The sequence below is a fragment of the Acipenser ruthenus genome, chromosome 17 (genome assembly GCF_902713425.1).
Source record: "Acipenser ruthenus chromosome 17, fAciRut3.2 maternal haplotype, whole genome shotgun sequence".
Taxonomy (NCBI): Eukaryota; Metazoa; Chordata; class Actinopteri; order Acipenseriformes; family Acipenseridae; genus Acipenser; species Acipenser ruthenus.
In genome coordinates, this window is record NC_081205.1 from 32,362,687 (window position 1) to 32,505,938 (window position 143,252).

At 40.6% G+C, this 143,252-nt stretch overlaps 1 protein-coding gene and 1 long non-coding RNA gene across 7 annotated transcripts; one reads left to right on the forward strand and one right to left on the reverse strand.

Annotated features, from left to right (window-relative positions):
- Window positions 1-5,553: 5,553 nt before the first annotated feature.
- Window positions 5,554-119,523, reverse strand: LOC117423634 (lipoma-preferred partner homolog). 6 transcript variants are annotated; one of them, XM_034039696.3, is made up of 12 exons: window positions 119,362-119,523; window positions 116,581-116,646; window positions 103,486-103,532; window positions 75,983-76,202; window positions 62,139-62,251; window positions 53,629-53,751; window positions 34,538-35,227; window positions 27,015-27,150; window positions 19,213-19,382; window positions 10,440-10,618; window positions 9,061-9,181; window positions 5,554-8,147 (listed from the first exon to the last, which is right to left on the reverse strand). In XM_034039696.3, the coding sequence occupies exons 4-12, from the start codon at window positions 76,191-76,193 to the stop codon at window positions 8,019-8,021; spliced, it is 1,872 nt and encodes a 623-aa protein (XP_033895587.1). In that variant the 5' UTR covers window positions 76,194-76,202; window positions 103,486-103,532; window positions 116,581-116,646; window positions 119,362-119,523; the 3' UTR covers window positions 5,554-8,018. The 6 variants fall into 6 exon arrangements, with proteins under 6 accessions (XP_033895587.1, XP_033895586.1, XP_033895590.1 ...); XM_034039695.3 differs by lacking the exon at window positions 116,581-116,646; XM_034039699.3 differs by lacking the exon at window positions 103,486-103,532.
- On the forward strand, window positions 96,250-98,550 carry LOC117423636 (uncharacterized). The gene is made up of 2 exons (XR_004547815.3): window positions 96,250-96,807; window positions 98,300-98,550. It is a non-coding gene; the product is annotated as an uncharacterized LOC117423636 (long non-coding RNA).
- Window positions 119,524-143,252: the final 23,729 nt, after the last annotated feature.

A 143,252-nucleotide genomic window follows, 5' to 3' on the forward strand; every position in this document is an offset into this window, starting at 1 on the left:
AATGATCTGTTATTGATTCGCTGGTAAACTAACACATTGAAACAGGTATTTGGATTGTGAATTGGTTTTGATGATGAGGGAACAGGCTCAGCCAGCCTCGTATTCAGATAGTATCCACACCTGTTTAGGTAGGGCCCGAGAACGGGTTAGGCTTTTGTTTTGTTTTTCTTATTGTAAATAATAAACACACGCTATAGCGTTTCACCACGTTCTGGCTGTGAAGTGTTTGTTTAAAGAAGGAGAAACCTGTGACCAGAATGCAGTCCACCACTATATATATATATATATATATATATATATATATATATATATATATATATATATATATTACACACAGTGTATATATGAAGCAAGCCAAGGTCTTTAGAGAGGTCACAGTTAATGGATTTGAAGTTTGAACATTATATTGGAGCCGATGACTTTTACTAATCTAGTCTGCTGCTTGATTCATTGTCTTGATTAGCTGGAAGGTAAACATTCAAGTTGCATTTTATTCCATCCCTTTGAGTCACGACAGATAAAGTGAACAGTCGCACATTCACAGTATTGTGTAAATCTAAGCACAAACCAAACAGAGAGAGAGCGCGAAAGGACTGTACAGTATCTCACCTGAATTCAGCATTACATCTTATACTTGATAGTACTTTTCCTACGCTTCAAGATTTGCATTGTTTAGTTCTAATAACAAGCCTCTTACATTACCAAGCTCTACATTCATGACTCGAGCTCTTAGTGCTGGTTGTCAGAAAATTAACTACAGAGATGGAAGCTAATGACTTAGCAAATGGACATTAGCTTTTAGTATAGTCATTTCACACCACTTAACTACTAAGTTATCCCAGTCTTGTGGCAGAATGAAAATACAACACAATTCTTACATGTACAATTACCATCGTTTTATATATATATATATATATATATATATATATATATATATATATATATATATATATATATATCTAGCTATAGATATAGCTATACACATATAATGCAGTGCTGATAGTATGCATCTACTGTAGTGATCTTAATAAAGAAATAAAGAACTGACTTGTGATACCAGAATCATTTTAGTTACTTCTGGAATATAATAGAAACAACATTTTCACAAATGTCATTCTGCCACTAAATTTGTGTATGACCCACAGGCATTAACTGTGTCTCTACAGACACTTGCTGTAGCTGGCAGATCAGAGCTGATTGACGGATGTTTGCATATCCACCGGGCACAGAAGTGTAATAACTGTCACGCAAACTATCAGCATGAAAAGGCTTATCAGGTATCTGTAACAGATAATGGGATAAAAGAACATAAAAGGGAGTGATTTGGCAATTAAAAGCGTCGATATTCAAAAGAGGAGAAACCATTTGAAAGCGTTCTGTGTTGACCGATTGAACATTTCTTTTGAGATGCAGAGTTAGTGTTTAAGCTTTCCTGATCTCTCTTTGTGATAGGGCATTGTGAAGCTCAGGACTTGGCATTCTGATTTGCATGCAGCAAGTGGTTTTTCGCTACTGTATGTAGTCATAGGGGAAGAATCTGAATGGTTTCATCTGATAGATCTAATCAACATTAGCAGCTTGCCAAGGTACACATTGTAGCTGGTACTAATCACCAGGACAAATGGGGATAACATTCGTCCCAGAGGTGCACGAAGGAGATAGTGACAGTTGATTTCATTGTAAAGGTAATGCACATACATTAGACCTGTGGAGTACAGAGCATAAACCATTTCTTTTATCCCTGTTTAGCACTTCCATGGATCCACTCCTACTTGTTATTTAGGCATTGCACATTTTTAAATACTGGGAGTTGAAAGGTTCACCTTCTGCAATCCTGGATTATAATTTGATAAGTGAACTGTTTCAGTGCTTCATTTGTTCACACCTGCTACTTTTCTCAATTAAATGCACTGGACTTCAGTATAGTAAATTGCCATTGTTTTTATATGAGTAATGTACAGCAATCAGCTTAGGAAATGGCTCCGAATGTGACCTTGTCCTTGATTAACCCTTCAGGTTATGTGCATGTGTATTACTTTATGTATGCAAGCATAGCCTGAACCATGATCAAATCATTCCCAATCCTGTGGCCCTGTAAAACCTTTCCATGTACCAACAGATCCTGGTATCTCTGCCGTTGTGTACACAATGCACTCTGTGTTTACAGCATGCAGTTAAGCAGTTAGCTACGCTACAATGCCTTTCCACATCAAATTGTCATGGGATGCCCAGGCTACTCTACAGCCTATTTATTTTGTAATTGTTTAAACGCATTCCCCAGATATTCTTGAAACATCTTGTGATTTGTGTCTTCCCTCCAAAAAGAGCTGTTTATTCCACTGGCATGGAGGCACAGTGGTGGAACAAACAGCCACTTGCTCATTCCTTTCTTCTGTCACTGATTCAGCCACGGATTGCTTCATTGAAGACAATGCGCACATGATATTGCAAGTGTGACTTGCACTGCATGCATTAATGTCCCGCCGCTGTGCCTATAGGGCTCCAGCACCAAGAGCGCTGTGCAACATCAACAAAGTGTCTGCAGGGACCCCTCTGGATTTAAAATAAAAGTGACACACCTGCCTATTGCATAACGTTCTTCACTTTAGCTACAGTGTGAAACAATTGCACTGAAAAGTATTCCAAAACAGGGAGTGTCTTAATGTGAAAGGACAATTGGGGCATAACACAAAGATGAGTCAGTTTACACACAAACTCTAGCATTATATTATGTAAAATGTGTTACCTAACAAGTATTTGTAGGTTAGTGAAGTACAACGAGGCTTGGGTTATGTCCTACAATGGGTTCAAAGTTTTAGGTCTGGATCAGGGGTACCAGTACGGGCCCAATGAATACCAGTACAGTACATCAGATGATATCCCATGCTGTCTGTCTTGAAGAGTACAAAAAAGTGCTCCTTCATATTGCTGATTGATTTGACAAATTCCTGTTTTATAACTGTGCATGGGTGAGGACCAAGTCAATGAAGCATGACATCTCTGGATCATAAGCTGGGGGTGTTTTAGTAGAACGGAGAGTGGATTGGTGCTTTATATAGTGTGCATTACCATGCAATGCTGTCCCAATACTTGATTTGGGGGGGGGTGGGGGGGGGGGGGGCATTAAGAATCCCAAACAGGACCAGCTTTCCAAATAGGATCCAGATGGAGACTTTGTGTGTCTTCGAAGAGTCCAGACATTTTAAATTTCCTTGATCCAGATATATTTTTTGGAACGAAACAGACCATGGCAACATTTAATTAAGATTTGGATCCAAAATACATTTATCAGCTTTGTTGTTTGTCAGTAAACAACCCATAAAAGCCACTTGATCCTCCTTGCTGACCTTGAGAACTGCGGGCTGACGGTCACTATGAGTTATGTGGGTGCGGCTTCTAAGCTGTACGGACCCCTTTTACTGTGAGCATGCATTTCTATAACGCTGCAAACACAAAACTCGAAAGCACTAATGAAATGCAATACTCAAGCTCGAACCGTCTTACACACATGTAAGTAGTTACAATTACTGAGCTGTTATTAAACTGGCATTTCATTTCAAACGTTAATTTCTATAATGAAAACGGTCTTTTATCAAACAAGATATGCAGCTACCGAGCCTGAATGTTGCATATTACGGTCCGTTCAAAAAGTAAAAATGTAAGGCTTGGCAATGCTACTGTAGGAGTCAGGTTAAGCAATTGCATCAGTAGCATTTGGCCAAGACATTGGCTTACTGACACTCCCTTCTCGTTCTGCCAAGCAGTTCTACGTGGCTGGTAGCATGCAAAGGTGACAGCTTAGCTCATACAGGAAAGATACGTTATCAGAGATACAAAACATGCTCAATTAGTATGTTCTGTACCTGTCTTCCCTACTGGAAAACGTGGGTATTACTTTGGTATCTTAGCCCTCTTAAACCTCCACACTATTCAGCACACATACACAGCACTGGGCACTGGGAAAGAGTTGCTCAAGATTGGATGGGCATGACGACTGAACTGATGGCTGCTTTGTGAAGTGCTGGCAGGGCGCTGTGGGGGAAGCTCACTGCTTGTGCTACCCCTGTGGATATCTCGTGCTGGCTAACAAGCTCCGAACTCATACCAGCTGATATGAGTGAGTTCTTTGAAATCCGGGCGTCCTTTGCAGGAGTACAGTGTTTGTTTGTTTCAGAAACTAATTACAGCACCTAGAGAGTTAGTCCCCAGACTCACCCCTTCTCTACATTTTTCCCTCTGAGCTGTTTTGGAAAGTGAGCAGATCATAACGATTTACAATACAGAAATGAACTGAATTGATGCCACCCAGATGAGAAAGAGTGCTTTCAATTCAAATCAAATGCCACCCAGACAATACAGGTTTCACTGCTATGATTCACAATAATTCAGGCTTGATGGATATCTTTGGAAAGCCTAGCGGATCCCTCTCATTCTTAGGATAAGCCTCCCTTTACTACAGCCGCAGCAGCTCTGCTGAACCTTTCATTTAGGTGTTTTCCAATTCCCTTTTAATCAATTCCATTTCCTATTCTCTTTTAATCTATTCCAATTCCCATTCCCATTTAATTCCAATTAGAATTGGAATTGATTTTAAAAAGGAAATGGAAATGCTTTGTGTATCGCTCCTGTTCACCTGGTGTTTGATTTAATTCCTAACTTGAATTGAAACAAAGTTAAGCAATGACTCTCTTTCTAAAGTGAGTGAGGGCAGGTCCAGGCAACAGCAATTACCCTGGGGTGGAACTCTATAAATCATGCAGGTGCTGAGGGGAATGTTCAGTTGAGATTAGCAGATATATGACCTTCAGTACTGCTTTAGTGCCAGGTTTTTCACTCCTTCCTAAAATAACATGCACCCCACTCCACAGGATCTATGGTTGTATTGAAAACCACAGCTGAGAAAATCCAAAACTTCTTAATAGTGTGAGCAACCTTATTATCAATGATCCCATTCTCATTGTGATGAAAATCTGTTGGTTCTTTGCTTGTTTGTTTGCAACTGTAATGCTACAGATCTAAACATGTTCAGTGTCAAATGTGCAGGGGAAACAAGCCTTATTAATCAGATTATCATTACAGAACATTTTTATTCAAATGTTCTGTTTATAGTAAAGTTCCTACTATAAATGATATCGACGTTTTTTTTTTTTTTTTTTATTATTATTTCAAGTTGTTTAAAATGGCGAGGGAGGGGCTGTGCCACAGTACTACCAGTAATACAGTACAATGGTCAGGTGGCTTGTCTGCATCACAGTCCAAACCAGACGTTAATTGGTGACATGGGCAATTAAAAATAACAAAACAACAACAGCCACTTTATATTAAATTATATATATATATATATATATATATATATATATATATATATATATATATATATATATATATATATATTATTTTGTACCCCCAATTTGCTACCTTGAAAGACTCGATATTTCTGACCAATCTCAGGGTTCCACTATAAACACGCAGAAGCTTTATCCTTGTATAATAAACATATAGAAGCATTTTATGCATGTGGGATCTTAATGTATATTCACACAAAGACATCCAGGCGTGCCCCCAAGGCAGCAAGGCGTTTATTTTTAGGCAGACACGAGTGAGCATTCCTGTACATCTGCTGTCCATAAAGAAAAGCAAGCTGAAGATTAGTCTTTAGAACTGGGAGATTTGAAATGACCTGAGCAGGAAATTGTATCACTTCCATTACTAAGTAGGTGGTATAGGTGGTAGAGAAGCAGAGAAAAGGGAAGGCACAAAGTCATTGACTTGCATTTAGACACTGCTCTGCCCCCCTGAATCACAAAAGGCTTCCAAATAAACAACAAACACCACCACCACCACCAACAACAAAAAATCCATCAACATCTTTAAAACTAAAATAGATTTAAAAAAAACACACAAAAAAACAAACAAGTGATTCAGCATCTTTACCAAAGTTTGCTGCAATCAGGATATTACAGCAGGCCAATCTTTCATTGTCAGGTTCCAGCTGATTACAGCAAACTGCATTGTGAATGATATCCTCCTCAACTTGATTGTAAACACTTATTCCTCAGTGGGAAGCAATCACTCGATATTATTCTGACAGCATTCTGGACAATTTATAATCTGGCAGCACAATCACAGTTTCTATAATATTCTTAATTGAGACCTTAAAAAAAAAGGCTATAAAAAGTTTTAAAAAAGTTTATAGGAACAAAGTTAAATAGAAAAGATTACATAATAATATAACATGATATATTGTGTTTATACCAGTGGGTTTGCTTGTATCAATAATAAGCGAATGCCATACATTCCCATTGACAACATACCCAGATCTCACGTTCTGGATTGCAATCAAGCACGTGAACACGGTTTTAGATGTCATCTGGCAGAAGACTTGATACAGGAGGCTCAATATGTATCTCTTTGCATTCAATAGCTTGATTTTCTCTGTTGCCTTTAATGGAGGATGTAAAAGAATCTGGATAACGTTAACAGCTGCACCTGTTAAAACACAACCCTTTGTTTCGCTTATTGTGCTTTCATCCGTCTGGTATAAACATTACAGTTATAGCGAAGTAACCTGCATAGCTCTTAAATAAAGTGTCAATGCAAATGATTGTAAATGCATATCGATTATATATATATATATATATATATATATATATATATATAGAGAGAGAGAGAGAGAGAGAGAGAGAGCGAGAGAGCGAGAGAGCGAGAGCGCGAGAGAGAGAGCGAGAGAGCGATTTTGTTTTAAGTTTTCAAGTACAATCTTTGGTGAAATGAGCTATATCTTTCGACACGGCTATAGATACATTATTGTTCTTGTTGCTGTTTACTACATATGTATAGATAAATCATTTTAACAATAAAAACAAAAGAAGAACTTGGAATCAACTAAGTCCAAAATCCATTAAAAAAGGCTCTCCACTTTGTCCTAACCAACATCAGTCATGATTTAACATTACTGGAGTAAACATGCTTTCACACAAGTATATCGGTGGCTATTTACTAGCCCACTTTGATATCACAAAGCACTGAATAGCACAGCTGGCCAAGGGTGTACCGTGCAATTGTCCCATGGAAGGAGCTTTGCATATTTGCCTTGGTTGACCAACACAAGTCACTGTAGTTAATTCCAGGTTCTCAGTGATTAATATACAGTATATATATGTGTGTGTGTGTGTGTGTGTGTGAGTACGGTGTGATTTTACTATATTATTTTTTGTTGAACCCTTTCCAAATCATAATACATTTACATTATAAAGGCACGCATGGTCCATTTGTGACACTGTGTGGTGCAGTGCACGCTCTCTGCACAACTAACCTGAAAGGCACGAGGAGTCACAGCATGGAAATGGTGTGCTTCTGACACTGAAGAGCATGTACAGCAAGCATGCAGCCGTGTCGCTGGACACGCAAACACGCAGCCCTGACAGCAGGGCCTACAGTTCTGTCATTTCATTTCTCTGACAAGCTGTTTGAAGGAATCAGCGAATGGAATGTGGCATGCATAACGCCAGTTGGTTTGAGCTCTGGGCTTCAGTACAGAAAGGTGTTGGTTCAAACCCAGCTATGAGAAAGCGAGTTGTGCTAAGCACTCACAAGCAAAAGCACCTTTACCTGTGCAAATGAAAGAGAGAAGTTAACTCCTCAGCAACTTTAAAACGAATTTGTCTCAGAAACTTAGGACCTTGGAAAAAAAACAAAAAACTCTAATTTTCTTTTGTCCTGCAGCTTGAGTCTCTCCAAATTCATGAGGGCAACCCGATTGCATGGCAGGTTAGTATACAGCAGGAGCTTTTGAATTGCAATCCAGACTCGCTGCTTGACCATGTCTGATGTCAGAAACACACCCTACAAAACTCTCTTTTTTTATTTAAAACCTGGACCGGAAAGGGCTGACATTTTACATGAATGTGAATTACAATAAAATATGTGATTGCGTGTATACATATCTGTGTTGTTTATACTGTGTGTTTTTGTGTGAGTTTGATCCTTCTTTCTTTCTATCGGTAAGGTGTGGTCCCTCAGAGGTCTGTGCTGGCCTTCGCGGTCAGTGTCTGAATGCGCTCGGTGTTGCAGGTTTTGCAGAGGATGTGTCCGTCCAGCGGGTAGCAGCCTTGATTGTCCCCCTCTGAAAGCAGAGATCCACAGTCCTGCAGTGTGGGATGAGAACGCGTTAGAAATCACTCCCAGCCACAGACACATCCCTGAATCCCATCCCTGTCGCACCTCTACAAGGTAACAAGCTTTGCTTGTTCAGTTTCCGTTTTTTTTCTTTTTTTTCTGACATTTTCTTATGAGCCTGATAAAATGCAAATGAGCTTTCAGCTGCTCTAGCCCGTCATGCTGAATTCTGATGGCAAAGAGAAACAGGGTTAGATTGGGTTGATTAAAGTGAACTGTTAGAAGGGTGGAACAGTTAGATGTTTTGATTGCTTGATCGTATCTGTAGTGGAGCTATGTTTCTTATCGCACATGCAGTACATTATGCAAAGACACAACGTGATACAAAGATGTTGCTTATCAGATCAAACATTGCTTTGTTGTGTGCATAACGGTTTTATACATCAGTAAATCCACAAACTTGGGTTGATTTTTAACAGTCAAAGTGAATTGCATACATTTTAGTTTTTGTGTCAAATTTACATGCACCAACTGACTTTATAGTGTAGAGTATATGGCTCAAAGTGGGCTAAACAGGTGGTGTCTGACCCAGCAGGTAGGCATTGGTGCTGCTCTTTTAAATTATAAAGAGGTGTTCTTATTAAACTGGGTGTGAGGAAATTGCATGGGTCTATGTAAGAAAGCTCATACTGACAATGTCTGTGCTATCCGACTCAGGGATGGAAATAAGACTCCCATTGCATAGCAGTTTGATCCATTCCTGGTTTCACTAAGAGTTTAATAAGACACACCTGAGCTTGTTACTGCACCTATACAATGGGGCTAATCAAACTTGCAGTAAAACCTGGAATGGGTGAAACTGCAATGCAATGCAAAGTCTTATGTCCATCCCTGCAATTGCATAAGCAACACAATTAAAAGCCCTGTGGAATGTGTACTGACCTCACAGCGGTAACACTGCACATGGAAGTCGCGGTCCAGCGCCACGATGCGGACAGTCTCCTCCTGACCAGTGGCCGGCATGATGGGCTCCTTACACACAGAGCAACGCGGAGCAAACTTCCTGTAGGGGATCAAAAGCCTGGTCAGTCTTTGCAAGAGAGGACAGTCTGATACAGAGCACAGCCGTGTCAAAGTGCAGGGTCTGTACCATGTGACATCACGAGACACACAGCACAGCCTCTCTGCCTGGGTTAGTGTCAGGTCAACAGCAGGACACAGCATTAGAAATACAGGGGCAGATTAAAGCAAGGCTCAGGGGAAAACAAAAACACAATTATTCAAAAACATTCTGTTTTGATATAAATGTAGCAAAAGCTACGGCATGTGCATTGAAGCCTGATCAGTGTAGACGTAGTACATCTAAAAACAAAAACCAGGGAAGGCAATTAAGCACAGCAAAACCAGCTGTATTATCCATGTTACTGGACCCGCAGTTTTTTCCAGAATACAAGTCGTTTTAGCTTAAGTGCTCGCCTGATGGGAACTCCAATTGGTCTCAATACTGGAGACAGCATTTCAAGCTGAAACGGGATCAAGCAAACTCAGGATGGGAATCGTTAGTTGAAACATGTTATTCTAGCTCTTGCTCTCTCAAAGCGCCTCTTGTGCAGTGCAACGTGACCCTTTATTTGAACAGTTAACCCACTGAAAGCATGCTATGAACGTAAAAAAGCTACCATTGTTCAGTATTTGTTTTTCAAAAGCTGTTTGTGAACTTTTGCAAACCCCCTTTCTGTTACTAACTTGGTGCGGGTGAAAGAGATCAGACACTAGAGATTGATTTTCTTTGCACATCCGAAGGCGAAGGCAGCGCACGCATAGGCCCTCTCCTCTCACAGTCCCCAGAGCAGGAGTAACAGGAATCAGAATCTAAATATAGTGAATCGGTAATTGTTCAGCTGGGCTTTCTAATTTACGACACACCAAGAGCTGCAACTGCAGAGTGCGAACAGTAATGATATTTCAGGTGTGGAAAATGCAATGATCAGTGACTGCATGCAGACCCTGCAGGAATCCTACCACATCTACTTGAATGAAGACGCGACGTGTATTAATGCAAAATAATATACAAATTCCCTCTTGGAACATTTTAAAGAATGGCCTTAAAGAAGTCACAGGGAGTTCTATAGCAGGGATGGAAATAAGACTCCCATTGCATAGCAGTTTGATCCATTCCTGGTTTTACTATGACTTTAATAAAACACCTGAGCTTATACACTGTGGTTAAATCAAGCTCTTAGTAAAACCTGGAATAGGTGAAACTGCTATGCAATAGGAGTCTTATTTCCATCCCTGTATAGCCACCAACATGCTCTTACTTGTGGAAGTCCTCGATGCAGTGGATGTGGTTCCCTGCATCTACGGTGAAGGGGATGCCGTCCAGGCTGCGGTGGCACTCCACGCAGGTGAAGCAGTGGGGGTGGTAGGCCTTGCCCGTGGCTCGTAGAATGCGCTCCATGATGGGCGTCTTGCAGACGTTGCACTGCTCCAGAGTGTTCTGCGGGCAACACACAAAACGCTCGCTCAGGCCGGCAAGACGAAAAGGCAAGGGGGTGGTGAGACCTGTGGTGCTCTACATATGTGTTCACAGTTTGGGGGGATGGTGAGACCTGTGGTGCTCTACATATGTGTTCACAGTTTGGGGGGATGGTGAGACCTGTGGTGCTCTACATATGTGTTCACAGTTTGGGGGGCTCCACTCCATGCTTACCAGATAAAATGAGATCAGGGACTATTTCAGGTTTCGGATGGAGGTTTTAATTAAATTAAACCATTTAGACTCGGAAGAAAACAAAGACCAGGACTGGAAGAGCCAACTTTGTCCACCTCTGCTTTACTTTGCCTACCGTAAGCCTTTGCGCTCTAATCACCAGACATCCCAGCAATAAGAAATTGCATCAGTTTTGCAACCAGCAATGCATCAACGACTGAATCTTATGTTCACATAAACGTTATGTAACATTCTGGTAGAGCAGCGCAGGTAACATCATTCACTAGAAGTGGGGTGAGGTAAGGGGGGGGTCATCCCACACTATCTTGACCTCTGGTGAATAAAAAGGCAACTGACAGTCAGTTTGAACAAACAGGAGAGGAGTTACTTAAGGTAAAGCAATGAAGTGCTGTTCACCTGTGCCGTATTACAAAAATCGACTTCATAAAACCAACAATAATGAAAACAGTGAAAGAAAAACAAAAGGGCTGAAGAATGCAGGGCAAAGTTATGACTGATCTCCTGAAAAACGAGAATAACATGAATGGTTAATATGGAAACGGTACTGGGCTCTAAATGCAAGGGGAGAGGAAAATGGAAATAAAAATTGCAAACTGGTTCGGAGTATATAAAAGGCTCCACCATTGAATAAATACATCAATAAATCAAACACACACTAACGACTGTTTATTTACAAACATATTTCTCTGGCTTAAGAATGTGTTTTTGTATTAAACTGTAAGTAAAATAACAATTTGGACACATTGTTTTCAAAACTGCAGTAAATTTAACAACTGACGTCATAAAATGAGGCGAGCCAGAACACAATATAACAAGAAAGAAAAAAAACAACAGCAGCATATTCTTCTTCAAGATATTTCAGAAAACAAACAAACATCATTAAAAAAACAGAAATAAAACAATGTGCTGCTGATTTCACAGATTGGGTGAATCCAGTCAGTAATACGTTTATTGTCCACCAGGGGGCTTTGACTAACACAGAATTCTGGTTTACTACAGCTGGTTAGTGTCACAGCTACATACTGGTCTGTTGGGATGCATCTATTTCAAGCAACAGTTTTACAGAAGGGTGTGCCATGCAGTGGCCTAAAACCTAATCGCCTGAAACCAAGTTCCAAGCCACAAAGTGGCTTTAGTTCTGAGAAAACTGCGTGCCCCACTATTCAGTATTTCCTGACTGGTGTTTATTGTCTTTTAAAATGACACAAGTCTTCACCTGCCTCCTTTATGTTTACCATTCTAGTTGTGTATATTGTGAGTGTGTGTTTTTGCTTATGCTCCCATATGATATATAAGAACACGACAGCAATAGCAGATTAAACTGTTGCATATGTGAAATCCAAAGACACATTGGACTGGCTTTAATTTTTGGTGTGTGAGGTTTGCATTTCTCTCTGGCAAGCCTACCGATTAGATTTGAATACACTTCTTTACATCCATGCCTGAGACACACAATCTCGCTTGTGGGGGAAAAAAACAAACAAACAAACATTTGCCAGATAGTGAAGACTCCAGAGGAAGCTGGCACAGAGAGAATACAGTATGTGCTGATACTATTTTTCTACTTTTAAAAACATCCAGCGCTAATTATTTTTATAAGAAGTAAGTGTGCCCTTGGCAGTCCCTGAAGCTTGGATGAAATCTTACTGCAGTGGTAACTGTTTCTCAGAAAGAAGCTTTCGAGGACAGCTGAAAAGAACAAACAAAAAAAAAAGCCAAAACATGGCAGTAACCCTGCAGACTTCTGTGCTTTGATGCTTTACTGAAATGGAACAGCCCACTAGAGGGCTGTAGATGTCTAGGGAATAGTGACTTTCTGTACTTTCATACCCTAATGAAAGCTTTGCCGGTGAAATGTTGGTTTCTTTCTCAATACATTTGAAAACCTTTAGGAGCATGTTTGAGTGTGCCGCTTCCCTTTTTCTTTGTTGATTTAAGCTTTGCTCTGTTGTCCGGCTCCTCGGCAATGCTGCGTGGGTGTGCGTCCACTCTTTGTTTTTCCCTTTTCCCCTTCTACCGTGGTGCGTTAAAGCCTATCTACGCTTTTCAGCCGGACACATTTCTCAGTGTGTTTGCCTGGGAGCCTAAACAAGCGTCTGGGCAGACAGCGTGTAATGGATGCAGGTCAGCTTGTTTCTCAATATCTGCTGGAGTGAGGGGCAAGCAGAGTGCGCTGAAGTCAATGTTAGCCCCGGTTTTGATTCTGATTTGCTGTTAATATCTTGTACGCCAAAATATTGAAATGAACACACATCAGCAAGCAAGCAACCACAGGGTATTCTTCATAACTCTTTTTTTTTTAACCTCCAACCATGTCTTCTGACACAGGCAGCAAAAAATGAAAGTGCATCAACCTGAAAATCCTGAATCTACCCTGAGTTTTACACAGTTTGATGATGAAATGCATTATGATGTGACTTTCATAACTACCAGGGTCAGGAATTTGCATCTTCACAATAACTATTCAGCCGCGTGAGTGAAAATCGGGCAGGTGATCAACAGTGATCCTTTCGTCAATTCCATTGCTACATCTTTTCCACTGTACACCCAAGACACAGGAAGAGACTGGCCGTGTTTCCACCGTGAAGCGCACAAGAACTCATCGACATGGCTCTGTATTAAGAGCCGCTGTGTTTGAGTTGAGAATGGCGGATTCAGAGGTCATGGTTGTGTTTTTCTTCGTTATTACTGAATACAACTGAAACGACTCTCTGCACACCATGCTGTTGGTCTTCCTCAAGTGCATTGACTGACGCAGTGCCAGCGGAAAGCCATCCATGCCTCACGGCTTGGGTGTGCCAGTGGAAAGGGCTATCTGAGCCTCCAGCATTCTGAAACTGCGATGGCTGCCAAACTCAGGACCATTCAAAACGTGATCTGGAGCCTCTTATTTAATTCGCTCCTAACAGATAAATCAAATATCAATAAGGCGTCCGAGGCAGAGGGTAAACATTTTGTACGTACTTTGGGGTTCCATGAGGTAAAAAAACGCACACACTTAACAGTTTGTGCCTGGGGTTAAACCATAATCCAAATTAAAATCATTTGCAATGCAAAAATCAGCAGTGTCCCAGAAGCACTTCTTTATTTATCTAAAGCCACAGGACAAACAGAAAGTCTACTCTGTGCCAAAAAAAACAAAAACATAATATACAGTATATGAAAAAGATCAAAAGTAAAAGTGACATTTCCAAAGAGTGAAATCAGCCTAGCGCCCTGTATGCTTACTCTATACACCAAACACTGAAATGTCTTCAAATCCTAGTCTTAGAAAAACCTGTACGCTGAATCTAGACCCTGAAGTTCAAAACCACTATGACCAGTCTTCCTCAAATTTACCACCTTGAAACTGCAAATACAAGACAAATGTACTTTAATATAGCACCCTTCATGCCATGGCACCCCAGAGCACTGTACAAAGCAAAACAAGAGAGCTCATGTGTACAATACACTCCACATTGAAGAACTGGCACGAACGTGTACGTTTTACAATTGCAGAGATAGCTATCTCCTCACCGCTGAGTCAACACAATAGAAATACACCAGTCTGACATCCCACTGTTTTGAACCCCAGCCAACAACACAGTAAAATACACAGACACACACTCCAAGCCAGATACACCATTAACAAATACAAAAAACATTAACGTAATGAAAAGTTTAGTTTACTGAAATCAAACCCCTAAATGAACAGTATCAAAGGCATACAAAAAGAAAAAAAAAACTGATAAGGTTCATACAGACTGCTCTAAGAAATAGCTTTCATATGTCTGTGCCCATAAAACACGCGCCATGTACTAACATCTATTTTTAAAAATACATTTTGAATGCCTTTTGTCTGTACTTGCTTCTCCCAAACCCATTATGATCCTTCAAAGGGATACTTCCAGTCTTCATCAAGAGAGACATATTGTCAAGCTATGCCCTCTATTGCTCAAGAGCCATTCTTTGGACAGCCCTGCTGTACATTACACACACAATGCAAGTCATAGTCACAATGCATAGAAGACCACTGCTCTACAGACTGCTTGGAGAGACCACAGATACAACAATGTACCATGCTGACATCAAATCCAAGGCAAATCGTGGAACTGAGCACATATATAACAGATTCATGTGTAACTAATCAATGTACAGCCTAGAGTATCCTTGCTCTAGATTAATTCTACAGCCTATTCAAACAATTACGCATCAGTAATTCTAGTTTGCTGAAATGTTTTTGTACCATAACTATTTAAATAAAAAGTTAGTTGAATACGCTAGGGATGCATAGCAGTGCATAGCAGTTTGATCCAGTCCTGGTTGTACAACACACTCATATGGTTACACTGTGTCTAATCAAGCTCATAGTAAAACCTGGAATGGGTGAAAATGCTATGCAATAAGAGTCTTATTTCCATCACTGTGTGCTTTATGAACAGGGTCCTGCTGTGGCTCAAATTACTGTGTTTCTCAATTACTGTGCAGATTCCATGCAGACAATTTTTTCCTCCATCTGATTTGCTTAAATGATATCTTTTATTTGGCCAATACAGTTTGAAGTACGACCAACAGTCCATCAATAATATATGCTTAAACGCTAATAGCAGAACATGCAATATGACACGCTTACTCAATTACTGTGTACAGATTTACAAATCTAGTTCAGGTGTTTTTTTTTTTTTTGCAGCAGCATCTTGTTGTTGCACAGACGCTTTTTAAATGTTGTTATTAATGTTAAGGAGTGCTGGTAATTAGATTGATAACTGGTGATACAGGAACGGTGCCTGTAGAGTCTCGGTGTCAGTGGCAGTTATCTGTCAGTGCTAGCTGGAATTATTCCAGCTATAATAAGCTGGTAACAGACACAAACTGAGGCTATGTGGACAGTCTCTACAATGAAAACCTTTCTGAAATGTAATGTTATCAGTAATAATAATAATACACAGTGGACTTTTGTTTTCATATAAATTGAACTCCAGGCTTTACTGTAAACTGCAACCCTTCAGGTGTGTATGTATTCAAACCTACCTATCCATGCACTGTTGTTTAAATCCAGCAGACTGTCTGATGTTGAATTTTCCTAACCGTGTCACATAAAGGGCTATATATTTTATTGATCTAAACCGTGTCCGCTGTCTCAGTGTAAATGTTTTCATTTTAGAGCACTGCGCTGCTTCACACCGTGTCTGCTGTCTCAGTGTAAATGTTTTCATTTCTAGAGCGCTGTGCTGCTTCACACCGTGTCCGCTGTCTCAGTGTAAATGTTTTCATTTCTAGAGCGCTGTGCTGCTTCACACCGTGTCCGCTGTCTCAGTGTAAATGTTTTCATTTCTAGAGCACTATGCTGCTTCACACCGTGTCCGCTGTCTCAGTGTAAATGTTTTCATTTCTAGAGCACTATGCTGCATCACACAGTAAAGGTGCCACAAACAAGACTGAGTGACTGAGAGAAATTCATCAAGTGCAAGACGATACACGTTCACAGAACTGTTCTTATTACGTGCAGGTGGGAGGTAATGATTTGCATTTCTCTTCTTCGGTTTCTAAAGGAAATAATTTAGTTTATTTCATTTTTTACTCGTGACTTACTGAGTTAAAGGCTGACTGTTTCTTCAGCCCACTCACCACAAGCCCAGCTCCTTAGGTGAGAATTGGCATACCAGAGGACTAGTATCAGAGGACTAGTATCAGAGGACTATCACAGGACTAGTATTACAGGACTAGTATCAGAGGACTATCACAGGACTAGTATTACAGGACTAGTATCACAGGACTAGTATTAGAGGACTAGTGTCACAGGACTAGTATCACAGGACTAGTGTCATAGGACTAGTATCAGAGGACTATCACAGGACTAGTATTACAGGACTAGTATCAGAGGACTATCACAGGACTAGTATTACAGGACTAGTATCACAGGACTAGTATTAGAGGACTAGTGTCACAGGACTAGTATCAGAGGACTAGTATTAGACAACTGAAGAACAGGTTCTTAACCTTAACTGTTTTATTTTACCTTCATAAAATAAACAGTGCAGCTTGATAACTCCAAACCCGTAACCAATCATTTCACTGGTATAGCAGACGTGACATGCTGTTTACCTCGAACCTGCTAACAGATCCATGTCCTTGTGTGATTTCAGACCTCATGGGTATCATATACTGGCAATCGATAGCTACAGTAGCTCTGCTTTTGGCCAAATTAGGATACAAAGTCAAAGGAAAGGCAGCCAGTGGCAATGTCAAAGAAAGTTTTTCCTTTTTTAGTTTAAAGATTCCTCGATTGACTCTCTTGCTTTTTTTCTCTACTGTTCACCTGGGATTGCTGTGTCTCCGCAGAGTTTAACATCTTGTATTGAATCCCTAATAGTAGAGAGGCGTAGGGCCCAGAGAGAAAATGTCGCATTCTGCAGCTGTTACTGTTATCTTGTTGATGAAAACCATACAAAGCAGGTAATACAACAGCATTTATAGGCTGCATTGCCCTCTATGACACAGAGTGGTAGTTCTAGAACCTTTCTGCCCATTGTTCCGTACCTCTCTCTGCTTGGTCCTGTTATCCACAACAGCAATGTAAAGTAGCTAACTGACTTAATCCTCTGCTAGTACACTCAGTACAACACAGGGTCTATTATCATTGTTTTGAAGAGAATCCCAAGACAGGAGAGACAAAGGACACCCCGTTTTTTTAGTTTTTTTAGACCCTTGCAGTCTGTCTGATGGTTCTTTATGATATCCCAGGGAGGATATGGATTGCTGCATGTGTATAACATGCCAGTGCAGCAGCAGGCTGTTCAAATCCCTGAATGAACTGAACCAGAGAGACCGGCCGTTTCTGAAGCACTGACAGGCGTTCAACAGCAGTCAGGCTTTCACCCAGATTACCAGGGGCCGCCCCCTAGTGCTAGTCCTGGTATGAAGTACTCCGGTGGTAACAGATGCTTTTTAAACCAAGTTGTGAGTTTTCCAACCACTGACTTATAATAGATAAGTGTTGGTCTCTATAGTATGTTTACTATATTTTACAGCCTTGTGAGGACTATTTGATAAAATATTTGATATTCTCTGGAAGAACAAATAACTTAATTATTAGTACTGGCTTCTAGTGTTGACCTGCCCTATCCAAAACACAAACCAAAAACAAAAGTTTCACAAGTTTACAGAAGTGCCATCACCCTCCTGCTACCATTAAATGTGTCTTGTGTTATAGAGTTACCGGAACTCGTATTAATTCCCCTTTTTTTCTGATTAGCTCAATTGTTTGAAGACATAAAAGAGTTTTCAAAGTGTATTTTTGGCAGTGAAACTGGAAAAGGCTGTCATTTAAAATCTACAAAGGGAAGTGTTATCCAAGCTGGGGGTTTTAATTTGACTTTAATACTTGCTTCACATCTGAAGTGCAATTTCACGAAGTCTGAATGCTTATCAGATGTACCTCTTGATAGATTTGCGTATCACTCAAGTTTTCTTTGCGTATCAGTTATTTCTTCCTCTGCTGTGTGCGTCACTCTGTTTTACTGTCGGGAACAAATGAAGTGGCGCTGAGTGTCTGGTGCTGTCCTGCATTGGCAGGGAGGCAGTGCAATGTAAAGATTAAAATCCCAGCTCTGTCGCTGACAGACTGAGAGCCTACCTCAGGCGAGTCACTTGACTGCCATGTGTTCAGTTCAGAACAAGCTGTGAAGTTAGACAGACCCAGCAAGTGAACCGTTATATCTAAAATGTGGAAATCATTTCTAAGAGATGCTGTGCGGCATTCAGGGAATGCTTACCCTGTGCCATAAAAAAGTTTCCTCTCTGGCTTCACTGAGTAAGTTCCACTAATGCTTTCACTGTAACAGGGTCCTTCAATACAATTAACAAGGTTTGTTGTAACGTGTACAAATGAATGTACTATTTGGAGACCTACAGAACTTATGCTAATGAATGTCCCTACCAAGTTCCTAAGATAAATATGAAACTCCCAGCTGGTCAGAAACACACACTCACACATGCACACACATGCATGCACCAAATACAATTCTACAAGGAAATGAATTTCAAAGGATAGTTTAATCCAGTTCAGTTATGCAATATCTTGTGGTTAAAACGGTTATTTTATGATTTATTTTACTTCCCCTGTCTGTGATTCATCATTAAAGTCTACTGAAATCATTCACTCTATGTCTTGTACAAATAATGCAGTGTCAATCTACAGTATTTAGAGGATCATTCCAGGTGTGCCTTTCACTAGATACCCCCGAAACACTAGTATTGCTCTCTGCTAAGCAGTGCGAGCCCTATTTGCAACTGATCTGTACCCTTTTATTACAAACAAGCAGGACCCTCAGCATCAGTGTGAGGTCCTTCCTGCTGTACGTGCTGCACACGGTACTCACGGTGTAGCAGGGCTCACAGTAAGCCTTCTTCTCCACGGCGTAGAAAGGCTGTCCTCGGAGCTTGCGGCTGCAGGTCACGCAGGTGAAGCACTCCACGTGGAAGACCTGGTCCATGGCGGTGCAGCCGCTGCCTTCACCCACCACATTCTCCGAGCATCGCGAGCAGCGACCTGCGGCAGAGAGAGAAAAGGAGAGGGGAGGGGGAGGGTGAAACACCGTACAGTCCTGACCCCGATACATACAAAAGCACTGTATATGCGATAGTCGGGAGCCATAGCTAAGAGACTTTGCTACTGTTTAGCTTTATAACGAGAACGAAAGTGCTTTTGGAATGGCAATAATGGACAAATGAGAGCCACGACCATGCTGACTTATAAAGGGAGAGCTTGTGATTATAATACGCCATGCATTTGCTTTCTTACAGTTTCATCCAAAATACGAAGTCATTTTATTCATAAACATCTTTTTGAGTGTTGCGCTGGACTGGTATTTGGTGCCCCTATAGCAGATAATGATTAAATGACTCACTTTTATATCATCTTTCACCCCTAAAGGTAGGCACAGTATTAGTATTTACATCACAATATAACACACAGAGTCGCACTGGTCTCTTTGGGTTTACAGTGTCCTGCTATTGCTGTGGGGATTCAGTGTGGAAGCAGTTTGCCTCCGCTGGTGATGAAGGTTAACAGCACTGCTATTCCTCCAATGGGAGCTCCTCATTGAGAATTATGAGCCCCAGCTTTCAGATATCTTTAATTGGGTTACGGTGTCTTGAACTCAATTGAAGATATCTTCAACCCAATTAGTGACACCACCAATTTCATTTACGCTATCTTGAATGCATGAGTATGGAGATATTTCTGAATTTTTCTTTTTTCTTTAATGTACTGTTTCTGAACTTAGATTAAAGATTTCTCTAACTCAGAGTGATCATTTAAGTGTATTTAATTTTATTAAAAACAGACAGGCAGACTAGCTGTTACGACTTGGATATTCTCAACGGTATACATTTCAAGCACCGTTAGAAAGGCTTCAAAAATCAATAGAGGGTTAGGGTCTCAGGCAGTGTGCTTGTATTTTTGCAAGACAATATTTTAACCTATTTCATCCATACAAGTGCTAGCACCTTTATAATAAAACGCCCATGCATTGGGGAACCCGGATTTCAAATGCTACTGCACTGTCATGCTAAGGGGTCGGTTGGATCAAGCTTTACCCCTCAGGGATAAGCCAGCGCTGGACTTTCTTGATGCAGTCTACAGCACCGGGGATTCCTCCTGGATCGCATCAACCACCTAGAAGTGGTTATCAGGGATCACCCTAGAAAGAAGTGGCTGCTGCCATCCAGGGGGGATTCCCCAGCGCTGTAAAGAGCTTCAATTAAATCCAGAGGTGGCTTATCCTGGCAGGGTATAGACTGATCAAATCAAACCCTTAGTCTCTTATATTGTAAGTTTTACAGTGCATCCCTGTGCAGTGCATTTGTACTGAGTGACTTGCAGACTCATAGCACAAGTGCACCAGACCAGACCAGGGCTGTGTTCAGTGTCTTTAGCAAACTTAGTGAAATGTGATGCATCATCGAGGGAGGATATCCTGAAGTGGATTAAAACAGGAGGTAATTGGTACAAACTGCCAAAAAAAAACTAAAAACAAACATGGCCCAATGACTGGCTTCAGATTGCAAGCGCACTTGACTGCATGGAAAAGAAAGCCAAGCATTTCCACTGGGACCAAGCTGCAGAAACAGTAAAGGAAACATCTCGGAAATCCTTTTCCTTTTGGCACCTTGTAAACAGCATAGCCCTGGATCAGCATGCGCGCCCGTGTGTTTTAAACAGCACAGTCCTGGATCAGCATGCGCGCCCGTGTGTTTTAAACAGCACAGTCCTGGATCAGCACACGCGCCTGTGTGTTTTAAAAAGCACAGTCTTGGATCAGCACACGCGCCAGTGTGTTTTAAACAGCACAGTCCTGGATCAGCACACGCGCCCGTGTGTTTTAAACAGCACAGTCCTGGATCAGCATGCGCGCCCGTGTGTTTTAAACAGCACAGTCCTGGATCAGCATGCGCGCCCGTGTGTTTTAAAAAGCACAGTCTTGGATCAGCACACGCGCCTGTGTGTTTTAAAAAGCACAGTCTTGGATCAGCACACGCGCCTGTGTGTTTTAAAAAGCACAGTCTTGGATCAGCACACGCGCCTGTGTGTTTTAAAAAGCACAGTCTTGGATCAGCACACGCGCCTGTGTGTTTTAAAAAGCACAGTCTTGGATCAGCACACGCGCCAGTGTGTTTTAAACAGCACAGTCCTGGATCAGCACGCGCGCCCGTGTGTTTTAAACAGCACAGTCCTGGATCAGCACACGCGCCTGTGTGTTTTAAACAGCACAGTCCTGGATCAGCACACGCGCCTGTGTGTTTTAAACAGCACAGTCCTGGAGCAGCATGCGCGCCCATGTGTTTTAAACAGCACAGTCCTGGAGCAGCAAACGCGCCCGTGTGTTTTAAACAGGACAGCCCTGGATCAGCCTGTGTGTTTTAAACAGCACAGTCCTGGATCAGCCTGTGTCTTTTAAACAGCACAGTCCTGGAGCAGCATGCGCGCCCGTGTGTTTTAAACAGCACAGTCCTGGATCAGCATACGCGCCCGTGTGTTTTAAACAGCACAGCCCTGGATCAGCCTGTGTGTTTTAAACAGCACAGTCCTGGATCAGCCTGTGTCTTTTAAACAGCACAGTCCTGGAGCAGCATGCGCGCCCGTGTGTTTTAAACAGCACAGCCCTGGATCAGCCTGTGTGTTTTAAACAGCACAGTCCTGGATCAGCCCGTGTGTTTTAAACAGCACAGTCCTGGATCAGCACGCGTGCCCGTGTGTTTTATACAGCACAGCCCTGGATCAGCCCATGTGTTTTAAACAGCACAGCCCTGGGTCAGCACACGCGCCTGTGTGTTTTAAACAGCACAGTCCTGGATCAGCCAGGGTGTTTTAAAGCAGTCGGCTCTTCCTGAATCAGAAGCCGGCCTGCAGCCAGGCTAACGCCAAGTATGCCTTTCCTTATGCATACATGCCAACAGTCCCTATATGGTCGGGACAGTCCCGATTTCCTAGCAAATGTCCCGCGTCCCGATGCATAGGAAGAAAGCCCCGATATTTACCCATACAAAGTAGAGTTAGTGAAAATGACGCTGTGCTCTTTGTGCGGCGAACATATCTGCTGATCACTAACTTACACAAAGGTAAGAACGCTTCATTATGTCTATTTTTACTGTCATGATGGTCGTGTCGTGTTGAGTTGGGGGGGGATACGTCTATTATATGATAATGAGTGTTTTTTGCGTATGACTCCTCCCATGTGTATGATGCTTATGACGCCCCCCCCCACCCCCCCCCCCCCCCGGAGACGAGCGTCCCCCTGAACAGTTTCCAAATGTTGGCAAGTATGCCTTATCTCGTCACAGAAACTGCTGTACCATCTCCGAGCAACAATCAGTATATGTAATTGCATGTTATATATTTAATAACGAGGAGAGGCACATTTAATCAAAAGAGGATTTTAAACTGTCGGCAGCAATCGGATATTATAATGGTACTAAAAGTGACAGATGGATGCAGATGCAAAGGTTTGTGCTACAATGTACATGACCCACATTCCCCTGGGTGGGTATCTCAGTCTGCTCATCAGGTGCACCCTTCCTGTCTGTGCTTCCTGCATGGGCATCGTGCCCTAAGAGGCAGGGAGGTCACACGCCGGGGCGAGCTACTCCTTGCAGCAGCAGCTGACATTTCTGCAAGGCCTATCTAGAAATCATCCAGAAAACAAAAGAAAAGTGAAAAAAGCAGAAGAGGTTATAAAACCTTCAAAATGTTATTCTGTGTTCTTCCTCTTATACACACACACACACACACAAAAGATCATACATCATCGTGGGATATGCCCGGAGTATACAGAACATCATATAGGAGAATTAAAAGAAAAAAGAAAAATAAATAGAATAATGTTTTTTCAATGCCAGAGAGACACCAGTGGCACTGCTATAAATGCTGCCATTACTCCTATGATCAGTAGAGCATAAGAGGCAATGACAGAACAGATCCTGTACCTGTCAACTCAGAGTTGTGCGCCATTTCAGTATACAGGAACTACAACTACTGCAAACTTTTCTTTTTATCTCGGGGAGTATTTATAACAGTCAGACTTGAATAAAACGGGAGGAGACAATGCAGGAAAACAAATGCAGAAAGAGCAAAGATGATGGAAATCACACAGGTGAGTTCAGAAGTGCACTGCTGGCAAATCGAATGCAGCCAGCTGGGTATAATCGCAAGCAATAGACTGGCTTGTTTCGTAACTGGGACATTTGTACAGCCTTGATGCAGGACAAAGCCTGAGAACTGAACAAACAGCTGGGGCAACCAAGCTGATATTTAAACAGAACTGCACGACCTGGAGGAGGGGGAGGGGGAGGAGGGGGACACAGCCACGTTCGTTACAAGACAAACAAGGCGATGTTTGATTATGTCGACACCTAGAAAGGCTTGATGAAGCAATATTAGGACATTCAACCCTTTTTACGGTCTTGTGCAAAGCTTTGGGGCTCTCTGGATATGGGTCTTAATGTGAGTGGGATAAAGAGAAAGAGCTGTGCTGTTAGAATCCTTGTTCATGAGGTGCTATACAATTTAAAACGCACAAATACACTTGATGCCCCAATGTGCACACACAATAATGGAGATACAAAACAAATTTCGAGAAGGTTTGCTGAGGGCAATGCAGCTTGAATGAATCAGAATGCACTGAGTAAGCCACCGCAGGCAACTTTACCCAGCATATTTAATTCTTCAAGTCCCCCAGTCACCCAGCCATACAATTCACTGGCCTTTTCACTGGGGCGGTCTAGAAAGCATTGTCACGGAGACAAGCTATCATGATGAGGAAATTAGGTTGAATATCACACTGACAGCACAGAACAAGGTGGATGCTAGATCCTGCTCTCCTGTAGTGTGGTACAGGCATAAGGAAACAAACACAACAAAGATGTTTTGCAAAAAACACCCAATTCTCCAGATTGAAATGCTCAGGAGAGTCAATGGCAGTTTTACGTTGTGGGTAACTCCACTGATGAGTTCCACTGTTTCAGTGAATGTTTATTTGTGATAAAGCTACGGTGCCCACACGCTGTACTAAAAAAAAAAAAAATAAATAAATAAAAACTTTAAAAGCCTGGTGTAGTACTTTGTGTGCATATCATGCACAGTTGCTCCAGGGATTGTGCTGAAATGAAAGCAAAGGAACTAAAGTATCTAAAGTTCTCTCAGACAGAGAGAACTTTAGATACTGATAACAAACACTGCCTGTGCTTGCATTAACGTGCAAGTGTCTGCTGAGCCTCAACGGCAATCGAGTCTTCGGTGGTACAAGACGCTGTTGAATTTGAAGTCGGGCTTCTGAAGCTTCTGCTTTATTATTTTCATAAAAGATAAGAAGAGGGGGAAAAGTGTACAAACTGTTGATGGAAGTAGAAGTATTGCTGTCCTAGGAACGTGCTACAGCACTTCAACGCAGTGTTCATTTTTCTTATTATGACACATACAAATGGGAATTGGATTTTAAAAACAGCAAACTTAAAGAGTTTGCTGAAGGCAACAAAATAATATGCAAATACATTTATCCAAAATAACTAGGACAATGCAGAAAAAAGCCATCTGATGGAAATCCTATTAATACACTCAGTTTGAAAGCGTTCTTTTCTTTTAAGCACACAAAGCAATCTGTGCGCAAACGGAGTTCGGATTAACCCAAAAGTTGCCTTGACCTATATACGGCACCTCTTGTCTGTGCCACCGATATATTGTTCGTGCCCTGCTGGTAACTCCCCCAGAGATCTCCATGGAAACGAGCGGTGTAGTTTACGCTGCTGTCCAGGTAAAACATCCTTGCTAAGCAAACAGAAGCATTGCATTTGATTACTGGTTTGTGAGAGTTCAATCAGGTGGAAGCATCATCTCAGGAAATTGGGCAATGCTAGAACAGGGGTTCAAACATGCGTGTTATTTCATCTGGCTTTGCTTTTGTACCTCTCATTATACACCGTGGAGATTTGAGTAGAGTTATACTAGATATAACCCTCTTCTTAACCAATACACTGCCCGATTTCAATTAACTCTCCTTTTCAACTTCACTGGGTCTATTCAAATCGACGTGAACGTGTTTAAATAATGAATAAAGGGCCCAAGGTTATGAAGGCCTTGCATCAAGCAGTGCATGTTAGTCTCCAGTTTATTTCTGACAGTAAACATGTAAATGGCGGCTGCATTCAGATCCGCCCCTGTAATTCAACTTTAAGAAGCTAAATTAGTTCATTCAATAGAGTGATGCAAAACTTTTGGCCTGAGCTGTACACACGTCTTTATGGTGTGATCTAGTCCACCACTAAGCCACTCTGACATACATTTGCTCAGCTCAGGGAGTTTCTGTGGAATTGCCAGACGTGATGTTATCTCAGATTATGTGCTGCCATCTTAGTTTACATACTATGTCACCCACTTAGCAGCTAATCTATGCTGGCCTGGTTTCACCCACTGACACAGATCTGGGGTTGGCATGAAAACATAATCTAACACACAGTTGAGTGTATAGGGGTGGAAATGAGACTCCTATTAACAGAAAATTGATAACACCTTTAAATGTAAAACAAGGAAATTCATCTACTGGTAAGCTGTATATATATATATATATATATATATATATATATATATATATATATATATATATATATATATATATATATATATATACAGTATATATATATATATATATATATATATATATATATATATATATATATATATATATATATATATATATATATATATATATGACCAATTAAAAGGTAATTTGTCTTCCGCATAACTGATGGGACACCTGTGTTTCCCTCTCTTCAACAGAGCAGGAACTGGAACAGCAAGCCACACAGACACACCACACCACAGGCCAACGAGATTACTACAGGCTGGGGCTCTCGAGCCTGCTCTCATTCACGGCTCACAAGCCAGCCTACCGGAATCACAGTTTGGTTTAAAAAAAGAAAAATAAGAAAGAATCAGTTGTTTTCGATTTGGGAAATAAGAGCTGTAAATGGATGTTAAGCCAAGCAAAAAAGAGCTATTTATATGATAATTAAGAATGAACACACTCCAGTAACCATAGTTATATACCTATTCATGGGCCTTGATGCAAACAGAACAGGCAAGTTTAACACTGCCTGCTTTGTTTTTCTCTCACTAATACAGGAGCACAGTCAGGATTAACAACACATTCAAGGACAGCAGCTCAGGGTAACAACAATATCCCATGCTTTTGATTTTTTTATTTCTAATAAGATTTTGTTGACATTTTCCAGACGTTTTATTTTCACCTTGACTGCAATAGCACAGCAAGTTTGAGAACAACCAGCAAAGAAACATGGTTTTCTGTCCCTTCCTCTGCTACACATATTAAAACTCGCTTTCCATGCAGGGTGCTAATGCATGTACCATAAAAAGGTACAGGAAATCAAGTGCTATCAATGGGTTTCATTCATGTCAGAGCACCATCACACATTCCTGGTACTGATCGAGGGGTGGAAATAAGGCTCCCATTGCATAGTAGTTTGTGTATTCCTGGTTTTACTATGAGTTTAATAAGACACACCTGAGCTTATACACTGTGGCTAATCAAGCTGGCAATAAAACCTGGAACAGGTGACCCTGCTGTGGTTGACCTGAAAACGGTTGATCTTAACAAAAGCCTGTTCTTACCAAAGTACTCCTCGGAGGGAGGGTGCTCCATGTCGTACAGCATCTTCTTGGTGAGGCGTTCGAGTTCATCCTCGGGTCGGGCTGCTGTGGCATGGCTGGGAACAGGGCCAGGGGGCATGGGGGGCATGGAACCACCCTGAAGAACACAGAACAAATACAAGCATGTCAGTGACATCAGCTCTGCAGGCTTTATCCCAATTGCACAGATGTACGGCCATATGCATTCCCACCGGGGTTAAAACACAGCAGGGTTACTGATGTGCCATGCAGGCTCAAGAAAGGGACTAAAATTAAAACAAAATGCACAGAAATGAGATCTTGTACTCTATTAGTACAGACTGGCGCAAAGTGGAGCTTTGTTTCTGCTACTGGTGGCTTCTTCAATAGCTGTGGTGGTTGTGGTGGTGCTAAAAATACAAAACACAAAAAAAGAAGATAAAAACCTGCTGGGTCCACATCTTGCTTATTACATCAAACATCTGCTAGGCAGCAGGGCTCACACTGTTCTCTTACCAAACAGTTTCAGCAAACAGAAGCTACCAGACAACCATCAAGACAGGAAAGTATTTCAAACCCAGGGATGCACCATACAATATGTAAGATATACAATATGCAGACCGGCGTACATCCATCCAGACAACCACGCATTGAAGAGAAAATACAAATAAAAATGATAAAGCAGCTGCAGTCAAAACTTCAATTTCTTGGTTCTACTTACAGCCTGAGATAAAAAAAAAAATCCAGCGACACTTAAATTAAATTTAGGTTTAACGAACAACCCCCTCTGTGTGTGACCTGGTTACTGGGGCAGAGAGCACAGACTGTACCTTTGAGCCTTCTATTCCCTGCCTAATAAAACGCAATGCCGTCTCAACATGTTACAATGGCTGCATTAGAAAAAAAAGAAAAAAGCACAGAACTTTATGTTTACGACAGTTGCCCCTCAGCATTCAAATGAGTCCGGTTTAACCCCTATGGAGACAGGAGGCCAATTATAACAGATCCATTTCAAGCCTATGGCACTGTCCTGGGACTAAGCTTACCCCTTCCTTTCTTCCTACGATTAGCTGCAGCTAAATGAACAAATATGAAGGATGAAATATGAGAGAGGATCTGTGTGCAGGTTTCATTCAGAAAGTCTAATTCAGAAAGATCATAGACAACACCCTGAATTACAGTACAGTGCTACAAACTGAACTGAATAGTTGGAGCCGACCATTCAGTAAAGGAGAATGGCATATTTCCGTATGCTACATGATAACGGAATTCATGATTTAGAGAGCGGACCGTGCTTACAGAAAATATCCCTCTCGATGCCTGCAGCAGCAGAGCATTTCATCAGAAGAGAGCTGTGACGGAGAGCCCTTCTGAACACACTCCGACTCAGATCAGCTCCTCAGCACATTCTTGATCTTACAAACAGACTTCCTATACAGCAAGCGGTCTGAAAAGCATAAAGAAAATCTTAATAAAGAAACTAGACAAACACAACTTCCTTTTAATGGCAATATATGTGCAAACTACTGTAAACAAGCTGCTAGAAAACTCTATATATACACTATACTTGAAACCAGAGTACAATACTGGACCTGACATTGGCTTTAATTAAACACATACAGAGATGCATCATAACATCAGTTCAGTTTTTCTGTCAAGTATATCCCTCTTCTTTACTTAATTAAGAGCTTACCAAATGTTAGTGGAATATTCTTGCTGATGAAGGGGTTATTAACTGAATTGCACCGTAGACCTGGGTTAGGGTTAGGGTTAGGGTTTCTTTTGTTTGTAGGACTCAAGGTGGGAGATGAAAGGACTTGGCAGAGGATAATCCAGTAAATTAGGGGTTTGCCTTGGAAACCAGCATCTTCTGTTCTAACTGCTGGGCAACTCTCTTCAGCTTTTAGCCCAAACTCTGTGATATGCAAACTGGGAAACACTTAGCACTGGGAACTGGGAAACAATTAGCAAGCTCGCTAATCAAGTTAAACACAGTGAATCAGGCCCTGCTGGAAGCAACGCACTGGCTCTGACTTGGAGCAGTGCCACCTGATTCTCCTCGTACTTCCACGTCGGGTCTGTGGCACATTTCTTTTACATATTTAAGCAGCAGCTGTGCAGAGCGAAGACTCTTGCATAACCTGGCACAGCGTATGGTGCATTGCATCCAGTGCACTGAGCATTTAATGATCTGGTTCAACAGAGTGGGTTTTCAGATTCTTTTAAATCTCTTGAAGTCCCTCTTGAGAAACATTCCTCTACATCTCGTTTTGCTCTAACAGGGAGATCCGTTTTTCAGATGATGGGTTACCCGAAAATTATTACAAAGTAAAACCTTGTTAACAAAATATGCACTCTCTTTCTTCTTCCAGGAAATACGATTTAAAACAAGTATGTCAGTATAAAATTAGAGTCATCAGTATCATGAAAAAAAGAGATCTACAAGATCTGCATGTAGCTTTCAAAATGTGCCTCTCTTTATAATCCCATATTAAATGCCTATTCATGATGACACAATCTCCGCATCACTTCACATGAATCCCATGTTAATTCCAAACATACATTAATTACATTTGAATTCCTGGCACTTACAAATTAGAAAGCCAACTGATAGACACAACGCATCCAGCTTGATCAAAGAACGCAACCTTAAACATATTTATTTACCTGGGTTTTGTGTTGCCATTAGTATCACAATATGAAAATTCACCAAAAAACAATATACACAGCTATGCAAGGATAGCAAACAGCCAGCTCTCCAAGCTCCAATAAACACATTGCACAAAGATGTTTTAATTCAATAAAGATAATCACCAGAAAGCGTGTTTGTCTGATACAGTTTTAATTAGATGTCATCACTTCTTTCCAGTTCACTGGTATGCAGCACATCTGAGCATTGATTGCTGTGTGGGCTGCACTTTAACTGCGCTGAAGGGAATTCATATTTTTCTGAGTTTGTTATCAATTCCATTCCCATTTCACTTCAAAAAGCTTATTAAAGTTTACAGATACATTCACTGGGGATTATGTCAAAAGGACATTCAGGGTGAGAATACAAGCCCAGCCCTGTGCGGAGGAGAGGATGGGGATGCTGCCAAACAAATCAATCAAACAACACCCTTCAAGTTCTCTGCAATGGCAAACTGCACTGCAATAAATCTGCAGAATACACCCATTCTAGAACAACAGCTTTCAGAACTATCCAACACCATGGGCTTGATTCTCAACGTTCTTCACTCCAAATCTTCAGCAGCAGTTTATATATAGTTACTAACCCAGCCATGCATAACTCAGGCTTGCAAGTGGTTCTAAGGGCTTGTAACATTTTGTTCTTATTTGTATTAGTATTATAATCGGTGTTCTTTTCCACCTGTGTTTTTTTTTTATGGACACTCTTGTTATGTGGCTGTGTGTGATCCAGGTCAATGCTGTTAAAGGACACAGAGGAATATGTATGCGGTGTCTAGATCCATACTGGAAGATGGTACAATCACTGCTGAGCATGTGCACTGCTTAGCAAGCAAGCACACAGGGCATGCTAAAAGAACAAAGCCATCGAACTGCATGACACCTGAGTCACAATTGCTACGAAGCACAAATCTAGTTGGAGCTCCTTCATTGTAGCTTAGCGCCCTGCAACACTGCACTGGGTCTCAACCCAACCCTGATATGAAGCAGCTCTCCAATGGACAGCTTCAGGTAAACATTTTGCTCAAAGATTAAAGCTTTCCTATTGTCTCGACACTATCACAGTACCGAGAACGATGTGTATCCCATCAGTCACCCAGAGGTAAGCCTCCCTTCCCTTGCAACTAAAGTAAAAGTTATATTGATTGGTACTGACACAATCCTCATGCCCTGTCCAGCGCAACGACTTCAGGAAAATGGATTAGTGCTGCATGCGACTTCACAGTTTGCTTAAAGAGAGGAACACTAATATTGCAGCACTGCATGAGAACTGCCTGTCTGACTGAAGGGGCTGTTGCTGACCTCGAAATGCCTTTGGGTTGCGCAATCTATAATAATCCCTGTCAAATGACAGCCAAGCCCAGTAATTACAGAACTCCTTGACAACCTCTGCCTCCCTGAAATGTAGGATGTCACAGGATTAACGATTAATTCAAATAAAATCAGAACCCCTTTCTTTATTTGAGAAAAAAATTGAATTCAGAAATCCACTGCTTCAAAATGAAGTCCTAGCACTGGATGCTGCCAGCTCAGCATATCGTTTAGGAAAAAAAAAAAAAAAAAAAAAAAAAGAAAAAATCAGAAGACAAAAAAAAAAACAATCTAGACGGAAATAACAACCTGTTAAGAAAAGCTACATCATCGGCATTAGCCAGCACACTGAAGGGGAAAAAACAACCTGGTCCAACTTGGCAAGGCTGAGCTGTAAACAGATCAAACTTTAGAACAGTGCTTGAGAGCGGTGCAAGCAAGCTGTGGTAATGAAGCACGAGGTTAATACAAAAATAATACAAAACTAACAAACAAACAAACAGAACAGGATGCACTGTTCAACTTTCAGTTCCAATTCACTGTGGCTCAACAAGACTGAAATCCCGATTGTTACATCATGCCAAATGCTGTGTGAGCTGCTTCCAAAGAACTATGCTCTGTAATGTGCTTACCTCCAGATAGTGTTCGTACAGTACTAGTGTAAGAAATTCAAAATCCATTCCCCCTTCATTAAAGGAATAGCACACAAAATGTATCCCATTCATTGTTTCTTTTTCTACCTGGACAAATGCCCACACTGGAATGCGTCAACGAAAAATACCTGGTGAGACCTAAATGTTGAAAAAGAGCATTATTACTGTAAAGTTCTGGAAAACATAGAAACACTGAACCAGTTAAGGATTGATGCCGGTGGGCTTTTCTCATGCATAATAAACTGGAAAGTATCAAAAGTAAAATAAGTAGTTGGTGCCAGTCAGACTTAAACCTACAGGGGGGGGGGGCCCTCGGACTGGGTTTCCAATATCCTGGCAATGCAAATCTTCTATTGCCTGCACTAACACAGGGCAATATATTACCTCGGAATTACTGCAGCAGCTCCCCACAGCCCAGCGAATGCACCATATGGCTTGGAAGAATGCACTACAATCAAGGGTGTGCAAAAAGTTGTAGACAAGTACTATGCATCAAAGCAGGTATCTTGTATTATTATTATGAATATCAATTTTAGTACAGTGCTCAACTCTCATGAGTCAATAAAACCAGGAAAGGCAGGGGAAATGATAGCAGGTCATGCAACACCAATTTAAGACAGATAGATGTGAATTTAATCTTAAAGATTTGCTTGAGCCCGGTGTTGAAATCCGAGAGAGTAACAACATGCCTCCCATCAATTTGTACACGATAAGCAAACATGTCTGCAATCAGCTGTGTGCTTGGTTTCCACTGACAACCACTTGCTCTGATCTTACTAGAATATGTGTTTTTTTTTTTTTTTTTTTAGAAAGTACTGTTGACAGCAATCTGTAAGACACTTTACAATACCATACATCATGTACGTATGTATGTCTGTACGCATGCTTCTAAAAGTTTACCATGGTATTTTTGCAGCTTTACCATGCATTTACTGTAGTTTGCCATGTTTATTATTGTGCTTTATCAGACCTTGCTATTTTTTATGATGCTTACCCATGCTTTATTACACGTTGCTATGCTTTTACTATGGTAAACGTTTCTAAAGTATGTATGAGTATGGATGTGTGAAACCAGACACAGCCTGGGCAAAAAGAAACACGGTGGAAACAGGAGGCCTCTGCAGCACCCTGCTTTAGTGCAGACAAATATATATTTGGCAGCTTCTCCCACAAATATTCACACGCTGACACAGAAATGAAGAGTCTGAGGGAGTAATGAGCGAGAACAACCCTGTCCAGTTTACTATCTTGTTTTCTCTGCTGATGACATGTTCTCCCCTTAGGCCCTGAAATGCAAAGGATGTTTCACTCAGGTGCGAACAAGTTCAGTAACCCAGGGCTTTTCTTTCCAACCGTTTTATTTTGGAATATGTGAACCCAGCCCAGTATTAAATGTATTGGTGCCTTACAGAAAATCTACATTGAAAAGACCATTGATATTAACTCTTACTGAACAGTTTAAAAACCTCCTTTCCTTGTACGCATCACGTTGATTTCTTTCCTTCTTTTTCCTTCTTTCAACAGATTTTTCTGATTAAACTGTTTGGATTGTCCCACAGGAAGTTGCTGCAATCACTTGGTAACCTTAAATAGCTCCATATGCAGTTATGTGCTTGCTCTCTCAGCGACTGCAGTGAGATGATATTCATTCTGCTCTGATTAGGATCAAATGCTGTCTTCCTGTTTATTATGCTAACTGTATGCCTTCCTGATTAGTGCAGCTTGAGCTTGTTACATTATGTACTGCAGCTTCTTAACGGACCACTGACATTGTTGCTAACATGCTATAAAACAGTTTGTTTTTTATCCCTCAGTATTTCACCGACATATTTGGTTTTGACTTCCTGTTGACATTAACAAGATGACAAAATGCAAGAAAAAATGTGAGGGAAAGCTAAGGACACTGTAACAAAAAAATACATTCAAATGCAGCTTTCTAATCCAACATCTTAACAATGAGATTGCTGGGCTTAATAGTTTACTCCTGCCACACTAAAGAGGATAATTCCCGAGTCAGACAGGGACCGGTATACCTAGGCTTGATAAAAAAACAACACTGAAAATTCACTGGGGTTTTGAAACAGAAGCCACGGCTCGTCAGAGAAATGAAATCAGACGGTGTAAACCCCAAAAGAAAAGCAGATGTAAAACATTCAGAAAGGTTAAAAAAAGGCTGCATAGCTTTTTTTTAAGGAAACTGAACCTTAAGGCTTTGTTAATCACCCTGCCTCAATTTACTAGAAATGTGCTTTAAAGAAATGAGAACTCAGGCCGGTATTACCTGCCAAGTTGCATGCCTGTGCACTGAAGTTCCCTCTATAATGGAATCTAACTTAAATAAAAACAAAGATGAACGGAACTTGAAAAGTTCCTTCAAGTTCAGTCTTTAAAAGAAGTACTGTTACTGTATCTGCTAATCCAGTCCCAGCTATCTAGAGAATATTTCAGAAAATGTCAAGTGAATGAATGTTACGAATGCAATTAACAATGAATGTTAATTTGAACATCTGGTCCTAGTCACAAGACTTTAACACACACATGAGAATAAGTTTGTACTTCATTTATCAAAATGGACAAACAAATTATTAAATAAAGAAATAATTGAACTTTTGTGAATGATGCACAATTTGTTGCATCAATTATTTGCAAAAGGTGTAAAAAGTTGATTTCCAGGACAAAATGACACCTTGGATTTCTTTGCAGAACCTGTTGATTTTAGGTAGGAAACCTAAATCAGTGGGAATCTGGGCCATTGGACCTGTAATAGTAAGGTGCCCTAGGAATGATATCAATTGAGAGTAAATAAAAAAACAACATATCAACTGGTATCTTCCCAAGGATTTAAACAGTGTAGCAAGCGGCTTCAGATCTTACCTTCTGCTGCATTCCCGGGGGAGCTCCATACTGTGCCATGGGTGTTGGGGCCATGGTTGGTGGCGGGTCGGTGATGTATGTCTTCCTGGGCCCTGGAGGCTGATATCCTGGGCCAGTGGTGGGAGCGGTGGGATAAGCTGGCTCTGGTCTCCAGGTGTTCTGAGCTCCGTAGGCAGCGCCTTGACCAGCTCCTCCAGGGTACTGGGGCTCATAGTAAGCCCTTGGAGGAGGAGGAGCGTGGCTGGCCATGGGTTCGGGCTGGCGTGGTGGCTGCGGGGGGCCGTACGCAAAATCAAGACTGCGGGGCTGGGCAGGCATGTACTGGACCGGGCCGGGGGATCGAGATGGTTGTTGGGGATACTGCTGATTATAGGCCGGGGATAAGCCCTGCGGCCCCGGGGGCACGTAATGAGGACTGGGCTGGGCGCTCTTCATCTGCACATTGAAGGTCGGACGGCTGGGAGTGGAGGCTGTGGTGTAGGAGGCAGGGACAGGCTGAGGCATGGACTGCGGTTTGGGCACTGGGATGCCAGCAGCAGGAGCAGCAGCAGCAGGAGCAGCAGCAGGCTGGGGCTTGGTGGCAGATTTCTTGGTGGCCGTCAGGGGCGGCTGGGTCGGGATCACCATGCGCTTGTGTCCAGTGACGGGAGTGGATAACGTTGAGGTGTTTGACAAGGTTCCTCCGTAGTTCTGGAAAAGAAAAGAAAAAGAAAAAGCTCATTGAGGATATGCAGAGGGGAAACAATCAAGGGTTAAGGCTTTTAGAGAATACACAGAGAACATGAAAGATCTGAACCAGAAAGCAGCAGACATGTTAAAACAGACCATGGGTGTTCTACTTTACAACTCATTTAAAGATTCATTAAACCTTACAAGCAAAATAAAAGTGCAAGCTATTAAAACTGCACACAGCTGTGGCTCAGTTAAAGAGCCCTTTATACCATCACAAAGGCGATGGGAAGCAAGCTGCTGTTTCAACTCCAGCTTTTTTTTAAATGATTGCTCAACTGGCCGTCAGGAGAGTAATTTGTGACTAAACAGAACCCCAACGAGAACAGGCAGTGTAGCGGTCAGCTCTCCCGATCGGTTTATAGCAGGCAGTCTAGCGGACAGCTCTCCTGGTCGATTTATAGCAGGCAGTCTAGCGGACAGCTCTCCCCGTCGATTTATAGCAGGCAGTCTAGCGGACAGCTCTCCCCGTCGATTTATAGCAGGCAGTCTAGCGGACAGCTCTCCCCGTCGATTTATAGCAGGCAGTCTAGCGGACAGCTCTCCTGGTCGATTTATAGCAGGCAGTCTAGCGGACAGCTCTCCTGGTCGATTTATAGCAGGCAGTCTAGCGGACAGCTCTCCTGGTCGATTTATAGCAGGCAGTCTAGCGGACAGCTCTCCTGGTCGATTTATAGCAGGCAGTCTAGCGGACAGTTCTCCTGGTCGATTTATAGCAGGCAGTCTAGCGGACAGTTCTCCTGGTCGATTTATAGCAGGCAGTCTAGCAGACAGCTCTCCTGGTCGATTTATAGCAGGCAGTCTAGCAGACAGCTCTCCTGGTCGATTTATAGCAGGCAGTCTAGTGGACAGTTCTCCGGGTCGATTTATAGCAGGCAGTCTAGTGGACAGCTCTCCCGGTCGGTTTGCTTGTTGTCTCTTCTCGGCGCTCACGCTCTTTGGATACTACATACCTGAGGCTTTAACGGTCATCGTAAGATTACTGTAGAGTTCAATAAAAAAAATGGTGTTTCACACACAAAAGCAGTGTCTGAAAAGACTATTGCAGGACCCATGTGGACACCTGAGGGAACTGGGTCAGACCTGTGTCAATACTGCAAACTGTGAAAGAGATTCTGTGCAGGCAACGGTCATATCTATAATTCTGCCTCAATGCAGAAATTATAGACATTAGCTGTTAGCATGGATTTATTTGATTAAAGTGACACTGGGGTATTGGACGCCTTTCTCGTGTACAAACCCATCTTGTTTAATCTTTGCAGTGCATTTTGAAAACACTATTCATTACACAATGGTGCATCCCTTGAATGACCACTTAGCTACTCAGCATACATACAGCATACATTTTGCTGGACAGGTGATGCTTCACAGAGGTTTAATCATTATAATGGCAACTGATTCAGCAGCCCAGAAAGGAAAACACTATAGGGCCATATCTTAATTAGTTTAATGCTGGCACGTGTTTGTAATCTTGCATCCCCTCCGCTAGAACCACTAGCTTAATGCATTAGACAGAGCTTTCAAATATCGAACACTGCTTTTAAAAGGGTCGGCCCCGGCAGTAACATTCTATGCAGAAATCCACAGTTCATTCCAGAAGCATCGCGCCCAGTTCAGAAGTGAGGGTGTAACAATTCATTGTGTATCGCTTAAACTTTATTCACAAGCTATATCGTGTCGGAATAGAGGCACATACCGTCTGTATTGCGATACAAGACCAAAGACCCAACATAGCTCATTGTAGTTCACCAAGTGGTTTCTGAATGAAGAACACGTGTGTTTCATAGTTGCTATGAATAGATACTCTCTCTAACTCATTCAATTTTTTTTTAATTTAACAAAATACTGTAGACTCCAGCATGAAATGATCATTTGATCTTTTTATGCATCACACAAGTATCCCATCAGGACCATCACGTGTATTGTGATGCATATTGTATGTTGACCTGCATATCGTGATGTGTCGTATATCGTTACACCCCGATTGAGAAGCACAGTTGCCTCAGTAAATCAGTCAGATGTGCTGCGTGGCTTTCCAGACCTCACTGGTTGATCACAATGTGTGCATGTTGATCACACAACACCCAGACTGTTTTACATGCTTACTGTTTAAAGTTTCCAACCTCTACACAGTTTCCTAATATCAGAAACTGTTGTAAGCCAGTTAGCAGGAGTAAAAAGAGCAGCTATCTCTCCAGATTTCATTAACCTAGGCTGTTTGTTCTAGGTTATTGCCTTGAGCCAAAAATTCAATTAGTGGTTTTATTGCAGGATAAGTGAAGTGACTTGCTCCTTTGCTGTTATGTTCATTTTTTCAATTAGGGGAAATAATTCCCAAAGATTTGCTTAAAAATCTAATCCTCAACAGCCTGATTTCATGTTGCTCTGAAAGGGGCTGTGCATGGTGTGTATAACTGATATCGAAGCTCGCATCGGCTGTAAATGTAAAATTAGAACCATCAGCATCACGAAGCTGAAAGCAGATCACCACGAGCAACATTCAAGCAGCATAAAAACAAAACATTTTGTACGATTAATAACATGGCTGAAAGAGATGGCTCTTTTTTTTTTTTTTACACCAGTAAGATGTTTTCACTGTAATAAACTAAAGAATAAAGATAAGACCTTTAATAGCACACTAATGGAAGTGCTATAAATGGATCCCTGAACAATAAAGTGTGGCCAATTAATCCACTCTTCCAAAGGAAGGTAAGAGAAAAAGGATGGCCATTGAGATAAGCTCACAGCAATGACTAACACAATTGTGCACAAAATGACTGATGCCCATTCATGGTGGTTTTCCTTAGATAACTCAAAGCAAGGCTTTAATAGTCCCAGTGATGTGAACGGATATCAGAATGGTCCCATTTTACCACATGTGTCCTCAAAACCAAGGGTGCCACACCTTCTTCATTTGTTTCAGTAAACTCAAAGTGACAAACACAGATTGTCTTGATTTGAAGTTCTGTTACTAAGACAGTAATGATTGAGCTACTATGTGTTAATGAGATTCTTATGAATCATGAATAGCAATGATGTGTTTCACACTTATTCAAACCTAGCGTAAATTTACCATGACAGGGATAGTGCTGTCATGACCAGAATGGCAATTAATGAATGAATCATGTTAATAGTTGTATATGAATGCGATATGCAAACAATCTAGTAGGCAATCGGATAAGGCGTCTCTGTAAACAAATGTGCAAATGTTGTGTTTAATGTTGGGAAGGTGTGCCTCTGTTATTGAAAACGTTTATTTTGTTGGTTAACGCGCTGTAGAGTCAAGCCTTTACAAGGCGAGCCCATCCAGTATGCATATGAGCCAGGCCTGTGGAAGGTTGTGATATTCCCTCAGCTTCGGGGAAATCCCTCCACACCCACAGAGGTTGTACGGGGTTTTAAGTTTTGTTTTGTTGTTTTATTTCTGCAAGCTTTAAAAGAACCTCAGATATTTGGTCTCTTTCCAAGGCTTCTGGGTGAAGTACAATGTTAAGGAAGTGACTCTACTCTTTCTTTTTTTTCGGGGCACTATTATGGAGAGATATAATACTGTCAGAGACTTAATGATTCATACAAATCTTTACAGACATGGCAAACCAGACCACAATGCCTTGTAGCCGTATATATATATATATATATATATATATATATATATATATATATATATATATATATATATATATATATATATAAAAAAGATATCTGCACTTTCTTTTTAAATAACTTTTGCTTAATTCAACGTGCCGCATATTAAATGTGATTGAAGATAATTCCGAAATAAAATCAGACCTAAAGCTGTTTTGGGTTATCTACAAAGGGCTGGCAGATAAAATACATTAAATTCTCAAAAGTGTATAAAACGCAAAGCATTGCACTTGTTAATGCACTGTGAAGACCATGATCATGTGTGTTTAAGCGGCCTTCAGCCCCTAAAAGGTTCATTAGAAAGAAAGAAATCATTATTGTAAATTATCAAGTAGATTTATGTTTACATTTAAGCCTATTTTCACAGACTGCAATTAGCACTAATCTTACGTTACATTGTGAAACCAGCCATTAGATTTATTCTAACCCAGTTAAAAAAATAAATAAATAAATGAATAAATAAAAGAATTCAAGAAACTGCCCCAGAGACATGAAGCTGTGACTATTTAAAGTGTGGATGACAAAGAAACAAACAAACACATACATACCCATAATCAATAAAGGCTTTCAAGAAACTGAAAAAAAAGACAAACACAATTCATATTGCTGTACAGGAACTTCTGGTACATGGCTTCTGAGAATAATCTAATTTCTAACAAAGCAGTAAGACAGAAACCAGTTTCCATTCTCACATGAGTGATAACTAGAAACCAGCAGGGTCTGATCAGGGATGACCTGATGCCTGATACTGCACTGTTATCACTCCATCAGCAGCGCTATATTCAAGACATAATACAACTTGAATAGTCTGCTGAAGGACTTTCCAACACAGGCATGTGTGGGAGTGGCTCAGCCCACCGCAGATTCCATTCTCGACACAGTGTATCTCTTCTGTTCCGGGAAGAAGACCACAATGAAAAACTGAACCAAAAACAGCTGTGCAGAATTACATGAACAGCATAGTGCTGATTCTCAAAACTCTACACTGGCATCTCGGATATTTAGTTGCTGCTGTACATTGGGAAATAAATCTGAAAAATACATTAGGTAGCCAACAAAGATCTGAGTAAAAGAAGAAATATTTCTTGTTTAAAAATGTCTCTCTCTCTGGTCCCCCTCAACTGCACTAATTGGCTCATTTAGGTACATAGAAAGATGAGCTGTATGCAAATACTGTGTGTGTGTGTGTGTATATTATATATTGTAACACAGCAGGGAGGGGATTAATCCTCCCTGCATGAAAAACATGTGCAAATGCACATTGGTTTGATTTAATTGTTTTGTTTTATTGTCTAATTATTTCTGTTAATTGTTTTATTGCTAATTGTTTAATTTTTCATTGGTGATTATCCCCTGCACCTGGTGTTTATTATTAAATTAGAGCCAGGTGCAGGGTATAAAAGAAAGGCAGCCAGTCTGTGCTGGGCTGCTGTGTTTATAGCCCGCTTGCGAGTGCGTGCAAGCGTACCCAAGTGAGTGAAGGTTTGTTTTGTTATAGGTAAACGGCTTAGCCGTCCTGTTTATAGTTTAGGTTCCTGTGTTGTGTTTCAGTTATTGCTCGAATAGAGCTAGGTGTTTGTTTTTGTTTATTTTGTTTATTAAAAAAAAGCGCATCAGCGCTTTAAAAACCTCTATTTCTGTGTCTGGGTCAGTGTTTTAAAGGGGCAACGAACGGAGAGGTGCAGTCGTATTACAATATATACATATATCCATTAGAATGGGGAACAGAGTTTTTGTGATTGGAATTTGAAATTGAAATTTGCCTTCTTGTGTTGCCCCGAGTGTCAGAAAAAATTGTTAAAAAAACGAGAATATAAAAAGTCAAAAATATATATCAAAGTAACATTTCAAATGAATACCTACAGAAAATCATCAAAAGGAAAATGTGAAGCACATTTAAAAAGGGCATGCACTATTTGAATACCTCCCCACAGCATTTAAGAAGATCCAGTTTCCCTTGTGATACCATAAGATGCTATCTCAGTTTCACACATTCACAATCACACGGAGAGCTACCAAATACAGTACGATAGATCCAGGGGACAATTCCCTGCACACATTCTCAGAAACCTGCAGGTCAAATTCAGAAAGTAACTACATTTGTTTTTATTTCAGCAGAAGATTTCATTTTTCTGCTCGGCCAGGCATATATTCTGCCTCTACAGGATGTCTGCTTTTTTTAACTCTGTTTTCTTGCAAGCAGCACAGTTGTGGTTTCTTGTTACCATTTCCATTTAAAGCAGATACTCCCACAGGACAGATCAGCAGTGTGCAGTGCAAGGGAGGGGAGTGGGCAGGTTGGGTTTATGGGAATCCCCTCCACTATCACTGTGACCCGATAACCACCAATGCTGTCACTGACACCACGGCTGCTCGGAGGCTTTCTGTGATCACGCATTACCATTACACAGGGCCGCTGCCAGTTACTGACCAGCTCGACTGGACCTCTCCCAATCAACATTATAATCATCGCATGCCCGTTCCCGGATGACAACAGATTAACGTGTGTGTCCTATCTGTTGTTTGTGACCCTGGTGAATCAGCAATGTGACAGTTCAATTGTGCGCCCAGCTCCTGGGATTTACTGGATCCCAGCTGACAAAGACGTTTACAAGACAGGCTGCCCGGAACCTGATCAGAGCTTAATTACAGAGCTTACTGTTACAGCAGAAATGAGATGTTCCTACTGGTAACTCACATTTTCTACAGTAGTATCCCTAGTGGTCATTTCTAAAACTTGTTTTTAAATCTCTTGTATTTATCACTACTTTATGCCGCACTGTGTCCATGGTATTAGATGTTACTCTTAGTAATTATTCATTCCTATCTGGACAGGCTACCGGGACCTACATATGAATCTGTTTAGACAATTTCAATGTTAACTTATGCCAGGCCACCACTGGGTTAAACTGACCCGCAGCTCAGCAAGCAGTAACAGCCAATTAAAGGCAAATTATTTATTTATTTTTTGCTGCCAGCAATGCAACACATGATCTCACAATGGAGGTCAATGTTCATGAATAGTGCCTCTTTAATTGACAGAGCAGAACCTGATGACCCAATGTACCTCTTTAATTGACAGAGTAGAACCTGATCACTTGATGTACCTCTTTAACTGACAGAGGAAACCGATGACCAGTGAACCCTCTGAGGGGTTGAAAGCCCTCCTGACCGCTCACTCCCCGGGGTCACGTTGTGTCCTCTACTGACTACCCCCTTTCTTACTAAACCACTGACGCCAGGAGGGCATGCTCTTTCAAAACCGGCAAGTTTGGATGACAGACAAGGATCTCAAAACTCTTTCACAAATCATAGACAATGCAAGTGTGATTCAGTACAGTTTATTAGACTAACGAGTGGAGGACAGGGCATGCTTGGGCTCCCTTGCAGGCATGTCCTTGTCATGACTCTGCCTGACTGGCTCTGTCAGAGCCTTGGGCCAGCAGTAGAATTCCCCTTAAGGGTACTCGAACCCCCTGGACACTCTGGCAAACAGCTCTGTTAGTGCATCCCTGCAGCCCGCTGACAGTGCCGTGGCTTGATCAAGCAATTTTAAACAGAGATACAGATCCAGTGTGAATGCAGCTGAAAGAGACCACAGTAAAATAAAAAAAAAAGTAGACAGATGACAGGGCCTCAGCCACTGCATTCACATGGAGAATTGCTGTCCATATACCCTCAGATCATGTTACACTCATAAACTTGTGCCAAGGGCAGCCCTTAGCAAGTTTCATCAACATTGGATGATCAGTTCTCTAAATATGTGCAATAACTAATTGACAAACTAACTAACTAAGACATTAACTAACCAGACCCTTTTTGCTTTTCCAAAAAAGCTATCGAAACCCTGTGTAATGTGGTCTCGCTTACCTGCCTTCATTTTTACCCTGACTGTACTGTGCAGCACTTTGCACCAACTAGCACTGGCTGAGTACTCAGCTGTCTGCTGTTGAAGGAGGCTCTTTTTATGAAGAGGTCCTCTTGAACATGAGGATGACACACAGGAGAGATGAGAGTGTGTGTGTGAACAATGTCAGTCAGTGTCAGTCCCCTTCCTCATGCAGTCTCAGAGGAAAGGAGTGCATTATTGAACTGACTGGACGCGCTCAGGCAGAGCCGGCAGCGTTTTATTGGTCATGCAGAGTCTTTATCCCGTAAATCAATCCACTGCACTCAGGGACAGTAAGAAACATGATGTACCAACAACTCCAACTACTGTGAAATGAAATACATAAAGTGCTTCATGCACTGATAGTGCCCGAGCTGCGAGCCTTCACTTCTACAACTTTGCACTCCCTGGCTTCTAAGGTGAAAACTTTTTGTTAGGGTTTTAATCAAAATGTAGGTACAGTAGAATGAACATCAAGGCATTTGAATATCATTGATCAGATTTTGCATAGATTATTACTACATTATGGTTTGTCTGACGCAGACACTTGTCTTAAGGGAGAGGTTTTAAACTTTGTAAGGGGAAGATATTGTTTGCTTAGCAGCCCAAGGCTGTGAACCCCAGTGTAGTGTATACACTGTAGATGCATTTGGAGGACACAGTATCTGTGCAGCTTGGCTTGAAGGTATTTTCAAGAACGCCCATCCCCTTGCATACTTACTCTATTTACACACACCAGTCATGACAAGGGTGCACATGGGATTCAAGAACCCTGTCACAGTCTGCTCACACATTTTTAATGTTCACTGCAGGAGAAATGCATCTGTGAAAAGCATAAAGCATCCAGGACTCCTGCTGTGCCCCACAGCAATACATCTGTGGGTTTCCCAAACGATCTAACTCTGGACTTCATTACGTCAGTCTAGCGACAGACAGTGGGCTGTAATATGTTAAAAGGAGGTTGCCTACAATAAGGTGAAAAAGTGTTGCGATCTTTCAATCTCAGGGTTTAATAATAATCAACTTACACCCGAAGACAGATAACAAACCCGCTGGGGGTCCCAGGGACGTCTGCAACATCTCAACTTACACCCGAAGACAGATAACAAACCTGCTGGGGCTCCCAGGGACGTCTGCAACATCTCAACTTACACCCAAAGACAGATAACAAACCCGCTGGGGCTCCCAGGGACGTCTGCAACATCTCAACTTACATCCGAAGACAAATAACAAACCCGCTGGGGCTCCCAGGGACATCTGCAACATCTCAACTTACACCCAAAGACAAATAACAAACCCGCTGGGGCTCCCAGGGACGCCTGCAACATCTCAACTTACACACGAAGACAAATAACAAACCCGCTGGGGCTCCCAGGGACGTCTACAACATCTCAACTTACACCCGAAGACAAATAACAAACCCGCTGGGGCTCCCAGGGACGTCTGCAACATCTCAACTTACACCCAAAGACAGATAACAAACCCGCTGGGGCTCCCAGGGACGTCTGCAACATCTCAACTTACACCCAAAGACAAATAACAAACCCGCTGGGGCTCCCAGGGACGCCTGCAACATCTCAACTTACACCCGAAGACAAATAACAAACCCGCTGGGGCTCCCAGGGACGTCTACAACATCTCAACTTACACCCGAAGACAAATAACAAACCCGCTGGGGCTCCCAGGGACGTCTGCAACATCTCAACTTACACCCGAAGACAGATAACAAACCCGCTGGGGCTCCCAGGGACGTCTGCAACATCTCAACTTACACCCAAAGACAAATAACAAACCCGCTGGGGCTCCCAGGGACGTCTGCAACATCTCAACTTACACCCAAAGACAAATAACAAACCCGCTGGGGCTCCCAGGGACATCTGCAACATCTCAACTTACACCCGAAGACAAATAACAAACCCGCTGGGGCTCCCAGGGACGTCTGCAACATCTCAACTTACACCCGAAGACAGATAACAAACCCGCTGGGGCTCCCAGGGACGTCTGCAACATCTCAACTTACATCCGAAGACAGATAACAAACCCGCTGGGGCTCCCAGGGACGTCTGCAACATCTCAACTTACATCCGAAGACATATAACAAACCTGCTGGGGCTCCCAGGGACGTCTGCAACATCTCAACTTACATCCGAAGACAGATAACAAACCTGCTGGGGCTCCCAGGGACGTCTGCAACATCTCAACTTACATCCGAAGACAGATAACAAACCTGCTGGGGCTCCCAGGGACGCCTGCAACATCTCAACTTACACCCGAAGACAAATAACAAACCCGCTGGGGCTCCCAGGGACGTCTGCAACATCTCAACTTACACCCAAAGACAAATAACAAACCCGCTGGGGCTCCCAGGGACGTCTGCAACATCTCAACTTACACCCAAAGACAAATAACAAACCCGCTGGGGCTCCCAGGGACGCCTGCAACATCTCAACTTACACCCGAAGACAGATAACAAACCTGCTGGGGCTCCCAGGGACGCCTGCAACATCTCAACTTACACCCGAAGACAAATAACAAACCCGCTGGGGCTCCCAGGGACGTCTGCAACATCTCAACTTACACCCGAAGACAAATAACAAACCCGCTGGGGCTCCCAGGGACATCTGCAACATCTCAACTTACACCCGAAGACAGATAACAAACCCGCTGGGGCTCCCAGGGACGTCTGCAACATCTCAACTTACACCCGAAGACAAATAACAAACCTGCTGGGGCTCCCAGGGACATCTGCAACATCTCAACTTACACCCGAAGACAGATAACAAATCCGGTGGGGCTCCCAGGGACGTCTGCAACATCTCAACTTACACCCGAAGACAAATAACAAACCCGCTGGGGCTCCCAGGGACGTCTGCAACATCTCAACTTACACCCGAAGACAAATAACAAACCTGCTGGGGCTCCCAGGGACGTCTGCAACATCTCAACTTACACCCGAAGACAAATAACAAACCTGCTGGGGCTCCCAGGGACATCTGCAACATCTCAACTTACACCCGAAGACAGATAACAAATCCGGTGGGGCTCCCAGGGACGTCTGCAACATCTCAACTTACACCCGAAGACAAATAACAAACCTGCTGGGGCTCCCAGGGACGTCTGCAACATCTCAACTTACACCCGAAGACAGATAACAAACCCGCTGGGGCTCCCAGGGACGTCTGCAACATCTCAACTTACACCCAAAGACAGATAACAAACCCGCTGGGGCTCCCAGGGACGTCTGCAACATCTCAACTTACATCCGAAGACAGATAACAAACCTGCTGGGGCTCCCAGGGACGTCTGCAACATCTCAACTTACACCCGAAGACAGATAACAAACCCGCTGGGGCTCCCAGGGACGTCTGCAACATCTCAACTTACACCCGAAGACAGATAACAAACCTGCTAGGGCTCCCAGGGACGTCTGCAACATCTCAACTTACATCCGAAGACATATAACAAGCCTCATCAGACGACAGACAAATCCACAGGTCATGGCATTAAGCTGGGCTTCACTTAACTGGGCAAAGGGGCGAACTGTCAGACAATCACCTTGCAGCCGGGCATGTGATCTCTCGGCTAAAAACTCTTTGCATTATTCAGTGTGTTTGCTTATTATCCACAAGACGGCTTGACTAAAGAGTCCTGGCTTTCACCGAGCTCCTCTTTACTGCATTAAACAGTAACAGTACCGTCACACTTTAAAACTGCCCATTGCTTAGTCAACAACTAGATATGCTGTGTGCATTCATAAATGACAAGTCTATTGAAAACTCTTTTAGTGTTGCCGTGTCTATTTTCAGTAATTTAAAACCTGGACTGGATGAAACTGCTATGCAATAGGAGTAATATTTCCATCCCTGCAGTAAATAGGGACAGGAAAACCAGGACAGATCAGTAAAGCGTTTTGAGAAAAACTAGATAAAAGTATAGGATTCCTTAATCTCACAGCCCGGTGAATATAGTGGACAATAAGACAGCCTTGTGAATTTCTCACACCATCAATGTGTCCTGTGCATCTATTTCTAATACAGCATTAAACATTAAGATCAGCACTATATTCTGTTTTGTAAAGGCTGGCGTAACACGCTAGTACAGTAAATATAATTTAAATTGTTAAAAGAAGCACAGCTTCTGAGACTTCTCCAACTATTTGTGCAGCCAAGGTTTTTATAAAAGAAATGAAATGTAGCAAGTGGTCTAAGGAAGATCGATTTCCTCAATCAATAGACTATAACAAATGTGCCAACACAGCATGCCACCGAATTGACCTTAAGCCTCGAGGCATGTTTATGATGCACAAAGACAAGTTGAGGGTTGGATGAATCGATTAGCCTGGGGTTCACTTCACATTCAATACCGGTTGAAAACGTTTTTTTTTGTTTTTGTTCAAAGTCTAATTTACCGACAATGCAATTTCACAAATGCTGGCCGGTTAGTGAAATGAACAGTGGCCTCCTGCAGGGTAAGTCCATTGAAACTCAATTAGCTGAAAGCTGCAGCGCTCCCATGTGCTGTGCTGAATGGAGACGGAAACACAAACACAAATACACCTTCCCTCATACTGTAAGGACAGAAGACACAAGAGGGTATTCCATTCATACAGAAGGTAGCACAGTGAGACATGGGGATGCTGCCCAGTTTCTTCATCTTCAGAGATTCTGAAAAATACAGCACAGTTTACAAGTTCAGAACCAGTGTCCCTGACCAGGATGTTGCGTCACTCTCAATGCTTATGCAGCCCTCAGGGAGTGGTGCTACCTATTTGTACTTTGTACTGTAATTCAGTCTAGATACCTCGCACCACATTCACACTCTTCGCTCTTGTACACTTTGGCACCAGAGCTGACATCCTCAATAAAAGAGGATCACGGACTGTTGTTCCTCAAAAAGAAAACTAATTTCGCAACTTTGGAAATCGCCATTCCCAGCATGCACTGTATGAAATGCATTGTGGTTGTCCTGACAGCTAGAGGCACGGATCATTCATTAAGGCATGCTGTGGTGCAATCTTAAGCAAACCATGGAACCTGTCTCTGCAGTGTCTACTGTAAAGCCTAGTCTGCTGGACACAATGTTTACTGGGAAAGATGCATCGGGGAATGACACTGGGGCGTCGGCCACTTTATTGGGATAACCTACTGTTGAAAAAGCCACACACACACACGAGAAAAGAAGTGGATACAAACTCAAGGTTATGTAAAAGTGTGCCATCGGAATTGGCTTTTACCATAATATGCCTTAAAGAAGAACCATTCCTGACCAAACTGAAGGACACTGTCTATCAAGAGTGTTTTTTTTTGCGTTCCTTACTGGATCGGATTCAGCTACCCGGCTCATTACAAATGCTGTTAGCCATGTCTCAGTGGTAATCCCCCTGCGTTTTGTTATAGCCTCTCCCCCCGTAACGCATCACACCCTGTCCATATCACAGATGCAATTCATTTTTGCATGTGCCTAACAATTAAGAAAGAACAAAGAAAGAACAGAATAAAGGGCTTTATTGTACTGCAACCCTATGCAAAGCGCATTGTGCTGAAGCAAAAGCTTACAGTATGCCACTGGTATTGACCTTGGCAAACAATCACTAGCAACAACTGACATGCAAACAAAACTGAAATGCACAACACACCAAGCTTCTGTATTGTATTCTAAGATAGGAAGCAACAAAAGGACAGTTTGTCTGTGTTCTATCACATTCAATTGACCTAATGAATGAGTTCATATGTAGGTCTATTGTAGCAGTACATAACTGAATAGACTTATACATATGTACTGCCAGCAGTAAGCAATCAGAACTGACTGTAAAGAATAAGCGCTATACAGCAAGTGATATCTTCTTTTTCCCCTCTTATGACAAGGAAGTGATTGACCTGTAAATGCATTACCATCCTAGTATGCTTATTCTTTATGAATAACACAGTCAGATGTGGGTGACATTCTGACCCTTCCATAACCCTTATGATTCCCCACACCAAGTAGTGCCGACCTGTTGGGACACACCAGCACCAGGGAGGGTGGTTTTATTTAGAGCGCCGCTCTGAGATTGATTATATCAGGTAGTGATGGATTAGCATGTAGGCACAGTATCTGACCTGTGGGGGCACCACAGCTCCACCACACCTCTGCATGTACTCAGGGCTGGAAGCTGCAGTATTGATTCTCACTTCATGCTAATTGGCTCAACATGTACAAAGGGTCAAGGACAATCAATGTATCTTGATTCTGGCTTGGTTATGGAAACCCCAGTTGCCTGTGTGCTGAGGTCAGAGATATTTATTGTACTGTACATGGTTTCCAATAGGAGCTATCTTTCAGACCAGGGACATAATCACAGTGCATCGATCACGCTCTTGTGATTAGATTAACAGGCTGATTCTACTTCATAGATTCCATTTCCTAAACCATTTTTTGATGACCCAGCTAATATAATGCAATATTCGCCAACAGGCATGAATTTAGTGTGTACTAAAAACACAAGACACTGTGTTTTTTTAACATACCATAATGCTCTTTTATATACAGTACTTATACAGAAAGGTTATTATCTGTAATTCTCTTTAGAAATATTTAATTATCCAGGTATATTTGTACTGGTAGTTGATTCTACTATTGAGTGATTATTGTAAGCAGATTGCACTTTCACTTCCTTATACAGTATATTCCCAACAACTGACTGCTATTCTTACAGTAATGCTGTCACTTCTGCAACAACCACAGCACCTACATTACTGTACATATTTTAAATAGGATTCTGTGGTTGCAAGCCCTGTCTGCATGTTTACATGTTATTGGTTTGGTTATGCTGGGTTTTCAATTGAAACAGAAACTACAGTGCCAGGCAGAAACTGAGAACAATAAAGTACTATACAATACTACTACTACTACTACTACTACTACTACTACTACTACTACTACTACTAATAATAATAATAATAATAATAATAATACCAGCTTTACTGTGTCTTCTTGCAATAGTGTGCAACACTGTGAATCACAACTTCATAGGAAATAAAAAAAAATCAGCCAAGGTTAACCAAGGCATTATGGAAGAGTGTTTTTTTGCTAAAAACAGTTGCATATGATACAGTCATTGATAATTGTATAAGAAAATATAAATATATCACAGCTGAACCTGTTCAAATAGTTAAGGCAGACTTTCTCTCTCTTGTGTGTGTGTGTGTGCGTTCTTTTTCTTGTGTGTGTGTGTGTTCTTTCTCTCTCTTGTGTGTGTGTGTGCGTTCTTTTTCTTATGTGTGTGTGTGTTCTTTTTCTCGTGTGTGTGTGTGTTCTTTTTCTCATATGTGTGTGTGTGTGCGTTCTTTTTCTTGTGTGTGTGTGTGTTCTTTTTCTCGTGTGTGTGTGTCCGTTCTTTTTCTCATATGTGTGTGTGTGTGTGTGTGTTCTGTTTCTGATGTGTGTGTGTGTGTGTGTTCTTTTTCTCATGGGTGTGTGTGTGTTCTTTTTCTCATGGGTGTGTGTGTGTTCTTTTTAACATATTTACAGCTGTGTAATTCCTCCTGGGATCAACACCATAACGACCGTCTCCTGATTAGGAGCACTGCCTTTCAATTCAAGAACAGCACCTGCTGTACATATTTGGGTTTGTTTCTAATTCAGATCTCTTTACTCAGTCCCCATGGTGTTCTTAAGAGATGGTTTATAGTGGTTAGGGCTCTGGACTCTTGACTGGAGGGTCGTGGGTTCAATCCCAGTTGGGGGACACTGCTGCTGTACCCTTGAGCAAGGTACTTTACCTAGATTGCTCCAGTAAATGGGTAATTGTATGTAAAAATGGGTAATTGTATGTAAAACTAATGTGATATCTTGTAACAATTGTAAGTCGCCCTGAATAAGGGCATCGGCTAAGAAATAAATAATAATAATAATAATTATAATATCATCATTATCATCATCATCAACATTATTATTATTATTATTATTATTATTATTATTATTATTATTATTACCACCAGCTCATTGAATGGAAATACTCCTATCTGATCTGGTAAGAAGTGCTGTCCTCTTGATTGGATTAGGATTAAGTTGCCAGCGTGGGTAAAATAAATGCCCCATGATTTACCACTAGTAAATTAATCGCTTTTCAGAGCAAGAAAGGTTCGTGTAGCACAGTGCAGTGATTGTGCTGTGACCAGCTTAATCCAGAGGTTTTTGCCTCACCTGTAATTTGCAAGTTATCATCATGGCTGAGAAGCAATTTAATTTTGTTTAGGAATAAAAAAAATAAAAAAAATTTAAATGATGCATTTAACATTTATTCATGATGTGATTTCATTATTTTACTTTTCATTTAGAAATAAAAAAGTAACAAAATCCTTCTCCTCTTTGTGCACTGAATATAAGTGTGACTAAGGTCCTCTCAAATGCCTCTTGTTTAATTGGGACAGCCACTTATTTGGGATATGTTTAGTTCTCCAGAGGCGTCCCGATAAAGTGGCGCAGACTGTAATAACACGTTCACATATGCTAACAAATTGATCCTTAAATGAAAGTGCGCCCCATGAAGATCAGTTCATAAATAAGCATTCTTCAAATTAATATTACAAAGTCTAAGGGTTACACCTATTGGTTTTCCTCTAACCACAACATGATGTAATGGCACGCAATTGTCTTCAGCACTTCTATTACTATTATTTATTTCTTAGCAGACACCCTTATCCAGGGCGACTTACAGTCGTAAGCAAATACATTTCAAGTGTTACAATACAAGTAATACAATAACTTTTGTTCAAGTGTGACAAACCACAATTCAATAATACAGCAGATAATAGTGATAGTTACATCAGGAGTTACATCACTTCTAGAACCAGAACCCCCACACAGCAGGGTCCGCATAATTCCACACTACATTTTAGAGTATAACCAAATAGGACAGGTCTATATTGAGGATAGGAGTCTATGATAAAAATTTGGAGACGTTTCAATTAAAATGTAAGTCAGTTAGTATGTTCACCTCGCAGGGCGTGACAGACGGACAGACATATCGGAGCATAAGGTTTCCCGTTTCGAATGAGGACCCGAGATAGCATCTTCAGACCCCAGCCCCCTGCACAGGAACAGGCATGCCCGTCAGTCTGAATGCAACTGCAGGCTCCCTCTGCTCATTCAAACGCAGTGTTTCTCCACTACACTTTCGGAGTTGTGCCAGTGCATATGGATTTTTTCAGGATTTGGGGTAGAGTGCACTTTCGCAGGCATTTGTCTAGTTTTTAAACAACACAGAATTCTGATAGAATTAAAAGGAAGGGTTAGGAAGGGGGGTTTCGAGGGACGACTTTCCACAATTAATTTTAATAATCATTTGTGAGTAATTCATTCCTGAAATTATTACCATTATTCTTACCATTTCACTAAATGTTGCTATTGCTACTGGATTATATCCACATTGTGTTCCATAGGGTCAATGAATAACAACATTAGTGATGCTGAAGCTAATTCCAATGTGCAGAACTCATTTGTTTTACTCTGTCAGTTGCACCTACTGCACCTGTGCCAGAGTTTGTCATTTTTACCCAGTCTATCCATGGAACTACAGAAGAGTGTTCTGGAAAAATAAAATGTATACTGCAGTATTAAAAATAATACAACAGCAACATCGTTATTTGTATTTTTCTTACTGTACTAGCATGTTACTATCCTTTAGAAATACACTGTATCCTCCCATTGCTCTACACCATAACCCTTACATATACCTGCTGTAATCACATTCACATGCAGTCATTACAGTACCATCCTCTGAAATTACATTTATGAGTGCTGAAAGTAGTTTAAAATGACTTTAATTTAAACAGGGAACATATTAGATTAAAGGCCAGCGGTTCAGTTGTATAATGAGAGCATATGCTTGAAGGAGACACAGCAGAAGTAAATCACAAGTGTGTCATTGCAAAAGCCTGGCTGCTTCCAAACAGCATCACTATTCTCTGCCATTTATAGAGAGTGCTGGGTTGTTAGAGATGCTAAGTCACTGCACTGCAAATAAATGAATCTCTTCCATGTGCAAGTGAGAATTCTGCAAGAACACAGGAACTCCAACAGGGATTTGAAAGTCTGCTGCTGTTTGATGCTCACGGTGGTGCATGAGAGGAGCTGCTGTTTTCTGAAGGTCAGGCTGCAGGCTGGGCTGCAGCAAAGCAGAACCGTTCCTTCCCTTTTCTGCAAAAGCACCTGAGACACGACCTCAGATGAGCAGCTCCACGAAACCGTAAGCCCACCTAACCGCGAGTACTTTCCTACTGCGGAGCTAAACTGGTGCTGCAGGTTCCCGGAGCCTGTGAGCCAACTGCATCGAAACTGTTTGAGCTGCAGCATCACCCAGCAGTGAAAACGGAAACAGTGTCAAACACCGGCAAACAAACAGGAAACTATACAGCCCAGTGCAGTAAGAGCATAATCAATGCAGTCACGACTAGCTGACACACCTGATGAGCAGAACAAAATGTATACTGCAGAGCTTGGATAATTGACAGTGCGGATTGTGTGTTTATATGTGGGTCAATGAAGGACTTGTATAAGTCATGTTATGTCAGCATCTGCAATGGCAATGAAGAGTGCATTAAGGGCTAAGCTGCCTTGGGGATATGAAGTAGCCTCAATCTCATAAGACTATTAGGAGAGAGAAAAGAGGCTGGGCAGAGCCAGTGTATCCTGGATCACATCATAAGAGGATAGTCACACAGCTGTGTCTAAAACTGGCTGAACTTTTTAAAGGACTGTGCCAGATATGCCAGCTCCCTTCTGCCTTTCATGCAGACTCACCAAGCAAGCTCTTAAGGTAGTGTATGGAAAATTGTGTTAATCCCACCTGCTGTGGTCTGGGCTTGTAGGGGGAGCTGTTCTCCAGGTCAGCAAGAATGCTGGTGAGCGAATCAATTTCAGCATCTAGACTCGAGCGCCTTTCCTGCAGTGACTTCTCAGGGGTCCTGACCTGGGGAGAAGAGAAGACAGCAATCAGCACCGACTGGGCACTGCAGCCCTTATGAAAGTATAGGTAAAGCCCAGGCAAGCCTGCAGAATCGCAGACCAGCATTGGACTGAATTACAAAACCTGCAAGATCTGAATGTATTTTTATAAGGGGTTAAACTGAAGGTGTGTCCTTGACGTCTCCAGGTAGAGTTCCATTTAGAATAATCCGACATCACTGAGAAAGAATTAGAATTCCACACAGCACCACAGCTGTTCCAACATCATTTTCCAATGTGTACCTCCTTATTTCAGGAGTCCAGAAGAAGTCAAGAAGGTCGAGGGCAAGGTTGGAAACTTACATAAACTAATGGAAATAGCTGAAAACCTTTTGTTTCATTCAACATTTTGTTCTTTAAAGTTAGTGCTGGATTCGAGTGTAGAAATGAGTGGCTGTGGTGCAGGGGTCATCTCTAATGCAATCAGCCTCCCCATTGTGTTTTAACAGCATAGCTCGTTTCCATTCTTACACTGCTTAAATTCAACTTTCTTCCCTTTTGTCGTTGCTTGATTGTTCATCACCTTTTCCATTTTTTGCCCCTTTTAATTTGTTCTTCCGTGCTTTCTGTTCTTGTCTGTATAAAAAGAGGCCCCCGTTCTTTCTTTTACTCGTTTCAGTGCATTAGGAACACCTCATTCAATGCATTGTTCCAATTCCATTTTTGACTTTTTTTTTTAATTCTCATTTTTTAAAAAATGTTTTCTGACACTCGGGACAACAAAAGAAGGCAAATTTAAATTTCAAATTCCTATCACAGAAACTATATTCCCCATTCTCAATAGATATACTGTATATATATATATATATATATATATATATATATATATATATATATATATATATATATATATATATATATACACTGTATATTCAAATGACACCCCTGCACATGATCTCACTCATTGTGCTTCAAGATCCTGAGCAGTGAAAAGTTGCTTTGCAGAATCTAATTTTGGTGCAGAATCCATGTCTTTAACATGCAGTACCCAACTGCAGACACTGATAGATACTGCTTCAACAGAGTCACACATAGGTACATGACAAACAACGTTCTTAACATGACATAAACCATGCTGTTCAAGGTGTGTTGAAGACATTCTGGAAAAAAAAAAACTGTCTTTAAAAAAATAAAGGTGCTATAAACAGAAAGAGAAAAAGCTGGGTGCTATAGACAGAGAGAGAGAAAAAGCATGGTGCTATAGACAGAGAGAGAGAAAAAGCAGGGTGCTATAGACAGAGAGAGAGAAAAAGCAGGGTGCTATAGACAGAGAGAGAAAAAGCAGCGTGCTATAGACAGAGAGAGAGAAAAAGCAGGGTGCTATAGACAGAGAGAGAAAAAGCAGTGTGCTATAGACAGAGAGAGAGAAAAAGCAGGGTGCTATAGACAGAGAGAGAAAAAGCAGGGTGCTATAGACAGAGAGAGAGAAAAAGCAGGGTGCTATAGACAGAGAGAGAGAAAAAGCAGGGTGTGCGTGACAGAGAGAGAAAAAGCAGGGTGCTATAGACAGAGAGAGAAAAAGCAGGGTGCTATAGACAGAGAGAGAGAAAAAGCAGGGTGCTATAGACAGAGAGAGAGAAAAAGCAGGGTGTGCGTGACAGAGAGAGAGAAAAAGCATGGTGCGCGTGACAGAGAGAGAAAAAGCAGGGTGTTATAGACAGAGAGAGAACTTATCAATGGCATGTGGTACTGGGTGCTTGACATTACTCCTAAAAAGAAAAACACAGAACAAAGTACTGCCTAGGGAAGGGAGGGACAGCGTCAGAAATGTTTAGATGTAGTGTGTATCCACTTTATTTAATACATCACATCCACTGAATAGACCCATAATATGTATCACTACCATAACAGTACTTGTCTCCTACTACAATATAAGGCGAATACAATTGATCGAAACACTGCAATTGTTGGCAAATTAACCACAAAAAAAAATAAAAATAACAACCATCTCGCCGTGTATGGTAGCGTCTATAACGTACTCCAGTCAGTAAAAATAAGCAGAAGTCAGGGAGGGTCCTGCTGTATTAATAATTCAAATGGTTTTGGGGTCCTGCCATTTAAACCTGTGTAAGAGAAGCCTAATGTATGCCTTTGTCCATGTAAAGCAAAGCCCATATGAATACCTAACACGTAACTGGAATAAACCAAATCAAAAGACTACATTAAGAATGAGTGAAGTAAATGAACTGTCCGATCTCAATTGAACTGTAATATCAGAATGAAATGGACGTGTGTCTCTCTGCGATGAGACAGTAATACAAATCGTCAGCCTGTCTGGAAAATATCATTCTACAGGTTGATTTTATACTGAGCATGAAACTATGTCCAGCATAAAGTGGGAGGTAGTTATTTATCCCACACCTAATACATACCAATGCAATTGCATGCATTATTCAATCATCAATTGAGCAAGAATTCACCGATTGTGTTTACTGCTTATTTGCTGGAATTTATCGCATTGGACGCAACGATAAGCATTTTCTTTCCCTCTTATTAGTAAAGCAAAGCTCTGTTGAAACATGAATACTAATCCATTGTTTATTTGTTTTTAGGTTAATCCGGACACATTAGGCATTGTGTCAAAGCAAACACAATTTAATTCAGTATCATCGCCGTCAAACAATACAGAAATGGCAACTCTTGCCAAAACATGAATAATGCTGCTTGATATATCATCTTGTATAACCACAGTGTTCTACAGGAACACTCACTTGCACAAGTCATACTGAAGCAGTGTGTTTCCTAGCGTTACCTGGCATCACTGTAGGTCAGGGATGGGCGACCTGACCTCACCCAACATCTGCATGTGCTCATTCCCTCTGCCACCCTTGGAGTCTTGGATTCAGACAATACAGTTTCTGTTTTAGATAATAAAAATGTATTGTACTTAATTATCTCAATGCAGTTGTTGTTGGTCTCCCCTGATTTCCCCATATTCCGAAGCTCTGCCCTGGGACTAAATTCTGAACTCCTGTTTGCGATCTCAACTTAACCCACGCAACTCTAACGCAATTCAACATGCAACCACCGCACAGCGCTCTGCGCAAAGCTACAAATGTGCACGATTTTTAGCCAGATGAAGTGCATTGCACCATTTTAACAATGCCAGGCAATGCCAGTAAAAGGTGTGATCTTTAACCACAGCACCACAGGCATTTGCTGGCATAACCTACTTTACTTACTCTGTAGAGGTAACCTGTGAAAGCTATCTGATAATAGGTGTGTGGGGGGGTTGTGCCAGTGATAAGAAACCCTGTCAATATGCCTACAAACAGCTACATTTACATGACAAGCCTCAGATCTTGATGGGGTGTTATCTTTAATAAGCTTTACAATGCAGCTTTAAAAATTCAGCAATCTGATATCATAGTGGACAATACAGGCTGTCTGGATGTCATTTGACTATTTTTTTCATATATTTACTTACATGCATTTGAGAAGGAGAACAGCACGCTACTACTGGCAGTCCATTTATGCCGATATATACATATTTCACACATTTCATCCCTACTGTATATCCCTAACAGAATCAAAGGGGATTTTGAACTCTCTTGGTGAACAGTGCCAAGTCTTGAATGAAAGTCCTTTGATCTAAGTGTCTTGTAAAGACTGCAGCTCTTCCCTGATGTCTCTTTCCAGCGTGTCTGTGTTCCTATATTGTCCATACTTGTGTGAGAGTCATGAACATTAAAATGGGATTTTAAGAGTGACCCTTGAAAAGAAAGAAAACAGTGAAAAATAAAACAGATGAGCATGACAAAGCATGATCTATGGGGCAACAGAAACCAGCTGTGTTTCTCAGACTGTATTCACCGAAGAACAGGATTGGCAACAACAGTCTAGGTGGGGTGAACTTTCTTGACCTCCAGGCATTTCAGTTTTTCTCAGTTAACAAAAACACACGCACACACATGCACACACATGCACATGCACATACACGCACGCACACAGAGACAGTAATCCCAGTTTAAATAACCAGCCCATGTCAAAGTCATTACCTAGGGCATGTTACAGAATCCCACTGCTGCTGAGGTGTTTATGGCTGGGTGAGGGGGGGGGTCTCTGAGGGCTGTACAAAAACAAAGCAGCGCCGTCCCCACAGTGTTGTCTCAGGCACCTTTAACTTCCCTGCAATCGCCATTGTAGCTGCCCCCCTTACGCTAAACTATTTGAACTTTGTTATTTTTGGCACCAAAAATAACTGATGTCATCTTACCCTACCACACTTTCCCATGCAACGTTGCCAAGTTGGTTACGTGCATGACCATGGAATCCGTGCTGCGCCCAGCTCCACCCAAATTCACACCTGCATGCTGCTCAACAATGGAATGCTCTGCAATGCAGCATGAACACTTGGCCTATTACCTGCTTTAATAAATCTATCTTTTAAGGTGAGGTTAAAAAAAAATAATAATAATAATTTAAACTGAACTTCTATCAATGCTGAACCACAAACAGGGAAAACAACCTGCCTCCCATCTCCCAACAAGGCACGATTCTCTGGGGCTGTTTTCATCGTGGAAGATAAAAGGTTGAATGTTCATCCAGCTGGTGTCTAAAGGGCACGCTAGTAAAGATCTGCCTCGCCCATGGCAACCTATTCTGCTGGTCAAGGGCCACATATAATGAGAAAGAGACCATCTCCAACTAATTTCAATTAGGGCAATGAGAACTGATGGCTGCTACAAGACTCATTAGTGATCTTACCGGAACATGTTTCCTCCAGGCTTCCGAGAATCCTATTCTTCAAATTCACTTAAAGACCATTAAAGTCACTTCTTTCATACAATGCAGACTAATAGTCATTTAACTAACATGATACCCTGTGCGTCACTATATCATCGGTTTTTATTGCTCTTGTTAAACACTTCTGCTGTTGTATTCTTCCACTGTTCCTGTGGCATAAAATCTACAATTAAAGTCGCTTTTAATGCATCGTTCAGATTTGTTATAAAATTATTCTTAAAACATCTGCTGTGCAGCATTCTGTTCCAATAGTATTGCAGACAATGTATTCAAGAAACATACACATCCCCTATAAAGGATATATGTACATGATAAACTCAAAGAGGGGTGATCTACATGGACAGCATGCTCAATGAATGTATGTTACAAATGCCCAACGTTTTGTCAAATAAAGGCATGGTTCCCTTACTAGCCTCACAAGCCAGAAGTTATGTATAAAGAGGTCTCTGTGAGCTAGATACTAAGAACCTGATGAATCAGAGTCTATGCCATGCTTTACCCATGATACATGTTAAAAACGCAATTGTGATGCACATTCAATCACTTCCACTTTATTGCTGTCGCTGGAGATCCCACATGGTGGATTCAATGCTCTCACTGTTACAAGTTAAGCTGCTGATTAAATACATTAAAGAGGGAAGCCGACTGCATCATAAATGTACTCATTGCTGTACAGTGCGCACATGTAATTCAGTTCGCAGACAATGAGTAATTAATAAATGACAAATGCATTTTCACAGTCCAGACAAGTATGTTGACACTTCCTAATTATGGCAAACAAAATCTCATAATAATCTCCCTTTTTATGGCTCTGTGAAACAGTAATGAAGCCAGGGGAGGTAAGAAATGATCACAGCTGTTTGGTGATTCTTCAAGGTATACATAAACTGACTTGAGATTGAAACTGACTTTTCTATTCTATTAAGTGTTTCTATTCTATTTAGTAGTTATGTTAACATGTACTCCAGAATTTCTGTTTTTTAAAGTATTCATATTGAATTGCATTTCAACTGTTTGCTTTCTATTCTTTTTTTTTTTTTTTTTTTAAGACACAGCTTCTTTGAAACCAAAACTATTAATTTGTGTGCCAAATCTTTTTTTTTTTTTTGTATGTTCTGGAATTTATCTATGCAAACAAAACAGGAAACCTTGGGTCGTGTGACAAAAAACACATTGTTTACAAGACAGAACAAACAAACAAACATGATGCAAAAATCCCCCAAAAAAACCCAACATTAAAAATCCTTTCAGCCGGAGTGTATTTTAGACTTCCACTGCAGTTTGCACATTCTCCTGTGCTGTGAGAATGTGCTCTGGCAGTCTCTGAGCCAGCTAGGGAGACAGACAGACAGGGTGGCTAAAGAAACTGACTCCACGTATACGCTGAAGCAAGCCAAGCCAAACAGCACACACACACACACACGCACACAGAGACACACACACACACACACACTCACATGCACACACACTCTTCCTGGTGGTCCACAAGCACGCCACACTGCTGCTCTCTTCTCTGAGTTCGCTGGGCTTTAAGATTCCTCCGAGTCCCATTCCACATGAGCACACGAAGTTCGTTTACATCCCAAAAGCCACAATGCACAGTAAATGATTGTGAATTGCAGACATGAAATCCTTTGAACACCAAAGAGTATTTCCTTGTGTCAAAATTCATAGTTTTAGTCTAGTGGATACTGCATTACAGCACACACATCTATTTCAATCGTCTCCGGGCCCTTTCTAGTTTCCTACTTGAAGAAGTTTAATTTTCTTGTCAAAAACAATTGCCGCTCGGTAATCTCCAGCACAATTTAGTTTTAATTGGCGATTTGGCTTTAATCCGATATTTTTTTCTCTGATTTGCTTCTGTCTTTTATTAACAGAGCGCTACGGTTGGGTACAATGATATGAGTTAAACAAACAAACAAAAAAAAACATGTCAGGGAAATAATTTAGGGCTAAATTAACTTCCAATAGGATTGCAAGCTGGCCTTCCAACAACAACAACATTATAGACCAGCACTTTGGACTGTTTCATTTGAGGTGGTATTAATCAATGCAAGTCTGCAATGACTGTCAAGGATAGGCAGGTTTCCTCATCACTGTATAGTTATACTCAGTTATTTTGAAACATCAAGCCCTAAATAAATTCAAACTGCTGTTCATGAATTTATACTATTAGCCCGCGCTGGCTTATAGGAAGCACATGACAGAAGGATTAAAATGGACTTGAATGGACTTTACACAACCCTCAAACAAATGTGGATCAAAACTAAAGGGAGAGACATTGATCCAGATAGTTAGTGGGTGTGAGGGTGAAGCTGGTTGGTAGGAGCGCTGAACCGCAGAATGCTGTGTTTCAAGCCATGCCCGTTGTCCAATCTGGTGCAAGCACAGAGCAGACAAGCCTAGGATGTGCAGGATTTCAGATTCCCTGTCTGTGCACAAGGCTGAAGAAACAGGCTAGTCGAGTTTAACTGGCGTGCTGACATGCTGGTGGAACATCACTCGATCTTGGAACATTCCACAAACTGCTAGTAATTGTATTATAATAAATGGAATTTAAAGTCACAAACCAGTGAGGTCATGACAGGATTTTGAGCTTACTCCCTGTTGTTTTATGTTTTGTTGTCCCCCATGGACACTAGGGGTGCAGAGAGTAACTCAAACCAAGTTATTGCAACCCATGTGTTTCAGAGCTGCATCAATTCTTGCTAGAATAATTTACATTGTAATTATTATTATTATTATTATTATTATTATTATTATTATTATTATTATTTACAAGGATGGGAAACTGTTGCTCATCTTAAGCTCACAGGTAATCCATGTTTAAAAGTTTGATTTAACTGCTATATATTCATTTTTTTCTTTTAAATACTTTTTTCTATGCCACAATGCACCTTCAGAGTCTCTGATCATTGCTTGTGTATTTCTACAAACATTGAACAAAAACATGCAAACATAAGCCAGAGCAGCAGACAGAGACCCTTTAACCTGAATCCGTTTAGAAAAGGAGTGCAGAGGGCTTCACTATCTACATCACAAGTAACAAAACCACTGCACAGTTGAGCACCGTCCTGTAATCTCTGTTCAAAAGAGACCATAGTTTGCATAAGCACAGGGAACTGAATTACCCAACTGCCACAGAGCAAGCCCTGGATTGATGCAAGCTCGTCAGGTGAAATCCGTTAGAAACCGTGGTTTGTGTGGCATCAGTGCCCTGGAGGATCATGTGGTCAATGTCACAACTGCATCAACCGAGGGGCAGAGGGGTGACGATGTTTCTTTATTTTTTCTTGGTCTGAAAGTTTATGGCTCCACAGGAGAGAAAGCAAAAAACACACTACGAATCAAAGATCCACTCAACCAAGACGTTCTGTTAGGTTGTAATGATCAGGTGTATTACTGAACCTACTTCGTTTTCAAATGTTATGCACAAAAAAAAAAGCTCTGTACTGATAAAACAAACCTGTATAAACATTGCACATGGATGGAACTTGCTGGGGTGAGTGCTTGTTTATAGGTGCTTATTACAAAACCCCCATATTCAAAAACCTTTGTGCTGGACTATTTAAGACAAAGGGGGAAATTGCTGTACTTCCCCACCTGCACATTGAAGAGTGCTCCGTCCGGAGGGGGGGGTGGGAGTTGGAAGGTCCCGGGGGGTGAGGGTAGATTGGCCAGATCCTCCATGGGGGGGGGAGGTGGCAGGAAGTCCCCTGAAGATGGAAGAAAACAAAATACTGATCAGTTCTGTGTAGTTAACAGACATGCAGCAAACACTTCATGCGGGGCTCCCATCTCTTGTCCCCAGACCAGTCAAACTGATGTCCACAATGCAATTTCAAAAACAGGTTGCCCAGTCCCATTCTTAAAAGTAGAATGGAAACTTATTTTTAAAAGGAATCATGTGGAGAATAATCCATTGTTTTTAAAGCCCTTTCCATTCTGCATTTTATAAGTGCAATAACACACTCCAGGATGTTCAAATATCGTTCAATATCTGCTGGTCTGAGCTGTTTAATGGCACTTGGCTTCGCCTCCTGTATACAGCTCTCCTAGACATGCGAATATTAGACCATATTTGAACACCCTGGAGCGTGTTATTGCTGTCTTATCCTGCTGGGGTACAGGTTGACCAAATCAAGCCAATAGTTTCTTATAAATGAATATAAGTTTGATTGACCTCCACTTTCTCTAAACCCTGTGTAAAAAAAACCTAGGTGCAGTTCAGATTTCTTAAGTTATTTCTCAATAGTGTTGAAACACTGGCCGTTTTATTTTCCTTACGCAAAGACTGGAGTAAAAACCCGTTAATATATGAAGTGAAAGTGGAAATCCCACTGAGCTTAAGCTGAAGTGCTATTGCACCCATATACACCAGTACACCTGATTTCCCTGCTACGATAAATGTATTGTACATCTTTGCATGTATGTGCTTGTCTAATGATTCAATATAGCATTTAATGAATTGTCTGCCAAGAATGTACAACCGAAATAAACAAGAAAATATGTAAGTTATTGCCAACATGAAGCACAAACTGTGCCAAAAGCAACAGCAAGACTGTATAAACAAACACAGAGGTTGAGTAAAACAAAAACAACTCTGGAGACTGTCAAGTCCATTGACGGAAGCAATAATACACACAGTATTTGAATATTCTTTAGAAATACTAAAAGAAAATGTAGAACTAAGATTCTGAATAAAAGTCTTTCACCTAATGTTTGTCATTAGAAGGTCTCTTTTTGTATTTCTACATTTTTACCATAATTAATTGTTTCACAGTTATGGAGAATACCAGAAAAAAAAGAAATCCGGTGAGCTCCACTGGCTTCAGTCCTTGTTGATGAGCACCCCATCTGTCACTGGATTTTAACGTCAAGCAAACTCAACAGTATGTTCCTTTACGGTAGTAGAGGTCATTATGGATGAAACACGATGCAGGGTTGGCTCCCTGGACATACTAGAGGTATGGTGTCATCAGACAGACAGAAAGACTGTTGAAAAGATGATCGTTTTGCACACTGCAACCATGGTCAGTGCCTCATCATATCCCTTAATGAAGCGAGCCATCAGAACGCCAACATGTCACATTACAGCAATACTCCACTAACTACAACACTGCCGCCTGCGCTTCAGGAACCCGCAGTGCACTTTTCAAAGTGTGCGCACCTGTTAACTCTGTCTTCACTTTTCCTCTATCCTATCCTAAACACATTCTGTTGCTGTTCTTTACTGAGATTGATTCTGGCAGTCACAAAGACTGGAATTCTCTCTAAGCAGTTTGTTCCGAATCATGTGGTGGGTTTGCCATGTGAAGGAATATCCCTGCAGGACAAAGCTGGGCCGCTGTCCCACCTAGCTCCCCGACTCCCCCTGTGACAGAATAAACACACTACATTGAAGGGTTAGGGTTATTGTGTGCTTGTGCCACTGCATTACTGTGCATATTACTTAAAAAACAAACATGAAATAAGGAAACTAGTAATGAACAACACAGATTGCAAATTTGGAATGAACTTGTTTCCTAGTTACAACACAAGAGTTCCAGAGTGTTACAAAACCAGAGTTGCATGTCACTGGTTTTGTAACACTGAAGTTCTTAAACAACAGGGCTAAGAACCGCAGAGGTCCTGAAGCCAGGGATTTCATCAAAGTGTTTAAGGCTCTTGCACCCAACGGCAGCAACCTGAATGCGGTCGAGTAACCAGCTTGTGGTGGAGGAAGGGTGACCACCCGTCCCTGATTGAATGGGACAGTTCCTAAATGTAAATATCAAGTCCCGTTTTTACATTTTGAAAATGTGGTCACCCTCAGTGGAAGGCCTCAGAGTGCCGTCAAGGTTTTAAATAACAGGAGAGGGTGTGTGAAGCCAAGCTTTCTCAGGTCCTCGACTCTCTCATAAAACAGAGGCTCATTCTCAGGCTTCACACTTGACCTGTTTTCATTGGAACAGGTTTGCTGGTATGCAAGCGCTGGCCAGGCTGAGCTGCTCTTTTTTTTAAACCAGATGCGGCAGTTCACACTCTGCCTCTGCTAAACTGTCTAGCGCTCGCTGGCAGAGCATAATGGAATCTGGCAGGAAGCACTGGCTGGATTCCATTGGCTACAACAGACATTATAAAACAATAATAATATGGCCCTGTGCATGCAAACAGTCCCTATATGATCGGAACAGTCCCGATTTCCTTGCAAATGTCCCGCGTCCCAATGCATAGCAATAAAATCATTACAAAAAGTATCATTTATTCTGCACAGTAGAGTTAGTGAAAACCACACGCTGTGCTCTTTGTGCGGCTGACACGTCTGCTGATCACTAACTTATAAAGGTAAGAACGCTTCATTATGTCTATTTTTACTGTCATGATGGTCGTGTTGAGTTGAGTTGGGGGGGATACGTCTATTATATGATAATGAGTGTTTTTTGCGTATGACTCCTCCCATGTGTATGATGCGTATGCCCCCCCTCCCCCTCCCCGTGTAACATTTCGATCGGCTAAGTGAGCTGCGGGGTCTGATGAATTCTAGCAACCAGCAAGAAGAGCCTCTGTATTATGCAATCAGTGATCATTAAGCTATGCTGAGATTTAGCCAACAAAAGGCTTTGATCAAATGAATCCCATGCATGAGTTCCTTGAACTAGATTGTCGAAACGTGGAATGGTAGTGCTGATATAATCAGGGCCGGATTAACCCATCACGGGGCCCTAGGCAAACATACAATTCTGGGGCCCCTATCTTCTTATATGAATAACAACAAATATACGATTATATATATATATATATATATATATATATATATATATATATATATATATATATATATATTAGCTTAACTCAAGCTCCACCAATTTGCAATTTTCATTTTTAAATTATTATACATGGTTTTGATCAGAAATAGTTAATTATGCCAAATTCTATTTATTAATTATGATGAAAGTTTAAGATGAACTTAACGACTGCTGAAGGACACAAAACAAACATGAGTTGAAGAATTCTCTCTTTATAGCAAGAACTGTTTCTTCTATACTTTTTCTGATCATGCTGTAATCTGGAAAAACCTGAAGCCTATATGGACAAGAACACCATAGGTTGATTGTTATCCAATTTAAAAACAGTGATACATCTATATAGGAGGGTGCATGCTCAAACTTTTGTCTACTAACTGTAGGTCCACTGTGGCCATTCGAGATCCCTGCAGCATTTACCCAGAACTGAACCCTGCATCTGTGGAGACCTTCCGGTTTAATACACGTGACAGAAATGTTCAAAACACATTCTTCACATACTTAACAAGCTGGAAGGCTGGTTTAGTTTTCCCTGTCAGAAATGTTCAATACAGCACTGTGATAAAAGGGGGGAAATGAGCATCTAATACAGTATTTAGGCCTTGTTTCGCCCACTGGCCTTTTAGTTGCCATGGTGACCACTTCAAAGCAAGAGGTTTGAATAGTCTGTTTACCATAATGTAAGCTTGATTCAAAGAATAACAAATCACACTAAATTGTTTTGACCTACTGTACAGTAAAGGGATGACTTTTTGTAACTGTTGCATATTGCTCATTTTATTAAAATGATTTTAAATGTAACAATAAAATGCCAAATCACTTATTATTTATTGTCCCCCAAGCTTTCAGTTAGTGCCAGCACTGGGTTCTTCAGCCTGTGGGCCCTGGAGTCACTGAGAAGGGCTTCTCTCCGTGCTGTGAATGAATCCACTTCGATTTGTATTCGCAAAGCGACTGGAGATGATGGCAGGCTTTAACAAGAGAAGCAGCAGGGACACCAATTTACCGGAACATCTTCTCCCCTCTTTATTAGGCATTCATGATTCTCAAGTAGCTGCTTTTTGATCCAGGAATTGTAATCGGTAATTAAAGTTATTGGAGAAACCATGAGAGGTGTAATTGGTTAATGGGAGTGTAGCAAATGAATGCCTCTCAGATGACAAGGGGATGGAGACGATTATTGGTATGGAGATTATTCAAATATTTTTAATATTATTGGACCATTTTACATTCCCATTCTTGGTAAAAGTCCAACATTTACCCAAACAGACACATTCTTTCAGATGAAAAAATATTCAAGGTTAAAGAAAGAAAGAAAAAAAAACAGAAAGATTAAGTAAAATTTTAAGATTTTACATTTGGCTTCAAATATCTTCCCCTCTGATTATGTACGGTATATCTATTTCTGTAAATCTTAAACTTCCTTTTATCTGAAATTAGAAAAATACACAATGTAGGGTTGCATAGTATTAAATAAGGCAAACATCTGAGCTGCTTGGATTACAGGAACAGGCTATTTTAGTTATTGTTTTTCCCCCCCCAATGAGTAGATGTATTGCTAGGAACTGGCAACCTGCAGCATTTTTCACAGGCCACAGAGAACAGAACCAGGGGCAACGAGTGGAAGCTGAAGAAGGGCATATTCAGAACTGAGGGGTCAAGGAGCTTTTTCACGGAAAGGGTGGTGAACCGATGGAGCAGGCTGCCGGACAGAGTTACTGAAGCAGAGGCTATGGGATCCTTCAAGAATTGACTGGATGCTGTCATGAACAAGAACTCTCTCTGTGACCATAAGACGACCTTGAGCTAGCCACCTGGAGGAAGGGCGGTCCCTTTAGCCATGGATTCCCAGAGGTTTCATTTCCCCTACTAACTTGGTTGGGGCTTTTTCTTTTCCTCTCTTGAGTGCTAACAGAGCACGCTTGCATCAAAACGTTCTAGAATGTCTTATGTTCTTATGTTCTTATGTTCTATCTATAGCTGCCTCAATGTCCATACAGGAATGGTTGAGTCGCAGTGTCAGAGCTGCCTTGAGATCCATGGCACTGAGCCCACTCCTGTACCAAGTCTGTGTTTTCATTTGCAGTGGTTTTAATCAGTTATATTTCAAGGGCCTAGACACACAGTTCAAAAACAAAGCAAACATAATCCCTGGGTAAAGACTCTCAACCGTTTAGCAAAGGTACCGAGCCAAAAATCTTGCAAGCCCAGATCACTGAACATTACCAAATCATGAAAGTGATTCTATACTGAGATAAAATTCACTGCAGAAAAGCCAATGACTAATCAAGAACTAAAACTTTCAGTCTGTACCATGAAGAACCCCCCCCTCGAGACTTCTCACATCCACCAGCTGTTTATCATGAACAATGTCCATTTGCACACACCTGCATACACAGCAGAGCAGAACTACATTGTAGTAGCCTCAACCAAAAGCAGTTTTGTTTCCCCTTTTCCTACATGGGAATGTTCAATGAGCATCGCCCTCGCTAAAACCAAATGTGTTTATATTTGAAAAGTGACAGTCTAATAAGAAAAGCACAGTTTAGTGGTTACTGTTTTTTGGATGGTTCATATCTAACTTGACGGCCGTCTCCATGAATCAGCCTGTTTAATTGTCCGGGTGAAAGTATCAGAAGCAGGATAATGGAGCTTGGAAAGTAGGCACTGTGGAGCATGAAGACGATTACAGCGAGTCCCAGCTGCACACATGGATACTGCTGGATACTGATCAAAAACAGACACAAGAGGAAGTGACAACAGGCAAACGCTTCAACTGTTTAGAAAAGTTTATGAAAGCATAAACAGCCCAGTAATTTTGCAGTGCGTTTTCCTTGCTTGCCTTATCCAGGGCAACTTACAATTGTTACAAGATATCACATTATTTTTTACATACAATTACCCATTTATACAGTTGGGTTTTTATTAGAGCAATCTAGGTAAAGTACCTTGCTCAAGGGTACAGCAGCAGTGTCCCCCACCTGGGATTGAACCCACGACCCTCCGGTCAAGAGTCCAGAGCCCTAACCACTACTCCACACTGCTGCCCATGAATGTAATGTGCATTTTCTTACCCCGATACACAGGTTATTATAAAAGGTTATTAATAAAGGTTATTATTAAAACCACAGCAAATTGAAAATGAGATGTTGCTTCTTCAAGCTCTTTGCTGTTATGCAATTATAATTATAACAGCTGTTTTTTTTATCATTTCTAAATAGAGCAGCTTGTTATTTCGGTGTGAAGGAGGCTGTGTCTAATGGGAAGGAGTTCAAAGAAGTCATGAGTGTTACTGGAGCAACTCTCTTCCAGTAATGTAAGAGACCTCAAGGGGAAGTGGCTTTGCTGAGCACATCCCTGCCACTGACCATGCACACCCGGTGAGCAGAGAGCAGCTCCTCTTCCACGTGTCTCCGGGGGACTTTATTTACCAGTCTTACATGCATTTAATTCTCTTTAGAATCTGGAGATTCACATGTACGCCAAACAAAACTTTAAATACTACAATTAAAAAAAAAACAAAAAAAAAAAACAGGCACTTTAGGGAGAGTTTGGTTTATTCAGAGGTACATCTTAATACAAAGAGAGAGCTAAGTAGACCATACTCAATAAAATAACAATACAACAAGAATTCCAAACCATTAATATACATCCAGAAATAATCCACACATACATACAGGCATACAGATACATACTGTACACATACAGATACATACATGCAGGTAGTTTGTCAGGAGTAGGATTTGGAGGAATTACCTTCTCCTAAAATAAAGAGCAGAGTTGAAATACACTACATACCATTAGGTTAGATTACAAAAAAGAAATGAGCAGTTCCCATCTGTAGAGGTCACTAAAAAGCCCATGCATGTTTTCTTACTGTACCAACAGCACCTTCTCTTAATGCATGTAACAGCTCCTAACCACTTCCCTTTAAGAGACAGCTTCAACAGACCGAGGCTTCCCCTTGACACAGTAGCTATTTTGAGTTGCAGAACTGCATACCTGCTCAGAAACAACCACTTCAACCGGCTCATACTGGCCATGCGAAGCGACCCAGCTACAGGTGTGAGAAATTCTACTCAGTGCCAACCACTGAATCAGAGAAGTTTTTTTCACACAGCTTAAGTTGCACGCTGAGTTCAGCCAATAACCCATAATTAAAAAAAAAAAAAAAAAAAAAAAAAGCAAATAAATAAAAAGCATATCAGATAACCTCTGACATCTGATGGTTCTTCAAAACACATCGGCCCAGATGGCTGTTGCTGGCTCTCTGTGGTTGTACAGTCACGAACAGCTGTCATTTCTCTGACCTTTTCCTATTAAGAAAACAAACCTTAAATAGATGTTTTGAGGCCCCCTTTTGTAACAATATATGACCCTTAAGTTATTTTATGCTATTTTTATGGCAACTGAGCCACTGGCTTTTTTTCTGTGCTACCACAGACCTATTTTAGGCAGATGGTACGAAACTGTTTCAATAATTTATTTCAGCTTTTTTGCTGACATGACATCCATCACAATGACCCTTTCTATATATTTAATTTAAATGAACATTCACCTGCCATGTGCACATCTCACGCGTTCATAAAAAGTTGCTCCCAGTTGCAGCTTACAAACAGCTGAAAAACAACAGCAACACTGAGCTGCAGTTCAGGTCTCTAAAATCAGTTGGTCCTCATTATATAAGTTTGCTGTGGAATATCAGGATAAAAGCAAACGTGCAGTAAAAGATTACAGCATGTTAAAAACGACACATTTACTATTTCAACATTTTTAAGGGGCTGTATTTTGCCTGTGGTCGTGGAACTACAAATGCTTGCCACTAAGATGCATAGAACATAAAACAGGAGGTGATTTTATTAGATGATCTTGTGCTGTTTGAAAGAAAGGTCAGCAGCAGCATACAGTGGCCAATGAAGCGCAAATAACAAAATCTGCTGTTGCATAACGTTTGTTGAACTTAGTCCCCAGAGGAGCTTCTTGACATGAACTGAGATTCTCTGGTTGTAGCAAACACATTGAAGGTGCAATAAGAGACACACCAATACTGAGGACCTAATGATCACTGTCTGGTTACTAATGTCAATCCGGGGTCAATATTTGGCTTAAAGTATAAGCAGAGTTTTAACAGCCTAATTAAGAACGGAGTGTGGTGAACTGGCTGCAGCTAATGAATTTGAAAACCAAACAAAGCCCACGTAATTTTGGCTTACTGAACACAGGGGATTCTACCAAGATTCTCTAACATACAGATCATTAACCCCGACTCCTGTTTCTGCTCAAGACGCTGTTTTCAGAAGAGCGCTTTCATCATGCGTCATTCAAACACACAGTCATTTAAAAAGATAAAAGGGGAAAAGTACTAGAGTGGCAGTATCATTAACTCACAGGAACTTTCAAGGTGTTGTCTGACTGCAGACTTGACTTATGGTACCACGGAACCTATTCATCCACCACAAGAAAACCTGTCTTTGCAGTAAAGAAAAGAGAGAGAGAGAAACAGCAGTGTTATTCTTGATTCCCTTTCAAAGGGCTTTTTTATTTTCTAAACAAGCATTTGTTTGAGATAGACAGAAGACGCTTTTCGCAGGTACGAAGCAGAAATGAAAGGAAGTCAATGTAGCTTGTTAAGCGTGTCACTGCTGTCATGGTGCCGTGGTTATATACTGGCATACTCGTGGCTCGATGGTCTCTTGTCACGTTTCGGTGTTCTAATTCTACACCCCAGAGAGAGACGTCTTTCAGTCCCACACACTGGTGTCATTATTACTTGTTTTGTTCTCTTCTCTCTTTTACCTTAAGGAAAGCTTGCCACGCAATATAATATATTGCAAGACTACCGACAGACCAAAATAATCTATATTGCAACTGGACATGTGAGGTGCCTCGTGTGTCTGTTTGAAGTGTGGTGTTCTGCTCTAGACGCTTTGAAATAGTAATACATGTTTCTTTAAAAAACTGTTCAATCTTTGGTTTATCTAATCTTGCCCTGTAATATTATTGTTACATTTGAAAATTCAGGGGCTTATCACAAATACTATTATGACATACATACACATATAACAACAAAGTGGTCTAAGTAGCCCATCGTCTGCAGCAATTTTCCATTTTACAAAAGCAAAGAGCCATCGGGATCCATGTACACAGACAGCTGTTGTAGTTTTGTCTAAAGCCATACTGGTAGTTATGGGTTCATTTATAAGTGGTCTATACAGTAGCTGTACTGGAGCTATAAAATGTGATAATGGTGACAAAGGCCAGGTAGTTATCATCCAAACTGGTGTTAAATTAGTAATTAGTTACCAGCTTTTAAGTTTACTCTGTTGATGTTCCAGACTGTTGATGGCTTGCATACCTATAACATTTTCTGGAATGACATATTTTATATTATCCATCCATTTATTTTTTTGGTGAACAAAACAGAATTGGGTCCTAATATAAGGTGAATGGCTTCGCTGATGGTAGAGTATTTGAATACAGAATTGAATGTAAGTTTAATTTAGGATTTCTAAATTCAGCACTATTGAGTGTTTAATAGTTATGGATGGTAGTCTGAATTAAATGATAAAAATGTAAATTGCAAATCACTACGTAGGTTATATGCACTGCAATTACATCGGAATGAACTCAATACCAGCATGTTAACCCTTTGAAGGCATGTCTACAGTTAGGATTGTACAGACACTTGAGAACGCTGCAGTATGCTTGACATTCTGCAAGTTTTGACATTCTGTTGAGTTTGTGCCGTACTGTAATGAAAGTGACCCTTCACGTGAGGGCAGTACCTAAGACTACTTTCTCAATGACTGAATTTCAAGAAGCGAGTTTAGGTTTTTTAGAAATACCTCAACTAGTTTTGCAGAAGTGCGGGCCGCAGCGCCCAGGGTTGGCTGGCAGATAGAGGAAGTAGCCTTCTTTACGGTTTCCTGAACTGAGTCATTACCGTAACCTCTGCGGCAGTATTTATAGAGGCTGGGGAATATTTCCAGGAAACACCATTTACTGTATTCTCAGAAATTAAAAATAGGAGCAATGAGAACACACTGAGAGCATCTGCGCTCAAGCACCTTGACTGCATATTTTATATTATATATATATATATATATATATATATATATATATATATATATATAAATCCAGTCGATTTATTCCATTTCACTTATGAATATATCGGAAATATTTTATAACTTTGTTGACTTGCTTTTCCTCATTTTTCACATAAAAAGCAGCACACTGTTTTAATTTGCACAGCGGAGGATAATTACTTCTCATCAACTTAAGTCTACAACTAATTTCCTCTCCTTTCTCAAATGCACAAACCCGCTGCATTGAAAGAACCCATTCCCAACATAGGAGTCAGGCTTGTTGCTAGGGAGGTGACGTCACTGCCCTGTGCCTTTTGCAACCTTGCTGCCTGGCTGCTACAACTGAACAACTCGTCGGCTAAAATAAAAACCTAGATTTGCACTAGATTAACAGGAGGCTACAGGAGTCCAGACGGCAAAAGTTTTGCATGTCCCTACAGAATTAATTTTGCTTCATACAGTCGAATGAAACCTGCTGAATAATGTTATGTTAACATTGAATTACATACCGCTTTGTAGTTTTCCATATACTTAACGAAAAACTGACAAAAACAAAAAAAACTGACATTTCGAAATCCACCATGAAATACTATACTACTATTATGGCTTCGGGTAGACATTTGCGATATCATTTTGTAGTTTCTTTGATTACATGATGTTCAATAAAATATCTAAATTATGTTTCCTAAATCCTAAATCCTAAAATTCTAGGTGATGCAAAACTTTTGGCCATAGCTGTACATAACTATACATCCTTTCCTAAAAACTTTAATGACCTATTAATATACTGTAACTATTTGAAATGTCTCTTGATCTGTCTCTCAGGCAGCACCCCTGGATACTTTTTTATTACTGTAGTTCAAGGCTACTGCTATACTTGAGTTAGTAGTTATATAGAGTTGTAGCACCAGACTAACTTCTGTTGTGATTGAGGGATGAGGAACTCCATGGCATCTTTCAGTATTTTAGATTCAGTTCAGAGGGTTTTATTGAAATGGAAACCTGACAAACAAAGTTAACCACATCCTTTTCTGCTTCTTACTCCCATACTGTGGGATTAATAAAACAATCCCCCACCCCCATAATGACAGAATGAGACTTCTCCCACTTTTAAACACGTCTTACATCAGCACTTGAACTGCATAATAATTTCAAAGTTTTACTAAAGTTTCTGAAGTGCAGCAAAGAGCAGAGGCCCATCCTGAGCAGAGATATGGGGTTTGTCGCATTCCTGCTGCTGGGCCCAGTCTAATCTGAGCTGCTGGGCCCAGTTTAATCTAAGCTGCTGAAGTTCTCCAGTGATCTATCTTGAGGATCAAACTGGTAGATCAGTGCATATCCTGGAAGGGGGTGTCAGTCAGACCTGCTAATACATAAGTGAAGCTAGTTTAACAATACGGAACAGACAACATATACTGTACTAGCGGTGGGGGGGGGGGGTGCGGGGTACACACTATCCTCCAACAAGGGACACTTTTACACCACAAATAACCCCTGTTCACTAATCATCTTATTAACCCCGAAGAGATCATAGCAAAACCTTAGAAATACAAATGCAAACAATTTGATTTAGCAGGCCATAACATAAGTGGAGTGATACCCAAAGAATCTCCTACTACCAGTTACTACCAATGCAAATTGACTTGGGATGGGGTGAGTGGGTACAATTTGTGTCTAGAAATGGTACACCCGTTTCAAATTATTTAAAAAAAATACTTCTCTTGACTACAGCTACTCAGGGTCCCTGTGTAGGTACACTCCGGAGACTTGGTCCGAAAGCTGCGACAGGTTTCTAGTATTTATTAAAGCTCAGCCTGCTTACCCTGACTGAATCTGCTGGAGTAGAAAACATACAGCTCTGCTTATTCTGCTTCTTTCAGTCTTTCCTGACCATGCCCAGCAGGCGCTAACACTGGACAGCTGCTGTGCACTGCAGTACATTTTTATTAAGTGGAGCAAGCCAGGTACCTGCCATGGCAAGTAAATACAGTTTAATCTGAACAGACTCAAATGTACTCACTGTTCCCTTAAACACAACAGAACACACAATTTCGTTTTTTGGAAGTTGGAAATGACAAATGGAAATAGTGATCCACGGCGAACGTGACCACTTTTGAATCTTAATAAACAAACTGACATGTTTATTGATGGGCCCTCAAATTTGAAGAATTATGGGGGAATTATGCATGATAATGCTAAGAAAATGTAAAATGAAAAAATAAATGTATAAAACAATTCTTCAGGGGCTACATGGAAGATAGTAGCTGCCTCAGAGTCATCTGTGTGCTTAGGACTTAAGATAGTTTTGAACAGATTTGATCATGCTGCATATTATATGAACCTAAAGCTTACGATTGTAAGTCGCCCTGGATAAGGGCGTCTGCTAAGAAATAAATAAATAAATAATTTTAAAAAAATCAAATAAAAAATGCCCATAAAGCATATCTGGTATTTCTGGGATGAGAAACACATGCAGACGGAGTTGTAACATTTTTCTCTCAAATTTTTACTGTCAGCGACCCGGATGAGAGGAAAATTTGCTCCCAGTCAGCTTTAAAAACACTCAATGCGGATGTTAATTGCCATTGATTGGCACTTAATTGTAAAGGTGAGGGAAAGAAGATCTTTTCTTGTTTTGAAATCACATTAATGAATGGATGTATTTAATACCTTCTGATAAATACTTCTTAAAGGGAATTCTGAGTGAGTGGCACAAGGTTTCAAGATTAACCTCCCTTACAAATCCCACCCCTTCATTCCACAATATTCAGGAAACCTTGACCAGTCATTCCAATGCTGGTCTTATGGGATAAACACAATTTTAAAGTACTATAGTCACAATCCTTTGGTAGATGAATGGTCCCTAACAGCTTAGAATAACTTTAAACTTTCAATCTAGTCCAAGTGCAAGCTTCTGAAAGAAAAAGGCTCAACTTGCTACTAGTGAAGCACGCACTCCCAAATTGGTTTTAGTCAATAGCAGGGATTTTTTTTTTTCAAAGCTCATTACAGAAATTCCGAGAAGTGATTCACTTATGAAAATTAGATTTTCTTAATTGGCTTACAAAAGTCCTATTAGATCACAGTCTCCATAGTTACTGTGTGGGTTTCAAGCACTATATGCGATTAATTAGAAACATGACTTCAAACTTTATCTTTACACTAAAATGATATTAATTAAAACAGGACTATTTTGGCACTTTTCAAGCGAGTCAAAAGATAAATGAAACTCAATAGGTTTCTGCCTGCAGCCTGGAGGAGCCCTTTAAGGATGAATCAGCACAGAAAGTCCAACTCTTTGCTCAGCTTCTCAATGAATATTATGCGTGGGTTGACTTACACCTGATACAGGGAACAAAGCAGCTGCAGGGGGTGTGTGTCTATCCATCCAAAACTTCCAGCATTCCCCTATGTGGAGGATCTTACGGACATACTTAGTCATGAACTGCATTAGGAGTGGGGCAATTAGCGTATTCAGATTGACTGCTTCTTGAGTGCTGACCAAGGGTTTAAAATCCATTTCCATATTTCTTACGAGCATTAACAAAGGTACATGCTATTTACAAGACACCCCTACCTCCAGCTTCAGTGTACCCAGTCTCCTCCAGCTGCTTATACGGGTTGAACTTTGGCTTTGGTGCAACAACAGGTGCAAACTTCTTGGGCTCTTGCTGCTGAGACACAGAGATACTGGGGATCCCGAAGGAGGGCGTGGTCTCCATCCTTGCAGTCACCTGACCAGAGTTTTCACCTCCAGTCTTTGATGGATTCCATGATGGGTGAGACATGATTTATACCTGCAAATAAGACAAGGTTTATACAACTAGGTTAGCATTCTCTGTCATCTAGAACTAGCATTCAACATCGATGTATTTAGCACTGCTAAAAGAAACATGTAAAACTCTATGAAAATGTTTTCGACTGAAAGACGTAAGCTTCTTTTAGGTTTACTTATTATTTTGCAACCCTTTTTAACTGGCACGACCCTACAGCTGCAGTGGTTTATTTTTTGTAGTAGACAGACAAGTATCCCAGATACAAACAAACAGCATGGTTAAAAATTGCAGACAGAGTCGTACCTCTGATAACCCAGCTACCACTGCAGTGGTATCCAGCAAAGGAAAGGGTTAAAACAAACATTATCACAAAGGTGACTGCATATCAACCAGCAGTTCAATCACTAACCTGTCATACACAAAACTCTCCTTTAATTGCAGCATTAGCATCTTTAACATCCTGGTAAAAACATGTATTAGCAAGCCTGGGTAAACATAGACATTCATTACTGCTGCAAATCCATGTGCCCTATTTGTATTATTTTTAATTGGGGGCTCATCTTTAACCAGTTTTGTAGACTGACAAAACCTCCTCTGCAATATGCCATATATAATATGTACATATTTAAAAAGATTAACTTGGCTTTTCATAGCTGTTATTTCAGATCTATCATTTTTTCAACTTGGTGATTATGCCAAATCGTTGGAAAATTAACTTGTGCATCAGGAAAACCTTGTATAACTCACAAAATATGCTACCCTCAAAGCAAACCTTGTCTGTTAAGGGAAAACAAACTTGTAATTTTATTGAGCTGTCAAGAAACAACTAAGGTGGATGTCGGAGCTCTGTAATAAACAAATTTAATGTATTCATATTGTGCCTTCTCTCTATTAAGAAACAAGATCACTGGAGTAATGCTTTGAGATCCCAGCCCATCACAAGGTATACGAGCGCTCCCACTAAAAGTAGTGTGGAGTAGCGGTTAGGGCTCTGGACTCTTGACCAGAGGGTCGTGGGTTCAATCCCCGATGGGGACACTGCTGCTGTACCCTTGAGCAAGGTACTTTACCTAGATTGCTCCAGTAAAAACCCAACTGTATAAATGGGTAATTGTATGTAAAAATAATGTGATATCTTGTAACAATTGTAAGTCGCCCTGGATAAGGGCGTCTGCTGAGAAATAAATAATAATAATAATAATAAAAGTAGTGCGGTTGGGTTTCCTTTCGTATTTTAGGGAGGGAAAGGAGGAATTCCCTCTCACTTCACACTCAAACACTAGCAGTAAGGAGACTGCAGGTGAGCCAACTCACAGAACTCTAATTCTGAAGACTGCATAATGAGCTAACTCACAGAACTCGAATTCTGAAGACTGCACGGTCAGCTAACTCACAGAACTCGAATTCTGAAGACTGCACGGTCAGCTAACTCACAGAACTCGAATTCTGAAGACTGCACGGCGAGCTAACTCACAGAACTCGAATTCTGAAGACTGCACGGTCAGCTAACTCACAGAACTCGAATTCTGAAGACTGCAGGTGAGCTAACTCACAGAACTCGAATTCTGAAGACTGCACGGCGAGCTAACTCACAGAACTCAAATTCTGAAGACTGCACGGTCAGCTAACTCACAGAACTCGAATTCTGAAGACTGCACGGTCAGCTAACTCACAGAACTCGAATTCTGAAGACTGCAGGTGAGCTAACTCACAGAACTTGAATTCTGAAGACTGCACGGTCAGCTAACTCACAGAACTCGAATTCTGAAGACTGCACGGTCAGCTAACTCACAGAACTCAAATTCTGAAGACTGCACGGTCAGCTAACTCACAGAACTCGAATTCTGAAGACTGCAGGTGAGCTAACTCACAGAACTCGAATTCTGAAGACTGCACGGCGAGCTAACTCACAGAACTCAAATTCTGAAGACTGCACGGTCAGCTAACTCACAGAACTCGAATTCTGAAGACTGCACGGTCAGCTAACTCACAGAACTCGAATTCTGAAGACTGCAGGTGAGCTAACTCACAGAACTTGAATTCTGAAGACTGCACGGTCAGCTAACTCACAGAACTCGAATTCTGAAGACTGCACGGTCAGCTAACTCACAGAACTCAAATTCTGAAGACTGCACGGTCAGCTAACTCACAGAACTCGAATTCTGAAGACTGCATAATGAGCTAACTCACAGAAATACCAGATACTCCCTCTTTCAATTCAGCTTGCATTCATCTTTGTAGCCATCCTTCCATACAGCAGCATTACGTATGTATATACTGCAGTTATATAATTATTATTTGTAGTTCATTATTTTATTTTTTTCACGTCCTGTCCTACTTGGAAAGAAAGATATTAGATTTGAAGGTAACCAATAACACCTTAAGGAGGTGTGTGGTCCGAGGGTAACATTCTGTTTCAAGCTATTCATGTGTAGCTAAAGTAGTTTATTTTACTGTTTCTGTAGTAACCAGTTCACATTTAATTTGCCTACAGCACATAAAAATACATGATTTCGTAAAGATTTATTTCTTCTAATCTTGATGCTTATCTTTTTAACGTGTGGGAATCATGTCAAAGCACAATAAAGATAAAGAAAGAGACTGTTCTAAACTAGTAAAGTTCTCAGTATAGGTCTCTCTATGTCTGCACAGCCTTTCTCTTTTAGCAGTTTTTCATACTCCGCAAGAGAGCATCTGAATGCCATCTTTCTGTCAGTTTGATTCAGTGAAATGTCTTGCGGTCAGAAGTGTAGGTTACCATCCTGGTTTTTAAAGCACTTTAGCAAATTTACTTAACTACTAAAGTTATTTGATAAATACAGCCCCCCCCTCCCCCCTCCCTCCCTCCGTATGTTAATCTTAAACTGCAAAGTAATCATGTTTAATACTGTTGTCTGCTTACGCACTTCACTCCTCCATTAGGACAGTCTGCTCTATCTGATCACAGGCTTGGTTTGCTCATTCCTCCCAAAGTGGTTATCCTCTGGAAATATATAACAAACCCTAGGAGGTTACTACATGCAGCAGAACCATTAGGAACCCTGACTGCACCTTTAATTGTGTGCATATATATATTTATCTATATATATATATATATATATATATATATATATATATATATATATATATATATATATATATATATATACTTGTATCTTTACGATGTATTTAAAAGAAGAATTTCCCAACATCTATCATACTTACATTTTTTCACTAGATATAAATGTTCCCAGACTGTAAAACCCAATAAACAATATTCCACTTCACTTTGTTTATAATTAATCTTGCTCGGGCTGAAGAGAGACACAGTGGCTTAACTACTGCAAACACACAGAGAAAAGGGCAGAGCGCTGGTGACCCGTGCTCCCTGGCATTGCCACTGTCGGAGTCCCTCAGGACTCCATGCTATACTGATTTTTGTTGAATAAAATGCAGAAATACAGATCGTGTGTTGTGCATGTTTGTGGCAGGGAACACATTATCCTTTCTGTCACTCATGAGAGAGATGAATAGCAGAAACTCTTGGAAAATGCTGCCATCCTGGGTTCATATCAGACTACTTGGAATGAATCTCAATAAACAGCTTTTGAAACTTGTCCTAATATGGAGCCGGGCACACAAAACATTCTGCTTTTAATCACCGCGATTTACAACGAGCCGAAAGCCAGCATGGCAACGGCATTCAGGAAACAGAAGAAGTGTAACAACTACCATTCTTCAAAGTCAAAGATATAGTCCTATGAAGGTTTTTATATTGTTTTAAACTGCATATCTAGTTGTATTTGAGTGTGTGACAGTGGTAGATGTATGGACAGAAGAACTGGTTCCTTCATATATACCCATATTCTGATACTCTCAATAGCTAAAGAATGTAATCCTAATTGTTGAAGCAGTTCTCTAGGTGTGCAGCATGTGTGACTACAGCGAGCCATTAGGATGGTCCCAATGGTCAGCAGTGTGGAGTAGTGGTTAGGGCTCTGGACTCTTGACCGGAGGGTCGTGGGTTCAATCCCCGGTGGGGACACTGCTGCTGTACCCTTGAGCAAGGTACTTTACCTAGATTGCTCCAGTAAAAACCCAACTGTATAAATGGGTAATTGTATGTAAAAATAATGTGATATCTTCTGATAATTGTGAGTCGCCCTGGATAAGGGCGTCTGCTAAGAAATAAATAATAATAATAATAATGGTGGAACCACAGTACAACACAGAACAGGATTCAGGCAGCTGTGAAGACAGAGGTGCGTTCTGTTCTTTTCAGTGCATGTGATTTAAATAATGGCTGTGTGTGACCTACGGCTTGATCGTTGCTTTGAATCTAAATGCTAATCTACCCAGAAAAATCTGAGAATCACTCCTAGTGCTGACACGTAATGACTTGTGACAGTGTTATAACATCTTGCCCTGTGACGCCTTGACATTAAAGGACATGCATCACAAAGCAGGGAGACAAGGGCACAGTCTTCAAATGGTCTGTCAAGTCCTATTAGCACAAGCTTTGGAAGAACGTTGCCCAGTTTTAACTTTTACATATCAGTCCAAGCCTGGCATTTTAAAGTGGCTGTCGTACCTCACTCACTCTGTAAAAACTGTTACAAAAAAAATAAAACTTTAAAAAAACAAATGGGATAGAAAAAAGTCAGCAGTCTCCTCAATATGATGTTCCACGTCCACCACGATGGTGTCAAACTCAAGCAGTGTTCACCAAATTTTTTTTGCCTGTCTCCACCCCCTTTTTCTGTACACCCCCAAATACAAACTTGTTTCCAGAGCATTGTCAAATAAAGAGAGGGCCATTGGAAGACTATGTTGGGGGAACAGTCCCAATTGGATATCATCATAGTTTGAATTATTATTATTATTATTATTATTATTATTATTTATTTCTTAGCAGACGCCCTTATCCAGGGCGACTTAAAATTGTTACAAGATATCACATTATACATTATTTCACATTATACAGATATCACATTATTTTACATACAATTACCCATTTATACAGTTGGGTTTTTACTGGAGCAATCTAGGTAAAGTACCTTGCTCAAGTGTACAACAGCAGTGTCACCCACTGGGGATTGAACCCACAACCCTCCGGTCAAGAGTCCGGAGCCCTAACCACTACTCCACACTGCTGCCCTTGAATGCGCCAGTAGAGTATCAGTACTCTGACATTTGGGTACAGAGGTTTGTTAATGAACGAATTTGCTTACAGTCTTTGGTTTGCATTGTTTTTTCTATGCAGTGGAACTTATTAATCCCATGCACAAGTCCATTGGGACGGTGTTATCATGTATTTCTGGTATGCTAATAAACATGATGGTGAAATGAGAGTATAGCATACTAATTATGGATTGCTGGAGTGAATTCGATTTATACGGCTTCTGATAATACCGTGTGTGTGTGTGTGTGTGTGTGTTACAGAAACAGTAGCTTCCACAATCTTGTAGGTAGAGCACCTCATTGTGAGCCAAGGCTTCATTGCATCCCCCAGCAGCTCAACACACTCATGACATTCATCTCCTATTATCAGGGAGCATCAGGGTGTGGTCTGCCAAGGCTTGCTTTGCGTTCTCCTCTTGGACCTAATAAAACACATTTTGGGTTTTAATCAAACATTCGGAGAGATAAGCTGCCACCCATTCAATTGAATGAATAAACCGAATTCATCACACGGCACGCTGATTTCCATATGAAGTGCAGACGATTAACTATTTTCTTTCCGGAAACTGCAGGAATTTGCTTATGAAATTTATTGCAATTATAAAACAAACAGTATTCAAATACGGAAGTGGGAAGATCAAACAATGTGGCTGGGAAAGAACACAGTGTTTCATACACTGCACACACAGAAGCATACGACTGAAATATCTTTCAATATTTTGTTCCTGTTATGTATAATCAGATTACCTTCCATTCTTTCCATTCAAGTGCATTTACAACCCACCCCCCAAAATCTCTGCTCAAACGTCAAACAACCAAGTAACAGCCCCTCTGTTTGCATGTACAGAAAATAAATAAATTCTCCTCAATTCAGCTTTCTTGTTTTTGAGGTTGGGCATTCAGTAGCTTTTGGTAAAAGCAAGTCAAAGTGCAAAGTTTGATTAATACAAAAATAGTGAAGTGATGTGTAGTCCAGTTGCTTATTTATTTATTCTCTAGAATATACAGCATAAGAAATGTTGGGAATGTGAATCCCATCAAGGCTCGCCCCTTGCCAAGGGATCCACCACAAGTGTAAAAGGGGCAGAGTCTTGGCAGAACCTGACAACCAGGCACACCACAAGCATGTGTCTTAACCACAATGCAAAAGAGTGGGGCTCACCTACATAGATGGTTCTAGATATTTTAAGATCACAGGCAGGACAGACCTGGAACGATGAGGAGGGTTCTGAGTCATGTCAAGTGCAAGTACAGATCTCAAGTTATCTTGTGAGTACCCGCAAGTGGCCTAAATGTTAGGCATAGAACCGAAGTTTCACATCTAAACATATCAAAACTAGTCAATAGTGCCTGTCACAATAACAGAAGGAACACATTGCTTTCAGTATCCAAGAAGTGTGACTTTTCAAATACTGCCACCGATGGCTTTAACTCCCACCAACAGGCACGCTTTGCAGACAGTCTAATCAGAGTGAAGGGACTGGACGGGCTGAGAATGAGGTACCCTCTCCCCCCCTACGGGGGCAGGCTTGAGGCACATTGGCACCACATGGACTATATCACATTGCCACTGCCTGCGAGAGTCTTTCTCTTTGATAAATGAAAAAGCAGTGCACATGCTCCTTCCTGATGTTAACCATGATCTACTAATTACTGGGACTAGGGGATCCAACCACAGCTGTGGCTGCAGTGTTGATGGTGTAACAGACCTTCTTTGTAATTGTAAGACTTAAAATCAGTTCTTCATCTATAAATACATATTAAAAAATAAAAAAAAAACATTTAAAAAATCCCATTATATCTGCACCCCCCTCCCAAAAAAAAAAAAAAAGAAATCCATAATGATGTCGAGTTTCTCTTAAAACTTGTGGGATGTATGTTTCATTCAAGATGGGCTCCTCTTTCTTCCAATACTGTCTCATTCCTTCCTCTAAACAGAGTTGTGGGAAGTTTTTTTTTTTTTTTTCTTATGCAACAGGGGTTTCCAGTAAAATGTCCCGTACTTCAGTAAAATAAATGCAATATGTTTAAAATTGTCACAAAAGTCAGCAATTTCAAACTTTTTGCTGATTTTTTTCTAATCACTGTAGTTCCTGTTTTGCTCCGCTGATGTACATCTGCTTATAAAATAACAAACATTACAGCAGCCTTAGAGCATGCAACAGCAAACATCAAGTCATTCAGTAAAGCCAGCGCACTGTAGTAGTGGCAAGCTGTCACTACAGCGGGCAGTTTATATCTATTAAATATGAGAGGAACGCTGGGCAGTGCCTTTAACAGCGCTGCAGGCAGCCGGCCAGGGAAGAAGGCGAGGCTGTAAGACACATGGCATGTGAGACATGGCATTTTGTTTGGTTTTTATGCCGGATGCTAATTATATGTTGACTTTGCTGTAGTTCGGGCTTTCTTGGCCAGGTCACTATTGGAAATGAGAACTTGTTCTCAACTGTTTTTTTTTTTTTTTTTACTGGTTATACAAAGGAATTGATTGTGATTGATTGATCGATTGATCGATTGCACATTGAGGAACTGGCGCCCTGAAACAAAAGTAAAGGATGTGTCTGGGCTCTGACTACTATTGTCCCCATTGGAAACGTACAGATAGAAGGTTTTTCCTTTATTCTGTCTCATTCTGCTTCTAAACTATCCAGTTCTATAACATGTACAGACATCTGTTAATTGTAATGTAATATTATTATATTCTTAATATCTACATGCCAATATACCCACATGTACTTTCATAACCATGGAATGACTCCACTGATACATTCCAGGAATGGGTCCCATTTCTTACAATACACTGGCAGATTATTTACATTGCTAACAAAGTCTGTTTTAATGGAAAAAAAATACAGCATGTTAAACTGTTCTCGTCTGCTGCTGGCTTCTTTAAAGAACTCACTTAACCTTATACAGTATTTAACCTCTTTTGGAAAACAGTCCCTGGCTCCGTTGTATGCTTCATCTATTTAGTCAGTACATGTCCTGCCTTCAGACCAGCTCTCAAAATGAAATGTTTGTAAGTGCAGGATCCTTGGCACAGGGTAATGCTCCTGGTCTAGGAGAGGGGTTCCTTCAGCATATTCCGATGTTACCCAATCACCAGTCCCTGACACCAAATACTGGAATCCCTTTAAATGTCTGGCAAACCCGCTATGTAAGATGCATTCTTCTTTCTCGGATTCTTGCAACATGTGTGTCTAGTTATGAATACACCCCAGGACTGGGTTTTAAGGTTCCAGGATGTATCTGTTGCTATAGAAGTAGTTTAAGTTGTAGAATGCAGTAACTGTACTGCCTAAACCTCTTTCAGACATATGGCATCTAAAATGTCAGTTCATTAAATTATTGTAATGTTTTTCAAGAAAAAAAAAGGTCCCAATCAAGTCTAAAGTCAAAACTGGACGATTATCAATTGCACAATCTAGGAATGGCCAGAACCAAAATCAAATCAAAACGGCACAGTTTATCCTTCCTTTTCTTATCTGTGCTGTATTACCTGGTGCATTGAAAAAGGCACGGTATCTACAATGCGATTTTGTGTTATTTCAGTCTGTATTTTAGCTCCCTTATCATAGGTAAAATGCATGCTTAATTTTAAAGATTCATTTTCACTTTCACAAGTAAATCATTAACGCATGCCACTAAATCTGCCTATGCATGCTTACAGATTTATGAATAAGCTACCCCTCCAATATACTGGAGAAACACACTCACACTCACACTCTGTGCTACATAGCAATTGAACAGAAGTCACATTTTATGTAAAGAACATGCAGTGCAGGCACATGAACTACATTTTTACACACATATGTATATTGATTAACATGCTCCTATGTGAGAATGCCAAGTTGGTAAGGCTTCAATTCCTGATGTACAGAAAAGCATGTTGATGCTCCTGGGCTCTGTGTAAGCACAGCAGACCTCAATTAGCATCCTGTTTTTCAGCCTCACACCGCTGTGCATGTGCTTCTGCTGATCTCCAGTGCCTCACATTCAATCTTTTACCAAGCTCACCCCAAACCTTCTTTTTTACCAGGCACATCAACAACAGGAAGATTAAAACGAAATGATATAAATGCAGCCCTCCCCGACACCAAATGCAACAAAGAACAGGACAAGCACGACAGGAATGACTTCAGTGTGTTAATGTACCGGCCTGGGTTCAAATCTGTCTTGAGAAGAGAGAAAGAATGAATCAGACACCCGGGGCAGGCTTCAGGGGTGGTGCTCAAGGGGCTGCGGAGGGACTCTTTACACAGACTGCTTTACTCACTGTCCTCCAAACAATCCTAGCCAAAGGCATTGTGTAACCTCTTTAGACAGACTGCTCCGTTATGGAATGAAAAGAGTATGATTCGGATCACATTTAATAAAGCCATTGGCTCACTCCAGTCTTTGTTTAAGATAGTCTGGACAAAAGCTTCATTGATATACTGTACGTGGTAGTCTGAGAGGTTTGGTAAGGTGTAATGAGCTAATTGTCCACAAGGTGGCTAGGGTTAGAATGCAGTTCTGCTATGTTGGGTGACCAGGGATAGCAAGAGAAATGTTGTACCTCTTCAAAGCAAGCCATATCCGAATACCGTCCTGATTACTATTAGGGTTGAGCAATGCAGCATTGTTTGCTTTTGAGAGAACTAATTTTTAGCAGGCGAGACTATTTTATTAATTGTTATCAATAATCTAATTATTGTCGCAGCGTTTTTAAAGGTTGGTTTATACTTCTCTCGCAGACAAAAGCCGTACGTCAGCTGCAGACACTTCTACAGGCGCGCCAGAAGGACTCAAGCACCTCCGAGTTCACAGACTTTTTGACGCAGCAAAGTGGTCGTAGCTGTCGGTCATATTTTCAGCCAGCCTGCGTTACTGCCATTGTGTCGATTTGTGACTAGGGTTGACAACAGCCTCCACAATCCCGCGACACTTTCAGACAGGATTTTAAAATTGCCCGTCTCATGAAAGAAGTGAATGTGTAAATAGGCTCATATATATTTTTATGAGCAGCAAACATGTAAAACTGTTCAGCTGTTCTCCATACTGCCTCCTATCAGACGCATTGAACAGTTGAGCAACGTTACTGATTTGATGGGAAAAGTAATTAGTGACTCAAATATATAAAAACAGTAAACAATAATACAAATACACTGTATTCATTATTATTGTTATTATTATACAAGTGGTTGCTGCGCATGGTAGCCTATGTAAAAACCAATATTCATTTTAGCAAAGGTTCATTTACGCTTTAATTTCATTAAGTTTAGAGGCAAGTTTAAAATCCTGTTCTGTTGTTCATGTTTATTGGGTTCCTCATAAACTTGCTCTATCGCGCTTCACTGGCTTGCGACCATGCGACAAATGTTGGATTTTTTCAACATCTTCCGAACCTGTCCGTTTTCCAGTGGCAGACACACTTTTCAAAAAAGACGCAGCTCACGGCAGTGCTGATGATGTCATTCTGACCGTTGGAGACTGACTGAGACCAGAAATTGGGTCGCAGTCGGAAGTATAAACCTGCCTTAACAATTTGTGCATCTCTATGTAACACACGGTAGTTTATTTTAGTGAATTAAGACTGCTGTGGTTGCTTCGGTTTACTTTTTAGTCTCCCTGCTGAAATTATGAACTGATAACATACATAAACACGTGGATTTTGTGCAGTATAGGTTATTACAAGCATATACTTTTTATTTCAATTGGAGTCGAGGAAGTAAAGAAACAATGGCCTAACCTGGAGTCACATATCAGAGAAAGACGCGTGACAGGGCAAGAGCGGTCAGGGCTTAACAGTCAGAAAAGAGGGGCAGTACATGAAAGTGATAGAAAGTATTTTTGGTATCTCATTGCTAGCTTCCCAACTTGTGTTCAAAGTTTAAAATATTGAAACTAAGTATATTTACTACAAAGCCTCCACTGCACTTCAGCGCTCTGAAGTACAATATTAAGGCATCTTGTTGTGTGCGATGGACTGACGCACCACTTTCTCGGATGCCGGATTCTAAATGACAGAACGGATTCAGTGTGCAAAGGCCTGTAGGGTGAACAGTCAGGAAAGGAGACTGATCGTTTCGGTTCACCCGAGGAGACGCGTTGGCCACTGTTTTGTTTGTACTTCAGTTTGGTTATTTTTTGTTTCTCTGTAATTTTGCTTTCGTGTATATTGTTTGCTTTGATTCATGTGTTTAAACACTGTATCTTGTGTGTTTTCTTAGGTTTGCTACCAAGAAAAGGAAAACACCCGACCCGATTATATTACCCCCTACTAGTGTTTAATACATTGTATGCTAACAAAAACGTCAACGATCTTACACTACAATACTGTGTTTGTAAAGAAACTTTAAACTAAAGCTTAGGAAGTCTGTATTCAGCCTCCCTCAGATCACACTGCCCCCTGGTGTTTGTGTGGTTATAGTTATTCACAATTTGTTTTTTGAGCACAATTAAGATTTGATGGCACTTGTATTTTATGATTTGGTTGTATTTTCTTTCTTTTTTTTTTTTTTTAAACACTTTTATTTTGTATTTTCTTTGTTCTTTTCTTTCTTTGAGCTCTCTTCCCTCCAGGTGCAGTGGCATCTGAGAGGGGCTGCCCTGACGTGCCTGTGCTTTACCAAGCTTACTCTTGCATTCTATTAGGCTGGACCTACTGCAGCATATAACAACGGTTAGTTAGCAAAGAAGATACGTGTACTACAAAGCAAACATTTATTTTATTGTTTAACAATTTCTGTATTTTAAATAAATATTATTACCTTGTCTATGTGGGGTAAGGTTTAAACCATATGTACGGTTTCCGTTGCTTTATTCTTTCATTTAATTGGAAGGGACTCAAGCGGGGATCACAATATAGAAGATCTGGTAACTCGGAGCTCCCCTTACTCGTGGTATAATTGAGGGGTGGCGTAGTCAAATCAATAGCCCTATAGGCTGGGTGCCACATAATGTTAATCTGTCATCAGCACAAACTGTGCCCAAACAACACAGCGTCCAAGCCATCCAAACAACGCAAGTGCATTTTGTCAGCGTAACCCTTTGTAGGGTTCTGTTTTTGTATTCTTTACAGGATGCAACAGTTTTAGAAAGGTAGCATTACTCATTGTGACAGGTAGGCTTTAAAGATCTGAAGCACGTTCATTTTGTCGAAGGAAGGATTTCAGACAGGAATTTGTCTAGTTATTGTAAATGTTTTGGTTAGCAAAGGTAATACTTCAAGAATTGATCTTGAAGGTATGATTGAACATGTAATGGCAGTTAAATGACTTGGAAAAGGACAGCATTCGGAATGTAATTAGCATAATGTACTAAGAGTGGTGCGGCTCTCCAATGGCAATGAGAAAATGGGTTTAATAGGTAATTATTAAATTGCTAAGTATATATCACATTGATATCTAAAGCCCTTTAGTTTGATAGTCATGTGTTAATGATTCACAAACGGTCTGTAACTGTTGGAATGGTTATTTATTTACTTTGATTTGCTTGCAATTCAGGCTTAACACACCCCAAACAGGCTTGGATTCCCCCATAGGTACGCATAAGCTACCTAACTTTAATTAGCTGGGAATTCGTACCTCAGGCTCCAAAACAAAGTCTTGCAGGTTACAAAGCAGATTCCATGTTTCACTACATTCATGCCATTCATTTGACACTTTTAACCCAATGCCTCTCATCCGTTCCTCCCTTTGTGCAACGTCCTCTCTTAATTTGACTCCTCATAGAGTAGATGCTCTACAAGCCACAGCTCCCAATCTACAAGCACACACTGGCATTCGGGTTTGCCATTAAACACTACTATTCATGAGGATTGCAATCATCAGTTACTGTTATTGCTCAAATAAAGTGTTTTTATTTATGAATGTATTTATTTTGTCTTACTGATATGGTCTGTGCTCAAGTCTGTTGGTCTGACCTTCAATTCCAGTTGCTGCAACAGACTTAAATAACACAGGCTAGATCAGCCAAAGTGGCTTTGTATCAGTAAGTGTCAGTACCACAAATTACTGTCTAAAGCTGTTCTTAAGATAAGGTTTATCACAGCAGCGTATCCACCAATGTGTAGCACCCATCAGTGTTGAAGTCCCACATGTATGGCAAAGCATTAGCTTCATACCCGGGCCCTTCACAGTGTCATCAGCCCAGTTTGATCGTGCATACTGTACTGATTAAAGACGTCCAAAAGTTGGATTATCTGACAAATTCAGTTACATGCAGTGTCAGTTGTAAATGAAGGGAAGCTAGCTACATACATATACAGTGTATATATTTATGCTAAAAAACAGATGGATATAAATAAAGATTGGTTTTAATGGGATACCGAGTATTTCACCTTTATGGGCCTGTTCGTAATTTAAAGGATCTACAGGATTGTGCTGCCATACCGGTTTCTGTACTGGGGACAAGTGGATACCTCAACCAGCTGTATCGGAGACAACCAGTCTAAATGTTTATTCCTTTGTGGTAAGCACCTCATCGCGATAAACTTTTGGTGCACGAATGACTTTTTGATTTTATTATAATAATAATAATAATAATAATAATAATAATAATAATAATATTTTGGTGTACACACACACATATGTATATCACATTTCTTTAATGCTTTATTATGAAAAATAACAACAACAATAACCTAATAACCATAATAACAGAGACTGATACAAAACACTGAGCTAATATAATCTCTGCAAGTGGTCTGACCACAGGGCTTCCACATTCACATTACTATAAAACAATCACAAACAGCGTTTAGCAACAAGAGAAGAACAATAGCTTACAACCGAACAACCACACAGCGAGAGCCTCAGCTCGATAGTGATTAGTGAAGGGCCTTTGAAACGACACATGCAGGTCTCGATACCACGGGCACTGCAGACCCTGCAAGGACCTCCACGTCGATGCAGCTCCACACAGCAGGGCTGGAGAGATTACTTCAGATCCCTCTATTGTTGACAGTCAGCCCTGAACAGACACTGTGTTTCGACAGAGCAGTTTCTAAAGAATGCGAGGGTTTAATCAGTCAGGATCAAGGGCAGTGAGTGCATTGGGAGGAGAGCGTTTTGAACTTGAACCAACATATGAGCCCAGGGGTGGGGTCACCAAGTGATCCATTATGGCACGCAGATTATACAGGTGTACCGGTGTCCTACTTCAACCCACAAGCGCCAATGCTGTCAGAGTATCCATACAGTGCAACAGACATGTCCTCTACAACCTTTGCATAATTCTTTTATTTCACAACAAGTATAATAACAGCTAATGATTACCCTTCAATTGGTTGAACTAAAGCAGACTTAAAGACAATTTGACCAGTATACCGGTGCATGCTACTGGACCCTGTGGGTGTCTCACTCAGGCTGTCATTTAATGCATGTGTTGCCTGTTTTTTTCAGAAGTAGAAGCAGGCAGGGGTTGCATTTCCCAGTGGCTGAAACTGTATCTTTAGTTGTGGAACAGAAAGCTGGTTATTGTTGTTGTTGAGCACCACAGCACAGAACTACAATAAACATGTTTTTCATTTTATGTATACACACACACACACACACACACACATATACACACACTTTATATTGTCTAATCACTAGTAAATCAATATATAGTTTTCATGTACCACGTCCTGCTTTCATTCAGGACCCTTTGAGAGTTTAAACATCTTAGGATTTTTAAATCTGCCGTTTCTGGGAATGTATCTGGATATTACAGACATGTCTTTTTTTAGGTTTGTTACAGGTCATGTCCCCATTAGAAGGTGTATATCTCACACTCAAAATGACAATGGCAGTACCGGGGCTTGTGATCCCAATGTGCACAGAATAAAACACAGGTAAATAAATGATGGGAATCCACAAAATCACTGTGCAAAGCTGGCCAAAGAATATAAGGGAGGCTGCATTCTAGCTCTCCCAAATGAAGTTGAAGATCCGGTTTAGTTTTTTCTCCCCTCTCTAATCTTGACATCTCATTCAGTTTGTTTGCTCTGTATTACACAAGGCCCTTTCAAAGCCCTCCAGCTGCTGCAAAGCAAGGTGGCTTGAGTTACCATGATTTATTCTACAGTGATTTGGCTGTCATTAACATGGGGAAGCTGACTGCATTTAACCAGGGGCTGACTGTGTCCAGTGCGAGTCCCAAGCATGGGTCACTGTTGTTTGTGTGCATCAGGAATCACGTTGTGATGGGGAAATTTGAATTAAAAAAAGAAAAGGAAATTCTTACACGATGTAGGTTTGCCAAGCATGTTAACTGAGAAGATGAGGCTGTTTCTTAAGATTATAGTCTGGCTGAAGCTTAAAGGCCATTCCCTAAAAACATACCATTAATAAGACCAACCCTTTCAATAAAAAAAACTCTTGAACTCTCCATTAGACTGGTATTAATGACTTATCAGGGTATAACAGTGAGCACGGACATTACACAGTCACTTTTTCTCAGTCTCTGTTTTTTTATTTATGCACCGAAATAATAAAATAAGTATTCCTCCAAGGCCGATCAGTGCCAGTAAATGACTTCAAAATCTAAGAGCGAGATGCCTTGATGAATAATGAAACACCAGCTCCCCTTTTACTTTCTGTGGTTTCAATTCTTCAGCTTGTACTCATGTTTGGAGATGTGAAAAGAGCATGTGGTTTTATACAGCACTGCCCACCAGCTTCTGATTTCAGCTCCCCATTCGGCTGAAGAAACAGGAAAGAAAGTTGCACTCAGTTCAGTATAAAGATAGAGACTTCTCTTTTCAAGATCTTCACAAAGATGTTGCACTCTCAGAAAAGGGGGCTCCTTCTCCAATAACTGTGGTGTACACACTGCATTGGTCTTCAAACACCTGCAGCAGGTCATTACACTGCTTATGCAGTTTATGTAGCTGTGCCTGGGAGTCTGTGCTAACAGATTGATCATTCACAGTCACAATCAGGATCGTTCGATTGATTGATCGATCAATACTGTATACAGGAAAAAGGCACTCCCTTAATGTCTGGGGCTCGATCATCAATTTGAACGCAAACATCTTTAGAAAAATATACAACAAGCAATGTGACTGCACAGTATATGATGGGTCCCAAGCTAGAATAGAATACCCTCATTCTCATTTTGCTCAAATAGTTTTTCTGTCACAGACACACCCTCTATTTTCCATTAATTTCGTTTTTTAATAATTCAGCCAAGATGACACACAATGATACTCAGCAAGCATTGCATGATATCTCTGCTTCTTGAATCATACAGTTTCTCCAGCAATGACACTAGCAGGTGCCCCGATGACTAAGCTGCTGGGTTAGTACTGTTTTTATTATAATGACTTGAGAAGAGAATCTCTGGCACACAGTGCAGTCCGAGCTACGAGGTGAGATGAAATGTGTCACCGCCTGCATGGACCGACACCCACAACAGCCAGCACATGCTAGGCTGACAATATAAATGGCTCCCAAGGATATCAACCCCCAAGTCCAATTTCACAAGATGACTCACCGCGGTCTGGGTGTCATTACTATGCTGTATTTGAAAACTAAAAGAATTTTCAACAGTGAGGGTCCACACCAAGTTTGACCACAATTGCAGGATATGTTCCTCTTGTGCCTGTGTGCGTGGCAACAGTACATGGCACCTCAGCCGACAAGGGATACCAGTATTGGGGAAGTGCATTTAAAAGGGACAAAGTCTTTCCTCACATTATTTGTTCTTTATACCAACCAAACAGCCAACAGAGATCAACATTCCTTGGGGGCATCTTGAAACATATTTAAGATGTACATGCGCAGAATACCTTTGAAACGCTGCTTAAACACAATACAGTTTTAATATTCACAAAGCTGTTCAAGACTGAGAAGTAATCCAAGTAATTACTTCTCTGTCTGTATTGTTAAAATAAGCTAATATGACCTACATGCGCAGAATATCTTTGGCATGCTTTAACTCATGAAGTTTTTGTTGTTTTCAAAGTCTGTTTAAATCCATTAAAGTTCATGAAGCTTCTTCTAGACTGTTGTACTGTACAGGGTTGTTTATCTTTTTATGTCTCAGAGGCATGGAAGGCAGCATAAACTTCTAATAATCAAGAGCAAAGTGAACAGTGCGAGGAACAAAACCAACCTTTAGGTGGAAATGTTTCGTGTGAGGCAGTAGTACATTCTTTGAAGGACTTGACCCTTGACCACAGAAATACCTCAGAATGAGAAGATGTTTTTGCAAGAAAGCATTTCATTTTTTATTTATTTTTTTCTCATGCTTCCATAAAAGGAGAAGATATCCACCAAGAATGCAGAGCGAGCGGAGCCTGTTATTTTGCTGTTATTTTGCTGGTACTCGTGAGAATACCAGTTCGACACTCATGTCTCTCCAAACCTTGTATACTGTAGCGTGGCTTTAACCCAGAGGAAACAACACCCACATTAGATTCAAAAACGCCACAATGAGCTCTGTTTAATTCAGCCAAACAATGAACTGTTTAACACCAAGGTAAATGAAGCAGCTAACGAGGCATGGAGAAACTGGGGAGAGTAGGATTCTAAACTATTTAAAGGGCAGCAACGTTTAGCTTAAACCCTTAGGGGGGGTGGCGGTATCAGAGCGTTTCACCATGGGGGGGGGGGGGGGCGGTGTTCTGCTCACTTTAAACACTGTAGGTATTGCACATGCCTATGAGGAATTTGCAGGGCGAGCTTGACCTTGACATTCATTTCTAATGCATCTGATTTTCCTCCCATCCCCCAAACGACCCGTTGCACAATGGTGTGCAGATAAGATTTTTTCTTTCTTTGCATTTATATACAGTACAGTTCTGTTCAACCATAAAGTTAAACACTTAAATTCCAAAGTTCATGCAGACAAACATATTGGCTAATGCCTTTAGCCGTGTTTATCAGTTCTGATCAGCTTTCCTATAAAAAGTTTATAGGAAAGCTGATCAGAATGCACATTAATAGACTTAAATAGAAATAAAAGAGTGTAGTTAAGATGGCACGAAAAGCCTACAAGTATCTCCACTGTTTGTTTTCAAACACACTTTCCCTGTTAACAATACCGACACATTGGGAAGTATATATAATAGGTGCACTGGTCTAAACATTTAAAACAATCCTTGATCCCGAGATGAAATCTCTCCTTCTTCAGCTCTCCCTATTAGGAAGCATTCCTTCACCTCAAGGCTTCCCAATAACTTTCTCAGAACACCTACTGTATTTAATGCACTGCAAAACTGCAAGGTGTTTCCTCTCCACTTTGAATGACAAGTAGGTTGACATATAATTTGATGCAAATCTCTTTGAGAGGGTTATGGCTGTGAAGGGCTGAAGGGCTATACCTTCTCTAAGCCTCTCCGGGCTGAATCGCTCAGCCTAGAGAGGTTCATTTTCTGGAAAGAGAGGGGTTGGGGGTTCATAGCTAACGGCTTGTTTTTGTCAGCATAACGCAGAGAGACAGAAGTGTAGAAAGTAGCGCTCTTATAAAATCCCTTTTCCCTTTTTAATCTTAAACTAAGCTAACCAATATAGAGATGCAGTGTTCCGGTCTGAACTAAAGCTGCTAACGAAAGTTAACGAGAGTTAAATCAACAGAGATTAAGATTCTCTTAAATCTGGCGTTTCTGCTTTTAAATGGTGTGATGCAGGCAATCCTAACACGAATTACCACCCCAGTTTTTCACTCCTGATGCTGAAAATGGTGCCAAATTTGTGGTGAGAAATACATGCTTTTTCATGTTTGAATATTCTGAATTATTCACCATTTATTGGAAAACAAAAGTATAATACAGTCCACATTAATGTACAATAAACCCGGTACCCAGTTAAATTACCTATTAAAGAAGGGAGAATGCGTGGATGCAGTCATTTATAAATTGGGTTACCTGAACAAATATGAATATGGTCATTTTGGCCACTAAATAAAGAAAAAACACATACTAAGAACAGTGCTTGTTCAGATATACCAATATTTGTCCCGACATTAAGCCAAATTGTGCATAAAAATCACCTGACAGCCGGGTGGGCATCTGCACTGTCCATCTTCCCTGAGACTCGTCAGCCACACGTCCAGCTTGCAGAGCTTCAAAGAGAAGCTGCAGACTGCTGGAACATACTTTCAAGCTGGGTCTGAGAATCTCAGGAACATTACAGAGCACTGGCACATGCGGCCACGGAGGCGGCTCACAGAGTGAAGGGATGCTTTTATCCAGTCAAACTCTCAAGCTGATAAAATAAAAGAAGCAGGTTTCTGTCTCACCAAGCAGTGTCAGATTATTATTTTATTATTTATTTCTTAGCAGACGCCCTTATCCAGGGCGACTTACAATTGTTACAAGATATCACATTATTTTTTACATACAATTACCCATTTATACAGTTGGGTTTTTACTGGAGTAATCTAGGTACAGTACCTTGCTCAAGGGTACAGCAGCACCTGGGATTGAACCCACAACCCTCCGGTCAAGAGTCCAGAGCCCTAACCACTACTCCACACTGCTGCCCAGATGAAAAGAAAACCTTGAGGACTCTATTGAGAGATGCAGAGCTCTGCCAGTTTGAACCGCAGTACTAGAAAAGGACAGGAGAGAAGCACTGCTGTAGACAACAGGTCTCAGAAATAATCGTAACCATACAGGCAGAACAGGCGGCCAGGTGATCATGCCGATGCGGTGTACATGTCTCCCCTGACCGGCTCGTGGTTGTTGAGCCCGTTGCTAAGCAAAGGACACATTGAAGTTCCTTGCGTATTCAAATGAAGCAGATAAAGTAATGCAATTAGGATACTTATCACAACTGTCAACAGGAATAGACACTGTGTTTGTGGGCAGCTGAGAGAATCAACCACACTGCTTAAGCTTGCTGGCACTAAACTCCTGAATGATTATACCAGGTTACTGCCAGAACAAGGCAATAAGTAATGCAGTGAGCGTGTGCCAAGAGAGGGGGTGGGAATATGCTCTGCCGGAGGGACAGTATAAGAGGATTATTGTGCTGTATAACAGACACAGCGTTTCATTAAGTGCTTGCCAGCGCTGCTAGACTAAATCTTAGTATTTTAAAAAACGAATATTGCTGCAGAGGTATCCCTTTCTAAGGAGAGAATTTAAAAACAAAGGATAATGAGTATTTTTACTCAGCGTGATTGTTTGTCTGTTAGTCCACTGTTTTTTTAGTGTTAATCCGTTTTGTTTGTCTGTTTATTTTGGCCACAAGTGCCATGTCTTGTTTTCTGTTTAAACCTTTTATTTTACAATAAATCCCTGAGCGCCGCAGCGCTTCAGTTTCACTTGCCACTACTGTCTGTCTGTGTACTCCTTTCTGGTCTGACGTCACCTCTACAGCTAGCCTGTCACAGGCTCGCTATGCCTTCTATCGAGCAGGATATTGCCAAGGAAACTGATTTTCACACAGTACTTCACGACCATGGCCATAACTAGCTATGAGGACACCGAGGCCGTGACCTCAGTTTTTTTATTTTTTTATTTATCCGTGCTGATGCTCATGTAAAAATTCTGGTAAAGTACAAAAGACTCCTTCATTTTCTCTGTTGGTTTGCCGTGTAACATAGATTTGGAGGTTGAACAGTAAATACCAAGCAGTCATATAAATACGACCAGCTATAGCTTGAAACCTAAGTTTGACCTCGGTAGAATGTCATAAGAACAGTGTGGAGTAGTGGTTAGGGCTCTGGGCTCCTGACCGGAGGGTCGTGGATTCAATCCCAGGTGGGGGACACTGCTGCTGTACCCTTGAGCAAGGTACTTTACCTAGATTGCTCCAGTAAAAAAAAAAACAAAAAAAAAAAAACTGTATAAATGGGTAATTGTATGTAAAAATAATGTGTTATCTTGTAACAATTGTAAGTTGCCCTGGATGGGTGTCTGCTAAGAAATAAATAAGAAGAAGAAGAAAAAAAACATAAGAAAGTTTACAAACGAGAGGAGGCCATTTGGCCCATCTTGCTTGTTTGGTTGTTAGTAGCTTATTGATCCCAGAATCTCATCAAGCAGCTTCTTGAAGGATCGCAGGGTGTCAGCTTCAACAACATTACTGGGGAGTTGGTTCCTGGTGTGCCATGCAATGGACTATAAGGGCTTGCTGTGCTTTGCCGTTTGAGGCTTAAACCAAACTACATCCATTACAGCTACAGCTACAGACCTCTATCTTGTGTAAGCAAAACCAGGCTGTTTTGATCTGTCTCTTTTCCAGGAAAGTATGCCAACTATTTCCCAATCCTCCAGAGACATGGACCAATAAATACAGCTCAACCGCACTGCTTTCAAAACTTTCCAAGCAGAATCCGAGTAATCTGCCTTCTAGTAACTCTCGCCCATAAAACCAGACTTATTACCAGCTCTGCTGGGATTGCTCAACAGCCATTAACACTGCTATGTGCCTATTAAAGTCTTAATAATAGCTTGCAGGATGGGGTGCGTTAGGCAGCTGCCGGGGTTACTTCTCGTTTGAAAATGGAAAAGCATGACTCAGTAAAAAAAAATCCAGTTTAACCCACCAAGGGACAAAAATAGGTTTCCAAGCCTGCAAGTCTGTAATGCAAACGTTTATCATTCAGAGCAGGGACAGTCATGAGAAACTTCTCAGCCGCCAATGCCCAGGATTTGACAACATCTGTGCTGCATTATTCTATTGGAAAACCCAATTCCATGCCATTCAGAGCACTCCTAGTGGAGAATTGCTGGGTATTACAGGGAGTGAGACGAGTGCTCTGGTTTTGCATATACATTGCATTGCATATACATTCTTCAGCAGCCACAATAACAAACAATCATTAATTCCAATAGATATTCACCAGATTCTGTCAAATTAAAGCAGAGCCTGAAGAACAATGACTTGAAATGACTTTAAAACGTATATACATTTAGACACATTAGTATGCAGACTCAAATGATATTAGAATAGATTTTAATATGTTTAATGAATCCGTGCAAGGCTCTCAAATCACTGTTAATCCAATGAAATGTTATTAAACCTGCTCTAACATTCCAGGTTTGGAGAAGGATGCCGGTTCGCTGCTGACAGAGGGATGCCAGGAGTGCACATACAGGAGGTGGAGGCTGAACACTGCAGACACTTCATCCTGCCATGCACTTGCTTTACAAAGATCTCCGATTTGCTATAAATGTATTGATATCAGAATGACTGTGCTGCAGACTGACTGCCTTCTGTCTCATGGGTCAAACCTGTCAACTAACTTTACAAGCAAAGGGTTACTTCTGAGTAAAGAGCATTTGCACCAAGTCATCTGTTTTTTTTTCATCTTTTTCTTCCTCCACTAAACTGATGTGCCTTTAAAAAAAACACAGCTTATCCATTTTAAAGCAGCTTTAATTACTTCTGACTCTCAGTAATTGTTCCGGACACAAGGACAGGAATATAGAAGCTTGACTTTGAGATAATGCCATTCTATCAAACACCATAAATGAGATCGGCCTTTATTTATTACCAAAGTCTACAGCTGTCAGATAGATGTCAGGCCACTTTACTAAAAGTGAGATACGCGAAGACAAGACAAGACTTAGATCAGGCGGAGGTTACACAATACACAGATCAAAACATCTCAAACCAAAAAAAGAGAAAACTGTACAGATTTTTAAAAAATGATTTACAAATAAATAGTATGAAAACATTTTAGCCTCAAACCTCTAGTAAAATGAAATGTGCTGTTAGTGATGCGAGGAGCACCATGGAAACGGAAATCAGACACTGGAAACTAATTAATGTTCTTTGTGAGCTGGAAGAACAGTAAATACACAGGATGAAATAACAGCTTATTGCCATAATCCAAATAATGAAACAGTCACACCAATAGCTAGCTGGCAAAAGTTAAACTTTCTTTCATTTGCAATGGTTGTCACTTGAAGTTTCCTACAGCACCACTAGTTGCTACTCTATTTAAATGCGCTTCAGACCCCACAGCTGCTCTATATTAACGTTCCTGCTTGTGTGCCTCTCCTGTTCCCGACAGAATGGTGAATGGGGTCACTTCTGCTGGGAGTCCGGTAAGAATATTAATGTCTGAGCACGCTGCTGACAAGTAAGGCTGTGTTTAGAATTCACCTCCAAGAGTAGGGCTGTGTGGCTTTGTGTTCTTTCCTCGACAACGTGGAGTCTGGATCAAACCCAAAGAGGTGCAGCTGGGAAACAGCAGTTTAAATTTTAAATGTCAGACTCATAGTGAAACTGTCAACACATACAACCCCCCACCCCCCCCACCCCCCCCACCCCAAGAACAACAGGGGTGTACAGCCAGAACCGTTCACGTCCCTGCAGCTTCCAACACCCAGACCTCTCCTTAGCAATCACATGTTGGACAGTTTTTCATAGCTTATAGGATATTGACTAAAAAAGCATACACTAATACAAGCTTTTATTCAGTACTGTATTATTAGAGTACAATACCAAAGTCCCCCCTCCTCCTTAGACCTGACAGAAAAGGCTGACATTTGGGCTGTTACCCTACAACATATTTTAAAAAGTATTAAATGACAGTATTAAAGAAAGAAGGCAAGGTTTCAATATTTTAACAATATATAGTTTTGCTATTCTGGTGTGAATTTTTAACTAAAAACAACCTGAAATTAAAGGTGAACTTGAATCCTCTGCCTGTTTTGGTCATAAAACCCAGCCTCAGTGATGCAAGAGTCCTAGAAAGCCACGTAGTCTGTACACTCTAACAGTGCTGTGTATTCCGGGCTTACAAAAGGGCATGCGAACTGCACCACCAACCCACCTTAAAAGCAGGCAACAGAGTTAGAATGACAGAAAAGTAAACCTTGCCTAATCCTTTTAGTATGTGCACTCAATGACCTGCTAAGTGAAAACAGCATTGAACGTTCAGAGAACTACTGCACAAAAACAACAAAAGCAGTGCAGTGCGGCTGAACAGACCTGCAGGCAACAATGCTTCAAAAATCAAAAAAAGAAACGTATTAACCTGAAGTACCTCTTCAAATAGAGCCTGCATTGTTTAATATGTAACATTGTTCTGACATGGAATGTTGATTATAGTTCAGTGTGGCTCTTCTGTTGCCACGGGGGATCCTGAAATAATTTGCTCTAAATGTTAATGTCACAAGAGGAATATGTTTAAAACATATTTCATACACTTGAATAAAGGTGATTTGTTTATGATGATGATGATGATGATGATGATGATGATGGTGTTCTTTAGCTAGTTCTCATGCCTATCTGTAGTTACTGTAACAGTCTCCAGGATACATCTGAAATGTTCAAGCATTTTGACATTCGTATTAGTCTCCATGCTTTGCATTATAAAACAGGCATGGCCGCCACAGCGCTTTGTGCTCCAGCGTACCCAGAAGGGTCTCCAGTACACCCTGTCTAAACAGGCAGCATGAGGGGCCAGATGTTACTGTGGCGGTGCAGACAGGACCACACCGCAGCACACTGGAACACTACCCTGCTGCCGGAAAGCTTGGTCACACTCACATGCCTTCCATTTATGGCTAGGTAATACGAATGGAATAAAAGCACTTTGTCCTGGTTCTAGTGTCAGGTACTATCTGCAAGGGCAGGTAACAAGCTCCCATGCCTTCTATAGGGGAGGAGGTTCAGAGCTGTAAACCCACACTGACCTGGGTTGTTTTACTGAAGAACATGCAAAGTAATACATTTGCTCCTATTTATCTGTACGGCGCTTGGCAGTGGCCCTTGTCTTGAAAGGTGCTCCTTTAAATATTCAAGGTGGTCGTTGTTGCGTTTGCATTAACCCCCCCCCAGCAATGACGGATTCAATCATGTCTGGAAACTACACATTAAAGAAAGAAGCATTAAAAAGGTATTGCACCTGATTTCACTTTCAAATCATATTAAATACCGAGATCTTTTTTTTTTGTCACGCTGGGTGTGCAATCAGTGTAGTTCACACACTGGAGGTAAGGTATAGAAAGGAATGCTGATATTCCAGGTTGTAGCTGCACTGCTGGAGTTTGTTTTGCCCTCTCAAGCAGTCTAGCTGAACTGCAACATCTGTCGTTTCTGTTTAGCATTAGAGGAAAGTGTCACGAGTGTCAAGTTCAAGCTGCCTCGATGGGGATCTGAAGTGGAATGTAAACTCTGACCTGCTGAACATGTGACCGAATGGATGACACACCGCACAGAGCTTTTAACTAAGAGCTGCTGGCATGTGGAAATTCTTATGAGGTGCTAGGATCTGATTATAAGGCTGGGAGACCGTTTTAACTAAAAACAAACTGGAAAGGTGGACTTGAACTACGACAATCTCCCGCTGTTTTTCTCGTGAATGAGATAAGAAAGAGTTCTGTGTTAAAGTGGAAAGGTTTAGCTAAAAATATGCACCCTGAAAAACAGGTAGATTGAACCCCCTGCTAAAGTCAATATTCAGCAAACTGACAGCTTATGTTCTAACATCCGAGCCACCTGCTTACGCACTCAGAAATAAATGTTGATTTGGATTAGATCAGCCGCTGGTGTCTTTCAATGCAAATTCCATGCTCGTTTTTAACATCCTCTTTTTCAATACTACCCCCTGCCCCCCACACACACACACACTTTCACATCAACAAGCTTGAACATGTTTTTCCTCTTTGTGGTTTCACAGAAACAAAAAACAAATATGAAAATGTGTGTCATAATAAAAGGGAAATATAGCGTTATTAGAAAATAAAGTCCTTTCAAGTCGCAACCGAAATTTCAAGACCAAAAAAATACCCTGAATGCATTCATTTCCTAATAAAAACACACATTAATTAGTTGTACCTGTGCTGGCCCTGTGGGCACAAAGTGAAGAAACTAAACTGAACTAAACTAACCTTCCATGCCAGTCCCTGTGGACCGGGTGCAGCATTATGAAACCAAGCCATTTGGATTTCTGCATGTTTCTTCTTAAGTTAACGTACAATTGAATATGTCCTTCATAGCCTCCTATTTCAGAAAGGAGAAGCCAGATTGGTTGCCCTCAAAGCTTTTGAGCCACACGCACACTTCTGTGTTTGTCTCAGAAGGCTGAGGGAATGATGTTTTTTTTTTTTCTGGACATTTAAAGACAGCACACAGTGATTTATAGAGGCTAGCAGGTAATACAAGGCAGTGGGTGGGTAAAGCCCATCTCCCTACACTTACCACTGTAAAAAGGTAGTCAACGTGGTCTCATACAAATATACAGGCAGCTACATTCTGGGTGAATGAAGTTAATGGACACCAAGGAATTATGTTTTGGTGCAAAACTGAGTCTGATTCTGAGGGCTGTCTGTATAAACACATCTGACAATCTGTTGGATAAACTTGATCTTCTCTTTGACAAAGAGGATCCATTTCTTCTGCAAGGGGATTGCATGACATGTCTTATCTGTGTCAAATCTGAGCTTGGCATCATTATCTCATTATCTGCTTCTATCAGGACAGATTTCTGCTTTAGGAACTGAATCGCAGTAATCCCTAACCCCCCCTCCCCATACTGTCTGGACTGAACTTCAGAAAGGATTTCACTTTTGTACAACAGGAGCTCCGGATTGTGAAATCTCTACATTGTTTGTCAACTTTCTCTCAGGATTTGCCAATACGGTGTTAGATTGTTATGAAATGTTTTGCACATGTCATTTTAATGTGGTGAGCAAATCATGCACTGGTCTTCCTTCAATAACCATTCACCAGGTCTAAACCAGAAACAAGCAAAACATGCAACCCATTTGCTTGAAATTGAAGATGATGTACAGAGCTGATCTGTTCCTTGCAGCACCGCAATGTTTCTCCATGACGTCCACTTAAGAAATGTTTAGAAAAGATGATGATTGCACAACAAGTCTGGCCGTGTTTTGCTTCTATTTCTGTTACACTGTGGAGCGGTACACTGTGTTCTTGCTAATACACACGAATGGATGGAAAATCTGCTGGGAAATCACTGCAGGGCATCACTAAAATGTATTTTGTGACACACTTAATAACCGGTCAATCAGTGTAATGTGAGCAAACAGCACTGTAGCAGACATAACACCTGACATGACTCACTTCCTGCTCACTCGGTCACATGGCCCGATTAAGACAACAGCACAGCAAGCTATTAGATACCAGGAAGCTGAAGCAACTTCTATGGAGTTGTCCTTGATGTATCTGCATCTTCCAAACTGGAGTAAAAACATGCTTGTAATCATTTTTGCATATACCTCAATGTAAACTGAGATGGCAACACTTACCATAAGTTTCAAAAGAGTACGTCAGCTCTTCAACAGCAGCTTAAAATCTGAAAAAAGAGACCTTGTTTAGATATAGTGCATGTTTAACAGAAGTATTCTCCAAAAATTGCTTAGCTAATCTGAACCACTCAAAACTCCACCTACAAGTGCACTTATCTGGAATCAAACTCCGAGAGGATCTGAGTGCCGTGCAATAATGCATCTGAGGAAAGCAGACATAGGTGTTGCACAGTAACCCTGGGTCATTCTAGGAGTCGACCTACTGCTGTCATTGGCCCATGTGAAAATGGACGTGTGACGCACAGATATATTTACTTGCAGACAGACGGACAGCCTTGCAGATGGTCACGTGGAAGCCTCAGCTGTATTTCCTTTACCAGGGACATGCAGCCCCAGGGGTTTCCACAGCAACAGGCACCAGGCCAAAATCATTACCTTTTTACATACAAATTGTAGACTGAGATCAGTTTGAAACTATGTAAGTCTTGTTAAGATCTACTAGTTTAATTGAATTTGATAGGGCAGTAACATGATTTTGTAGAAATTGCAGTATTTTCATGCGCCCTGAAGTATCCATTAGCTGCACCCGGGGGTTACTAATGACCATAATGTCTGAACAAAATGAAGGTATTAGTGGTATTATCAGTGCTGACAGAACTGTAATAATGTAAGAAAATTCTCTTTTTCAAGCAGCATTTCTGTCAACGTGATCCGTGGATACACAGTGAAAGTGCTTCAGTTAAAAGCTGATTATTCTAAGTTTAAATCCTCGTCTTACTCACTGATCTCAATTAACCCTGGCTCAAGGTCAGTTTCTGACTAAGGGAGTGAAAGCGAGGTTCAATCGGAACCCAGCCCGGGGGTCTGAGCTCTACATGCATCTAAGAATCGCTTATCAAATTGTGCCGAATTAGAACATTCTTTAGCACAGGTCACAGAGCGGATCACAATGTATTTACACTGCTTCATATACAAGAAGCATATTAAGCAAAAAAAAAAAAACACCCAGTATGTCAAAACCCGGTCGCTCGAGTGTGCTCTGGAGACGAGGGACAGCGGGAGGGTGGTGTATAGAAACAGGCAGGTGCTGACATGAAGAGCAAGCTTGTGAAAACAGGGCTTTGTTACCATGTGCTCCCTGGCCACGTCATTAGGACCACCACTGAATATCAGGGGGAATCAAAAGAACCCAGCCTAATTGAACGTGTGAATGAATGGCATGTCGAATGCAAGCGGTGATCCAGACTCCTGATAAAGGTGACAAGTGCTGTTCAAGTGCTCTCAACACACTGTACTCAGGACTCCATAATGATTAACTGTGCATTTGGGAAACCCCTTTCAGTGAATGCTCAAACTTGCCTTACTCGAAAATGACCCAAACTTCTCCAAGATCAAAGCGGCACATGAAACTACGCACTCGTGACTCGGCCCTTTCTCCAGTTCTTTATTCCACAGCCAGAAACGGTTTACCTTCTCTTTGAGGCATGTTACCAAACCCCACAAAACTTCTAGGGCTTTTTGTGTTCCTGCCAGTTCCCATGGTGAATCAAAAATGTGAAAGCAACCGTGCATGTTAATTCTAAATAGTTTAGTTCAATTTTAACTGTCACTAAAATCAGTTTGTTTGTTGAAACTATAGTAATTTCTGAGTTTTGCAAGACTCTCTCTATCGACAATTACAGTGCTGTATTGGCTGTTGAACTGCTCTTACGACCCAGTCCCTTGGGAGACCAGTTCATTCCTTTTGTGCTGTATTGTTATAGAGTCGGTTTTATTCACAGCTATGTCTAGTTAGTCTTCACTGTCCCGCGTCTTATATTTTATGTCTGCATAATGGAAAGATTCAGCCATGAGATTGAGGGTGCAACTATGTTGTCAAGAGAAAAATATCCTGATTGATTTAAATCAAAACTGCAATTTAATGGCAGCAATTTAATTTTAATTTTAAGTCCAGTATGATAATTTATTTTAAAAACAGTTTTCAACCTAACTGCCCCTTTTAATGCAAAAGCAAAAAGACAGATACTCACATTATCTCAGCAATTTACTGCTCAAACCCTGGACACTGCTGAAAAAGCCTAAGTGATCAGACAATTCACGTACATTACACTATTAACATAATTTCAAAGACTGCTCATCAGTCGAAGAAATGCAATTTACTCTTTGAAAAGGTCTTTATGCCTTTCATTTTGAATGAACATTAAAGAGTTTGTCTGGATAATTTTGAAAACTTGGTTTTACAAGAGTTGATCAAAGGCTTTCATAGTTAATAGCATTGAAGGAACCAAATTTAACCAAACCAGCCCCCACCCCCCCCTCCAAAAAAACAAAAAACAAAAAAACACACTGCTTTTCATTTAAATAAAAAGTTTTAGGGAGCAGCGTTATGAAGTTAAATGTAACTTTGGAGATAAAGGTATTTGCAAAAACTGGAATATCAGCATGCATTTTTGACATGTTTGCAGGGTGCCGCTGCTTTTATGAAGGGGCTTGTGATGAAATTGCCCAGTGCTCAAATTGTTACAGTTCTGGTTGATACAGCTTGCTCACCAATTGCTCAGACCTGCAAAGGCCTGTCCTAAGCGTGTGAAGGGGGTTGACAGAGAGTGGTCTGCAGTGTAGTTTACAGTGTAGTGTGCAACGGGGTATTTTACCTGGCAGTAAATCAGGGTAGGCTGCTCTCCTTTACTGGGAGGTTATACTGGTCGCACCACAGAAAACATCTTTCAGCGCTAATGTGAGACATGGAAGGCACATAACAGGAGTGGGGGGTAAGCCCCCTGAAGGTGGGAGGGATGGGGGTACAGAGTGAGAAGGTGGGGGGGAACCAGCAACCTTCAATATGTAAACACAGGCAGTCAGGATGTTTCAAATCACAGCAACACCATCAAAGCAGGACACAAGCAGAACATATAAACCCTCTGAACCCCCTGGCCTGACAGTAACACAAGCCTGGGGTGAACGAGTGCACTGCTCATATAGACGGGCCTGTCACGATGGACTTGCTGACCTGGGAGGGGTGGAAACAGTACATATTCTCACGGAAGGCCTAAGGCAGCAAATCCCAGTGTTACAGTGAAAGAAAGAACGAACGAACGAATCAATAGAATGAAAGCCAGTTACTGTACAGCTACAGCCAAAGTGTTGCATCACTCTATAGAATTAACTAATCTTGCTTCATAAAGATGAATGAAGCCTACTGAATAATGTTACATTAGCACACTGAATTACATAGCATCGCTTTGTAGTTTTCCATATATTAAAAATGAAAAAAGGACAAAAATGGAAAAAATGTAACATTTTAAAATCTATCATGAAACTCTGTACTAATATTATGGCTTCCGGTAGACTTTTGCAATATCATTTTGTAGTTTCTTTGATTACATGATGTTAAATTAAAGATCTAAATTATATTCATATAGTTTTTTTTTTTTTTTAATTATGTCTCAATCTTAAAATTGTAAATGATGCAAAATGTTTGGCCAGAGCTGTAGGCAGTAACACAGACCTTTCAGCACTAATTCAACATTCAAACAAAAAGTGCACACATTCTAAAATCGTTTAGCTCAGTTTCAAATGGGTGCTTTTGATTTGGCTGACAGATGGATCATTTGTTTCCTGGTAAAAGAGCAGTGTTTTGTTTAGCAGAGCTGTCAGTACAAATAAATGTGAATGCTGAGTTAGGAGGCAGGCGAGATGCCAAGTCCTCTCAAATTATAAGTGTGTGTTAATTGATAGGTCCATCGAGAAATAGACAAGGCTTCAATATGTTTTGCATTCCTGTTTACAGTTTTTTTTTTTTTTTTTTTACAATAACACTATGTTCCCTCTTACTTCTTAGTGAGTTTTATTTTTTGTTTTAATCTGATATCTTCTTAGTGAAAGGTGTAGTTTATTGAGCCCATGAAGATTATTCACAAAGTAGACAGTGCCTTCATGGCTCTTTTCAGGAAACTTCTAGGAAATCTGAGCTCATCTGTTTTCCCTGAAGCCTTTAGAAGTTTGTTTTTAATACTGCTTTTGCACGCTGACTGGATTAGGTTGTTTTTTTTTCAGAGCAGTGAGAAGTGTCGACATACTTAAAAAACTCAAAAGCAAATAGCATTTTCTGAACAACATGTAGCATTTTTAAGCTACTTGCACCAGTTAGAACAGTGGCCTGTTTGTTTAATCTTTAGCACTGGCTGTTAGTGCAAGAAAAAATAACAACCAGCAGCTATGTGCAGAGACTTTGTCCCCTAAGCCCAGCACTCCAAGAAGGGAAGCACGACCTTGACCCACAGGGAGAAACTTTAGATGCTATTCCTGCAAATAACTGTACTTGCCTATAAATATTTTGACTTGGGCTTTTTTGGGATTGCTACACATGTAAACTGTTCCAGTAACTGATTAGGTCAACACATCGGGATGTGTTATTGAAGGCTTTAGTAGCAGGCGAAACGCAGACTCCATACCAGCAGCTGGTCAAACTCTGTGTCAGCAAAGAATAATTCATATTATATAAATATATATTTATACAGTGTCTAACTGATTTAATGATCATCCAGTTAACCCTAACAGCAGCACTGCTATATAGGTGCTGCAGAAATCCAATGTAGCTTATCAGGCTTGCATATACTACCGGTAAGGACTGTGTTACATAGAGTAAACCAATAACCACTTCTCTTTAAAACTAGGATGGATAAAACAAAACTTAAAAAAAAAAAAAAAAAAAAAACATGCTGCTTCTGGTAAGATAATAAGCTGCACTTCCCAGAAGAATCCGGGAATTAATGATTAACAGAAATGTATTACCATACAGCCTTGAAAAGAATGGGTTACACATACAGCTATACTTATACTGTACAGCCAGTCATTCTGCACAGGCCTGCACAGAGTTTCTATTGATCACAAAGACCAAAAAGCACAGGCAGATTGCAAATCTATTTATGGTAACAAACAGAAGATAGTCAATCCCTTCTACTGCCGACAGCATTTGACTTCATTTACTAGAAAAAACAATTCTTATGTTATTACAGTGGCATAATAACTTTCTCTTTGGACTAAATGAACAAGGCTCCCATTTCACCCTCCCAGCCCCTCGGCAGCTCACTATGGCTGGTATTTGTGCAGTAATGTCTTTCTCAAGCCCTTGAAATCCATATGTGGCGTACACCACAGCCTCTTGGGTTAGACTCTGCCAGTTCCTGTTTACACATTCTTATCCTCTTTCATTCGGCCCTTTCCGATCCCAAGAAACATAATTTCTAAAAACCAAAAAAGTATAATAATAGAAAGGGAGGAAATACAGTACCATCCCTCTAAATGGATTCACACTTCATTTTTGCATCCAAGAAAAATAGTGGGTCTATTTTAGTGATCTAAAAGCATCACTGTTTCAGCTGTCCATTATATTAATCCTGGTGGTCTATCCCCCTCCCTTCTAAACACTACTAAACCCAATGAAACGTGCTGATGGTATTACACGCTCTGGATAGGATCATTAAACCAGACCTCACTCTTATTTTTACATTACAAAGCAAATGAAGTTAATTTCCATTTTATTCTTTTTCTATTTTTTTCCTTTTTGAAGTGTTTGCACACATTCTGAATAGTTGCCATTCCTCAGATATTGTTACATTCTGTTTTTATATTTTGGTAAAGCGTTTTTAGAAAGTTGACAGCTTACCACTTCCAAAACCAGGAAGATGACAGGGTTGCATATCCAGTGCTGCTAGGAAGTCAAACAGATAAACACATTTGCAAAATGATTACAGCGACAGCGTTTCCTTGTTGGCCAGAAAATAAAAAAATAATAACAATAATAAAAGAGCCATACTTCAGTCAAGATATTCCAAAGCGCCTTCATGTTATCCAGCTCATTAAAACAGGACAGGACCTCTTGGGGTCAAAACTTCAGTGTGCATTCTACATCTAATAAGCTAATACTGTACATGAGAAGAATGCTTGTTAATACGGTAGCAGCCCAGTGCACAGTACCATGGACCATGGTTAAAGAGCTTGGGTTAAAGTTTCCATAACTCTGAAGCGCTGAAAACAAAACCGAATAAAGCAAGGAGGCCGTGGAGAATGCTTGTAAAGGGCAACTCTGCATTGGAAATCTGGGATAGAATACAAACGAGCTCAAGAACTGGCTGCCATGCTCAACCTAATGGCAGCGCCCCCTGCTATTGTCATAGTCATGCCACCTAACAGGGCTTGGTTCTTAGTACCTTGGTAAAGCTGGAGATAGTAATTGAAGTGTAGATGGACACTTCGCTTGTTTGCTAACCAGTTAATGGTCTTCATGTTCTCATCTTTTCTCACTTGCACAGGTACTCTGCTGGTGGCTTTTTCTGTACATTTCCATAAGCTCCTTTTAAAACCCTGTCCTTATTATTTCTACAAGCTTGAGCAGGCTGCCAGAGTCTGCCATCAGAGCAAGAACCCACGAAGCTCCAGCTTACAAGAAACAAAGTGCATCTGCATATCCTGGGCAAGCCCCAGCAGGCAGCTCGGTTCTTAATGCACAAAACCTGTGGTGAAGAGGACACACTGAGGCACTTTACCAGCTTGGGGTTTGTGGGATGTAAGGAAGAATTTATTTTGTTATTTTTCAAATGTGGGGCTGCAAAAAAAAAAAAAAAAAAAAAGCGCAAACAAGGTTCTCGCTCAGGAGAGTCTGCCACCGAAACAGCTTGTGACTTGAGTGGACATGTGGGAAAAAGAGAATGTGTAAACAAAGCCATTTCACATGAAGTTCAGCGAAGCAGCTGTGCAGGGCTGAGTTTCTGAGAACATTGCTAATCAGTTTTTCATTTGGAGCTGTGAGGTAACGGAAAGTGCAGCCACATTACTTTTGTCCTATTTCACCTAACAGTTTCACTTAATTCCACAGCACCAATTTTTCAGCTAAAGAATGAAGCATGAAAAGCACAGAATACACTTGTGTCTGAAATTGGAAGCTAATAACGTCTCGAATTGACTTCATATTTGCTCAGCCTACCTACCATCTGTAAACCAAAACTCCACAGATATTATTAAGTAAAAGGAGTAGAGGACCTAATCGTTTTAAGAGATACATTAAAAAGTTAAATACAGTTCTACTGCTAAAGAGGCGTTATCCCACTGCTTAAAAAAAAAAAAAAAAAAATTACTAAAATAAACTATTACTGCATTTCAGATATGGTTCACATTATAGTTTTCATTCAACGGCACAGCAGTTGAGAGCAGGATAATGCAGTAGGGTATTTAGGCAGGCACACCCTACAGTACCTGGTTTAATTAAATATCACCCAGCCCACTTTCGGTGTTATAAGGCTGTTGAAAAGAAAATAATTTAATATTTTGCTGTTGAATGAAGAGGAATATGTGTTTTTTGTTGTATTATCAGAATTGTTAATGCTAGAAAAACAAAGGCCGGCTAATTTCACAGGCATCAAAAAATGTACCCTTACTTTTTTATATGAAATACTGTATAAAATGAAAGGCCGGCAGCAGCTGAAGGGTACCAGACATGTTGCTGTCTCAACCCCATTAAATGCTTTAAGTCCTGTTTGGAAATTTGCCCTTAACGTGGCACTGAATGTCAATGCAATCTCACTGCAGATGGTACTCAGCATGGGCACAGGGACTCATCTCATATGTTCTTCCTTGAAGCGATGACATCTGATTGATCTCAGCACAGTGTTAGCAAAGTGCAAAACAGAATTTACAAAACACAACCCAGAGACTGCACAATTTCCTAATGAATATTCCAAATTAGTTTTGACGTACATCTTCTGATCGGGTCTATAACTTTGTCACCATGTACAATATAATGTACAGGGCATCATTCAATTGATTAGGGTGCTTTTTATATTGGGGGCCACAGATATTTCTACATCAGTGATTTTGGTTGTTCTCCTACACAATTCTGAATCAGTGGTACAGTAACTGATAGTCATTAGTGCACAAAGCTGTATAAGGGACCATATTTATCACACACACACACAACAAGACGCTAATGAACAGCTTACTATAGTAAACGACTGTTACACCGTGTCCCTGACTGAAACTATTTCAAACAAATTCAGACAGTCAAGGGTAAGATGGGATTAATATAACTGTTCAAAGCTCTTAAGTTATTAATATCACTGTTCGGAATGTATATAAAGAAATGACAGCTGTGCTACAAACCTGAAATACTGAAAGAAACTTAATAAAAGAAACCTAAAAAATGTCATGGAATGTATTATGTTTCTTTAAGTATTTCTAAATTTAGCACTGCTGAGTGTTATAGTTATGGAAGATATTTCTACGGCAAAACCTGTTTTTACTGTAACGTGATTTAACCTTTTAAATGTACAAGGGACAAACTATGCTAACGTCCTTATTTTTGCAATGTGGTGCAGGGTTAGAATGTACCGACAGGGTGAATCTGGACGTCCAAATTGTCAGTTTCCTCCTCGTGATACTTGAGTCAGTCTCAAATGTATTTTAAGTGTTTGAAAAAGCGCTCAATTCCTTGTGTACCTTAAGGGGTTAAACAGCCAGGGTGACCGACCCTCCTATTAACCTGGTAATCTATATCTCAGTGTAAAAAAAAAATAAAATAAAAAAATAAAACCTTTCACGAGTCTTCTCTGTACATCAGATCTCTATTTTATTAGGTCATATTATTGTAGAAGACATGACTCATCTACAAAAGATGACAAGTCATTTGAAGCTGACTTGTGCACAGGCTGCTTTGGCAACCCAGAGCCCTCATCTCAACCATGTCCTAATTAATAAATGACCAAGTAATTGTACCTGTGAGACCTTCTCGGTCCCAGCTGCCTTCCGCTGTGTTACTGCAAGCTGTAATTATCCCCAGTAGTCTGCACTGTGTAAAGCAATGGCTAGTCACATGACACAACTGTTTAATCGTAGAACTAGTAGCAGAACATAACATGCGAAACTGACTTTCTAAAGTAAACACAAAACCAATAGCCAATAAAAATCAGTGCCTTATGTCTCAATGAATGTAGTTTGAGAGTATTCATTTTGGCAATTAGTAAACCATTTGCAGTTGTTGTAGTATTTAAGTAAATTAAACCAACATTGTTTTACATTCAGCACCCTATTTATTGTTATTTTTTCCTATTTAACAAACTTTTCCTTGTTAAAGGTGTGCTAAGGTTTCACAATTCATTTTCCTACCTCTGCTCCCCTTATCATTGACTGCTACCCTGCCCATCACATCTCAATATCCATGCTAAAAGCCTCACCTGGATGAAGCTGAGTTATGGGTGGTGTAGTATTTCCTGAATTGTGTGACTTCAAATTGCACCACTGAAGTTAATTTAATTGTCATTCTATTTGTAATTTTGTGGCTTCAAGGTTAAACCTTAACTATTTTTGCCTCATGCACCACCAAGCAAAATATAACTCGATTAACACACTCCTCAGTCATTAAAGTCTGCAACATCATTCCTCACAGCTATATGAAATCCAATTACCACTCCCTTTTCCAGCCACCTTCCTTCATGAATTCAGTTCCTTCATGGCTATTGTTATATAACCTGCCAGCATACAATAGTACTAAAGGCAGTCATAAGTTAGCCCTGATTCCATGCCGATATGCATCACACAGCACAGACAGAATTATGCATGGCTGACTGATGACTGGAAGAAAGTCTTGTGAATTTAAATATGTATCTGAGGCATGTCAGTAAATATGTTTCCAAGCTAAATGTCTAAATGATCAAGCAGCACCTAATGTGTTCTTGGCTGTATCTAATTAACAAGTGGGCTCTTATCAACATTACCGCTACGGTAAATGCCCCGAGAACAATTTGCTTCCTCTTTAGAAAAGACCATAACAGTTCTGCCTCGTGGCCCGACGCATGATGGCCAAGATGTTTTTCTTTATCCCACCTCGGGTCTTCCGTCATCAATGTGTCGCTTTCTTGTACAGTTTTCATTCAATATGATCTCATTTCAAAAGAAATGTAAAACATCCTTAGAAATCAGCTATCTTTTTAGCTGGAAGGAAATTGTCAAAAAAGTGAGTTTTGTACTTGTTCCAAATGTGATCACTTATTCTTTTATTTATTTACAGGCATGTTTTTTTTTTTAACAGACACCTAATCTGGTTCACAAAGTGGGCATCCCAATAAAAGAATGATCGACTGAAGCACCTTATTCATGCTTTGCCGGGAAGATTTGATCCCTCCCAGCTCCAGCTGGCTAAGTCAGCTGCTGAGTGACAGCACACACAGCCCCTATTACTGACCATGGGAATAACCCCCCCCCTCATTTGCTTGTTCATTTCTGGCCCCCGTCACTGACTCTGACAGAACATTCCAGCCTTCATAAACAAATAAGTTCACCCTGACTGGATGTTGACAGGAGGTCGACATTACAGTTAGGAGGAGTGCGTCTGAACACTATAGACTGTCCTCAGCCGAGCACATATCTACTGTAAACATGAAGGGCTATAAGGAGTGCCTCTGAACACTAGAGACTTTCCTCAGCCGAGCACATATCTACTGTAAACATGAAGGGCTATAAGGAGTGCCTCTGAACACTAGAGACTGTCCTCAGCCGAGCACATATCTACTGTAAACATGAAGGGCTATAAGGGGTGCCTCTGAACACTAGAGACTGTCCTCAGCCGAGCACATATCTACTGTAAGCATGAAGGACTGACTGGCCTGCTCGCTGTTGAAGTGACTAAAGCAGTTGAAAGATGTTTCTTGTGCAGTTTATTTTTGTTTGCTGTTGGCTTTCAGGCACCCTGCCTTGCAAGTCAGGGCATGCCTTGCACTTTCTCATCCAGACCACACGCTACAATTTCAAACCTTTTCCTAAAAAAGGCAAAAGCTCAGAGATGAAGGGAGAGAGGCAGAGAGGCAGGCAGGCAGATGATTTTCAGTTTCAAAACAAGGTCAAATCCAAGTTTGGATGACTTGAAATCACACATATCACTGATGTAACAACAAAATTGAAATAGAGTCTGAACTAAATAAAAAAATCAAGCCAACATACTTATATATTGATGCACTTCGTCTGCTGCATCACTTGAATCAACACTATTTCACAGCAGATACAGCTTGGTTGTAAAGTTAGCTATGGAAGCGGACAGTCGAGATCAGTGATTGCTTAACTGCCACAAAACCTAAAGGGGCCTGTGTTAATCTTTTAGACTTCTTCAAGAACGGACATGTGATATTTTAACTTTAAATTAAAAGAAAAAACGACAGAAAAGAAAACGTTGCTCTACTTACATCACATTACTTACATCTCTCCTTCTGTGTGTCTGTCTGTGTGTGTCTCTACTACCATCCTCAAAAAAAAGAAAACAGAGGACAGAAAAGGCTTTTCAAGAGAGCATGTAGACTGACTCGCCTCCCTTCCCCCACCCTCCAACATCTAACTCTAACAGTAGGTAAACATTTCCAAATATGGAGAAATACACTAAATTGTGTGATAAAATCAATCCTGCTGGCATTTTTAAAAAGGAAATGCTTCCCATTCCGGGGGTGAAGAAAGGGAATAGCAAAAAACAAATAATGGGACAATCCCATCACTTAAAAGAGCCCAGAAGCAAATGGAAAGAATTACTGGGGATATAAAAAGGTTTTTATCCCTATGCACCACCACCCCACCTCCCTTCATTATGGGATCCACAGTTGACTACACAACTGGCTTGCTTGTAATTGGAATCCTTGCAATATGCTGTGAGAGTGGACAGCGGGGACTCATTGTATACCTTATTACTCCAATAGGAAGGAATTCGTTTTTTAGCTCCAGAAGTACCACTTGTAGATTAAGATGTGAGATTGAGCCAGTGAGATTCCGCGTGCACCTATCGTCAGAGCTGTGTGGAATATTACTGCATCCCCACTGCAATACTCAGCAGTAAGCCAACAGCATCACTTCCCCTCTCCAGAATCTGTGCAATAATCACCAGAAAGTGCGCATGATGACGCTCGGCCATGTGATTCATTCATTTTCATCTTCATTTGTTTCCTCCCTTGTCCATCTGCGATGTTGCACTCCATCAGAATCGGCTTCATCAAATCTCACGCTGGGAGGTCGTTCTAAATCTTATAAATTCAAATTTGGACCCCACAAGTTCCCCTTCAATTAAAACCCAGCTCCAAAAACGTGGGCTGCTTTTCATCTAACTTACCACTACAAAAAAAAAAGATATTTTCCGAGTAACAAACTGCTAAATAAAGCAGATTCACTCCTGCACCTTTTGCAACCACTAAAACATTAAAAGCATCCTAGGAGGATGCCATGTGAAATACACAGCTGATAAGCAGTGACGATCATATCTTTTAATGGTGCAATCTATTCATTTGAAACTAAACTAAAAAGGAGCAGACAAGCTTTGAAGAACAGACATCATAACTGTAACCTCCATCCATCCTGCCACAACTCAATCTGGTGCCTGCCATGCACCACAAACATACAACATTCAAGTGCTCCAGGAATACAGCCCGAGAACAGTTTTGCTTTGGGTAAGCTTTCCATAGAACCACACCAGTATGTAATAGGCAGTATCTCTACTTCTGGAAAGATAAATAAATGCAACTCAATGGTATGACACTTGTTCTGTAAAAACATAAAACCTGATATTGTCTACTGCAGAGGTCTCTAATCCTGGTCCTGGAGAGCTACTGGGTCTTCTGGTTTTCATTTAAACCGAGCTCTCAGTTACTTAAATGCACCAATTATTGGCTTAATTAGTCAAGATTAACAGGTGTTCCAGATCTTTAGCCCTTGATGGTGTAAAGACACGTAGAAAACCTGCAGGACTGGGGCTCTCCAGGACCAGGTTTGGAGATCCCTGGTCTACTGGGTAGTGAAGAGTAACCCGGCCCAGTGTTCAGTTTCAGGTTTTTTTTTCAGGACATGAGCCAGGAACACATGCAGCTTGGGTTTTGGTGACACCAGTGTGTTGTTATCCTGCGCTCAATTGTTTTCCTGCAACAGATACCACATGGCAGCTTGTCAATGCCAGCCACAAAGACAAACTTCCAGGAACCAGAGAAGACACTACAGAAAACTAAAGAACTATTTCAAATTTCTAATGCTTGAGGACTGCAATACAGGGTGGAGGTTGGGCTGCAGTGCAGTACATACCACTCTTGAGCGAACACACTCATAAAGGTCTTTTGCACGTCCTTCCTTCTGAAGCTTTCGTCGAGTCTATGAAACAATTTAATGGGCAGCATTAGAATAACATTCAAACACCATCTATGTACTTTGCAGAGCATACCTATGCTTTACCATGCTTTCACTATGCTTGACTACACTTTGCAGACTGTCCTGGTGCACATGGACTCATATGGTCTCCCTTGCTGTAACTGTGGGGATGTACTGTATGAGATGCTGCTTCTTAGTGAGGCTGGATTGGAATGGCTGCTGGTCTCACTATGAGCTGTGCTGTATGTGTGTGTGAATGGTTGCTGGTTGCTGGTTGCTGTGTGTGTGTGAATGGTTGCTGGTTGATGTGTGTGTAAATGGTTGCTGATTGCTGTGTGTGTGAATCATTGCTGGTTGGTGTGTGTAAATGGTTGCTGGTTCAGCATAGCAGTTTGGTCTATTCCTGGTTTTACTATGAGTGTAATTAGACACACCTGGGCTTGTTACCTATACACTGTGGCTAATCAAGCTTGTAGTAAAACCTGGAATGGGTGAAAATGCTATGCAATAGGAGTCTTATTTCCATCCCTGTACAACTCAGAAAGGAGGCGTGCCTTAGGTTCCATAAAGCAATCCCCTGATACCCAGGCGAGACGAACCTGACATCTAATCTGTGCTCGAAGCTCGTAGAAAGCAAGCTATCTAAAAAAAGGAACTTGGGCATCCGCAGTCCTTCTGAACGTGTTGCTGTCAGACAGCTTTTTAATTTTCCTGAGCCTCTTAAGTACCAGCAATGCTCCAGTTCGCTATTCCACGACTCCCAGTTAATCACTTTGAACAAGCCCATTTTCATTTCTCTCCCTGAAGTCCCAGACCTGACTCAGAAGAGTATCTGTTGAAGAATTAATACTGCAGACAGATAGAGTTCATGCTCTTTGTGTTTTCAGTATTTTTTCAATCTCACTGAACACTCACGACAGAATACACTTGCCTCATCTGCATTGGAGCGCACCGCCCACTCCCCTTCCTCGCCAAATCCAATTTTGCCGTAAATTGCTTCTTTCTCCCCATGTTCTTAAAAAGGCAAGTTAATTAAACCCCATTTATCATTTTAGCTGCTTTATTTATTACTTTCATCACTAGGTTAAGAACAGCAATCTTTTCTCAGTCAAAAGATCATATGGAAAATATACCGGTATATATGTTTTATTTTATTTGGTGAACCGAACTAGCATTTCTTTTTAAACTCCTAACTTCTTTTACAATAAAAACAAGCAACAAATGATATTCCCGAGGTGTCACGCTGCTACATGTTTTGTTGATTTGCACTGAAGCAATCTGAAGTCACATGGTTTATAAAACCTCATTTGAAATGGAAACAGGCTACATGTATTGAATGTCAATAAGTACCCACTGAAATTCTTTTGGTTTCTTGTTGTGCTTTTGGTGTCACTGTGCTGAAGATGCCATGTGCTATGGACGTCTATAACCATGTAGTTAAATGAACACCTTGATAAACACTGATAAAGCTAGTCATCCTGTATATATGTGTTTACCATGTATAGTGGAGCGGTGGTTTTCGCCAGTAGCTATCCAGTCCTACACTGCTAACCAAAGTGACGAACGCACGCACCAACTTGTATGCATGGCCCAAGATAAGATCAGAAATATAAATAAGAAGGCTGAGTTATTCAGTTAAACGATAGACTCATTGTTATTCAGGGTCATCTGACTGGGGGTAAATTTGAGACTTTTTTTAAAAGCATCTTTCCTTTGATAGTAGTTTTCTAAATAACACATTACCTAAATAGCATGCAGCACCCACTGTACTACATATATTATTTTTATATATTTTGTTACACCCAACTGTTAATGAAAACCAACTCTCAAATTCAAAAACCAAATTGCTAATACAAGAGATATTTAGGAGGTTCTGAATTGATGTTATTCCCTGTTAAAATAGTGAATTGATTTCCTGTTTGGTTTTTGCATAGCAGAACACACTGGATGGCATAGCACTGATGCCATACAGACCTGCTGCTGATCTGAATGCAGGAATGCTTATTTAAAAACAGATCTATAGGCGTGCGTGAACCATAATATCGCTCAATATACAGTACAAAGCACACAAAAAAACACCACACACAAAAAGATACTAGCATGACTCGGGGCGGTGGCTTTGCAACACATTTTCCTGTTAGCAAATTTTTAAGCAAGCTGCATTGGTATGCACATGGTACAAATTCGTGTCTGACCAGTAGCATGTGGATGCTTAAGTTAATAACTCCGTGATACTAAAAACGGGGATGAAACGACAGTAGAAAAATAAATGAAATTGCCAGCATCGCCCCGTTCAGAGAGGCTGTCTGTCTGCAAAGAACTTCACTTCCGCCTTGCGTGGTACGGGCTCTGTTCGTTAAGGGAAGAGTCTACCACAGTAGTTTCATCCAGGGAAAAACCTAAAGTACAACAACGCCCACATTCTCATAAAAACAGCAAGTGTATACATACAATATAATCACACAACTGCAAATGTCACCCTCGGAATGCAGCGGAATACAACCTAACACATAATCCTCACAAAGCCTACGTGCTCCCTCCATTGCACAGCTCAATTACTGAATCACCTTCTCAGTGCAGAACAATACGTCTAAACAATGTTACACAGTGTTACAAGGACGTGTCGCTGCAGCGTGTCCCCCTCCCTTCTCTGACACTCTTTACGATTCCCAGAACAAAGTCGTAGCAGTTTTGCAATAGTGAAGTCGGGTTTCTTACCTCGCTTTCTAAGAATCAATGAGTTTCAAATCCCAACAAAAAGTGAAACTTCTTTTTCCCCCAAAAAAACTGGGAGAGCCGCAGGCAGTGACGTCACAGGCTGTGAATTCCAGCCGGCAGAGACACCCAAGCTCTGAAAATTGCCCATGTAAGGCAGTACTGATATCACAAGCTGGCTCTTCCTGATGCATCTACATAGTCAGAAAAGCGCTGTTATGCTAAAGGGAATTTCATGGTTTTTTTTTTGTTTTTTTTTCATTTCATTGTTCACTGGGTACTAATGATACACATTAATTTTTCATTACAGTTTACACTTTGATGCACATTCATTTGTATATACAGTTAAGAGTTTCCTGGCACATTTGATCCATCTTCATGTGTATTTACTGTTTACAGTTTTGAGCACACTAAATTATGCTAAAAGTTTTCAGCAATTTGATGTATTAAATAATTGCAGCTGGTCTTTAGAATTTTAAAATAAGTAAAAGTAAAGGCATTTTTTAAAATTCACTTTGTTTTCCTAAAACCAGTATAACCAGCAATAAAAACCAGCACTAACCAGGAGGAAACTGATGGAATTCCACATAGGGAGTATATAGGCCCTTATAGGTTAGACAGCATGGCACTTACTCTAAAGACACTTGCATTCATTTAAGAACATACGAAAGAGCAGTGTTGTTCTCACTGGCTCCCAATGTATCCAGGTTAATCCGTTTTCTTTTGTTGAAGCCATGGCAACCAGCTCTCTCACAGATATAGAACACTGCTTCGTGACGACAGGGCTACAGGATCGGGAACCAGTTCCTTCTGATTGTTCTATCATTCTGTGCAGTAAAAAGCGTGGTTTCAAACACCCCTGTCAGCCGTGGGAATGTTTCATTCCGGAATGCAGCTCAAATAAATGCACCTTAAAACTCGCTGTGACATAGGCCCCAAGTTTCATCAACTGGAATGCTGGTCCAAAATTATTGACAATGATTAGGCTGACCTAAAAAGAAAATAGCAACATTGGTTCATTAAAATGATATCATTTGCACCTTGAATTAACAACCCATCAGTGAATGGAGTGTACAAACAATCATATGTTGATAATGACAAACTTTCGTTTTTTACATCGCCTGCACATTGATCTTACATATCAGTTGTATTTTGTGGGGTGTACAATGACTGTCGCAGGTCTGCAGGTTTTAATGTCAATTTGCAGGTCACTTGGGAGGTCTGTGTAAATGGTCCTCGATTCATTCTGTTCCGAGGCAGAGAAGTCCTGAGTTTGAATTAGGCTTTATAACAACAGCATTCTCTGGTTTGTTGTTGGAAGGACACTGGCAATGGCTAGGCTTGAAGCAGGCCATGTTTCTGACCATGTGGCTTTTCCAGGGAATCCTTTCAACATTGTGACCTTTCAACTGTGCTCATTCCACCTTTATCTGGGGCCAGCACAGTTCAGAGGTCACAGCGTCACGTGATTCCTGCAGGTAGTACAGCCACGTGATCAAAACCATGACCTGCTCCAAGCCAGCTCCATGCGAGTTATGAGACAGAGACAGAGAGTGCACTAATGAGAAGACTGAAAACAACTCAACAGGGGAGCAGCATGGATTAACACTAGAACTAGAACATTGTAAATAAACTGACATTTGAACAGATATGTGTTTCTATACAGACATAATACATAAAGCGCAACCTCAAAAGATGGTAAAAAATAAAATAAACAAATATTTGAAAATAAATGTGTGTATATACAAGTATATCATGTACTTACAAAACTGTACAACTGAAACGATGTAAAATTAATAGAATTTTTTTTTTTAATAAATGGGTTTGCCTACATAACAAAGCGCATACACGCAACCGAAGCTCTGCGTTTATACCCAGACATACTAGAATCGAAATGACATGAATAAATAAACATTTGAACAGAATGGGCTTCATTTACAATCGTTTACAAAGTCTAAGTGCTGGCACAAATCACACAGATCTTGCGCTTTTCAAAATATGCAGTCTTTGTGCATTTGGCACAGCTATCAAGTAACCCAGGCTTCTGGCACCAAATGCTCCACAGGCATGTAATAGTGCAATGAAAGCTTCTAATTCCTCCAAGGGCATTGACCAGGGATCATCTTGTAGTTGTCGGGTTTCTGCTTCAGTGCAGCGTTGTATGCGGTGAAGCTTATGTATGTCAATCAATAGGTGAAAAGCACTCAATGCGCTCTCATCAATGTTGTGTTTTGCAAATGCCGTGGGTCCTGGAACTTCCCTCAAAATATTATGTGCACCCCTTCTACCTGCAGCTTCAACACCAGGATTTATAGTGTTCCAAACAGTTCCATCATTAGCAGCCTCTTGACTGTCTCAGGTGAAGTAGCAGCTGGATCAGGTACAGGGGCTGATGCAGGTGAAGTGGCTGGCATCCTTGCAGGGGCTGCCACAGGATTGCTTCTTCTCCCACAGGGTCTCCTGCGCCCTCGGTGTCACTGTTGCTGGAAGATTCATCTTCACAAACCCAGTCTGCTTCAGAGCCAGATTCGTCATTGTCCATCTCTGCTGCATCAGAATCATTGTTTGATAAAATTTGCAGTAATTGTGATGTGTGCTAAATAAGTATTTATTAAGAAGCAAACATGGAGTGATCTTATTTTCAAGTCACATGCAATTTGTTTAGCGTTTACTGTGACAATACTGTAATGCAACCTGATGTGTTTTCAAGCTGATTTCAGCCAAATGCATCTTCTCTGGCTAAAGTAGCACAAAGTGCTCTCTAGTTCAATCCAATGGATTGAATCACTTTTAATTCACTTCATTTACGCCAAAGGGGAAATAAAAAAAAAGTTTGGGCCTTCACTTATTTCCTAAGTAGGCACCATATAAAAATAAAGAGCGCTTAATCAGCATGAAAATATTTACTGTAAAACGTAAAAAGTCATACCGTCCGCCCCCACTTTAAATTCACAATAATACTGCAGGGTTTTTTAGGTTCATTTTGAATAATGGTTGTACAGATGCAAAAGTAGCCAATTAAATCCATATTTTGAGCTGAAAAAAAAAGTATCATTCAGAAGATTTTATCACCAGTTTTATCTTTCATTGTTGTGAACTGTTGTACAGTATATTCTGTTGGTTTAAGGAGTTCTCTTTCTACCATTACATTGAGCCGTTCAGCTGCAGACTCCTCTTGTTTTTACCTTTCAGGTGCTTCCTTATGTTTTTGAAACTTACCAACACGTTCCCAGACTGATGAAGTGGATCAAAGCACTGGAGAAATGAATTGAGATCATAATAGGAGACCTCAGTGCAGGGCTCAGCAAGCACTGAACTGCCTAAAGCTGAGGGCTTGAGGGCCCAGCCACCTGAGGCTTGGAACTTGGTTTCAGGTCACTGCATGGCACACCATGGGAGACTTGGGGTTTGATACAGCAGTTTCCTGGGCAGTACGTCTACTGTGTCTAAATAGTTTGTCATTGACACCTATTTTGTAGGCATACAGTATAAGATTTTACACTACCTCTGTAATCCGGCACCATTTTCTGGTCCCAGTCGATGCCGGATTAGACAGGTTTTACTGTACTTTATTTTTCACGTAAAAAGAAAGATACAGCAGACTAAACATTTAGAAAGAAGAAAGAAAGCTCTATGGGATGTGAAAGGCTGTTCTTAAAGAAAGCTCTATGTGATGTGAAAGGCAGTTCTTTTTGTTTTATTTACAATATAAGGTAAGCATTTCCAGTGTCGGATATCCTGTTATGTATTGTACCAGTATAAAGACGCTTTTGCTCTGAACCACTTCCTCCCAGGTGCTCCTCGCACGGCTAACCCCTTCATCTGCTCTTGAACGCGGTACACTGATCTGCCCCCTCCCCTCACCACACAGCAGCTATTTTAGTACATTGTGTGTTGCTTCTGTCTCCTGTCATCTTTGAATCAGCTTCTCTACCTCTTCCTGAAGGTGTTGTTCATTTTATTTGGGCCTGCTGTACTTAAACCGCTGATGGCTGCCTTTCCATAACCCTTCCTGCCGACATGGCTCTCAGACAAATGGGAGGCAGATTAACTGTGATTGATGTGCAGTGCGCTGCCCACAGGTAATGCAGTCTGGCAGTCAAGGGGATGCTTTATATCAGGGGTGTCCAAATCTGGTGCTCGGGGGCCATTGCACTCCAGGTTTAACAGGTAAAATTACATAATTACCTACTTTATCGTCTGAATGGAGGTTTCATTGGTTTGACACTAGAACAGTGTTGGAACAAAGACCAGGACTGGATGTGCCAACTTTGGCCACCCCTGCTTCATTTCATCTACAGCTTCCTTCCTTCTACATGCATTGCATTGTGACAGCATGGTTCAGATGATAGCTCGATTATCAGTTTCTGGAGCAGCAATAGCTGTAGAATTTGTCAGGGACGAAACCTTTTGGAGGACGTAGACCTTTCCCAGCTCCTTTGTTTGTGGCTGAAAAGATCAGCAAACCCTATTTTAATCATCTAAGCAGCAGTGGACACACACATCCCCGTGCTCACATACCAACATACCTTTTTAATCTGCATGTGAAGTGATTTTGCAATCCCTGTGCCTAAATACAAATATACATTTTAAATGACCCGTGCTACATAACCCACACTCCATGCACCACAACACACATACATATGAACTTAAAATACGCACAGGGGCAGAAAAGGCCACCATTGTTTGCATTGTTAAATTGGACCCCCTTGCTGTGCTACACTTGGGTTTGATTGTATTCAGGTTTGTTGCATGGAGTTCCAATAATCATCAATGCATTCGGGGCCTTGACATAGTGTTAGGGTTAGGGATAGGGATAGGGATAGGGATAGGGATAGGGTCAGGGTAATTAATAATTGCAGACACAGTTAAAGTTCTATCGAAAACAGATATGAAAAATGCAGTTTGCATTCCTTTACATCAGTCATGGGCCACCTTTCCAGTGTACTGTAATTCCAGGGCATATCTCATTAAGCACTTAGTGAAATTAAAGCATTTTCTAACCACATAGGTTCATTAAGGTGTGTATTTAACAGGTTACTTATATTAACAAACAGGTTTGTTCAGCTTCAAATTGATAATTCACCCAGCGTGGGTGATGATTGAGCAGATTCTAGCTATAAGTGTAATCAGGTTTTTTGTAATCCATACATAGCCTGTAACATGTTTTTGCCATTATCACACCTCATATAAATACCTAGATGATGCATAAGAGCAAGGAGGGAATGATGTTTGACCTTTCGTCTAATAGATACTGTCATCATGTTCACACAGTGTTCACAATAACAAGAAACAATAGTTCATTTGCAGTGCACGCAGTAAATTACAGATCAAGTGAAACATTTCTGTCATGTGCAATCTATATTCTCAAAGTGACAGATAATGATTGTACAAGATTTGAAAAGGTTATCATGCAAATCTAGCGCGAAGAAAAATAAATCTTTATGACTTTATGTACGCAAGGCATTTCCTCTGACAGCTGGCAAATGTCCCAACAATCTTAAACTCTTAAGCTGAGAGTTAATTTTCTTGCATGGATAGACCAGGAGGTCTGTTATAACCATACCAGTAAAAGTGTTCCAAAGAACAATGGCCTCAGTTTCTTAAAGCATAAGAATGACAGCCAAATTCAGAAACAGCACTTCAAAGTATCAGAACTCAGCTAAGTGTGCCAAGTTGATGTTGAGAATGCACACTTAAGCAATCACTAACCTTTGTGTGTTGTTTCTGAATATGGCTTTTCGTAGAGGGATTTGTTTAGTTAAATATATGTATATTGTTCTGAAAAAAGGGCAGGTATTTGTTAATGAAATAAAGTCCTATATCCTCAAAACTTTCTATCTCAAATTGCCATTAGCAGAATTTTTTTCTGAGTAATGCTATGTCTCCAAGAATGATTTTTTGCTTTGCTTGTACATATGTGACATAAATAAATAAAACAGAATGAATAAATCCAGCTGCTGGGGAAATAAAATCATCAAAGGCTTTCCACAGTAAAGCAAAAAGCCTGCTGTAAACCTATGTGAATCTAGAGCAGTGCTCCGGGTCAGAGTGAAAGATAGCAGCTCAGTCATGCCTGCTTTACATACGGTACTGTACATCATTGGCTTGGGCTCCATGCCAGCATGTGCATGCATTTGAATATTGCAAAAACAAACAAAAAAACATCAGAGACAAAATGAAATGGATCAAGAGTGAGTCCTGGATTTACCAGTCAGCAAAGGGACTGAATATTTTCAAGACAAACGGCTGCTTATTCAAAGTTATCTCATTTGTAATTTACTTTCAGGAGTTTAGTGACTGATAAGAATGGGCTCGTTCAAGTGACCGCAATTAAAGCGTCATCTGTATTACAGCTACCCAGCATTACTTCTGAGCAATAGATACTCTGCCTTAGCTCTTCTTTGGAAACTAATCTTTTATAATAAGCCCCACAAGTGTGCTTAATGTGCCCTGAATAATGCACATGCTCCTGCTACAAGGTAGCACTTACTGTAAGACTCAGCCGGATGCTCCTGAGTTGTGACGCAAATAGGATACGAATGATTCAGCGGAAAGCTTTCCACAGAACATTGGCTTAATATTAGATCTAATCCTATTAATGAACCATTTCCTGTCCTGCCGATGCTATGGATCTCACCACAGTCTAGGAGCAGGAAGGAAGTAGCAGGTAAATGAATGCACTGGGAGCTGAGAGGAATGATGCCTGTGTCTTTACCCTCCCCTCAGCTGTCCATCACCTGCACTCGATACCTGGAAACACAGGTGAGTTCAGCTCCCCGGTGCACTGGGCACTGTTCTGGGTCCTGCCCTCATCATGCTTCATTGACTCCAGGTGGCATCCAGATGATCAGATGACTTGCATTGCCAGAGCCGTTCCACTAGCTCAGCGGTAACATGTCTGCGCTTAACCAGAGGAAAACATCACAGCATGACTTTGTTTCCCTATTCCCTCATTTATTCCTCAACAGCAGCGCAAAGCGGTTCGGCTCCTGTGCTTTATTAGCACTGTATGAGGTCATGTTGTGCTGTAAAGTGGATAGTGCATTAAGTGGTTATGGGCGAGTGTCCCAAGGCTTAGGGGTTGGCAACAGTTCCAGTGTGTTTTAGAGGTAAGCTGTGGGTTTAATATGCAGCTGGTGGATGTGCCTGATGCAAAACTGATTATTCTGGGAAATCAGGGCAGTGCAGAGGGTTTACAATTGAAATCAGGATATGATTTAATGTTACTCTGTATTAGACCTCAGCCTGACATGCACTAAAAATAATTCACATTCCTCCTCTCACATTTTTCACAAATTTCCTAGTGATCAGTTGAGTAGAGATCATATATATATATATATATATATATATATATATATATATATATATATGTACGCTGTCCTCAAATCTAGATATGAAATCCTAAGATGGCTTTAGACAATTATCTGCTTATTAATTCAGTATTAATAAAATAGATCTGACACCTCTGTCCCCAATCGAACCATGACACATTATCTCCTTATTCAAGCTGGAATTAGTGCAGGATTACATTGTTCCTCTAAGCTGTGTTCCAAATCAGCACTTGACATTGACATCATTCCCACCTCCTACCAGACCAATCAATGTGAATTCCTCTGACCTTTGACTCATTTACATTCAATTAGAAAACACAACCATAGCCAGAATTAACAAAGTAGTTTTGCGCTTTAAAAAGCTGATCGTCTCCTGTTAGAAACGGATCGTGCTTTCACACACACACACAGCATATTGTAAGGGTCAGTAAAGTGGCCAAAAATAAGTGAACTTGATCGATAAGTGGCTGAGTTGTATTGATGTGAATTGAGGCAGGCTAAGTCGACACAGCAGACAGATTGATCTCTGAACCTGGAAAGCAAAGGTCAACCTTCGGTCGTTTTCTACAGATTGTGTAAATGAAGGATTCCTTGAGGTGTGATTCAAACCCAGTTTTAGTCCCGGCATCTTTAACAAGCACAATGGTTATACGGGCTCGCACATTAGGAGGCTGGATCAATCAAATTCCTGTCATGCTTGTTGCAGCGTCACAATCCAGGGATATACACCACATTAGGAGGGCTAAAAAACAACAACTCAACAAACCACTGCAGGCTTATTTATAAGTGGCTGCCTTGGACTTGTGTACTGGTATGTGTATAAATGTGCTGCATTTTAACCAACACGAGCCAGTCCAGGGAAGCAGCAGCCGCAGCCGCAGTCTCTGCAGGTCAAGGCTAAAGGCTAAAGAAAAATCCCATGGGTGCTTGGTCAACACTTCAGACATGATTAATTTGCAGATTGTTTCCAAAGAGCTTAATCTTCCTTAGGCATTCTCACACAGGGGTGTGGGGAGGGGGTGCTGCCCATGCATCCTGTCAGCTGGCTGGTCATCATCATCATCATCATGTGTTTCTGGTGGATGGGAGCTGACTCCTTTTACACTTCCTGTACTGAAGCAGACGTTATATTAAGCCCTTGAAAATAAGCCATCCTAATCCCTTGTAAATCACTTATTATGCTTAAATTAAACTTTGGGATTACATCTGAAAATTGAAATAACAAATAAAAAGACAGCATAAAAAACAAACCAAAAAAAACTTTAATACTGTATTACAGCCCAATAATTGTACCCTCAAGGGTTGGGTTTAAGAGTGATGCTGGTAGACAGCTAAGTTACAAAATGATTATGAAATCCTTGCTTAGATTCGTGTAGCTACTGTGCTGTGGTTTGGTAACCATATCCACACAGAAGCAGGTGGCTAATTCAAGTTTTTTAATAGTTACAGTAAACAGTGAAGCGCTGACACGCCATATACTGTATATCTGGCTTATTCAAGCCTGATTTTAATAAAACAAGAAGAAGAATATTTACAGTGTATAAATATCACACCTTAACAGTCTCTTCATTTAAACGACAGCCTCTTAAATATGTCATAATTATTTTTAATTTTTTTTAAAATACAAATAGCCATTTACATTCAAAGGGCTTGTCATGCCTCATTAGAGATTACACAAACTCCACAAGGCTATGGCGTACAATGTATGCTTTGTGGTATTAAACAGGGACCTCGGCGCAATCTATGGGTCCTGGTTCAAAATCTTTGTATGGGGGCAATTGTGCTTTCTTTTCATGTGGCCCCTGATCTGCTTGTTCAGGTACCCCTGTAATGTGATATTCCTTGTGATGGGAAATGCATGGCTCTGTTACACAACACAACACAGCACAACGCAATTATATACATGCCTTACTATATAACAATACAGCTGCCAGGCAACATATCATTTACAGTACGATTAAAGAAGAATAGCCTATTCCTCGCAGTCCCCATCAGAGCACAGGCTGGGACAGGCAGCTCCACATTACAGTACATGAAATGAATACCACTGTAATTCTCCCCACAAGCCCCAATCCAGAACCTGCCCTCACTTCACTGCTGTCAATCCCGTGGAAAAGACATCTTGCTGATAGAGTAATATAGTTGTGTTATAGTGTGAGAGCAATATTTTGGATTTATGATGAATGGATCAGGTTATGGATGCATTTGAATTCAGATACAGCCTGTTTCTAAATAAATACTAGAATGAACTAGAATAGAACAACCAGTGTTAAGTGCAGCTACAACACTATGTATATGCTAAACAAGTTTGATTATTATTATACCAGAAAGATCCTCCTTTTGCCTGCTTATATTTACTGGTATCAATTCCCTTTAGAAAATGTATTTCCAGCAACCACCAACTGCCATACAAACATACTAAGCTGTATTAAAACCTGACCCACTTGTTTCCCTGTCTCACCTTTCACAAATTCTGTATTATCAAATATCACCTAGATTGCAGCTCTGCAAGGCTGGGAAGCAAAACACGTAGCAGGCAAACCACTCACGCCATCACGGACTCAATGCAAACGACATTAACCCAGCTCTGCCTGCTGCTAATGGAATCAGCACGTTTCAGAAATAAGCAGTGTCTGGAATGGGTAGTAGACCAGCAAAATTCAATTCGTAAGAAAAAACAGCAATAGTGCTAACATGAAGTCTGCAGCTGCCAGGATTGGACAAGGGAGAGGGTGGGACGAGGGGGAGGGTGGGACGATCAACAGAACGACGATCAGGAATGATAATGAAGGGTGTAGATATGTTTAAAAACCTCACTGACACAAGGTGGAGCATTGTTCAGGAAAAACAATACCAGTTTACAAACAAAAACCTGAATCAGAACTTGATTTTAGTGGTCTGTAATCATCCTCCCTTATTTACTACTGTAACAGCAAAAAGGCCTCTCTTCCAAAAATGACAGTTGCAGATTTGTATTATTGCTTGTTTGGAAAAAATGCCAGTAATTGTCGTTCCAGATTTTTCAAGAAGTGCCATCAGAAAGTATAATTATCCATTCATCATGGTGCCATATTAATGCATAGATGTCTGGTTCTGGGAGAAAACACATTTATCACTTGCTGTGGTTTGCATTGCTGCTGAACTTGGGCTCATGCGAGATTTCAATACTGGTTCAAATTACAAGCTGTTGCTTGCTGGTCAAGTGAAAACAAGCAGGACCAGCAGTTTCTCTTGTGTGTGCTTTCAACACCAAGCTGTCAAGAATGTGCAAAGTGAGGCATTTACTCCACCATACTCCAGCAGGGTAAGTGTGAGTTTATTCAGGGTCCCTGTGACAAGGATGACAGAGGTTTGAGGCTCAGAGACAGTGAAAAGGGCAAAATAACAATCTTTATTAAACAAAAAAATAATCAAATAAATACGCACAAGGGCCAAACAAAAAGGTTTCAAAGAACACAAACAATCAACACAAAAACAAAACTTACAAAATAAGGCTTCCAGGCTGGGCGTTGCCTTCACTGGTTTCAAAAACAAAAACTAACAAAACACTGCACACACAAAACCACTCTTTCTTCTCCTTTTAAAACACTCTTTCTTCTCCTTCTAGAACACTCCCCCCAACTGGGAGGCTGAGGCCTCCTTTTATGCCAGGTGGCTGAATAATAATTGAATAATTAATTGGTGGATTGCTCCCACCTGAAGCAATCAACCTGGGCAGGGAGGAGAATTCAACTCCATCCCTGCCAGTAATTCTAAGGGCAGAGCCCTGCTCTGCCACAGTCCCATTAAGACACATTCATCAAAAAAGATAAAAAATCAAAAATAAATAGAAAATAATCATAATATATACATGAAAAGCTTTAAATAGAAATAAGTTTATATATGGTATGTTTAACATACATTTGTCAAGGGAAAGTGTGTTTGAAAACAAACAGTGGAGGTACTTTTGATGCCTTGTTAACTACATTCTATTTATTTCTATTTGAATCTATGAATGTGTTTGTGATGTCATTTACTACCTTGTTAATGATGTAATGATCTACTATTCCTTTCTATTTAAACCTTCAGGCATCGTGGTATTGAATTTATTCATCCATTTATTTTCCTTTATTCTTCTATATTGTACATTATCTATTTTTATTTCTTCTAAAACTACAAATTGTAGATCGTTCACAATGTAGTTTACCTGTGCCAGGGTTTGGATCGATACCAACAGTATGTAAACAAGGTTGTGACATTTATTGAGAAGCAGCCATTGACTCTTTAAGCACGACGCCCCCTGGAATAGTTCCACATACTATTGCATGAGTCAGAAACAAACCCCAACTGACAAATAAACAAACACAACCTCCAGAGATAATCAAAGCAACTCGGAGTCATTGCCCTTTAGTGTGTCTAAAAGGGAGATCACGCCAACCAATATCAAACAGAGCACTCTAAATATCAAATGAAATGGTTTCCTGGCGAGGTTTTGAAAATGCTTGAACTGAACTTGATGTGGACAGCACTCAGGCACTAATAGCAGTGATATATTACACCTATATATTAACACAATTCATGTACTCATGTAAAAGGCAATGAATTGATAGCATGGAGACATACAGTAGGTGAGCTGATGTATTAATGTAGAGACATCTGTATCAAGGTGTAGAGTGGAGCCAGTAAAGAAACACCCATAACCTCCTACTGCTGCAGGAAGCCTTTGCAGCTCGCCTGAGTAAAAGGAGGAGCCGCCATACAACAACTGTATCATCTACTGTACAGCACCATAATCATTTCATACCACTGTGGTTAATGGGACAGTTCTAAGTTGTTTTATACAGAAAGGTGTAGAAGAATGAAGTAAACTGTGTCAAATGATGAAACTATAAGTACTTATCCATCCATTCATTTATTCACTGTTAATGGAAACCAAACAAATGGCAGGATGTGTAGGATAATGAGAGCAATTTTCAATGGTTCAGCCAGGAAATAAAGAATGGCTGTTTTCTCTGCAGTGTACAAAACGACGGTAGGGTTGTGTGGCTTTGTTTCTAGGGTCATTGTTTTGTTATATCTCTTCTCTGTGTAAGAAAGAGAGATCAGTGGTGTATTCTATGTTTCTTTAACCACCTTCTTGTTCTTTTTTTAGAATATGGGTAAGGGTCTTTAATTAGCTTTTTTTATTTGGAGGTGGGTTCGCAATTTAGAACAGCACGCTAATCTCAGTGAAGGATTTGCTAGGGTTACTTCAGGGTTACTGAATGAAACTACACCTTTGAATGGTATGTTTGCTACAACATGTAATAATAAGTCTTATTACATGACTCATGTATATACACTGTATAATACCCAGTTATAACAGATCCCAACACTAAAAAGTTACCAAGAATGACTAAATGTTTTTTCTCGGAAAATACCAATCATATGAGTCATCTCATTATGTTACAAGGTAGAGTGGCATGACTCAGTCAATCACACATGAACAAAGCACATCAATCATACATGACAAACAGTTTGGGAACATCAGTATTTAAAAAGAGACAACATACAGATTGCGTGGATCGACGGGGGGAGCATCTGGGGTGAGAAGTGGGTTAGTTGAGCCGGAACGCTCAGGAACACTGTTCCGATACTATTCTCTATAGGCAGCAGTGGTGTAGTCGAGCTGGAACTTGCATAATAGGCAAGCTAAGTCACATGACTCACATTTCCCACACAATTGTCTGATTCAGTCACTAGACCTCTTGATGCAATGAAAAGAGCATAAGGAACTTCTATAATTATCTACTTCTTTAAAAAGGTTAAATGAAATGCTGATGAAGACGACAGCAACACTGCATTGACTACGACTGTGGACACAAACACCAACGAAGCCGGAGAAAGATACTTTGGATAAATGCATGACATATTATATGTGTTATGAGAAGTTCAGTATACAAATAAAATGTGAATTTGTATAATACTTCTATTTTAGTGGCGTTCCAGTACCATCAGATTTAGGACCGCACCGCTGGGTGCGAGTACAGTACATTAAAGACGAGAGAAGCTCTGTCTGGGTCAGAACAATCCCAAACCAATAATGTTCTTTGCCTTTGTGCGCATTGTGACTCTTGGTTTCGCAATGACTGTTTGGAAAGATAAGCTGCCTGGGAGAAAGGCAACAAAACAAAAACAAACAGAAATAGCCAGTGACAGAGACATCTACAGTAAACACGAACAGCTCATCCTAACAGGAAAGCACAGAGTTATACACACTTAGACAAATAATCCTGCTGATGTGTGCAACATGTTGTATGAAGGAAAAAGCAAGAAAAAATATACTGCAGAGCAGAAGAAGGGCCAAAAAGAGAAGGTCTATTCTTTGACCAACCTGTCTAAATGTGATCAGGCTGGTGGTGCTTGCTTGTTATGAAAATGAAATGTAATAAACTCAATAACACACCTGCCATGTAGTGTACAGTATATACCCATTATATTTTATTGTACTATGGTAAAAACAATTCAATCAAACTCTGATCTGCCATTGGAACAAAACCTGTAATACTAAGTGTCTGGAAGGAACACAGTGTTCATTCCCGAGGATGAGGATGTTAGGTGTAATTGGGTTGATGTATTACTGCCTAATATGCAATGTCTAACCTTTATCAAGTGTCTTCCTCAGTTCTCTAACACACCCAGCGTTTTAATGAGCATCACAAATAGCACAGTATACTAAATGTAATCCTTACTGATGAGGGGTTTTCATTGACAGAGTTCTATGGTAGACTTATTGAGGATAGGAAATGTGATTGTGGTATTGTGATATCGTTAAACTACTAAAGTTTGACCACATTTCTTTTTGTATTTACTAAAGCAGGTATAATCTGAATGATGACATGGCATCTCCAACAAAGACACACCCACAAACCTTGCCGCTGTGTGCATTGCAGTGGATTTCCGTCAAGGTTGAGCTCCTTGATCATCTGCTGTGGAGGCGAGAGACGTCTGTGATGCACTGAGCCACCGACACACACTAGCACACACGCTGAAACACACACACACCGACACACACTGACGCACACGCTGAAACACACTGAAACCTACCAGCACACACACACCGACACACACACTGAAACACACTGAGACACACTGAAACCAACCAGCACACACACACACCGACATACACACTTAAACACACTGAAACACACACTGAAACCAACCAACACACACGCACTGACATACCGACACACACGCTGAAACCAACCAGCACACACACACATACACACTGAACCCTACCAGCACACACACACACCGATACACACTGACACACACGCTGAAAAATACTGAAACCTACTAGCACACACACACCACATTGACCGCAGTGACTCATCACAGCATGTCAAGAAGTAGACTCCCCCTTTCATTTCCATCGTGGCCACTATCTTGAACTTTTAACAGTAGAAATGAAAAATGCACTACTCAAAGACGTGTCTGTGGAAACAGGGTCCCTAAAGGTTGGAAGTAGTGTGTATTTACTAGAGGAGATACTCACCGGGTTGTGTTTATTGTTTAGAACGTTCTGTAGTAAATATTTTTCCAGTTAAAGAGTTCTTATTTGTCTGGATATTTTAGTTTTACTCCATCAAGCCAAGTCTGACATTTTAAATGGGTTTGATGTTGTACTTGTGTTTTGATAGGATAAATATTGAAAATATGAACTATTTGGAACTTTCAGAAATCGAAATGGTGTACATTAATAATGTTTTGTGTGAGGTAGGAAGGAATTCATTTGTGCAGGTCTGCACGTTTTAATGAGCTATTTTGCACTTCTTGTTATTTAAATATGTATTCATTGGTTTTATTTTGAAATGGCTTAATAAAGAGTTGTTAAAAGTTCTCTCTCTTGTCGTTGCTCCATCTTCTCTCCCACCAGCTGTGTCTTCATCCAGTCCAAGTCTTCCTTGTGCTTACCAACAATTGCTTTGGTCATAAATGTGCTACCTGTTTAGATAAATTCAATAATCCATCACCTACGCTCACAAATAAATCAACTACGGTCACACATCCTTATATTCTCAAGAGGACAACACAGCGTGCGATATACAAACACAATAGGCAGCAAGCAATATTAAAACGGGGGAGTGTGCCATGGAGATTCAAAAAGGACTGTGATGTTTCATGATGACTAGCTGCCTTTAAAAAGTAAATGTAAGCATGCATTGAAGAGAAAGTGTCTCAGTCATGCTAAACTTTCACATTCTATTTACACGGCAGACTCAGGAGAAGCTACTGCTTTATTATCATGATTTATTTTATTGCTTCAGCCACCCCCTTCCCCCTATACTACAGTATGCCCTGACAGGCATTGTCTTTAAAGAATTGAAAATCTGGTCCCCCCCCAGGTCACTATCTCCACTTCTCTCTGCCTAGGCCTCCCAGCTCCACTGTCTTTCACAAAACTTTTGAAAGGCATAAAAAATAATGATGGTCTTGAATAGCAGCTGTGCCTTTGGGTATTACTAAGGGACTGACTGTCACTTAGCAGGAACGCTGAAAGATAGCTCATCCTCGGTGGTAGAGGTTAGTTCTGTGTGTAAGCTGTCGGGTGGGGTGATGGTGATAGAGTTTTAACAAATGAACCCCGGGAAGCTAAGATTATGTGATATGTTTGTTCAGGACATTCAGGGGGGCGAATAACTGTATGTGTGTTGGTAATAAATAAAGACTGGGATCCGACTAGTCTAAAATGAGTTGTACAGGTAAAACCTGCCCTATCAGCGCTCTCTGAATTAAAGGGGGTCACCTTTAACGGAGCTATCTGTTTAATAACAGGGGGTCTCTAATAAAGGTATCACTTGTACCAAACCTGTTTCCAATTGCAGTCAGGAATCTGCTTGTGACAACGTTGGGGGGTCTGATTGTAAGATCACTGCAAGGTGTGCATGGTGTTGTTCATTACATGTCTTGCTGCCCCACACCATTATGTAATGCCACCAGTGGACACATGATATGGTCTCTGTATCATAACACAAAAGGTAAGCTAGAAGGACTGACTTGCATTGCCTGACAGACCTGTTCTCAAACATTTCTGGGAATCAGCGATCTCTTTTCTTACACTTCCCTGGTCAAGTTCAAAGTGACAAAGTCAAGCTGGAAAAGTACTGGGGGCTGCTATGAAATTTTCCAGGACTGCGTTCTTCATTATTAACGAAGATATTCCAGTAGCACCTTACCAATTCTAAATAACTGAGACCCACCTTAACTTAGAATCTGATGGCCACATTTCAGTGCATTAGTCTGCAAGCATGCTATTAATGGTGTTAATGACTGCTAACATGTTATTACTATAGCATTGTAAAAGACTGGTATAAAGTAATTGTAGGATTTTTAAATACCTTAGTTACCTGATATTCTTTTCACATGTTGCACACACGCTTAAGCCTGTTTTTGTAAATTGGTCAAACCGTTATAGGATTGCTTATAGCATCCTTTATAACTAGATTGATTATTGTTTTTATAACAGATCCTTAACTACAGGACAATGTTTCCATGAAAATTCAGTAGCACACAGTGTAATGAATTGGCATCTCAGACTATTGAATTGAGTAGAAAGACAAGGGCTGGAATGCAAAGCGCTAACCATACATCTTACCATTCAACTAAAGATGAACATCTTACCATTCAACTAAACATGAACATCTTACCATTCAACTAAACATGAACATCTTACCATTCAACTAAACGTGAACATCTTACCATTCAACTAAACGTGAACATCTTACCGGTCAAATAAACATGAACATCTTACCATTCAATTAAACATGAACATCTCACCATTCAACTAAACATGAACATCTTACCATTCAACTAAACGTGAACATCTTACCATTCAACTAAATGTGAACATCTTACCATTCAACTAAACATGAACATCTTACCATTCAACTAAACGTGAACATCTTGTCATTCAACTAAACGTGAACATCTTACCAGTCAACTAAACGTGAACATCTTACCATTCAACTAAACGTGAACATCTTACCATTCAACTAAACATGAACATCTTACCATTCAACTAAACATGAACATCTTACCATTCAACTAAACATGAACATCTTACCATTCAACTAAAGAGCAAGCTCTGTGTGTGAGATGTAAGTATGTGTCTTATGCTGATGTCAGTGTTACAATCAAGGCTTGTATCAGTGCCCATGAATCACTCATTGCGTTGTCCATTTGGATTCTTCATTGAAGCCTTGTGCAACATTATTATTATTATTTATTTCTTAGCAGACCCCCTTATCCAGGGCGACTTACAATTGTTACAAGATACCACATTATTTTTTACACATTATTTTTACATACAATTACCCATTTATACAGTTGGGTTTTTACTGGAGCAATCTAGGTAAAGTACCTTGCTCAAGGGTACAGCAGCAATGTCCCCCACCTGGAATTGAACCCACGACCCTCTGGTCAAGAGTCCAGGGCCCTAACCACTACTGCAACCTGATTGTGTAACAAGGCAAACAATGCTGAGCTGACGCAGGTTGGATGTCAAGCATTGAGATCTGGCAGCACAATGCTGAAAATACCAGAAGCACACAGACCCCTCTGCAGCAAATCTATACAAAAGAATGATCTCATTACTGAACCTTCCATGTGTTACGCTCTGTGTACAAAATCCTTTCCTGAAAGTTCTTTTAGAGCTCAATGATAATGAAGCCGGCCTCACTGCCTCATCTACCTCCTAACCGCTTGAAACATTTGGTTGCATTATATCTTTCAATGCTATCAGTGGGTTATGAATTCAAATTAATCAATGTTCTTTGAAGAGCTCTGACTCAAAGCTTGCAACTTTCTGAAAGCAGTGGGTCTATTGGTGAATCAGGGGGCTGTTTCATGATATGACCTGTTTAGGTGTCTGGGGTGTCAAACAGCAGTTACATTTATCCGCCTTAATGAGAGAAAAGTGAAGACCTAGTCATATTGGGAATTAGCAAGAAAAAATGTGTTTTCATAGGAAGAGTTTTGTGTGCTGTTATTTGATACAGTCTAAAGCAGGCTTGGCTTCTCCATGATGAAACGAGACACAGACAGGGCAGGCTACACCAGGGCAGGGCCTGTCCTTCATGCATGGGCATTTCATTTGAGCATTGAACTGGTTCCTGCAATCTATTCCAGTCTACCAGCACATCATTATGAGAAAGTCTCGAGATAGGCATAAAAATGTTTTTTTTTTTTTTTTTAAATCAAAAGGAAACGCAAACGCTGAATTAATTAAATATTAAAGTAAACATCAAACTTTTGTTCTCTTTGCAGCAGTCATGTCGAATGTCATGTTCAATTTTAACCTTTTCATGCATGGCGACCTCAAATGATGACAAAAACTCTCTTCTAGTCTTTATATGGGAACATATAAGGAGGCCCTTTTCCCTATATAAAGCAATGGAAATACATTGAAAATGAAAGATACATTTATTATGTGTCCAAAACGACATTATGTTTTTATTGCCATTGAAGTGAAGAAGTCACTGGTATATCACTAACGCTCCACACAGCTTGAAGGCAGCAGTCACTATGATCCTTGTAGTCTTGTTCTTGTATACACAACTGCTTAGCAATAGGGAGAGTAATTATCCAGTTATTGCCGTAAGGGTAAGAAACCGTCCTGCTTACGATGAATGGGAGCTGCTATAGTAATGTAATTCTGGGCATCAGTTTGCAAGCAATCATGGTCAATGTTGTGTAAAAGTACAGTTAACGGATTCTTACTTGGTTTCCAAGAAAGATTATGACACGTTTTCTAGTATTATTATTATTATTCTTTTTTAAGACTTTTGCTTTCACAATGTTTTGGCTTGCAGTGTGGTTTAAGAGGAGATTACCAAAAGAGGAAGAGGCCCTGGAGAATGGGGTAATACTGCTAAGATGAAGCAAGCTTGCCTTACTCCACAGTTACAGCAGCAGCCTCTCTGTCTTTTCTTTCTTTCTAAGGCGGTCCAGGAGTGGGTGAAAGTAGGAGGTGAGGGTGCTGGGCACACAGATAGCAGGAACTAGGAAGCCCCTCAGAGACAGTGTTATCAGATTCAACACAGACAGGTGGTTTGTGGAAGTCTGTTTCACCACTGCATGCAGCATTCCCTCCTTAAAGAGTAATGCAATTTTAGTATTGCTGCTTTTGTAACATGGTTCAATCAGAGCAACGTGTAGTAAAACACCGCCAGATTCCCTGGGAGGCATGCCAGCGATGAGCAGCCCTAGGGTATGCTGGGCAGAGCTGGGGGGTTGCTGGTTTTCAGCTGGTCCTACTGGTTCAGGAAGTTGTCTGCCAACAAAGTTCTAAAGCCAACAGTGCCCCTCGATCATGTTGAGTTTTTGATCCCTTCTCCTGTAGTTCACCCTGCTTGGTGTCCCTTACTTCAGGAGACAAGCTGGTTTAATCCTGTACATGACAACTTATTGTACTCCAGGAAAATGAAGCCTTTGTCCTGGGGGCAGCATACAGCTCCATTACCATTGCACGATGTACACCTTGCACAAATGCTGATGGGGGTACAAGAAAGTTGCCGGAAATGTCCAGTACTGTAATTGTTTTGGTGCTTTGGTGCAAAACAATAGATTTAAATCGAAATAAGCGAGTGTAGTTACCATGCCTATCAGCACCTCCACTGTTTGTTTTCAAACACACTTTCCTAAATTACTTTTATCCCTTCATAGCATGTGAATATTTATGGTTATGTAATATTGAGCCCAATATTACATAACTAGATTTTTTTTAAGTTACCTACAATAAACAGGATTTAACCTTTTCTTTTAACTCTTTGGTATTGTGAGATGTATTTCCAAATGGATGATTTCCGGTTTTATAATATTACATGTGTTTCGCTTTTCAGAGAAAATGCTGCAAGTAATGCTTGAATTTCACCACTTGTTTGTAATTTTCTCTATTAATATTAACAATGGTGCAAATAACACTTGGCAGTAAATGACTTTGTAAATTCCCCCCTGAGCCATAATCTTTAGGTGAATTCCCAGTCTCATAGTTAATAAAAAGTAACCACATACAGAGATAGGAGGTTATGTTCTTTAGACACTATCAGATAGAACAAGGGGGACAACAAACTATTACTGTTAAACCACTGCCTGATATTCTTTTACTCAGTTCCATGGAAATTTGATCTGTCAGTACAAAATGAATCGCTGTTATGGAAATAATCTTATAAGCTCCCTCCTGAGTCACTGGAACACAACCAAATGTACACATCCCTTCTTGTCAGTCGCTGAAATTCAAACTGCCCCAGTTTGTTTGTATTTTTTATTAAAATATGTTTTGAGATCTGGGCTCACAAGCCCAAACTAGGGAGCACCGGAGCGACTGTAAACATTGTAAAAAGTTAAGCGGAAGGTGAAAGAAAGAAAGAAAGAAAGAAAGAAAGAAAGAAAGAAAGAAAGAAAGGCAATGGCATTTGATAAGGTTTTATTTGAATATTGAATATTGTTAGAGGACAGTAATGTGGAGTGCATGGTACCTGTGATCACTCTGCTCAGTGAGTGGGACAGGCACACTTCCACTCATTCACTGCTCCTCCAGGCGTTCAGGTTCAGACTGCTCCCTCTCAGCTCCACCCCATCAGCATCCTGAAAACACAAGCCTCACAGAAAACGAAACTGATGTTTTTATAATACTGTAAATGCTTTACAAGAACTGAACCAGAGATTTCCCCACAGACTCATAATTAACAACTTTGTGAAATGTTTGAAAACTTTCAGGTCCTTTATTATGAGCGGCATCAGATCATTTGTTTTGAAAGGAGATTCGGTCTGGGTTTGCCAAGTATTTTGTGTAGGTTCTTGAAATAACGGATGAGTTTAAAAACGTTTTGACTAAATTTCCTGGAACGCAAAATATTATTTGCATAGCACCGATATTTCAGACCTTAAAAGATTCCTCTTTACACTATCACTTAGGAACATTCAAACTGATCTATTTTTGTTCTTATTCTACGTCAGTATTACTATCTTGGAAATATCTGTGTATGAATAGGCACTGTTTAAAGGCACATAACTGAATTGTCATGAAGCATTGAACTCCTTCTAACAGTGTGTGAGAGCTCAGTTGGCGTAAAAACCAGAAGACACAGGGGGTCCCCAGGACCGGGTTTGGGAAGCCCTGCCTTAGAGCAATGTTCCCCACTTGTGGATCATTCGATCTATTCCAGTCCAGGATTTTGTTCTATCCTGGTCCTTTGTTACTTAACTGAACACCTTGTTCTAAATTAGATCTGGTTGGCACAAGGCTCTGGACAGCTCAACTCAATAATTAAGAATGAGGTTGGAGAAGGATCACGAACTGGAATGGATTTAAAGAGCCACAAGTGAAGAACACTGCTTTAGAGGGTTAATGATTGCTCTCCTTGAAACCTGAACCACGAGGTTTACAATGCCACCATAAACTGTAAGCTTAAACTTGTGTGACCTTTTGTAGCAATTTGCCCCACAGCTGAAGCTCTCCAAATGTTAAATAACGATAGTCATGAGAGGCAGCAGGTCTGTTGCAATTGCATACATTCACAGTTTAACATAGAGACAGTACATGCATATCTGAACATGACAGTCACAAGAAGTCTGATGTAAAAGTGATTCTCAGAACTGATACAGAAATACAAAAGAGCTATTGTTGGGTGCAAGGGTTTGTGTCTGAGTCTGTTTCTGTTGTCAGGTCTACGCATGTTGCAGGGTTCAGGGTTAAGGTCTCCACACACCAGATGCAATGCGATTTTTTAACTGGCGACGAGAGACTTTCGCAGCGACATGACCATACACACCAGAAGCGACACAGAGGAGATGCGACAGGTTTGAAAACTGCTAGATCTATACAACTGTTCAAAATTGCTATTGACAAGATTATGATCAAGACCTGTACTATTTATCAACATGATGTGGAAATTATGAGTGTCTTTTCTGACGGTATTTCAACATATATGACAATAAATCACACACACCAGACTTATCCAGTTCCTTTGAAATGGACTCCCATATATTATCTTTCAAATCTGTAACTTTATAATTGTGATGCCCTTTATCATAAAGCTCTGGGTATTTTTATTCTTGTTTTCTCCGTCATTTTGGAAACTGCTTCACCCTGCTGGACCACGTGCATTGAAGCTGTTCTCCAATTGCTCAATGCCCTAGTTGACGTGCGTCAAATCGCAAAAAATAGGATTCAATCCTATTTATTTCGCGTCGCTCCATGTGAAAGATACTTATCAAAAGTATAGGTTCTATTTATTTTGATGCATCGCTGCTAAGTTCCACTTGCCGCATCACATCTGATGGGTAGCAGCCTTTATATTGCAACAAATAAGGACAGCCAGGCACGGTTTACACAGCAACTTAAAGCAACAAAATAACCTTCTGAAAGTTCAACTGCATTTATTGTCCGCTTATTATTGATTGTTCACATCAATTCTTGGCCTGGTAGCATGTTCAGGACGTGTGCTCCTATGTCTGGGAGTTTTACTGAAAAGCTCTGTAGACCAGGAAAATAACATGGATCAAAAAAGCGGTATTGTTACTTTGACTGATTCCACACCAAAGTGAACAGCAAAGCCTGAAACATTAGTCTGCTTGACTCAGTTTCACATAATCTTTCTTGAAGTAATGGAGGAGACACGAGTCATTACATGCTGTTTGTTTGTAAATTGGAGAAACCGTTCACTAAACAGAAAGGACGGTAATCAGCGCTCGTTTTTACAGCGTGACCTTTACACTGGAAAAACAGCTCAAAACTAGATACTATATTTAACCAACCTGAGACTGCAGTAGTTTAAATAAGTAGGTCATTTGTTTTAAAGAGTGGGCGTGAACTTCATACATCTGCTAAACCCTGAAACATGTCGTGTGTGAGCTAGTTGAATCAGTTTCACTCATAAAATGAAAAGAACAGCTTCTTCAACTTGCAGGCCCCAGAAGACTACAGTTCCGTAGACAGAGTGGAAACGAAATCGGCAGAATGGAAAGGACCTGAGATTCTCAATAAATGAGGAAGGAGCATAGCATACAAAGCAATGCAATACACGGATACAATACACGGAACGGAAACGAAGTGTGCTTCAAACAGATTCAGAATGATCTTTCACCCTCACACTAAGCAGGCAGACTCACAGGGCAGGTCCTATAGAGAGCAGGGCTGGCATTGAGCTGTGAAGGAATTGCTGTGCTTGTACGCTAGTTTGAAGGTAAATACGCGCATTCACATTTATTTGGCAGTTTTTAGTCATCAGCACAGAAAGTTGTGCTCTCGCATGGCCTCGTTTGTCCACTTTACTCACAGCAAGCTTAGTGTAGGAGGTGTCTGTGTAAGTCACAATTTCAGCAATACTGCTCCCACTGTTTAGTTAATTGGATGTTTTCTTTTCATAGCCACATTGTGCAAAAAAAAAAGGAATTCATTTACTTCAATCTAACTAGCATACATTTACAGTAAATCCATTCAGGGCCAATATCTAGATCTTAATGCTATACCTTCCAACCTAGTCTTTTGACCACCATCAAACAATTAAATGAGTTTTACCAACAAGCTGCATTTACTGGGCT

Coding starts and splice junctions, on each gene's coding strand:
- LOC117423634 (XM_034039700.3), bottom strand. CDS start 76,193: ATGTCTCACCCATCATGGAATCCATCAAAGACTGGAGGTGAAAACTCT. Junction 62,252..75,982: donor TGGGTACACTGAAGCTGGAG/GTAGGGGTGTCT, acceptor TTCCATCTTCAG/GGGACTTCCTGCCACCTCCC. Junction 10,619..19,212: donor ACTGTGAGCCCTGCTACACC/GTGAGTACCGTG, acceptor TGTTGCCCGCAG/AACACTCTGGAGCAGTGCAA.